This window comes from Salarias fasciatus, chromosome 18, assembly GCF_902148845.1.
Source record: "Salarias fasciatus chromosome 18, fSalaFa1.1, whole genome shotgun sequence".
Classification (NCBI taxonomy): domain Eukaryota; kingdom Metazoa; phylum Chordata; class Actinopteri; order Blenniiformes; family Blenniidae; genus Salarias; species Salarias fasciatus.
The window spans coordinates 20,792,139-20,912,085 of NC_043762.1; the positions used below are offsets into that span (position 1 = coordinate 20,792,139).

Here is a 119,947-nt window from a genome sequence, read left to right on the forward strand (position 1 = left end):
GCAAGCGCTCGAGTCCCCGCGGGCGCGCACCGGCGTGCGCGCACACTTTCTTAATAGGCCAGTGATTTTTTCCTCAACTGCATTCGGTATGATTTTGACTGCAGTGAAGTCGTTTGTGCGTTTTATTCAGCTCATAAAATAAATGTCACCTGTAAAAAAATCAATGACAATGATGGAAGGTCTTTAGAAAATCAATATCACAGCAGTCTAATCTGAACTGTAACATCCGCTCATCTGAATTAACCACTGGATTTATAGAATATAAACTCCTTCCCATATCACACTCAGAATCCACAATAGCTCGTCGGGCTGTTATTGTCATTCATCAGCCTGCCTGCGCTCCGGGCACTGCGCCCTCCTGGCTGCTGCTCAATGCTTCGATTATCAAACCATCATTATGTAAATTGGCATGTACAGTGTAACTCTTTGATCCCCGCCAAATGAGGAGAAATGTTATTTGCTAATAGCCCTCTGGGGCAGGAGTCGAGCCGACAATCTGCTCTTTGCTGTGTCACTACAGGCTGAACCGTCAGAGGGCGAGGAGCATCTGTGATTTGGTTTGATTTGATCTGTCGGCGTGAGGACTTCTGTCAGGGGCTTCTCTTAAATTTAGAGACATTCATTTTATTAGCTGCACTTCAGTAAACGTATTTGAGGGGCCAGATGTTGCTGCAGACATTGTTCTTCTTCCATAAAGTGTCACAGTAAAAATAAAAACAGTAAATAATATAACCTATAACTTTCACGTGGTAAAACGAAAAGAGTCAAGTTTACTTTTAGAGAATATAAGAAAACCGAGGGATGTTTTCTTTATGCAAAATAAATATGCGAAATTGGGTCATGAATTAGTATTTTATTCTCGTTATAGCCCTTTCATTTTACCGAAATTTAGATACTGCCCCATCAGACATTTTACTTTGAAAAGTTTAATTTACAAGCAAAACATAAATGCAGAATATAAATATTCATTAAGCTCACAACAAAAAATTATTTGTTGCAGCCTGCAAAATAAAATACGTCAGTAATGAGTTTCAATTGAGAATTATTAAATGTACAATAAGCTTCATATTTCTGTTCTTTGACAAAATTGACACACTTTTTGTTAACATTTTAGTCATTGCAGAAAATATTCATCTAGTTCAAATATCGCTTGAAATAAAAGCAACATGAAGAGGAGACAGGTGCGTAAAGTTGTGAAGTTTGGTACCTCTCGTTCAGACGCGTTCTCGTGTCCGCTCCTTCACCGGGGAGAGTCAACTTCTTGATCCGGGCCGCGCGGCTCCTCCGGCGGCTGTGCGTGTCGGTGTCAGCCCCCTCCGCTCCGTGCGTCGCTCCCACGCGGGGGGTCACAGGTTCTTCTCGCTGTAAAAAAGTCCTTCTCCGCGCCGCTCCGGCTCGTGCCGTCCCGGTTTATCCGCGTCTCGAGCCGAGGTGGGAAGCCGCCATCTGCTGGAGCGCGAGCGCCCGTCGGTGGGATTTAAGGGTCGCTCCGCGGGGGTCGAGCTGCGTTCCCATTGGCTGCCCGGGCTGTCGGTCAGGCGCGCGAGGCGGCTGGCCATCCAGCGGCGCTGACGTCTCCACTTATTTCCACATATGATCAGTTTAAGCAGTTTAAGTGCGCTGGAATCTCTCCAAGTCTGTTTACACGTTTTTTTTATATATTATTATTATTATCTTCCGAGAGTGATAAACAATCCCGAGATGTCCCGATTAAAGCGTTTCAATGACGCACTTTAGGTGGATATTGAGTTCATTTTAAATCTGATGTAACTGAGAATAAATTCTTATAGTCAATATTAATAAAGATAGCCGTAATGTCAGTTTTTAAATTTACTAATGGAAGATTTAAAAATATATCAGCCTTTATTACATTGAAACTTTGTGCGCAATGATTCATTAGTTTCTCACATGCGCCTCTCAGCTTGCACTTGGTGAAAGAATGTTTTTTTGTTCTTTCTTTCTTTTCTCGGTTTTAGTGAGCGAAAGCCACCAACCTATAGTTTGTTTTCTTTTGGGATTTTTCTCCATGCCACTGAAGTACACAGAGACAGAGAGAGACTTTGGAGAGATGGCTAATAGATGCCAGGGCGCTGCCTTTAGACTCTCTCCCGGCCTGGAAGGATTTGGGATGGGATAGGGAAGACAAGACGCCATCTCAGCCTCCAAAAACCCCTGTCTTAAAATGACTGCGGGTAAGAGGATTAGGGCAATAATGCCCTTCTCTTCTTGAAGGGTTTTTAGAGAAGATTTCTTCTCCCGGAGCAAAACCGTTTAGGTAGGGAATTAAGGGCAGCGTAAAGTAGCCTTTTAATGTAAAGCTTGCATATTTTGTTGGGAGAGTCTTTGGGAAAGTGCTTGGCCTATAACGCAGTTTTTATCTCTGACCACGTTTCTCACTTTTAACACATCTGTGCAAAAGACAAAAGATTTCGCGGAATAAATGAATATTAATAACGTGCCCGGGCGCGCGCACGGTGAGGTGCGCAGTTTACGGACCGTCAGCGATTTGTGGATCTTTGTAGTAAAATTTACACAGGTCATTTGTAAAATACGAGTACAAACCCTGCGGCAGGATGCAGAAGGTGAGGGAATTATGATTTTTACTTATTTTTTTTATTTTTGCTTTGTAAAATCGAAAAAAAACTTGAGGTTATTTCAGGATATCCAAAAAGTTTGAAGTTACGCACATATTGTGTGGAGTTAAAATACAGCCTGTAAAATCAAGAGAAATAAAAATCTGAATAACTGAACGTCAGAACAGAAACCAACCGTGTGTATCTTATGAGTGTTTTAATTCAACGGATTATTATTATTATTATTATTATTATTATTATTATTATTATTATTATTATTATTATTCTCCCCTGGTCCGTCTTTGCCTTTATTTTTTTTTTATCTTTTGAGACACATAAAACTTTCCAGTGTGCTTCAAAGTCTTTTTTCCCTGGAAAAAAAAACTCGTGCCTCTCCGTTTGTGTCGCCTTGGTAGGCTGCTATCACTCGGGTTTTCTGCGAGGTCTGAGAAAGAAAGAGGATTAACTTGTGAACCAATGGAAATAAGAACTTAAACGGGAGGTAAATCTGGCCACTGTCTCTTTGTGAGGACCGTCTCTAAAGCAATTAAAGCGAGAAAGAGTTTCTTCTCAGCGCCTCTCCACCTAAAGCTCCTTAGTGCGACTAGAGCTGTCCAGCGCATCTGAAGGGCTTAAACGCCAAAAAACAGCTCCTCTTACCCCTGTAGCCAGCCATGCACTGCTGAGAACAAGGTGGACAAACAGTCACCTCCACACCATCAGCAACATTCCCTAATTTATAAATGTTAATTTAGAGGAGAGTTAATGATGCGCCCTTTAACATCCCTGAAACTATTGTTAAACTCTTAAAACTAGCTGCAGTTTTTTTTTTTTTTTTACTCTGTATTCAAACACCTGGGTCGACTTATTTCTCTGTATTTATTGATCTCTCTTTCAGGTTGAACTCATTTGAGCCTCCCAAGCAGAAAGTATAATTCACACACATGTATCTAAAGAAGTAAACGGCTCTTCTTGCTTCACCCTTTTATTTAATGGAGAAAATAATCTCTAATGCTGTTGAATTCTGCCTTCTAATAGCTAATTAATGCTCTTAATGATGTTTCTGCAACTTCATGAATACATTAGGTCTGCAATCCAGCAAGCCTCAGCTTTCCCTGCACCATTCAAGGGTATTTCAGCATCTGTTCATCCCACAGCAATTAATCATTTTGATGTGTGGTTTAAAATCGACTTCTTGCAGGAGACCTTTTTGACAAGAATAACAAAGCAATTTGCCGGAAGCCACCTCTTAGACACGTTATTAGCCGCACTTCCACAGTAAGACCTGCTTTCTCAGTTATTTTTTAAAGTGTATTAGATAAATGAATTTAAAGAGACAGCAACAGTTTTGTGGTTTATTGTCAGCACCACGCCTCTGAATCCTCCTGAAATCCTTTTTATTGGTGACAAGATCTCAGGATCTCCTCGGCAAATCCCTCCTCTAAAAGTTTTCAACCTGTCAGTTTCCTCTGAAAGCTGGATAATTCCCCCTCTTCTTTTCTCTCCGTCCATCCCCTTCTCTCTTTCTTTCGTCCTCTTTTCTCCCTTGTCTCAATCCCTCTGTCTCATTTCTTTTCCTTGCCTCCTCTCCCCTCTCTCCTCTCCCTCTCTCTCCTCTCTCTCTCTCTGGCCCGGATCCCTCTGCACAAGGGGCCCCATTGTATAGTCCTAATCCAGAAGCAACACAGCTTTAGGGACATGCAGGGATAAAAGGCCCATCAAGCCCACAACTTTATGGGGGCAAATCTCTCCCTAATCCTTCGCTTTATCTAAACAAAAGCCCCTCTGCCTTAATCCACCTATGTGTTGAAAAAAAGAGGAAAAACTGGAGAGAGTGGCAGAGAATGGGAGAGAAAAGAGGGTGAAAACAAGAGAGAAAAAAAATCTCACACACTCTGGGATTGAACTGAGAGAGATCATACAGGGAGGGTTGAAGTTTCCTGGAAGAGGTAAGTAATACTGACAAGCTGCCACCTGCAGAAAGCTCCATGCGCTCGCTGCAGACTGCACAATGTGGAGGACCTCTCATTTAGAGATGGTTCACATCCGTGCACATGGATTACAAAATGCATGCATATTAGGAGTAGGAAGACAGTGAGTTAAAAAGAAAAAGTGTTGGTAAAATTATCGAGGTGTTATTGAACAAAGCTGGGAAACAGGAAGGAAGTGTGACAGCGCGCAAGGAAGTAAACCATATTTCAGAGGCAAAAATGTTTTTAGATAAACTGATAGATAAGTTATCTTTGCAGATCGACTGATTATGGTTTGACTGATTCAAGCAAATCATGACAGGAGGAACTTTACTTGTTTACCAGACTCATTTAGACTTCCTGCTAATTCACTTAACACAACACTTCAGTTTAGTGTTTAAATTTTTAGTGAAACAGCAATTATATGGCATTCAATTTCAAAACCTTGCTTTATTTGGCTGCTCTCTTACAGAAGGATTACCACATAGTCATTTTGACTTGCCTTGTAAATTTTTGCTGTTTTCTTTTGGTTCCCCGATGAAGACTTCACTCAATGCACCGTTGCTATTTACTTAATTTACGAGTCATTTGAAATTCCTCATGATAATTCTCTGGACTTAATCTGAAAACAAGTCTTAAAACTAACCCAGAACCCAGAGTGGCAGCAGGATTTGAACCGTGGAAAGGAAATAGTCTCTCTGATTAATTATTTTTGTGATTGTGACATATGATTACCAAAGAAAACAATCAATAATAAATCTGTGATGGACTGGGACAGGCGGGGGTTTGTCTGGACTCAGGTGTGACCCCTCCCGGCTCAGTCTGTGGCCCGTTTGATCCAGGTTCATGCTCCAATTAAAGAAATGAGTGCAGAGGCCAAATCTTAACAGCAGTGACTTAGCTAAAGCTCCTCTGTCTAGCCTGAATCCCCTCACTTCCTCTCAAACATCTGTCTTTACTACAGAAAATCCTACTGTATCGGCTCCACCGCAGGCTATCAGACCTTAAGCTGGAGCTGGATTTTGCAGACTGAGAGCTCGCCGAGTTTCAGTCAGAGCTCAGAGGGAAAGGTGGCGGAGGACACCTGCAGCATTAGCACTACAGGCCGTCGCTGAAATTACAGTTAATTGCTATGAATATTACATGAATTTATGAGGATTTCTGGCGCGTTGCTTTTGAATAATGTGATAGTCCTTCTCAACAAAACACTCCTCACGTCTGTCAAAGTCAGCAAAAGTGGAGCATCTCTCTCTCACTTTCAGCCTCATTCGGTGTTGCTCTGATCATGTTGCCTTCATTAACTCCCTCAATTATACCGCCCCTCAACTGCTCTGCATCCTAATAGAGCTAACACAGAGCTAATGAAGCAAATAGTTGGGACAATTTGCTCATTAAGGACAATTAGGACAATCCAATGCAATCCAACTCATGCCGGGAGACGAGGAGAGAAGTCATGAGAGATCCAGCGAGCAGCCACCCAAACCAAACGTGGCTCTGCGCAGAGTCAGCCTGTGTGGAGAAAACGCTTTAGACTGGATTGAGGGAATTTTCCCTCTGGTGGTATCACTCACAGCACTTGAACCATTATAGGGCTGATCAGCAGTTGGCTGAAGGCCGCTCAGTTTTCTTCACGCAGGGATTACACCTGGCCTCAGGAGGAGGAAAATGTTTCCCAAAGAGGCAAGGCAGACGGAGAAGGAGGCACAAGGCAGCCGCGATGCATTCCACCACAATAAAGTATAAATCCTCTTCTTCACAGCGTATTACAGGAATGAACATAAGGGATTGTGTCATTGTTGGCCTATAATCTGGCTTTAAACTCCTTGTTTTACAAATGGTCCTCTTTAAAAAGCTTTCTTTTTTGCGTGGATCTGTTTTCTCTTTCTCTTCATCCTGTATTAACCTGCTGTTTCCTCATCAGCAGTTTTTAATTTTTTTTGTTCCCTTGCAGAGGGTCTCGTATCAAAACAACCTATTTTTGCAGATTTTCCTTCCTTCTTTCTGGAAGGTCTCTGTAATTACACACAAAATTCCGCCGTACAAGACCCACTTTATGGAGAGCGCTTGTTCCTGTTAGCTGGTAGCAGGAGCATCGGTGTGAGGGACGCCAGAGATGTTAGGCTATTCCAATTTTCCAAATGCCTTTCCGTGTGTCCTTGCCCCCAAAAGCTAAGGGTAATATCCTGCTTTGGAAGTGGAGATGGTGGCATTTTTTTCTGTTCGTTGAACAGGCAGCCAGCATGAAATAAGTCCTGATAGAAATGTTGAAGCTGTCATCCTCTCCCGCGTCTCCTTCGCCGGCTTTACTGAGCCCGAACAGATTGTACTGAGAAGTTTGGGGAAGTATCCAAATTAACGACGAAAGATTATGAGGATGAAACTTTTTGAGACATTTCCAACATATTGAACAGTGTTAAGGTGATATCAATAATTTACTGGAAATTCTTTTTGGAAAAAAATAAAGAAGATTTCTGAGTTGCTGCATATTAGGTTTACTGAACCGGCAAAGCTGAAGGACTCAAGGAGCCATGAGACTCCAAGTGATTCAAGAAAACAAACCTGCAGGCGACTCTCTTCATCTAGTGTGGTTTACGTCTGTGTTTTTAATTTGGAATTGGTTTATGCCGAATTAAGCAGTTTCGAATTATCTTCATGAGCTTCGTATTTACTAATGCTGGGGCTACGAAGCGTTCTGATTGGACAGGGGGCGGCCGTGATGTAGTGACGTGACGAGTCGAACCGCCATCTTGGCCGCCATCTTGGAATATTGCATCATTGCGCCGAACAAGCAGAACCACCAGCATAAAGATATTAAACCGGTCAGTTTATTTATTTAAACGTCATTCCCAACAAGTTTTCAGGCATTTACATGGTCATTTTAGAGCAGAATTCAGCTTTATTTGGATATAAACAAGAAAAAGTCCCGTGTGAACGCATCAAATCAAAAGGGCCAGAAAAAAACTGAACTGACCTGAGGAACCCAAAAAGATCAAACTGAGTTAAAGCAACTGAACTGAGAAGCAAAATGATGAGAAAGACACAGACTGAACAGATAAGAAGCCAAAAAAGAATATAAAAATGTTTCACACACAGTCACAAGTCGCCCGCAGACAACGACAAGATGGACCCCAGGCTAACCAGCTATCACAGTTATCTGAAGTATTCTCAAAGTTTTCAATAAGCACTGTCAGCAAAATGGATTACTGTGTTTGCTTTGGCTAAGTAGCAGCAATCAAGTTGTCCAAGCAGCCGTTCGAGCCAGCGGAGCTCTTCATTGGGTTCCTATTAGGATGAATTAGTTTGGGTGATTGAGTTTTCAGAGACTTCTGATAGATTAGCAGCTGAGGCTGATAGGAGACGCGTCTCAGTGAGTTTGGACCAAAGTGATTTATGGATCATCAATGTTTTGATCCACTCTAAATTCCACTGTCTGAGAGCAAAATGAAAGTCTGATGACTTTGTAGTCAAATTGATGGTTTCTAAGAGCAACAATTAAGAGTTTCGTCGCTTTAAAATGCTCGGACGAGCTTCTGGTCTTGTTCAGTCAGACACACTTGGACCGGTTGGACTGAGACACGGCAGCTCGTCCTCTGACGGGCTCTGTTCTGGCTTCTCCATGCTGCCGTCTGAGAAGCGCTGTCGCTCCCTCCTCCTCCTCCTCCTCCTCCTCCTCCTCCTCCTCATCTGCTCTCTCCATTGCCTCTGAAAGGAACCTTGCTGGGCCCAACAGTGTGTGTAACGAGCTGGGCAGGCCCGTCCCAGTGGGGGACGCCGTTGTGGGCGTCAGTTTGTTTACATTTGCATGTATGCATTTACAGTGAGCACCTTGTGATTTTTCCCGGGGGTCTCCCCATGCGGGCGCACTTCCTCTCATCCCGGGCTCAAACACACACTCGCGCAGCGCCGCCGCATCTCCTGGGCGATCTTCCAGTGCTCCTCCACAGCAGGGAGCAGAGGGAGGAGGCGGAGCAGGAGGCTAATGGATATGTTTGTTTACCTATTTGTCCTTGACATGATCAATTGATCAGCGGGCTAATTCACTGCCGCTATGGACTCATTACATTTCCATTTAAATTGCAAATGGATTTCTGTGAGGCTTCATCTTTGTTTCCAATTACCTCTGCATGTGTGTATGTGTCCGTGTGTGTGTGCGGTGAATGTACAGTACAGGTTTGTATCTGTGAACACCTTAATACTCTTACCTGCATAAATGTATTTGAGTGTCTGGAGTTGAACTTTTATTTCAAAGGGAAAAAAAAAAGTTTCACTTTGTGTTACAAGTGTCTGAACTATCAATTTTAACATTTTACAAAAGCCACGACACAAATGACAGGCTGGACCACACACACACACACACACACACACACACACACACACACACACACACACACACACACCGTCTCCTGGGAGGACTGTGAGCTAATTCCTGGGCATTAAAAGGCTATGATTATGTGTTGCAGGGAAGATTACAGTTAACGATTACTGATGGGGAATTTAAACAGAGGGGGAATGATGAGCAGCCAAACCGAGCAGCAGCAGCAGGAGATCACTAAGCTAAGCATTAATTGACACTATCATAGATGACTTTCTTGTAATGCGATCCTGCCTGCAGAGCCGCAGTTTGAATACACTTTAACTGCTGGACTGAATATTTTGTGGCATGTTTTAGGCATCCATAGTTAATTTTACTCAGATATGATTAGAAAGGAACAGTTTTGAAATCTCTCGTGAGAATCGGCGCAGTTGAAAAATATTCATTCCAACTCCTCCAAACAGAAATATTATGATGGTGATTGCACCTTTGTGCAGAGACTTGAACTGTTATACTGTAATATCACACTGGCGTCACTAAACCCAACATTCTGACATGAGAATATTAATTCAGCACCACAGCTGGCCGCGAGCAGGTAGGCTCAGCTTTTTCCTCTATATTTCTGTTTTGATAAGAATAAATTCACAAGAAATATTTCAAGATTTGACCACAGGTCAAGGCTTAGCTTTATTTTATATTCCTTATGTATCACTAAACTAATTAGCCTTTGTATTAAGCTGTTGGTAATGCTAAAGTAAAGAAACTTTATCATCCTCATCTTCAAACTGAATGAACAGGTGTGAGAGGTTGGTCAGTTTTCTAAGGTTTTACTATATGCTCATGATGCACCGCTGCTCCTTGACCACAGGGGAGGTCGGCCAAGATGTGGCTGCAGAACAGAGGAGTTAGTGTTACCCCACAGATCACTGCGGCTTCTGGCTTGCATTTAGAGCTGGTGTTTAAGATCTGCTGTGTGAATACAGGTTTGTGTTAATTTTATTAAACTTGTGAAGAAAATGGTGACTCGTTTATGCCATTTACTTTATTGAATGTGTATTTGTTATCCTCAACATTATTGACTTGGCAGACAGAACCCCTTTCTCATGATGTTTCCTCAAAGTGCAAAAATCATTCACAACCCACCTTTTAAAAAAAAAGTTGATATATTTACAACAGTTTGGCATTTATTCACATCAGAGGCAGAAGATCACAAATGTACGCTTGAATTTTTAACTTTGCATTATTATTATGTATCTGTATCTGGAGACTGTCACTAATTCACATTCACATCTTTTCGGGCATTCTTGAGTCTCCGTCCAGTTGTGAACTGTCACAGTCCAGATAAGAGTAGACAGAATGGAAACATAAAGTGCAGGGCCTTCGCTGTGGCATCTCAGGGGGTTTATTTGGCTTGTTTGGCCGTAATGGGCTTTATATGATGACTCCTCACCCCTGTCAGATTCTACCATGATCCAAACAAAAACCCACATTCATCACCCGCTAACCCGCCCACAGTTCCACGCGGCTTCGATCAATGGTCATAAATTTGATCCCTGACAAGTCTGACACTGGTGCCCACGAGGCCTTTGGTCACTCTGTTTCTCTTGACCACTCCTGACGTAACACACACTCATATATACACACACACACACACACAGACAAGCACTTTTTCACTCTCCCACTCATTCCTTCCCTTGACACACTTGTCAAAGACCTCGTTGACCCCTGACCCTGCCCCACTTGGCACAGTTATTGATTTTACCTCCGACCCACTCAATCTGAGATGAAGAGGGGTGAGAATGGGGGAATTAGCCTCCATAGTCAGGTATAACGGAGCGGATGCTGAGGATGAAGGCGAGCGATCAATGCGCGCTGATGGCTGAGCTTGCAGCAGCAGGAACAACAGTCAGCCATGGAGAAAATCAGAAGGGCCGCAGGCAAAATGGCTGAGCAACTGAAGAAGGTGAGAGGGAGAAGGAAGGGGTGAGGAGAGGACGAGGACGGTTCTTGTCTGATCGTGTGTCGGACGCTCGGCCATTATTGATGCTTTAGCGCACAACACAGGGAGTACGGATAGAGCTGTGACAAACTGATGGGTGTAGAATCATGATGACATGATAACGTACCTACATATATGCTACAACTCTACTGCCCACCTCCTCTCCCACTCCTGTGAACACATCGGTCCTTCAAAACCTCCACCTGTCCCACAATGCATCCTGTTCAAAGTCCTCCTTCTGATCCACACCCCGGACAGGTGGCCAGTCCATTAGAGGGTAAACACAGAGCGAGAGAGAGAGAGAGAGACGGAGAGTCACACACCCTCATATTCACATTTACGCTGCGATTTTGGAACATTGTTGGAATGGACATCAGTTGTCCAGGGTGTGTCCTGACTCCTATATAGGACAGGGACGCTGGATGGATAGCTAGATCTCCAAATTTTTGGAACGACTCCAGAACTTAGACGTGTTCAATGATTTCACCGTGTAAATATTGATCAGCTGATGCGTCTGATCTGCTGCCGTACCGTGCGCTGCTCTCACAGTTCTCTTGTTTCAGAGCTGAGCTGAATGCTGCATATCGTTGCATTCATCAGAAAAAAAAGTCTGATTTCCCGCAAGATGACACACCGTCTTCCTTTGTTACCGCTCTTTTTTTGTGGTAAGCAAAAAAAAAAAAAAAATCTTTTTTAAGCAATGATGGGTCCTTTTTTTAAACACGGCTTGCAATAATCCGTTCTCGCTGCTCCACTCCTCATGGATCAGGTTAGAGATTTCACAGCAGTGTTCGGAGGTGACACACTTATACATAATCTTTTTTTTTTTTCTTATTTAATTTCCCACCATCCTCTCAGCTGATTCTCCCCCTGTCACTTGAGACGCAGCTGAGAGACTGATTTGGCTTCCGTAATCTCTTCTCGCATTGCCCCCCTCCTCTGTACTTGAGGAAACCTCGAAATATCATAAGGAGATTATTTCATTCGTAATTGATTGAGTGGCTCCTCACCACCGACCAAGATACTTCAAAGTGTGTGAATTAAGACTTGGGATGGGGTAACTGAGGCATGGAGGACGGGGGGAGAGGAGGCTCCATTAGGCTACAGCCGGGGTCGAGCAGCTGAGCCTCTTTGGCTGGCAAATAAGAGCTGAGTCTGATCCTGTGATGGAAGCTAATTGGCTAAAGGAGAGACGTATTGGTCAGGGGAACATTCAGACGAGGCTCCTCCTCAGCTCTGACACACTGTTTTGGTAGCCACAATGTAAGTTTTCAAAGCAGAAACTTATGAAGAAGTTTGTGAACCTCCGACACCTTTAGCCTTTTCTCTGCAGATGGTTTGTCAACATTTCATGTGCTTATTTATTTAATTAAAAGGATGAAAAAAATGTTTGCATGGTGACCGTTTCTGATTTGTATTGTGTTTACTAAAGCTTCCGCTGACAGATTTTGCCCTCATCCCGCTTCATCTCCTTTAAAACGTCGCCCTGCAAACTTCTGTTGGGCTCCTCATTCCGGCTTTGGGCCCTCTCATCCCTCCGAGTTCTGTTCAGCGGAGACGCTCCAGTCCTTCGTCTGTCTCCAGAACCAATCCAAGTATCAGGCTGAGATCACAAAGACCCTCATCATTGAAGAAGAAAAGTCTTTGGGCTCTAGAACAGAAAATATGAGAGGGGCAGATCCTCCAGTCTCAAATTCAGATCTTTTCACCTCAAATCTTCCATCTTTGTCCAATTCCTACATCTCTCTGGTCTTCCTTTTCTCTATTTCTGCTCATTTTCCCTTTTTCTGCCCATCCTTTTGTCCTCCCACCACGCCATACTTCCTTATCAGTCCTGACCCAATGCAGATCTTAATCCTCTTACCTCTCTGCTCCATTACCCACTTCAGCCATTTCTGCATTTACACCAAAGAAAAAGGGGCTCCTCATCTCATCCACAAGCCCACAAAGCTCCGTCCTTCAACACCCCCCCCCACCCCCAAATTAAGATCCCACCAAAACCTCCAGTGCCACCTCTCATTGCATGTGATTTCATTTTCAATCAGTTGCATATGTTTCTAAATCTGAATGGGACTATATTAAGAGGAGGAATGAGCCTTTTGAGGGTAGTGAATTATACAGACCCCCACTAACCCCCCCCCCCACCTTTTTTTTTCTTGAGAGTCCTCAACCCAAATGAAAATGGCATGAATGACTTCCCAGGCGGGTGTGGCTGAGCCATGGGATTATCTTCTGTTTTGTGTTGTTTTTTTAATCCCAAAATGCCACTTCTGGTCCCTTTGGTGCCGGCAACAAAATGTAAATGCAGCGTTCCGCCGCCCATTTCTGTGGAATAATTACTCCACATCGGTGTTGATCGCACAGGAAAACAAGAAGTCAGCAGCAGGCAGTTTCTTTATTTATTTGAAACCTGCTCTCTAATTCATCATGTCAGCCATTGCCCTTTCAACATGTACATTTTTGATCTCTTCTTTTTCCCCCTTTTCTTCCCTTCTAATTTACTGTTTTCCCCTCCCTCCTCAAGGGAGAGATTAACCCCTAATCCCCTGATGTCCCATGGTTAATTGATATGATTTAACTATTACAAGGCCCTGGGTGGTTCCACACTGTTACCTCGGAGAGAGAGTCCCCTGCGCTGAGAACCGCGACCTTCCCTCGTTCCTCCGCATCCGACCCCCCCCCCCCACCCCCCACCCCCCACCCCCCCCCCCCCTACCCCCCCCCCCCCCCCCGCTGCCTCCTCTCCTCTGTTTCCCTCTCTGTTGTCTGTCTCTTTCATCTTCCGTCGCGGCGTGCCTCCCCTTTTCCCTCCTCTGTTGTCCCTCGACACCCCTCTCATTTGCTCCCAGGGGTCACCATTCAGAGGCAGTTAGCGGAGCGCCGAGGCAGTTCGGCTGCACCGCACGGCCAAAACCTTCAGCCTGAGCACTGGAAGAGTCTGGAGAGTCTTGGAAGGGCCCGGAGAGAGCGTTGGGCCTGCTCTTAATTAGGCGGAAATGTTTCATAAAAGACCTCCTAAAAGGTTTATCCCTCGTCCTCTTTCTGATCATGTGCTCCTCCTTCGGATGTGTTTAGAAAAGCAGTGGGAACATTCAAAATGGCAACAAACATTAAATAACAGGGACAGAAAAACAACATCAAATTGACTTTATAATGGCAGTGATTGTGCTGATTATGTGTATGTTAAATGTAGTAATACATTTGTGTGAAACCTTCAACCTTTACCACAAGGACTCATTCTGTTCTGTAAAAAAAATGTAGTGTAATATTTCATAATCCTTCATTATATTGCTACTTCCTTACAAGAACTTGTGTTGGCTTGAGGTCGTACAGGAAAAAAGTGCCTCGACTGTGTATCTGCGGGTGGATTTAAATCTAAAGCACAGTAGAAAATCCCTGGATTTTCAGGCATTTACTTCAACAAATCCAGCGATTAGTCTGCATCTCTGTTGCTCATAATCTTCAAATCTTGTTTGTGCAGGAGTGGAGCATGCTGATGCCTCGGAAATCCCATTTAGAAATAACATTACAGCTTTTTTATACTCTAATTTTACTAATATGCTATTTTTGGATCTTTGTAGATACGGCATCACTTCTGGATAAATATAACTGGACTTTTCCAATTTAAGCCTGAAAATCACTTTATTGATCCCACCTGCTGTGTCGTGGTTAGACGTCTCACCTCACAGCATTTCCTACAGTTTGAGTCTGGATTTGTGGAGTTTAAATTTGGATATTCTCCCTGTGCGTACATGGGCAGGATTTCTCTAAGTCCTCTAGTATCGCCCTCCAGTCTAAAAACGCGCTTGAAGCCGAGATCATTTCCAGCCCAACGTGACAACAGTAACGAAGATGGAAGGAAGATGTGAGGTTTATCCGACATCAGATTCATTCAAAGTTTACTTATTTGACTCTATGTGTATAATATATATTGTAATTATTTCTTTTTGTCATTGACCTAATATTGCCCCCTGTGTGATCATGATCATGTGCTGTGGCATAATCTTCCACGTGACAACTGCACTTATATAAAGAGGAACGAACATTGAAAATATTTTTTGTTCATATCATCAATTTAAACAAATAGAAATTAAAAATCTTCCATGAGGTGATCTTTATTTCCACTGATTGGTGATGTGAATACCAGTCATCGCCTGATCATCTCCGCTAAAATTTACTGATGTAGTTGAGATTTTTCCTCCCTTAATGAACTGTTTCATGGAAGTGAGTTATCCTACATATTCAGCTCTGGTCAAAAATGCAAAAACCTGGTTGATGTGAAAGTTGGCTCATTGTGTTATGTGTGTAAGCTGGTATGATTTCCCTGGAGAAATGTATGGCTCACCACCTGAAATTAAAGATCAGTCCTCATGTTATTATGGCATTTTTGAAAAGACTGCAGCTCATGCTATTAAACCAGTGAGTGTTGGGAAACGTGGAAAGCTTTCAATCTGTAGTTAATTTAGCTGCAGGAAAAACTTTCATGTGTTGAGCCGCTGCCCTTTGGTTGGTGTTCGTTCAAGCACAGTACAGCAGTTATTGATCAGAAAACCAGGTCACACTCTGGACTGAGTTTTAATTACCAAGACAGCTCAGGGTGACATTAACACATTCAGACGTTCATAAATGAACAACAGAGAGCGGTTTGATAGATTATTTATTTCCTGTAACAATACATCTTGCCATTCCACCTTACTCCTCTTGAAAGCTTTTATTCCACATTTAAACAGCTTTTATTTGTCGCTCCTACATTCCTCATATACATCCTTCTGCCCCTGAACCTGTGCAGAGTATGTTGACTCCATTATCAGTCCCGTGCTGAAATGTTGCACCCCGACTGAAACTCTCGCCGCGCCACTCGTCTCCGTCTCTCCTTCCTCTTTCGCCATGCAGACGTGACACTTGACTCGAGCGCCCGACTCACGCATGTCCGCCCGCTCCTGCCGGCCTGCTCTGAAACCCGAGTGCGCGTCGGCGAAGTCTCCGTCATTTTTCTCAGTCTGATGGAACATTCTGCCCGTACCTGAAAGCATAATAAATAGAGGGCCGCACTGTCTGCTCTCAGCTTTAGCATGTATTCGTAATGTGATCATTCTTTAAACCAGAAGCCGACTCATGTGCTCTAATGGTCGGCTCGGATCGTAAACGCCTTCTCTTGGACGTGAAAGAAGACGGACACAGTGAAAAACTGCGCTTCAAAGGCCATCTGCGTTCGCAACTCAAAACATTATTACATGTAGACTCAACAGCAGCTCAGCGTGTGATGGGCTGAAAGCACTTCTGTCTTCAGCGCCGCGCTGCTGCGGCACTTTGCTCGCTAAGCTCTGCGGAGGTGTTGAAGGAACGCGTCGTCAGACGGATGGAGGTGGCGGTGGCTTGGAGCGTTAATGTGGGGACAGCTACGAGTGTGTGCGTGTGCGTGTGTGTGTGCGCGCGCCCTGGAGTTTACCTTCTGACTCACCTAAACGTCGGCATCCTCTGGTCTTTCCTCCCCTCCCTCTAAATCCCGCTGCGCTGCGCTCGGAGCGGCTGTAGGTCACCGAGGTATTTCCACAGAGTCGTGTCAGGCTGAATGTTTGCTCTGATCTCATGGCTGGACGGTCCGTCTTACCCTCACACGCCTCATCTGCCATGTGTACAGCGAAACAACAAAAGCCAAAAATGTGCAGCGTGTGTGTGTGTGTGTGAGGTTGTTTGTCCTGTGACATTAGCAGGTGGGGGCTTTGGGGGTTTTGTTTGTTGTTCTTGTCTTTTTTTCTATGTAGAAGTAGGTAAAAAATCTCAGCCTTGATCTCGTTTTTCACGTCGCCGTCGTCACTTCAACACGTCTTCTCCAGCCTCCAGCACTGCCTCGGTCAGAATGAGTTCAACCATAAATGTTTCCTTTCGGCCATAGAAGATGAAGTTTGATCCGATCTCCTGTTGTGGAAACACTTCAAATAGGGAGTGCTGAAAAACTGGGAGTAATTTGGAGTCTGAAAGAGTATTTTTTTATCAAGTATGTAGTTTTACTCCTATTCAGTAGTAGCTACAATTTCAAGAATGTAATCTACTTCGCAAAATATAGAATTATACATTTTATATTACAGACATTTCTTTATTAGAATTTAAACTCCTTTATCTGAATTTCCAGCCAATGAAAGTCCTCTTTGAAAAGAAGAGGGATGCTTCAAATTCACAGCTGTTCTACCACAGTATACATTCAGTTTGTCATTGTTTGTCAATTGTGCATTTATTTCACGCATTTCAAACACAAATTTAATTTTCCTGCTGTCAACAATGTAATGAAATTAATATTAAAAAAGAGGAATTCTTTGAGTAGTTTTCGGAAAGAGTACCACATAATTTCCCTTACAATTGCAGAAAAGTGAAATTGTACTGTAAATTTGCAGAAATAGATCAGCAGTTGTGTTTGCGTAAACGTTTCCAGGTAAAGTTCCACCATGTGCTCCACAGAACCTGCAGCCCCAGATGTTAAACCGCTGGATGTTAAACCAGCGGCTGCAGTGGACCGATCAACTCATCAAGCTGAAGACACAACTCAGACTTTTCCTTTCCAACAGCCAAACTCACAGCCAAACATACTTTACTGACTTGATCAGAAATTCAAATATTTTTTTCAGATTTTCCCAGAAACTCTTATGTTTGGGCCTGAAGACGTTCCCACCTGAGTGTGTGTGTCTGTGTGCGTGAATATGGGGAAACACACGCGATGTGGGAGTGTTTATACGTTCAAAGCGCCGTCTCCATGGAGCTGAGTTGTCTCAGGCAAACCTCTGGGTCACGGGGTCGTGAACCCGGGGTAAACTTCAAGCTGCCGCCTCCCGGCGGGGGAGCGAGGCCCGGCCGTGTGGCGAGGAGATCAGGCGCAGATCAGACCAGACGTTTCGCCCAGCATAAGGAAGCATAATAGACCGAGCTGACTGAGGAAGTCATCAGAAAGTGATTTATTAAGTGGAAAAAATTGGTTTGAAATAAAAGATTTTATATTGTCCCAACTTTACGGCAGAGTTGAGTTAGTAGGAAACTTTTTCTACATTCATTGTTTACTTTGGACGTCAGACGACCGGGCTTTAATGGGCCGTTGGCTACAATTCGACGGTCAATAGAGCAGCGACCCTCATTAAACACCTATTTCACTTCTATTCAGAATCAAAACAATCAGCAGAGAACAGTGATGATTTAGTTAAACTGAAAATCCAATGTCTCCCTCCGTCAGCCCCGCGATCAGCACGGAAAAACACCTTATCCAGTCATTCCTGCAGGACGAAAAAAAAAAAAAAAGAAAAAAGAGAAAAGAGAAAAGCTGGCTCTTTTTCTTTATCCCCAAAGCAGGATAACAGCCTGCGTTAGGGGAATATCCACGCCTGCCAATTGAGGTAATGGCTCCTAATTCCAAATTAATTCAGTCTAAATGAACTGTCAGAGGGAGATTGATTTGTTGAAGCTGCTGTCTTGATGAGTGCTGTCGTGGGAGGAGGTGATTAGGAGCCGAGGCCTGCGTCACCCTCCTACAGCCCCAAGCTATCAGCCTTCATTTTTTTTTCTTTCTTTCTTTTTTTTTTTTTTTTCTTTTTTGGTGGACCTGAGCGGAGAAAGCCCAGCTGTTTCTGGCGTGACAGGTACGGGGACGTGTGGCCACCCGGGGCCCACTTCCACTGCGGCCGGGGAGCCCGGCGATCCGGGGCACATTCTCTGTCTGAATTGATTAGACGCCGTGACGCTTTAGGGGTAGGTTGATAAGGTTTCTAGATACAGTGAGAACTTCCCACAATGCACCTTCAGAAGCTCGTAAATTCCCAGAAACACCATCTCATTTTCCGTCATTTTTCACAGCTCGGCTTTATTTCTTTGTGTTTCGGCAATAAATTGAATTCCAGCCATTTCCACCCCCAAAAAAAAAAAAAAGTTCTGCATATATTTTCAGGCTCTTTTTTTCTGAAGACAACCTTATTAATAGGCTCTCTTCAAAGTTAATTAGCTGTGGAAACGAGGCCAGGGGCATTGGCGTTTCTACCCCAGAGGACTTTGCTATCCCCGCTGATTCCGGGGCTAGGCTAATTATTTCCCAATAACCTTACTTACTGGCCATGCTCCCTCCGCTGGGCCTGAGCCTAACAAGCGTCACCCTGCAAGTCGAGGGGCTGTTCTGCTTGGAAGTTCTGAGCCGCCTGCCGCCCTGCATGCCTGCCACCCCAGAGATGATTTCCTCCTCTTCCTCCTTCTGAGAGGAAGCGAGTTCAGAAGCTCCCGGAGCCCCAAACATGCGGGAGGCGAAAGGCTGCTGGCTTTCGAAAGGCGCCGCTGTTTGATGTCGGAAATTAAATTCCTTCAAATTCGCCATTAACGCTATTACTTAAAGTATTGGACACACTCCTAAGTATCCCAATGGCATTATGGTGGCTGTCATTAATTTTGCCCTCTCCTGTAGCTCTCCTTGCAAATATCAATTTGGAAAAAGTTAACCTTATTACTCTGACTGTTTAATTTGACTGTTTATTTACTTTCTTATTTACTTTTTTATTTTTTTATTTTCCCTCCCACACCCACAAACAGAGCTGTGTACTCTCATATACAGCCACATATGAATAAATATGGGCCACATACATATTCTGAGGGCTGAAAAGCTGTTTATCATGCAAAGAGGGAACATCAGAGGCTAAGAGGGGAGGTGGCTAAAAGAGGCTGAGCCATCAGAATAGATATTAGAATATATTAGAATATTGGAAATTAAATGTGAACTTATGATCCTTTGACATACTTGAAGATGAAAGGAAAGAGAAGCCAACACTTTGCAGACCAACATTCAAGATAACAGCCTATAACCGCATAAAATAGCATTTTCCAGGTGAAAATTACAATAATTATTCAAATTTCCCATCTAACCACGCATATTTAAATGCACTCTTTAGCTCATAATATTCATCTCCATATCTGAGTCTTTATATTGTATTTGTCCAATTGATTATAACATGTGTTTGTTTCTACAGGAGTGTTTTTCTCACTCGACAATGCTGCATTAATCCCCCTTTAAAGCTGTCCCATTACAATCCGCACTAAGCACACAGCCTGAGGCCACCTCTCACAAGCCGCACTGTGCGCCCGCGCTCACTAATGGTCAGGGAAACATGTTTTTCTCCTTCACTGGTACTGATCATAACAGATTAATGCTGAGGTTTCTTTATAATAACTGAAGGATGCATGTCATATGTCTTTGATAAGTTGGTTGTTTTTTGCAGACTTGTCATTCATACGGCTTTTAAGTGCCGTTAATTCCCGAGAGGCTCCAGAACAACACCATCCAAGAGATGTTTGCTGGATAAGAACAATATCTGACGAGCTTTGTTGCTCCTGTAATCTTTTTGCCGCAATAAATATTTATCGTTTCAAGCACAAAGTGAGTTCTCAGATAAAGAACTTGGAGTAGTTTTAATGGAATACTTACTAGATATTCTGTGAAAAACACATTGAAGTCATGTTTGTTTTGCATATCAGCACACTTAATCTAATGAAGATCTGAGAGGATACTGACTCCAGTGTACATTTCACTTGTTTATACTCATAACCCGTATTATTGCAGAGAACTGAAAAGCTCTTCAGAGCACAAAGAAAACACACGGAAAATTTCTGATGCGTTGTTTTACAGAAAGAATCTTTCTCGGGCATTCGGCTTTCAAACATGTTCTCAAGTTGGATTTTGCCGCTGAATTTCCAAAGGCCATTCTTGTTGGAACATAAATGCTGATGTTTCTCAGTCTTTTTCCTGAAATGTTCTTTAAATTTCCAAAGCTGCAACCCGTCAGATTTAAAACTGTTTTTGTGGAGAATCATTCATTTAAACCCTTCCTACAGAATCGCACCATTATGGGCCAACAGCGCTCAATTATTATACCCATTATCCTTTATATTTTTTGTGTGTTTAAGCCTTTATACAAGTGGACATATTTCATTATTTCATCTTTTCCATCTTTCTATTCAATAAAAATTGTATATTGATGACAATAATATTGTATATTATGACTTTACAGCATTGCTGCTGCAGGGTATGTTTTCCTTCCAATCATTTCACTTGATGTTTCATTTATTTAAAAATGTTACGAGTGAAACATGCTCATCATACCATGAAAAAATAGACAAGCTTGAGAAAAGCATAGCGCATATTAAACTAAGTTTTACAACACATGTACAATCCTGTTAGTGAGTCACATTCGAAGTAGTTTTTGGTGTGTGTGACACACATGGAGCTGATCTTTCACAGAAATTCAGTGGAAACGTGTACATAAATCAGAGACTTTAACTTTTCAAAAGGAGAATTATGTTTTCCACACAAACAATAAAGATGAAAAAATAGCTGTGTTAATTATTGAGATTAGTGTTATTTCTTTCTAGCATTTCTTATTATATAGAAATAACACAGCAGTGTTTGGTGTTTAGCAAGATTTAGCAAAGCGTCTCTCATTTCCTGTTAATGCACGCAATGGATGCATTTGTCCTGAAAATTTGAATTTCATATCTAGTGTTTATTTTTTTCACTAAAGACTGTTTTGTGAAGCAATAACTTTCAGCATTGCTTTTGCAACCTTTATAGGGTAAAGCACATTTGGAGGAGATGGTAGAATTTGTTCTTTGCAGAAGATTTGATTGTATATTTAGAATGTAATGATTTATCATTATACTGATTTTAAATTGTAGAACAGAAACACCAGAGAAATAATTCTATTTTCATTCATTATCATCAAAAGGCTTCAAACTGCTCAGCTGACTTCCACGGGGAAAATCTGACATATTAATCCACACTTTTGTGTTCATGAAAATTGAAAACAGTCACTTCTACAAAAAGATTTGTACAGAAACAAATTAAAGTTTATGTTTTTTTTTTTTTTGTTCAAATTGAAATCAAAAACCAGCATTTCAGAGTAAAATAAATTCAACACATGATTTCTTTCTTCTGCTCATTTCGTTGTCCGTAATCTATTTCCGCCAAAGTTTCCTTTTGTCCTCCCACAATGCACCTGGGGCCATAACACAGCCCGGGCGTCTCATTTCCCTGATGGACCTCCGCTCTGCCCGCCACCGCTGTCCACACACTCGTTAACAACTTTACTCCTGCCGCGGCCCCCGGCCATGCGCCGGATGGATCGACGGTCCCGACGTCTCCTTGTCTAACTCTCACTCCACCTCTTCGCTCTGCCACCTTCTCTCCAGCCTCACTCCTGACTTATCGCCTCGACCCGCTCTTCTTCTGCCTTTTCCCGCCCTCGCCGTTTCTCCTCAAGCTCCTTCCCAGACGCTCTGCTTTCAGATCGTTCTGCGTCCGCTCACTTCTGACTGCATACATCCTGCAGCGTGGCAGCTTAGCTTATCAATACTATTTAAATTCTCCTTATGGCCCCAAACAAGCTGCTGCATTATTTACAACGACTCCGGTCAATCGCACATTATCTACACAACATTAACAGGAAAATGGCGTTCAAGCGGCATCTGTCTGACAGCAGCTGCTGAGCGATGCGTCCACCAGCGTCTCTGTTACGCCGGACGGTCAATACGGAGGGTCTTAGTCTCTGAATCCATTAAGTAGATCTCCTTATCTGTCTCTAACGTATGTGACATTTTCTTAATTCAGTGAAATACAGTGGAATGTTGCTGCCTTTTATTAGTATAACTGAGGGGAAACAAAGAGAGTAAAGCTATTAAAGAGGGGGAAAAAAATCACAACACACTCCTGGAAACAGCAGGTACAACATTATTTGTTTTGTTTTGTTTTTTGTTTTTTTTAACCCACGGTCTCGCTTTCTTTTTGTTGCTCCCAACTAAATGGAACAAGGAACAAGCATGTTCAATCCGAAACAGCCACACAGCCATAAGTGTAATGTACTTCTAGATGTGGAAAAGAATGGGCTCCAATAAAAGCCAGGTCTCATTTAGTGTGGAAATGTTTCCCCATCTCCTGAGTTGAAAGGGGAAATATTCATTAAGGAATAAATCAAATGAGCCATGACTGCGACAAGGTTGCAGAGGAAATTCAATTTGTATTCATAAACAGCCACGAGCAAGGAGGTGATAATTCAGAGGAGTTGGGTTACTGAAGCTGTTTGCTACTTGTTATTTAAAAGCGTCGTGTTGTGTGAGAGTGCGTGGAAACGCGCCACAGCCACGCGTGCGGCTGCGTTTGCCTGCAAGCGCCAGATTCCCGTGTAAAATAATGAAGCCTTTCAGGATCTATTAGTAATAATCATTTTTCCGAGTGTTGTTTAAAATCCAAACGCTAAACAAGCGGCGGAGATAATGTCCGTCCATTAGCAGAACGAAACACATTCAGACATGATTCTTCATCAGTGGCACAAAGTCCACAAGACATCCAGACTTTTATATCACAACTGTTGTAAAACTGTTTTAAGCAAAAACCTGCCGGACATGAAATCAACAGATTTAATTTCAGGTTTTTGCAAATAAACTACAAAACTGGGGTAACTATTGTTAAGGCACCAACTGGTTTAAGTCTAAGGACAATAATCATTGTGCATTATGTAGTGAAAACACACCTGCATACATATATATTGCCCAGATGTTATGGCAGGAAGGCACTTTGAATAAAAGGTCAAAGTTTAGACGCCGCTTTTGATCTGAATCTATCTTCACAGCTGAAGCGCGGAAGCCTTCTTTTTATTCTCAAAAAGTGTCCGCAGAAGTAAAAACAAAGAAAAACAGGCATATTTAGAGCAAAGTGAAAGGAGGAGAGATGAGAGATGGAAAGAGGATGAGTCCTCGGCTACGCTGGAGAGGCCGCCAAAATCCATTACCTAAGTGTTCTTTATCTTTTCCATATGCTTTTGTTTGTCTAATCTATCTTTGCAAATCCTGGATTCAGAAAACAAACAAATGGATAAGTCCTGCTGCCTGCTGCAACCAGGCGCCGCTTCACAGAGCTCAGAGGTGCACTGCTGCTGCAGCGCTGCCCAGTGGCCGGGGGCAAAAGTGCAGGTAGACGCAGGGGGATGGATGGATGGATGGATGGATGGATGGATGGATAACATATCAGAGTCTGGTGGATTTCATGGGCAGGAGAAGGGTTGTTCACTCTTCTGGCTGCTCTGTCAGAGCCTCTACTTTGGCCCTCGCATCCTTGATCCTCTTGGCTTTTACTCCCCCCCGCCCGCCACTCCCCCCGCTCACTTCTTTTAAGGAGGATTGGAGTTTATTCCAGACAATCCACCCCAGTTCAGGAAGTGGAACGAGAGGGACTCAGGGAAATGCGGGATCATGGACGGACTTCCGAAGGGAAAAATCGTATCACAATAGCGCTGCGACTCTTATCAGATTTAAGTGAAGGGGTTTGTGGTTTAAAAAGCCAAGAGCTCAGGCTCAGTGGTAAACTTTTAAACGTTAGACGGGGTGGGGGTGGGGGTGCTGATTATTGAAATGAGTTTGAGCCTTCAGGAAACGGGTCCCTCAAAGACCTCTGAGTTTCTCAAACTGACAGGAAACACTGGGACGCATCGTGCATGATCGTGAGTCTGATTAGCTCCGATTAGCTGACGCTGAAACAAGGTGCACTGTGCAGCCTGCATCCTGGAAACTGATATCACCAAACACACATGCTTCAGGTTTAAGGTTTAAGAAATGAATCCATGGTCACAGGGATAAAGAAATCTTCTGACCAGACTTCAGCTAAGCCTCATGAGGAAACAACCAGCATCGCTCCTTCCCAAATTAGCAAAATCTGCACACCAGTATTCACAAAGCTGCCCAGAAAGTCCGTTAAGGGATCATTCACATAATATCAGTATTAACTGGAGGATGTCTCTGGTGTGAGACGTCAAAAAAGGCCACAAATGATCTTCTTCCTGTTTAATATCAGCTACCTGCAGACAACTGACCGACTGAAGCTCTGTGAAACCACTGTTGGTTTCATTCATGCTGCACACCTCCTTCACCCCCCCCCCCACCCCCCCACCCCCACCCCCCCCACCCCCACCACCACCACCACCAAAGCCACCACGCTTTAGGCTAAACCAGCTAGCGATCAGTCCCAGTCATTAAGCCCAGCAGCAGCAGCAGCAGCATGCTGTGTGAACAAACATCCCTAATCACAGCCTCTTAAAGACTCCTAATGAGTCTCTGCTAATTAGGCCTCTCTCACCGAGTCAATCTTTTCTCTCTCTGCCTCACTCTGTCAGCCCAGCCTCATTTGTCTGCTATAGATTAGTGGGCAAGGTGTGTGTGTGTGTGTGTGTGTGTGTGTGTGTGTGTGTGTGTGTGTGTGTATGGCTGTGTGCGTGTGTGCGTCAGGCTATTGAAAATCATCAGTAGTTAAAGTGAAGGGTTTGGATAGAAAATCATGTATATTTAAAGTTGAGGGTTTTTCCTTCTTCTTCTTCTCCTTCTTTGTCTTTGTTTTCTAATAAAGATCTGTCGTTTTCAGCTCACTCAAATATTTTCAAATCTTGAATATTCTTTGTGTAGTTTAATACTTGTGTTAGATTTAAAGTTTTGCTCCCAGCATCAGTTTGTTTTTTAAGTTTCTGAAGCATCTTAAGGAGATGAGATTGGTGTGTGGAGTGTGTTTTAATGCAGGGATGCAGTAAAATGACGTTGGTCATGTGTGTATTGCAGCCATGTTGTGTGTCCACTGTAGATGTGCAGTAAGGTGTCCTGGACTCTCCCCTACATTCTGCATGTTTTCCAGCTTTTAAAAAATCAGTTCAGCCATCTCACATCACTTTGGAATTGGGGATAGTTCACTTATTCTGCATTGTCCATATCTCCAATTTTTCTAGACCACTCATTCAGTTCAGTCCCAGCTGTCAATGGCCTACTCTCCACATGCCGCAGGACAACCACAAAGAGACAGACATTCACACACTCAAATATACACTTGAAGGAAATTTAGGCTGCATCACAGGTTTGTTTGTTACTGTGGGAGGAAACACACACACACACAGAAAGCTGCAGTCATATGTCTGACGCGCTGTGTGTCGCAGGAATCTTTACATCACTCTGTGAAAGCTGAACTGGGTCAGGAGAACCTCTTCCTCCACCAAACGAGGGCTCTCCGCAGACTGCAAGACCCCTGGATTCACTTTCACACCAAACAATACAGATCCGGTCCGGGAGACACTGGAGCTGAGGGCTCATCGTGTGTGTTAGTCTGTGTGAAGTGTGTGTCCGTGTGAGAGAACAGATCTCAGAGGACAGGCTCGGAGAACCGACAGTTTGCCCAAGGCTGGTACTGACCACACATACACACACACACACACACACACACACACACACACACACGCACACGACAGCACACCATTAGTCTGAGGTTCCCATCTTTCTCTTTCTCTCTTTGACTTTTTTGATTCTCCTTGCCTGAAGATTTGATGAGGTTATTACAGAAGACAGTATAATTGCTTTTACTTGAGAATATTCCTGCACGTCACCGAGGTTAAAAAAAAAAAGAAAAAAAAAGAAATGCATGCCAAAGCAATGTTCAGTTCCCCTCAGCAGCTCAGGGATGTTTTCATCCTCTACTTCTTTGCGTCATCCTTCGTATCTTTGACATGAAGCTTAATCACATTAGCTGTCACGTACTCCTTTTTAAGACCTGTTGATTAAGTTCATTATGTGCAAACATTTGCATTATATGGTAAAATCTCTAAATTTCACATGATGCATCTGCTCTATGATAAATCAGATATATATTTCTAAGGACTGAAAAATATTGCTGTCTGTTTTATTTTGTGTTTTTCACACAATCCCAATCTATTTATAGCTGAGCGTTAACAAAAGACACGACACTGGTCGCCAGTTTACATATATATATTTATTTTTGCACTACGTAAATAGCTGTTTACAGGCTGAATAATGTTGATGTGTTGGTTCTTGAGTTTCATGATCAGATTGTCTTCTATCTGCTGGCTGATAACTGTTAACTCTTAATTGTCGTGATGAGATAATGTGTGAGAATTATCTCCAGCTCTATTAACACGGTATTAAACTGTTCGATGAGTGAAGCCATCTGTGTGTGTGTGTGTGTGTGCCCTATGTGTCTCAGTCACAAACCATTTTTCCCATCTGGTGAGGTTAGACTTCATGATCAGATCCCACACACACCCTGTGGTGACGCTGGGCCAGTGTGCCAAGAGAGATCACAGATCAGCTGGAACAGCAACAGCGGAATTTGTCACCTTTTGCAGCAGCAGATCAATGATAATTACCTGGCTGACATGAGTACAGCTATAACTTTACAGGATCAGGAACAGGGGGAGAGGGAGATGAAGAAGAAAGGGAGAAGGGATGAAGAGCTCTGGGCCAATTTTAGCTGTGAGTTGATCGATACTGTGTGAGATATGGCTGAGACCGGCCCGAAGGCCCGGCTTCATGGGAGCTCAACAAGCCATTACTGCCTTCTTTCACAGAGCGGTACACAGCTCGTGTGTGTGTGTGTGTGTGTGTGTGTGTGTGTGTACTACACACACTACAGGGACCTCAGGTGATTATAAGGACTCTGCCAATGTCCCCATAATTCGGTGAGTGTATTCTTAGTGTCTCACTAAGATAAATCCGCATTTTGAGCGACAGTCCTAATATCCCACTTCACCTGACTTTCTGTGTATCCCCTGTACATCACAGCGCCCCCTATCTGCTCTGTGGTCGTGGTACTGCAGACTCATAAGCCCGGTCCGTGCTTCACATGTCCGCGTAGCGTGTTCCGCATTGGTCGCTGTGACGTAAAAAACATCATCGATTCCTGTCTGCTAGGGTCCGCACGGATCACTCCACGGATGTCAGTGCGCAGCCCAAATTTTGTGACCGCGTTGTGTGTACGCGCCAGTATATGCATGCACCAGAGCGCCACAGCAAACAAGCCACGATGGGTGCTAACTTTGAAAAGCGACTCTGTAAAGCTATCAGGCTGTAGCTCTGTTTGAAAGACACCCAGTAGTGAAAAAGTCATGGACGGAGAGAGCAGACTCTGTCAGGAGGGATGAGAAGGTCAAGTATGCATGGTCAGAAGGGCAAGTCTCTTGCGATCGCTCAGGTGCCATCCCCATGATTCAGAAACAGAAAAAGGCTAAATAAACTCTTAATACTAAACGATAATATACAGACAATATATTTACTTCATTTTCTATTAATAATCAATCATAAAAGAGCAGACAAACAGCCTGGAGAGCCGGAAAAGCTCCCGGATGATTCATCATCCACTGATCATAGCCACCTGGAAAAATATTGAGAGGTAGCTTAGCTATTTAATGTATTTTCACAGTAATTTTTCAACAATTCATGAAGACTACCTTTACAATGCATGTGGATGAAAGAATCTCTCTGAGGTTTCTGAGGCTTTGGACCATGTAGGAGGAGGGTGAGGGAGTCTTTCTGTAGTCCTTGATGTGCTCATGGCTCTGCTTCACTATGAAGTCTATTTTATTTAGAATATAAATACTGACATGTTGAGGCTGAAGCTTCTGGCTCATCCTGAGGGGACAAAGACACAAGACAGCGTCTCTCCAGCTTCTCTGGAGGTAGATCTAGTCCTGCCCTTTACCAGCTAAAATGAAAAGGCAGAATACTCTTTCTTCACTAAAACTCCTACTTTGGTGCATGTCTGTTGATAATAAACCACAGCTACTGAAATAGCGAGTCGCTAGTTGACACTTTCCTCCAGTCCGATGTTCAGTTGTCTGTATCTTTAAGTCAGTGGAGGACGAGACATGAGAAGTATCTGACTTCTCTTAGAGTGAATGAACTACATGTGTGACCTCTGTCTACTATTTACCAGCGTGATTTCTACAATATCGTTCTGGTATCTGTTGTAATTTCAGTCTCTGTTATGAAATATATGATTTCTAAAGCATCATTTGGACTGATAGCCAGATGATCACCAGCTGTCTGGTTAATGCAAGCTGGCTACAGTTTCACTGGTGGAGATAACTATAGTACAATAAGTTTACTTTCATAAATTTCAAACTCTGTCAATGTTTAATCTTACCTGTGAAAAGTGATCACAGAGCCCTGCTTTCAACAATCTGCCGATTAGTACACGAATATGCTGCACAGTGCTCTGGCATCTTAACTCCTGCTTCAGTGAATGTATACATGTATGATGACCGCTCCACAATGGCGGTGTCTGACGCGGACCTGCAGACCTTTTTACAGATTTATTGTTGAGTGACGTGCTCAGGTGACAGATTTTGAAGAGGTTGCCTGGTAGCAGCCTGATAACAAAGACATAATACAAGAGCTGGTGGCTCCAGTGCACGAAATTTGACCACAGCGAAGTGTCGTTTCTTCCTCTCCTCCCACCATCCTGTCGTCGCCATATCTCTTCTGAGAGCTCCTGTTCCAGCTTCTCTCTCGCTCACCTGGTGATGCCCAGCTCCGTCAGTGTTGGTGCTGCCTCCACCAGCGAACCCACGTGAACCCTCAGCTGCACCGGGAAGCGACACCTGGCCTGGATTTCCTTCTCCTTCAATTGTTTTATCACTCCACGGACCCGCGCCCTCTTCCTCTGCACTTCTGGAGAATAATCATGGTAGAAATAAATCACTTCTCCATGAAACTTAACTTGTTTTTGGGCCCAGGCTTGCCGCAGCACTGTATAATCCAGAAACCTCACCATAATGGAGCGTAGGGCTTCAGTCCCAACGATCTGTACGCTTTCTCAATCTGTATATTCACTTCAGGCCAGAGTTGCAGCACGGTCTCAATTAGTTCCTTCACAAAACCAATTGTGTCATTTTTCTCACTGTTTTCGGGGACTTGATAAATTCTCAAGTTGTTTCGGCGCATTCGATTCTGCAGATCATCACACGTTAGTCAGAGCCACTTCGCGTTTCAACAGGTGCCGCATCCTCCTTTCACGGCGCTGACTCTCGCCTCCTCCTCATCGGTTCTCTGCTCTAATTTTTCCATCCTCTGGTTCAAATCCGTGACCGACACCTCCAGTCTAGATAACGAGGCCTTTGTGTCTGCAAACGACTCCTTATTTTCTTTCCTTAACTCTCTCAGCTCCCAGAGAATCTCCTCCATGTTCACTGCATCCATCTTTGCACTCTGTATCAGAAGTAACCTTTCAAGGAATTAAAAAAAGTTTCTTTAAAAAAAACCTCACTGAGTTGTGAGTTTGTGTCAGACAGGAGGTTTTTTTAAATCATCTCAGAGAGACTAGGTATCCACCAGCTGTACTCAAACACTTCTTTGTTCACTCTGGAAGTTTTTTGTTTGTTTTTTAAACACGGGTCGACCCGCTAACAATCGGCCATTGACTCCTCTCCCACTGCCTGCAGACCCGAGTCCAGTCGCCTGCAGGTGAGCTGTGTGGCTGCGTTTTCCCGCGCTGATGGTGTCCCACGTTGATGACATCATCAGCACGACGGAAAACAGCGAGGTAAACGATGGAGAACAGTCAACGAATCTCCTCTCCCCCGCGGATCAAGAGAAGCTCCCTGACCTCGCCGTCTTGCCAATGCTGGGTCATCTTGACGAAAGGAAATCTCACACTGTGTCCAAAAACAGCCAGCGTGCTAACGCTAACGTAGCCACGTAAAATTAATGCGTCGATCCGTGTGTGTGTGTGTGTGTGTGTGTGTGTGCACGGTCAAAACTGCCAAATGCAGCTCAGTTTGGATAGGCAGTCAACACATTCAAAACCTTCAACTAAAATGGCCTAAATCCAATTAATCTTCTAAACTTTGTGGAGTTTTTAAAATATATTATTTGAAAATTGCTCCCATAATTACTTTACTAAAAGAATAGTGAGAGACAGCTGTCTCTGGCTTTGACTTTAGAGTGAAGAACATGTTCTTTGTGTTTCTTTCAGCACCATGGAGAGCGCCGGCTGCTCCCAGCTGTTTCCTGATGACCGGTCCTAAATGATGATGTGCAGGTTAGGAGGTTGTAGCAGGTTGTTGTGAAGCAGGCTTTATCTGTGATGCTTACAAGAAGAGAGGATTTCTGTTGAGGCAGGAATTGAGGTAACAGAATTTATGAACAGTAAAATCATGAGGTCCAAATGATTGACCTCACAGCCATGTTCATGAGTAACTACCAATGTTCAATCTGTAGTGCTGTTGAGCAGTTTAGTTAATCTGCTTTGCAGCAAGTGTGAATATTTCAAAGACATCTAAAAATCAAGTTTAACTCTTTGCTAATACAAGCTTCAAGGTTCTACTACACTGGGGGATGCAGAAGTAATCATCCAACTCTTTAGAGTTTAAAAGAAATTTGACCACTAATGGAAAACCTTTCACAGCTATGAACAAACTGCATGCAGATATTCCCATTTCCATGAATACTAATCTGACCTGTCGCCGTGTTCTGCCGCGCCATAAACTTGAAGTGCTTCACTGGCACCGTAGAGCATCCTGACGTTTTCATCCCACTTACCTGCTGGTCCACACCAGCAGCAAGTTCATCATCATAGAAAAGAGTCTAGATGGTGTCACATCATAACAAATTAGGCGGACAGGGCAACAGGGCAGCAGATTGGTACATTCATCACGGGAGAAATAGATCATGTCACCGCTGTCTGTTCTGTGGAGGCCTATCTGCTGCTCCTGTGGGCCTACAGACGTGCACTACATCAAATACAACTGTAGGAAATGAGGCCTTCATGACAAGTAATAGGTTTTACAGAGTTGATGATGAGAATGTTTGAAGTGTATCAGGACACTTTCAGAGAGGCATGTGCCGTACTTTTCTTGCAGAACACATAAAGTTCTTCCTGTTTGTGACTTTGAGGATGACAAAAAGACGTATCAATGTTTATTAATGTTTATTTTGTCACCCATGGCTTCAAACAAGGACAAAAAGTTTATAGGTTGATTTATTTGAACCTTTTTCATACAGTAATTTTACTCCTCTTCTTCTTTCCTATCAATATTCTCAAATCAAAATCCATCATGACGGGAATGTGATTGCGTTTGTCTCAGAGTTGCCCTATCCTTTTATAAAACACGACAGACGAATTCCCTTTTTGTAACCTCTGCAGGGTTCAGTGGCCACGTTCAATGACTGTGAGAGAGGAAGAGACAGGGAGAGGAAGAGCGACAGGCAATCATTTCTGTGTGCGAGCGGCAGAGCGGGTAGGCGAGCAGATGAAAGCCCATTTTCCTCTGATTAAGTCCTCTGAAAATATTCCATTTGTCAGTGCCACCGCAGCTGAGACAGGCCCCGGCCTGCACAGCCAGCCGACTGTATCTGTTGACTATGTAGCTGCTGCGATTTACATCGCTCACTGACAACATCATCATTTCCTCCTTTAATGTCCTCCCTCACTTCTGTCTATACCTCCTCCGCATCCCTCTATCCCTCCCCTTGTCCCGCCACCTTGGCCACTGCCTTCCCTCCTCCATTCCCCCCGCTCTCATCCCATCCGCGGTGCTCAGCGCCTGCCGCCCCCTCTGCCCCCTTAACAGCCTATTTTTGTTTGATCTGCCCTCATTGCAAGGTTGACTGCTACCAAAGAGGGGAGCGCAGAGAGGGACCTGGCTCTGTCTCCGTCATAGTCATTTTCAATGTCATAAATTTCAATTTCCAATCTTTCCGCTCTTTTTTTCCTCCAGTTCTTCCTTCCCCTCCCCGTCCCAGCCCCCCCCCCTCCTCTCCTGGCGTACCCATCATGGGAATTTGTCAATTCTGTTTCTCTCTGTCTTTTTCTCTCATTCATTCTGACTCCCTCTCTCCAAACACCTATTGGCTATTATCCTGTCTCATGTCTTCCCCAGACTTCTGCCACACAGAATGCAATTTTCTCCCGGCCGCATCTGTGATGAGATCCAAATGAAAGATCATTAATATTTTGTTCAAAAAGAAATGGAGTTGTGTCTGCTATTTTAAATATTGCCATTTCCCATCCACTGAGGTGCTCTTCCTCACCTCCAACACATCAGGGGGATGCAGATGATCACATTTTTCCTGTTACTGCTCCCTCTCCCCCTCCTTTAGCTGATGATTGCATATGTGTATGTGTTCTTCTGTAAAAGCTCTGGAAAACCCGACAGGCATAGGACGGGGGGGAAAAAAAATAAAAGGTTTTTGTGCTTTGTCTCTCTGAAGGTCTTTAACTTGGGAACACTGACAGGACTAAATGAAGTGGCGGTGTTTGTTGTTGTGTGAGAAAAGATGGAGCACCACTATTAGCAGAGACCGGCGCGAGTGTTTCACAAAGAGTGAAGTAAAAACAGGAAGAGAGGACAGAGCAGCAGCTCAAATACAGTTACTGGAGCTTCTGATGAATAGCAGTTAGTCAAATGTGAAATAGAAAATTATTGACCTTTTCCTTTGCTGTCAGTGGTTTTCTGATAAGACAGAGCTGATTCTTATTACAAACCATCCCTAATCAACAATTAAAAATTTATTTCTAAATCATAAAATAACTATAATATCATGGATGTACTTTTGACAACTACAAATAAATCACTGAAAGCACTGAAGCATTGGGAGACCAGCACAGATTTCTGGATTCATCAAGAAAAAACGTAAATGTTTGGGAATAATTTCAAGACAACTGATATTTCATTCTGAATGAAAAACTGAGGCTGGATCAGATGGTAGAGTTGGTGAAATTACTCGCAGGGAAAGATTTCTGGTGAAAGTGCAACAACAAATTTAACTTCCTTTTAAAAGTAATAATGATTCAGCCTGTATCATGAGCATTGATTGTGCAATGGCAACAGGCAGAAGTAACTTCACTCCATCAGCGTCTGCATTTTCAGTACAGAGAAGAGTCACGGTCAGCTGTTAGCAAAGGAAAAGGTAAGTCACCAGAGTAAAGCACAGATATTGTTTTTGGTGCTTATTTGTGTGCTTCAGACTTCAGTCTGACGTCTTTCATTGATGTTAAACTGCACTGAGATCAAGTGTCTGTAAAAACCATAGAGCATCCTCCACAGCACGTCTTTATCTCTGGTGTCTTGTGGATGGAAGCATTTCTGTCCTGAAAAAAAAAAAGCCCACCCATTGAGACGGAAATGTCTCATCAAAGGCGATAAAGGTGATCAATAACTTCACCTCTGAATTGAAGTCAAAGTCCAACATGCACCAAACAACAGATTCGAGCCACCAGTATTCAAGACATTTCCTGTAAATGTGACCCAGCTAAAGGTTTTGGTGACAGTATGATTAGTGGTATAATATAAAAAAGAAAGATACATCATTAAAAAAAACATCCTGGTGTTGTAATTTCCAGTTTCAGCAGTTGTTCATGTTGTTCAGCTGATCATGGATGATGCTGAAGGTTTTGTGTGTGTGACACATCTGCTTCAGCTGGCATTAAAGTACATTAAATGGTGCTTTAACAGGCAGGATGTATAAATTAATAAGTTAACAACACGTCTGAGTGAAAAGGCAGAGAGCTACAGTAAATGTCTCACTGTTGGAATGAAAAAAAAGAAGAAGAAGCAATAAAGTTGTGAAATGTAATTTGGAAATTAATCAGCATTCATTAGCCCACAGGGCCTTTCCTGGAAGTCTCTTTTTCTCCCCATCGCCCCGTCTTTCAGTCGCTTAATGGTCCTTTCCTCAGTCGAGGCATCATGGGTAGCCCGCTCACTGCTCACCCAGGCGTTGCCCATTTGCCTGCTGTCTCGCCAGCCCGCTCTCTAACCAAACTTTACCTCCTACCTGACGCCCCCCCCCCCCCCCCCCCCCCCCCCCTGCTCATTAGCATCACATTAGCATCACATTTGTATGACTTCAATCAGGATTCTCTTCATTCTGCTCTGTTTCTGACACCCTTTTGTTTTTTGGTTTGTTTTTTTTCCCCCCATTTTCCTCGGCCACCTCCTTCCTGGTGACTTTTATTTTGGGGAATTTTGAGTTTGAGGACATGGATAAGAAGTGTACCATTATTCCACTTGTATTTTCATAGATTTTTAAAATCATGACATTGAGGTCAGCCTGTCTGTTTTAACAGTCATGTGTTCTTCTCTTTCCCATCATCAGCATTTATTTTCCAGACAGCAGTGAAACTTTCAGAATGCCAAATATCACCAGAAGGACAAAGCCCTTCCGTGCCGTTCTGTATTATGACAATGTCAGTAACCTCACTTTTCATACCGCTGAAGCTTGAATGGAGTCAAATTCATTTCAGTCTCTTGGCTGGAAAGACGCAGTAATTAGCCAGTTGAGCGGAGCGGGCCGGGGTCACGCTCCAGCAATTAAGAAAGTGACAGCCCATCCAGCGCACTGACAAGCCCAGGCCTCCTTCACAGACGTGCACGTGCAGCCCTGCTAGTCCTGATACGTGCACGCCGCAGTGCTCATGTCCGTCTGATGGCTGGCTTTGATAGAAGTCTTCCTCAAGCAGCCTGATTAACATAAAAGCACTGGATCTGTGTCATCTGCCCTCATCTTCCGCCGAATATCATCAACCCAGAAACAACAGGGAAAAGCAGCTCGGTACCGACGCTTCAACACAGCCAGGATGAAAAACAGCTCATAAAGTCTGAATATCCTTTAGAGTCAGTCAAGTTTGTTATAAATACCTTGAAGAAAGGCTCAACTCTCTGTCTGTATTAGAAAGTTTAATTTCTAATTGTGCTTCTTATGTTAACAAGGTCACAATGTCTGAAAAACAAAGAATGATAAGTTATATTCGATAGAATGAATCGATTGTGGTTAATTGTGGTTACTTAAATTGTTTTTCTTGAAATATTCAAGAAATACTGTACAACTCAGCTACTGAGAAATCACTTAGGTGCTAAATTAAGGAATCTAAATAGTCCTCAAATAAACAATAAGAGTGACAGTTATAGTTAATTTAGATCCATTTTTTTAACTGTGCAGTTGACAAAATGTCATGTCTGTGGTGTCCAAAAAAGGATTTAAACAAGATTAAAGGGGACAAACATGAAAAAAATTACTGAAAAATAACTTCAGCTCCAGAAAAGCACCAAACACACAAACATAAATGTGCAACCATGAGAGGAATTTCTATTTTTGGAGTCACACGTATTTCACTATAATACTGTAAAATCAATTCTGAAAGCAGTCAGCTATTGGAGAATTACAGACGTTAAACAAACAGAGTTCTCACTTTATTGTCATTACTATGACTATTTTCAGGTTAGTCTTGTTGACTTCTAAATACACTGGAAAAAAAAACTTTCCTGAAGCAAAATCTTTGAAGTTATTTCTGCAAAACCAGCTGATCAATAACAAAAAAGAGCATGATGGCTTTTAATGAACGACGCTATTCGGACAGACTGCAAACCAACAAGAGGCTCCAGCAGACCACCACACACACACACACACACACACACACACACACACACACACACACACACACACACACACAGGAGCACCATATTCTTATAGTGCATCTTAATCTTATGTGCAACAGATGGTGTTTTGACTCATTTGAATGTCATTAATCCACTGATGAGTTCCCAGCTGGTAAAAATAGCATCGCAATAATCCGACATGCTTTCTGTCGCGTTAGTCCGCCTTACAACGTTCATTTCCAAGTATAAGTAATGGAATGACAGAGACAGTAGCAGTTTGCAGTGTTTGACCCTTCTCCCAGAAGGATTTATAAGTTTGTGCTAAACTGAGGAGGGGGGGTTTCTAGTGTTGGTTCAATTCCTGAAAACTCGAAACACAACCTGCTTCTTTCCATGATCTGTCAGATCCGATCAGAGGCTTCTGGCCCATTTTAATCATAACGAGAATAACTGACTGTGAAGCACAGCTGTTTTATTTCATGTAATAATCAAATTTCCCCTCTTATTTTGCACACACACACACACGTGCGCGCACACACACACACACACACACACACACATGCAGAGAGACAGTTTTGCACAGTACTCATCTGTGCAGTTGAGTGTTTGTGACATTATCCAGTTCTCCTTTTTTCTCTTATCTCTCTATTGCCACCCAATCACCAAACCATGTGAGTGTGTGTGTGTGTGTGTGTGTGTGTGTGTGTCTGTGTCTGTGTGTGTGTGTGAAGGTGCGAGGTGGTGAAATACGGTGCGAGGCAGTTATAAATGGCCATCATTTCCCAAACCACTCTGTTCTCCATTGTGGAGCGCACGTCGCCGCGGGGCGGGAGTGAGATGATGTGTGTGTGTGAGAGGGTGTGTGTAGGAGGATGTAAGGGTGTGTGAGGGGCTAATAGAGGAAGTGACGGGGCTGATAGTCCCAGAGGAGAACTCGGACTGTACGGAGATAGTCTGGAAAGTCGCGCTGAAAGCAGTGAGTGGAAACAGAGGAGTTTGTCTGAATTTGCATTATGATGAGAAACAAATGGTCATAATTCAGGATGTCCGCCATGACACTGAGGTCATGAGATTAAAATGAATAAAAGACTAGAATCCTACTGACTTATTATGACCCTGCTGATGAGTTTAAGTATATATTCTTTGTTCCGTCCACTGCGTTTGATTTTTATTGTATTTCTGGGGTTTTGCTGTGACTGTTACATTACAGTGTTGAAGTTCAGTCAACTGAAAACACATCATACCAGACTTAAATAGATGCTTTTGTTTGTTTTTATCAAGTAGTTCGATCAGGGGCTTGTTTGTGTGAGCGTGATATAAATCTGTCTTTAATCATCTGAAAAACCAAATATGTGCAGAAACATCAGGCTACGTCAGTACTTATATTTCTTCTATTTTGTTAAAGAAGATCCGTATCTGAAATTGATGAGCTCAGTAATTTGAATGTTTCTAAATCTAATCTGCTGCGGTGAGAAGACGAGTGTTTTCTGGACTGGAGTCAGAGGTTCAGCTCTGCTGCCAGCTAAACCTCAGGACGGAGCCGCCTTTTGTTTTATTCTTATAACCATCGTCTCCATCTCCCTCCAAGCCTCAGCGCACACTTTACAGCCGAACTCGCTCCTGTAACTTAAGCATCTTTCGTTAATGGCATTTTGTTTTCCTTTGGCAGTCAGAAAGTTTCGGATTTAAAACTGTTAATTTGGCTGCGCATGCCCATTTTGAGCTTATATTATCCTCTTTTCTCTTAGGATCTTAAAGCAGTTTAGACACTATTGTGCTTGAATTGGAGGAAGACGCTGCTCGTGGTCAGATTCATCGGGTGGTTTGGATTTGTGTCAGTGGATATCATTAAGTTCAATGAATATGTCTTATTTAGTTTTTTTATCCATGCACAACTTTGTTTCGTGAAATACAACTTCAGGAACAAATTATGCAAAGACCCGTGCTGTGTGTCTTCTCTTGCTGGTGCTGCATGCTGAATTGTAATGATGGAGAGAAAACCTCGTGATGTGACCACTGCACACTTCTCCCTTTGAGCGTTGCACACCAGCAGCACTCCATCCCTCATTCTTCACCTAAAGAGGTGACAAACTAAATGGCACAAACAGCAGGGGATGCTGCGTTCGCGCGTGTCCACTCATTTCACTGTTTTACAAATGTCTTCCGCTCCGGCCTGTTTCGGCCCGATGCGGCGTTGATATAAGAGACAAGCGAGCGAGAAGAGGGCCACTTATAGAGGGGAAAGGGTCGGTGTTTGACAGGAGGCCTTTCTAAATCCCACACTCATCCATCATAAGTGGCATTTGTGTACTCTGAAGGCCTGATAATAGCCTTTTGCATTTTCACACTGCACTTTGCCTTCTGGATTTGATCGGGGAGAGAGGGAACAGCGGAGGGGGGGAAAGGTGAGGCAGGGGGGATGCGGAACACACACACACACACACACAGATTCATGCATACATGTATTGTAGTTTCATTCATTCTCACTTTTTTTCCCACCCCTCATCATCCCACTCTCGCTCCTTCAAGGCTGCTTCTCCTCTCTTCCTCTGTACATTTTAGGAAAATCACTCTCTGAATTGGAAAAGGGACCCTGGGGCCACAGGAGCAGGCTCTATGTTTCTTCTTTTTTTTTTTTTCCCCCCCTCTCTTTTGGATAATTGACTCCCATTGCCTGGTAATTCATCGCTTGCATATGCCAGCTAATTCATCAGGAGGAGAGAAGCTGCCGACCCCACCACCTCGCACGCCCCAGCAGCCAGAACCCCCTCAGACAGGCACACACGCTTCACATCTCAACACTTCTCATATCTCAGGCCCGGCGCGTTTCCAAATCACATGTTTGCACGCACACAAACACGCACACACACCAGCCAGGGCCGAGTTTAGCCCGGGTCCCCCTCCACCCTCCACCCTCCACCCTCCGCCCTCCGCCCGCCCCAGAAGAGCCAGGAGCCTGGAATGAGAGGAGGGAGCAAGCGGCAAGTTAGCGGATGAAAAACCTGAGATGATCGATGGGGCACATTGTGGCATTATGAATGAATTATACCTCCCAAATACCTTGAGCAGTGCAGACTGTCAGCCTGTATCTATACTAATCTGGTAGAAAATATAGCTGTTTCCACATTAAAGGGGGCCGGCAAAGAACGGGCCACAGAATTAATTGAGCAATCAGGCCATTAGAGAGAAACATCACAGCGAGCCTCGTAACATTCATCACTGCTGACCAGGAATCTGCCTCCGCTGCGGTGGCTTTACCCCCTCCTTTCTCTGTTTCTCTCTAATGTGGCCCCCATCTTCCAACAGATTAGGATTATTGTGACAAGACAAAGGTATCTTTTGTCTTTTGCCATAGTCGTGTCAGCTCCTGCTGCATTTATCACGGTTGTCACACACTCTTAAGGCTTTCAGTTTGCGCTCCTCGTCTCATTTTTCTCCCGCTGCTGGGTCCATGTTAAATTTGCAAAAGAAAGTACATTACTGGGAAATGTCCCCTGATGAATGCTGGGCTCCACTGTCAGCTATATCCATGTTAGTTTGTTTTTTCTCTCTCTCTTCCTGTTGAGTTTAGTTTTGGGGTATTTCTAAAAAAATATATATATATATATGAATCAGGTTTTTCTCACCTCCACTTAGAGAGGATGCTTGTGTTCAGCAATATGAAAAGAGACTTCATCAAGAAACACTTCTCTACGTCACCAATGAAACGTTATTTGGAAAAAAATACTCATAGTGCATTCCCACAGGTCTTCATGCATTATGTGCACATGTCAATATTAAACTGCTTCTTTTCTATCTCTGATATGATGAAAGAACAAATATTGTTCTTTTTAGAATTCAAACATTAGAATTAAATTCATACCGGAATTTTGTTAAATTTGTAGATATATATACAATAACATTTTGCATGTTGGTGCATGTTATACTGTGGAATCTGTGCATCTTCGTCACCAAGAACTACGTGTTATTGGGAGTTAATTTAAATCCACTTATCTACTAAACAAACTGAATGAACGTCAGTAGACATTCAGTAGAATTGCTATTTTTTTATGGGGAAAATTTACATGATTTACCAAGGTTATCATCCCAAATAAAAAAGAAATGTTTGCTGTGGTGGAAATGTAAAGGTTTTAACCACATTCAATGTTTAATATTTAATCATATCAGTGGAGCTGTTCCACATCCAGTACAGCTTGAATAGGAATTTAAGAAGGCAAAATTATTTGTAAAGCACCTTTCACAGATAGAGATCACAAAGTTCTTAACAATAAAGTAGAAAGATTAAAAAAGAAAAAACAGAAATAAAGTCAGAGAAAATATAAGTAGATTTAGAACATCCTGACAAGTTTATCTGATCTAAAAAATAAAATAAAAAAACTCACCTTATCACTGCCCACATCAGGGAGTCAGGTGTGGAGGTGTTCGTCCTCACTACAGCCTGCACGAGACGAGGCTCTAAAATCTGGTGTCTATCGCCCTCTGGTGGACAAATCCAGGAGCTGCATCAGGAGCGAACTGAAATGAATGAGAGATAAATAGCTGCATTTTCACCTGAGCTAATCAGTTGTGAAATTACTGTGGGAAAAAAAAGAAAACAAACGACTTTCTAGTCCTTTATGAATATAATTACCTGAATAAAGCAGATAAATGCAATTTTCTCATTGTACGTTTTCAATTTGTATTATCAGTTAAGATGAATATGATGAACTTATTCAAAATATCTTGTTTGATGCAGTGGTTTGCACTCTTGCCTCACAGTTATTCCCACAGTTCCAGGTGTGTTAGTTGGAAATTTATGGGAAAAAAGTACAGACAGTAGATTTTCATCAATTCAGGGGAAAAAAAACTCACAGTTAAAAATGAAACGATTCATGTTTGTTTTCAGAGACAGGTTGATGGGGTTTAGGTGGTATAAGAGAAAGTTTTCTAAGGGTAAACGTGAATTTATATCTAGCAAATGAAGGGTTAGGACTGTCCTGCATTTCTGACTCCATCTGTTGTCCAGGGTTATTGCACATATTCTACACAGTAGAATTGTGTTGTTGAAGCTATGCTGATGAATCTGTCTTTTTTCAAAACTAATTTGCATTTTTTGCCGTGGTGACGGCATATCACACACTTACCTAGACGAAGGTAGGTGCACAGAGGACACTGGTGACCTCCAGGTTGGACAAGCAGACTTTTGAAGGCAGGTTTGAATCTCACAGCCAAGAGTTTATCCCTGTCAGTCCCTGAGTAACTCCCCAGGCAGCGCACGCTTCTGCAGAGGGATTATTTCCTCTAAAGGAATCAATTAAGTATTCAAAATACAAACAAAATGCCTCGAGGTCATATTCTGGTGGCCTGTATCGTCACTGTGGTCATGCCAGTGAGGAAGAGGAAGACAAGGCAGGGAGAAGTAAAAGTGTCATTCAGAACAACCACATTCACAAAACTGTTGAATTTCACTCTCATCTGGGAACCCAAAAACAAACCTTTGGTGCCGAACCCATAGTTCAGCATAACACTGAGCCAACTCAAGTCAAACCTATAAAAAACATGCACAAAAGCATAAAAACACACAGAAATCTGGTTATAATGAAGCAGCGTTGTGCTGCACATGCATCAGCAGATGCCACAAGGAAGGAATCCTTCTTCACTCCCTCTGTGGCGTTTATGATTTAGGATTTTATGTTTCAAACAAGCCTCAAAACGGAAGTTTGTTTTCAACTGTTTGTGCTTTTTCCAAACAAAAGTGTGTGTTCGGTGGGAGGCTGGTCTTCTTTATGTGTTTAGTCAACAAATCCCAACTTCCCACCAACAGTTGGATTGAGAACACATCAAAACACATTTCTTAAGCAGCCTGAAACCTGGACAGCTCAACACTTTATCATCAGTTCCTGTCAGATGGAAATCTTTTTCATTGATCTCCACGAAATAAATGATTCTGTTTGAAATCAGTTCATCAGGACCGCGGTACAGGAAGGCTCAGCTCAGAGTGGTGATGTGAAATACCACCCTGTCAGACATAATGAGGAGATTACCATATCCTGAGACTATCAGCACTACTGGCACAAATTATGCATCTGCAAATGTAAAAAGTTGAATATTCAGCAGAATGAACAGCTCCTGCTAAAAAAGGACAAACTGATCCACACTAGGATCAAAACGGACTCCACCAAGAAGTATCAGGTAGGCAGGCAAATTCAGCAAAAAGAGTTATGAATGCAAAAAAAAAATCTTTTAAAAACTTTTCAGAGTTCATCTATGCTCAAATACAGAAATCTCCAGACACACTGAAGGCTTCTCTGATTACTGGTAACGTAAATTCTGCCTTGTTGTTCAATCCCACCACCCTGGATGAACAATCATTTAAACCTTGTTTATCTTTCAGTGAGTTCAGGAAGCAAGTGTTTGGTTTGACATTATAACATCATGTCTGTAAAGCATTATGAGCCTGAAGAACAGTGGACACAGTGTGATTCACAGAAGTTTAGAACTGTAACTGCTGCTTTTATAAAGTCCCACATGAAGAATTTGATCAATCACGTTGATTTGAAATGTCATTTTTCTAATATATACTCTTAAATTCTATTTTTGACACATCAAGCCCTTGTTAATTTCTGTTTTATTAATTTCAACAGACCGAAAGTTACAAGTATTTCCAAACGTGATTTCCGTAAAGTTTGAGAGATGCATTCTCTAAACATTGTGACGATGGACACCAAAATGAACACTGATTTTTAAGAAGTGAGTTTAAATAATGCTTGTTTACAGCATTGGATTGAGCTCAGCTGCAGGTGGAGACGTGTAACATCAGAACCTGCTGTATCAGAGAGTAGATTTACATGACAAATTAATCATCTACAAAACAGGGGAACAGATAAAACATTTATTAGGCTTATTAGGTGATAAGAAAAAGATGCAGTGTCACAGTAGACATGTAAAATGTGTGAAGCTCATTCTGGATGTGATAACCAATGCAAGGAAACTACATAGGATTTTTTGCACACTTACTTAGTATATGTTATAATGAAGTACTAAATGTGTTTGTGAAGTTAATTTTATTGATTTTCTGGAATTAATTTGAAGAACAATCAGTCATTTTCCCTGCCGTTTGTCTCCAAGTATGCCACCAACTATTTATATGCCTTTTTCCAGATATCATTTGACCTGAGTATTCATCTATCTGTCGAATTGTTTCTTGTATTCACAATGATTGAGCACAAATATCTCTAATATTCACGCTTTACAATCTTCAAACTTGCTTGTTCTTTGTGTTAACTTCGACGGTGTTAAATCCGAGCATCTGTGAACAGTTGAAGGAAGCTGACAGTAACAGTTATCCAGTCTGGAAGTGCACAATTTGAATATTTTGATGATTTTAACATTTTTGACTTTAAATTAAAAATGGTTGATTGTAAATTCATCAAGTTCAGAACCTTCAGTCTGAGTTGTTTGTTTGAAAATACGTAGCTTTTTCCCAAATGAATCTTCTGAATAGAATTCAGTGTTTTGTATAAGGTCCACCAAGATTATTACTATTAATTTTATTGACAGATTCAAGAAAATAATAAGTTTCAATCAAAGAACAATAGATCAACCCTGATCTGTATCATTGCTCCTGATTAAATTGCTGTAACTGCACTGAAAATGATCACATAACAACGTTACAAGACATTGTGGATAATGACGTTAATTACTCTTTAATTTTTTAACTTCAATGCATTTTTTAACTTCAATGCATTTCAGAGCTTATAATGAATAAAAAATATGAATTGGCTCCTTTTGATATTTTTCTACTTTACAGTATAAAGAAATGCTCTATCTTTATTTCTATTTCAGTGAATCATGGGAGTTCTTACCTCTTCTCTGTGTTGTGTGTGCAGCCAGTGTGATTTGGATTTTGGCCACTAAGGGGCAGTATAACATTCAATAATGTGTGAAATGGATCCTAACCCCCATGGTAATATTCACACATAACTACGTCTTGATAATCTGTGCATCGTTGTACAGGTTGAATTACATCTGTCCATGTACCACTAAAAATTGTTTGCTGATTTCGTGTCACAGCAGTTTCTGAAATGCTTTTATCCAGGTCTGCAGACTCTTTATGTTGGCAACTACTCAGACTCAGACTCAGTGCACCAGGTTATTGGTGCATGCTGACACATTCAGGTTCCTGATCATCTTTTGGTCATTCTGAAGATCAATTGGAGTCTTGCAATTGTTAAGAGCAAGCACGCACAAATAATCACCATTATGAAAAACCAATTTAGTATAGAACAATGTAATGTATATGACTCAGTATGACAGAATGTCATACTGAGTTCAGCTGACTGAACTCATTCAACAACACATTTTAAAAGCACTAACATGCCATTATGTTGACATTATAGAAAACTGGTAAAGATGTCTGAGGTTATTTGGTTGGGTTAGCTTGCTCGATGTAAAACATAAGAAAACATAACAGCTAACTCAGTTAAATGGGAGACCAGCTTTCAAACCAGTGGCCTGTGACCTTTTTAACGAGAAGTTTGAAATATTAATGATGACTGTGCCAACATTACCAGCAGGCTGAAACAAAGTCAGTATATTCAAAATACAAAAATATTCCCAGTGTTTGAGCATACGTGAAATCGTATTTTTAAGACATTTGCCTTGTTTTGAACTTATTGGAGTTAAGTGTGTGCGTGTGCGCGTGCGCGTGCCTGTCTCGTCGTCTGCTTCCCGCGCCGGTCGTTTGGATCTCGCGCGCGGTTTCGCTGGGTTTTGGCACGCTCCGCCGTGGACCAATCAGAGCGCGGGTCTGCCCGGCGGCGTCCCGTTGCCAGGCGGTCGTCCGGAGCAGCGTCCCGTTCGGAGCGGCGTCCCGTCCGGCAGCGAGGGTGAGTCCCGAACCGAGTTATTCCCGCAGGAATGCAACGAATACTCTGAATTAACCGATATTAATTAAACATGCGTGCGTGACATGCTTTTAAACGCAGTGTCCATGTGAGCTCGGACTAGCTTGAGTGTTTCGTGCAGAGTTTGTGGATTCAGTTTAGGGTGTTTATGGACGCCGCGGTCCTGCACAAGCTGCTTTCGCCTGTTTGTGGGACACGGAGCTCACTTTTAGTTTCTGAGAAGCGGCAGCAGACAGGACTGTTTCGGGTCGTCACCCCAGCTGGAGACAGGCACGCCTGTTGCCGGGTGTGCGTCCAATGGCGCTCCGGGAGACATTAGCATACAGCCAATGACGGCCGTGGCATGCAAATGAAACGCTTTGTCGCTGGGACTGCTTTAATGTGAAATTGCCAGATTTATCTCTCAGTTGCAGCAGCCGGACCCATGATAAAGACCGTGTCGAGTCGAGAAGATACGAGGATCGCTCACCAGTATTGTTCCGTTTGCGTTACGGTGGATTTGGATTGTATGTACAACATGACATTTGAGGAACTAAATGCGGATTATTCTCAAGAAAGGTAAACTATATTTTCACGGTATGACATCGTATTATAATGTGCAGAAACGTCCTGGTGTGCATGCCGGAGTGTCTTCGTGGCTGTTTGTTGAGTTTCTGCTGCTTTCTGAGCCTGAAAACTCGGAACAGCCTTTCTTTACTAGCTTAGCTGCGCTGCAGAGCTGCCGTTAGGAAACGAGCCCGTCGGCAAAGTAAAACCGAGACCGTCTCAGTCTCAGCCTTCATACGCTTCTACGTTTGAGTAAAAGTGTGCGATGTGAGTCAAAGTGGTGTTTTCCGTGGGCTGGAGGTCGACGCCGGCCGGTTAGCTAAGAGCTGACTCACCGGAGAGACCGTGCCGAAGCCGGGTGTGTGTCTGAGTGTGTGTATGTGTGTGTTTGCGGTATCTGCACAGATGTTAACGCCACTTTTTACGCGTCTGTCTCGTGTAGAATGGACACAATGGCGAAGGCTTTGGAAGAAGTGCTCACCTCGGCCCTGTCGCAGGGCTGCATCACGGTCGGAGTCTACGAGGCGGCCAAATCTCTTAACGTGTAAGTACAAGGTTACATCTGCAATCGCCAAACAAACAACAACCCTGACACACTCTCCAAGCCTCTCCTTCGCACACTGATGCCCAGCTGTGGGAATAACGAGTCTAATTTTGTTTTTTCTTCCCCCCTCAGAGACCCTGATAACGTGGTTCTGTGCATCCTGGCCACGGACGATGAGGATGTTAAAGACGTGGCCCTGCAGATCCACTTCACCCTCATCCAGGCTTTCTGCTGCGAGAACGACATCAACATCCTGAGAGTGAACAACACCAGGCGCCTGGCAGAGATCCTGGACGGAGGCGCGAAGCAGACCGGGGGCGAACCGATGGACCTGCACTGCGTGCTCGTCACGGTGAGTTATACTGTTCTGTTGTGGTTTTACACAAAACTCTGAGGCACACGAGTGAAACTGACTGTGAGAACTTGCCGGTACTAGTTTCTGTGCTCTTGGTAAACATGAATATGACTCCTCCCTCTAATGACTTCTCAGGAATTTCAGCGGTAGGGAGGACTCTGTATCTTCACATGCAGGGACTTTTCTCAGTAAAGTGCAAACCATGTCAGCTGATACTTGCGAATCTAAATGCAGTTTTCTTTTTCTGTTTATTTTCAGAGTCCCCCCTCCTCCTCATGGAAAGACCCTGCTCTGAGCAAACTGAACCGACTCTGCAGAGAGAGCCGCTGCATGGATCAGTGGGTACCCATCATCAATCTGCCCGAACGATGAACTCATCCCCGTTTGGAAAAAAGAAACTGTCCAGACAAGGAATTGCATCTGCACAGGAAGAGTGGTGTGAACCCTGATGGACACATATTACCACCCAGAGATCAAATTCCAAAGCGCCGCTGACGGGGAAGGAAAAATTTTGAAGGAAAAATAAAACAACCCCCGCTGTTGGCGTGGGGCGTCTTCACAAGAAAAAAAAAATTGCAAAGAGTTGGACTTCCACTTTGGACAGGACTGTTTGGAGTTTCGTCTGTCGGCCTTTGCAGCGGAGATAAGATGGCAAGGCTCTTGTATCGTTGTGAAGTGGAAGTGATGGGGAAAAAAAGCATCTGTGCTTTTTTTTTATGTGAATCCGGAAACTGTACAGAAGGATTATATCACATGTTTGTTTGGTAAAGCCTCTGTGACCGGTCAGAGAAGAGTGGAGAAACCAGAGCACGGAGCTGTCGAGTGGACCAAGGCTTCGGCCTCTCTCTGCAGAAACTAAGCACTTGTTGAAACACTGGACCTATTGCAATTTTACTTATTTGATCAGAATTGTTGATGTTGCTATTGTCATAATTTTAAAAAGGGAAGGGCTACTCATCCAGTGAAAACATCTGTTCATTTGGTGTTTCTTATACCAGCTTTTTTTTTTCTTTTGCCACAAGTGAAATAGTTCCTTTGTTACAATTTAAGTTATTTCTAATTATATTTAAGTGTATTTATGTTTATTTTTTACATTAACTATTTGCAACATTCAAATAAAAACATATGTATTGCTGCCAATAAAAAAAGTATTTTTTGGAACAAGACCTATGGCATGTGTGTGTGTTTTGTTTTTTGTTTTTTTTTTCATTTTCGGATTCTGAGAGCTGAATTGTGAACTTCAACAGCTGTAAAAAAAAAAAAAAAAAAAAGAGGAGTCACGTGCAGATCACAGGGGTCACGCTGGCCTCCATGGCCTCGCCGGCGAACAATAATCCTCAGCGCTCTCTCTCCACGGGCTTCTGCCTCGGTCAGCAGGATCATGTTCATTCATCCACACAGGTTCCCCTTTTCACCAATTCCCTGCGATTTGCGGCGCGGCTCGGGTCACATCCTCGCCAGCTGACTTACACATGTGACAGCCTGTGGACCTCTTTGTCGTTCGGCAGCTGTTTCTCAGCGGGACGGCGAGGTTGCGTCAGGTGATGGAGGGTTGTGCTGCCGGCTGCCTCTCCGCCCTCGGGAGGACCGGCACCTGACGGAAACTCTGCGAACGTTTAGCAGAGGGGGGTTTGACTTGCTGGCTCCCGCCGCTCACCCACTTCTTTCCTTGAATAGCCAGGTCTCATGTCTGACACACACACACACTCGCACGCAAACGCGCAGGTGACTGAAACGGAGTGATGTCACCTGGTTGATGTAAGGCGGGCATTCCCCTCTGGAAGTGTTGAGTCATGGTCATGCAGAGGGAGAGAGAGAGAGAGAGAGCGAGCGAGCGAGGGAGGGAGGGAGCAGGAGTTGTCCTTGAGTTGCACAACCCAGCTGAGCTTTTCATGTAATGGGGGGTCATGTGATCATATCTCACACGGTCTCTGGATTTTCTATGAAATCTAGCAAATAAAATGAGAAGTATGATTAAATAATCTTGCAAAATTTCATTATTCTGCACTTGCGCTTGTGGCGAGCCATTATCACCACTGACCTCATTAACGTTTTATCTTATAATGTAATTATTTATCTATGCTCCCACAGACACAGCTACTCAAGTACTGCATGAATGGGTGAATTGATGGCTGCAGGACGAAACTGACCACAAAGGCTCTGCTTCGCAGTCGTTAACATTTGAATTAACTTATTTAAAAGTTTCAATCAAAGCGCTCACAGGACAAAAGAGACAAGCAATCACACAGAAACTCACTCTCATCAGCCTCCAGTGGGTGTTTCGGGAGTGTGTGAGTCAGCTGATCTATCCTAGGAAAACCTATGCAAACACAGGAAAAAACATGCAAACCCCCTCAAGAGGCCGAACCCGGGGCCTTCTCAGTGTGAGGTGGGGTCTCTAACCACTATCACACGGGGAGAAACATAACCGAGACTATTTCACACACTGTAAACCCTTCAACGTGGACACGAGACAAAGTAAAAGGTCAAACTGTGCAGCAGATAAGGAGTTCTTGTATGAAGTCAGAAATGATTTGAATATGGCTCAGCAGTGTTTGCTATGTCTGAATGTCTCCATGCCCTAGAAAAGCTCCATGTGGCTCCATGGTTTTACTTGGCACTGTGTGAAAAGTCGCCCGGTGTGTGTGACTACAGGGTGTGACGACGATTGATGTAATGTGGCATTGTTAGCTCAAAGGGAAAAGGTTATTTTAAGCCCCGAGCAGCACAGGACAGAAGCAAGTATTGTAAAGCCAGATTCTGGAAAGTTAGTTCAAGCTGCTATTCACACCGGGACGCTGCGCCACAGTGTAGGTCAGAGTTCATCTGCAGCATTCTGTGTGTGTGTGTGTGTGTGTGTGTGTGTGTGTGTGTGTGTGTGTGTGTGTGTGTGTGTGTGTGTGTGTGTGTGTGTGTGTGTTTTAAAAATAGAGCAGAATTTCATGATCTGATAAGTCACGCTGCACTTTGAATGGCTGTTTGTGGTGCAACCCGGGGAACATACTGTGTTCAGCATAACGTATTCAGGGCTGCATTGTTCTCCGTCACTGTGGCAAACATTCAGATTAGGAAACAGAAGGCGACGTGACGATAATTCTATTGCAAAACTGCTAAACTTATCATGAAATAGTAATCTTTCTTGTGCAGCAAGCCCAACCCAGCAGGATTCAAACCTGTTTTAACGACGGCTTCATGCAGCTTTACAGGCATTTCTAGTTTCCAGGAATGAATTCAAATATTTATTCCTGAAAAAAATTCTCAAATTTTCTCTCATCAGTTTTGCAGCTGCATCAGCTCCTGAAACGACCCATGAGAAATGACTGTACAGTGTTAAAGCAAAGATTTTACCTCAAAGTAGGATGTTTCCTTGGAAATCTAAAAAGCAAATGGAAAACAATAAAATCAACATAATAATGCTGACACTGCAAAATTTTCAGGAAGTCATTGATGGATTCCACGTGGCTGTTCAATGAAACAGTAACTTCACATGATTGTAGGAAATAGAGGCCACAGTTTGGAGAAGCAGGAAGCGTCGTCAGTGGAGGAATCATCCCATTTTTAGTCCTGCTCATTAAACAATAACAGTGTGTGTGTGTGTGTGTGTGTGTGTGTGTGTTATATTTAGAATGCATTCTCAGCCTTAAGCTGCTTGTTCTTTCCTGTATTGCCCTGAGGAGAGAGAGTCTGAGAGGACTGTCCTGCACCGAGGTAACACGACGACCATCTCCCAAATATAACACACACTCATGGGTAGCTGTGTGTGTTTTCCACAGCCGTACACTGTCAGGTATTCACGCTGCTACAACGCTTCCAAATTGAGGACATGCCACTCCTGGACGAAAACACTCACAAGTACCTCACTTAACCCCGACTCCAAGGACCCAAACCGCCCCTTTAAGCAGTGACGCTCAGAGCGTCGTCTGAAAATCCTCTAGGGTAATGACTGGTGTCATTAACTAAATGTAAACAAAGTATGTTATATTTAATTGTTATGCAGAACTTAAAGTGTCCCCAGATACCCAAAGTAACTATTAATCAAGCTGTTAATCAGGTAGCTTATAATTACTGAGGTGACATGGAGTCTCAGGTGAGCGTCACACGACTGTGACCTGAATGTGGGTAACTGGTTGAACTGAAAACACCAAGCCTGCAAGGCTGAGCTAACTAGGTGAACTTTAATTGCCTTCAAATGGCAACTGCTAGTCTAAACAGTTCTCTACCTGCATCTGAGATCCTTCAATTTGGAAAAAAGTGAAACAGAAAATCACGGCGTGCTGAATTTAAAAGCTTTGTGCTCCGATAACAGTCATTATGGCGGCCCCGAAGAGGAGTGCAGCCCGGCTGTAAAAGAACAGACAAGCTTGTTACACATCAGTAACGAGCAGAGTCAAAATACACAGTAATACTGAATAAATGCTATATAATGTCAAAGATGCATTGGGGAAAGATGCAGACAGAGTCATTAAACATTTTAACAACTCTACAACCATGAAATAAAACTCATCAGAGGGTGAAGAATAATATGGATACTAAAAGTGCATTTGTGTTAAACTTGATTGCACGTTATGCTTTTACAAAAACTGACAGAAAAATGAGGTGTTTTCATTCAAATCTGAATTTTCAGTGTTTTCAGCTCTGCAGGTGTGAATTATAAGCTTCAGAATTTGTAATAAGAAGAGACTCTGCTTGAGAAAAGCATTCTGTACAAAAGGACCAAAAGTGAGGTTTTTCCAAAGTAAACGTGACGAGAACCTTAAAAACACACTTGGACTGTGGAAAACTGTGGTGCGTCTGACATCAGTGAGCTAAATCTGTAGCTGGGCGGCCTACCGGAGGAGCCTGGGTGCCACTGCAGCCCTCCCCTCCCCTGGCCGGTCCTCCGCCTGCCTCCCCCACATCAGCACATTCCTGCACACTGACACTGTAACTGCCAGTGCAGATTTTCACAGCGGGGCACATGAGCGCCGGGCAGGCCTGCCAGCCGCCCCGCCTCCCTCTGGCTCCCACATCGCTTCACAATGACCGGCCGGGATTACGGCAGAGGCCGGGCCGCGCCGGGCCTCGGGGGCATTCATGCTTACAGAAAACATCCAGGCACTGTACTCCGTCTGCGATGGAACATCTCTCACATGCACTACGGTTGATGCGGTTGAGGTGTTGGAAAACAATGCGGCAGGTTTCCCTGCAGTGACATTCGATCTTTCAGGGTTGAGTTGCAACCTGTGAGAAACCAGCAGGAGGAAAGATTTCACATTTTAAAACAATAAATAATAGCCTGCACTGTTGTTTACTGTCACATCCTCCTCAGTGTTTCTGCAGGTTTTACAATAGGCGACAACACGCTGTCCCTGAAGTGATCCTCCCCATTGTGTGCAGCAGAAAACTGACCAAGCTGTGTGTTTACCCTCTGGCCCCAGACGAGGTCAGGGAGCCCCGAGTGGCCACCAACAGAGAAGCAAAACAGACACTGGGGCGAAGCAGACACTTCCCCAAAATACTCACTCCACTCTCCAAGAGCGGAAATCAGGCTTTGGTGCTTTCTATAATTAGCTTCTGTTTTTTTTTTTCTTCTTTGCTTTGTGAGAGGCGAGACGCCTGAGGATTCTTTCCTCCCAAGTCAGATATAAATAAATGTCTAATGAGAGGAAATGACCCCCAGATACACGACTAACAACCCAAACCACTGTCATAAGAGACCGGGTTTCTCGGGCCTCGCTCAGGGAGCGCCTGCCATGCATATTTTACATTGCTTGGCAGATTAGCACACTTTCATTTTCAGTTAATCCAACTCACAAAAACAGAGCAAAAACAATCAGCACCTGCAGCCCAGTTTAAGGCTCGACTCCGTGCTGTCCCGGCTCGGCCTGAAACTCCTCGGATGTCACGCAAGGTGACTTTTCCACAATTTACAGCAAACAGTCGTCATTATGGTGTTTAACTCCACTTATAGGGGAAACCTTAAGAGCTTTAGACACATAAATCCTGTATCATTATGAATATCGGAGGGGATTTCAGTGTCTTTGTAAGTCACCTTGTCGTCTTCAGAATAGCTTTTAACGCTGTTTTTGACACAGGGATAACTCGTTTTCAGCACAGCGAAGCAGAAACTTGACACCGCCTCCTCCTTTTAGGCTTTTAATGTCTTGGATATTTGAGCTCATGTGAAAACCAAAAGTTTATGTCCGTTTCATAACTCAACCAGTGCAGCAGGTAAACACCAGCTTCTGCACAGGGAGGTTTTCTCCTTCACTCTCTGTGCCAGGAGACGGTTTTGTCGTACATTATGCTATAAAGACAAGAGTTGAAGGTTAAGTTTATTTATCCTCCACGAATGGTGCGATTACACACCACTGATATTGCTCCAGCAGTGAAGAATCGAACCCTGCAGCTTCCAGTTTGCAGCAAGGGAAATATTAAGAAATAAGAATTAAAAAAAGAACTCCCAACAGCACAGTAACTTCACCATTTGCAATATTAATGAAACAGAGACGGTCCAGATGTTCCAGCTGTGTAGCACATTTTATTGAGATATTAGTACATTATTGTACTGTAGGAATGCTTCACTTTATTAATCTTAGTCTTCATACAAAGGTTGGTATATTAATAAAGACATTTATCAAAATGCAGATTCTGAGAGTTAAATTAATCTACTGATGGTACAATAAGGCTGTTACAGATTTGCAGTGAATGGACAGAAATTACAACATGGCAGTGGTAATCTGATTTTTTTTTTTTTTTTTCTCCTTAGGTGGCATACAGGGTTGCTTTATTGCAAGTAAGAACAAATGACTGCTGGAGACAATCATAAAAAATACAGATTGGATTTAACACGAGATCTTACTGATTCGAAGACCTGAAAGTACCCTTTGGAGAAGGCAACAATAACAAAACTGCTGCAAAGCTGAGCACCAGGTGAATGAAAGACAAATGAACATGATCTGCTAGTAACATGTAGACCAAACCGATGGCACAACATCGTCACAAATCACTTCCATCCCACAGACAAACACTGGATAGGCTTTTCTAGAAGAAACTAGTGCTCCCATTTAGAGATTTCTTCACGACACAAGGCAAACATAGGTAAGGCTTTAGAGTGAGAAAACGCTGAAATCATTCTCTATTTAGATTCTTTTAAAATCTTTTTTTTGGTTAAAATGACAAAAGGAGGTCTTTTTTTTCCCCCAGCAAATAGCAACATGCAGGACATGTTAGACTGAAGCTCTTCAACACATTTTAAGGTATAAACTTGAAAAATTAAGAAAAAAAAAAGTGGTTTTCATCAACAAACACTTCCGGGCCTGTACCTCTAACACTTGTGCCGAACACATTTAAAGACAGTGCTGTGCACTTTCACATGGCTGAGACGCTCTGCGGAGGGCGAGCAGGCCGGGCTCACGGTGCTGATTAATACTTGGTGGCACAGTTTGCGTCATCGGCCTCATTAAACAAACAAAGGGAAACATGTTCGTACCGTAGCGTGTCGAGCGGGAATGACAGCAGCTCAGAGAGGAGCTTTCAGATACATGATTTCAACACAGCACTGACTCGTATTTAACGTCGTCTTCATCGACTGCGACTTGACGGCTGACGCATTTCTCAAAGCTCGGCAATCTGCACTCCGGAGATCGGCTTCGATTGTGTTTATATGCAAAGTGTCTCATCAACCTGAAACAACAGCTGTGATCAAACTGCAAACAGTGAAGGAGGAAAGGCGGAATTAAATCAGGATGCAGATTGTCGAGGGCCAGTCAGAGCCGCTGCAGCTGCGATGAGTCGGGAAAACACTTTCTTTTATGTTTCAACAGTTTCATTTTGACACTATGCACTACTGTCACAATCAGTTATACATGGTGGTACATTATTAACTCAGTGTAAACCCTGGCCCAGTGATCTAAACTACACACACACGTAATACTAGCTGGAATGGTTTCTGATACATTTCCTGTAAAGAACAGAGAGGAAACTTTGGCTGTATGAATCCATTTAAGGCAAATCACAGAGAAATAACAGTCACTGCCCGCTGGAGATGAGACTGTACAGATGAAGAATCAAATCCGTCACAGAGGGGAGCCAGCGCCGCCCGAATATTCAGACAGCGTCTGTCTGCCTTTGAGATTTGAGATGTAACTCTGCAGCCAAAAGTTGGTTGTTAGTGGTCAGAGCTCAAGCTGAACAGCTCCAGGGAGAAATACAGGCTAACAGGACAGCGGCACGACATTTATTTGCTTTTCAAAGAAAAGAAAAAAAAAAAAAACAAGAAGGTTGAATTGTTAACAGAACAGGTGAACACATGGTAAAGACGCAATCACAGTCCACCCCTCAATCCTCCCGACGAAAAGATTACAGCGACATTAATAAGCAAAAAAAAAAAAAAAAAAAAAAAAAAAAAAAAAATTACATTAAGGCTAGGTGGGATCCACTACAATATAGTGCAGGGCTTTTTGTCCTTGAAGGGATTGTCTGACGCGGGGATGCCCACGAGGAACGGGTCGTTTCTGGCGTGTTCACTGCAGTAGTTCATGAGGTCTGCAGACGCCTTGGACACCTGCAGGAAGCGAAGGCACAGAGTTAAAGAGCAATTTGAAGCCTGACTTTTTCTCATGCCTGCACACATAATGAGCCAATGCAGCGATAAACATGGCCTGTTTATGTGTATGCAAGAAATAAATTCTGTAAAGCTGGCGTTTTCAAAGACTGTGAGGCCACCGAAATAAACTACCAATTATGACGCAGGCTGAAGCAATCACCCACTACAAGTTCTGAAGCACCTTAATACTGTCTGTTATCGGAGCCAGTACTGAGGATTCATCACACCGCAGACTGAAAACGATCGGATGATCAGACCAACACTGACAGCTTTGTGGTCGCTGTAGAGAAGAGGAAGTTGTTCCACTAATAAAATCTCTCTTCATATGAGTCTGTGTCCATCATAAACTACATCATTTGGTCTGAAGCTTGGATGACGTCCAAATGAATGAAAGAGTGAATGTGGAGGCTGGGATGGATTCCAGAGGACACACTCAGCAGGAACCGGAGGGGCTAAAGACCACGCATAGGATCCTCTTGACCTACAAAACCTGATGACACTCCGCTCTAAAAATATTACAGCAGGAGACTTTTAAAGGCACGAGCTACACTTAAATAAAGAAGAGCCATAATTTGAGAGAAAGCGAAGACCCATTAATCACACATTAACCTCGGTGAAAGTTTCCGCAAACATTGGAAACATTCCTCCTACATACAGAGACGTTTATTCTTTTTGAAGTACGAACTGAAAAGTGTGTGTCCGGTGCGTGCAGTCAGTAAGTTAGTAAATGTCGGCAGAATTTAGTTCAAACCACACTTGTTACATTTTCCAAACATGTTGCTTGTAATAACCGCTTTATGAGAACAGAACCTGCTGGCAGCGGACGAGCCCTCTTCTCAGGAAATCGTTCTCAGCACATGCTGTTCTAAGAAATTACTGATCTTTTGAATCTAAATTCCATTTGGATCAGCTCCAGTGTTTGACATACTTACAAAACACAAATGGGGGTGCATAATTACAAAAGTAAAAGCAAATGACAATCAAAATAAAGTTGGTGAAGGATGCAGACGGCATGCAGACGGAGAGGGTGTGCACCGAAAATGGCTTTACAAAAAGCATCGTGTTGCATTGTACCTTTATCCTCTCGATGCTCGCTTCTATTCTGAGCTGCTGCACCGTCCTCCGGGCGAGGGCGATGTTGTTGGAGCTGTGAGTCTTTGAAGACATCCTGGTTCAAAACTACACTGGAAACAAGAGAAGAAACAAACACATGTGACGCTGGTGAAGATGCCCTGGTGGCCATGATACAAAACTGGTTTCGCACGCCGACGCCACACAATACCATCAGCTTCATATCTAATTGTGTAATTGCTTTTAGTTAATTCAGTGATGAGCACGATGTTCTTTTTTTATCGTCTACAGGTTTTGATGTTTATCAAGCAAAACGCAGTCAGTTAAATCATTTTCAGCAACTCTGTGCCAAAAACTACATTCCGGGATGAACAGACTGTATGTCCTGGTTTAATTGAGGGACACTGTTTGTTGCACTGCAGGTAAAGGTCGCTCGCAACTTCTGCTGTGTGCTTCCTCTTCTTCTGCAGGACTGAGGCCCGACAGTCGGCGCATACACACACACACACTCGCCCGAGGCACATTCATGCACATGCAAATTCATTATTTGCAAAAGTTTCAGTTGTGTGATTGCATGAAGGGAAAAGATCCAGGGTTTTAAAGGGTGTGTCTGCACGTAATCCGACATGAGACGGATTAAAACCACAACAAACAGAAATAAATAAAAGCACTGAGGTTTTGCAGCGTCATGGTTTCGGGGCTGAAAGGAGTGGAAAGCTGGTGTGTGCGAGTCAAAGCGCCGCAGAGGGTCCGAGTCGTGATTCCGCTTCCTGCTAATCATTGACAGACTGGATGGGAACAAGCCCGGACACATCCTGCAGTCCATGTGAGAGCTCGGGCTGCACTGTGCTCGTGCTTCCTTTTACTGCCAACTTGTCTGCTTTTCTCATAAACTCAGGCACATTTCCTGTAACTTTTTTGGGTTTTTTTTTTTTTTTTTTTGCAATGAACACACAACTGCATTCTTGTGACACTCCCTGCTTTCACCCCGGCTCTTCTCAGCAGGGAACAGGAAGCTTCAAGTCCAGCTTCTCAGAAGTTCATTTTGAAATTCATCAGAGCAGAATCTACTTTATTTCACAAGTAAAAAGCAGTACGAGTTTCTATTCTTGCGTTTTGCATATTGTTACTGTTTCCCAGGGTGTAAATGATTTCCTCCCCCCCCCAGGCCAGACCTCCTGACTGCAGAAAACAAGACAAAATAAAGACAAAAGGCGGTCGTGCTTCTGGTGTCAGGGCTCTGGAATAACCTGCTTGAAGAGATCAGAGTCACTCGCTGCGTTTACACGGACACAAAAAAACAAATCCCAGCCTGAGCCCGACCGAAACTGAAATTTAAAATGACGTGAAACCATGCAAGCTGGACTGAAGTCAAGGTCTTCAGAGTCAGATCAACACACGCAAATAAAGCAATTCAAAGTCGCTTTACGCCTGCATGGACTCAGAGCAGTCAGACTGGAACGGGAGAATATGTTGTGGCTTTCTGTTAGAGGTGAGACTGAACGGGAAGCTGCACAGCAGGTTAAAAAAGCTAAAACAGCTGACTGTTAACAGGAAACGAGGCAAAAGGTCATGGAGTTTGTTCCTGGACAGAGAAACACTCCATGCTCCTGACCAATAGAATAAAACACTTTATTAATCCCAGAGGGAAATTCTTGAATGCAAAGTGATGGAAAAAATGAATAAAAGCAAAAAGTGAGGAATAAAACGGGAGCTGACACAGCAGGGTGCAACAGGGTACGCATGTCGCACACACACACTGCCAATAAGGCATGACTGTGACGCTGCAAGTCCACAAGAAAAGTGAAAGTGTTAAAATCAACTCCCATCTCAGAGAGACGACATGATTTAAAAAATAATTCAATTCCACTCCTGGTCTCATCAGATCAGACAACTGCAGTTTAGAAGCTCAACGAAGCTGCACATTTTGAATTTTCAAAGTGTATTTAATCCGTGTGCAGGAAAGTGGGACCACGCTTCAGTCACATTCACAGTAAATGAGTAAACATTAACACAGTAAAATGCAGTGCAACAGTTCAGAGTGACACCTGAGAGCACGAAACCGCTCTGAACAGCAGCTCTCTTTACAGTAAAGAACATGACGAGCTGCATGTTCACCGTGTTTATTACTGTCTGCAGGTTGCAGTATTCCCCCCCCCCCAGCCAATCAATGCTCTTCATTTCAACTACAAAGTAAAGTAAAGTAAGACAACGAAAACAGGCATAAGAAAGGAGGGAGGATTTTCCTTTTTCCTTTTTTAGTCTTCTCATACAGACGGCCTGATTAGAGAGTTTCATTCGCCTGTGCTGATAAGTGTTCATCCTGAAGGAAACGGAGCCAGAGATGACTCAAAGAGCTGAAACGCTGCTGGCGACATGAAAGCGAGACGAGAAAGGGTGTTCCGGCAGAACGCAGGTCGAACAATCACCCTAAGAAAACTTTCTCAGCTTACTCATGAAGGAGAGGCGCCACGGGTCAAAAGGACGAAAACACCTTTTATCTCTTCGCGTTGAGTGGAGGCGTTTATTTGCGTAAAGAGGAGGATGCCGCTGTCAGGCGTGCTCCATCTCAACGCACTGTGCACGTTTGTAAGGCGGACCTCAAAAAGAAGTATTAAACAACTTTCAACCCAGACAACAAGAGCTTCACCCTCACATTATGGTATAATTATTGCCATATTTTACAGTTACTGTGGTGGCTGACTGGGAATCTGCAGAAACAATCGAGCAAACAGAGAAGAGTTTAGTAATTAGTTTTCCCTTTGTTCTTCAGCTCCTTCAAACCCTTTCCTGAACCGGCAATTTCCTGCAACCAGGCAATCACACCGGCGTCCCGGCACCACAGAACAAACCAGACTGCATTCTTTAGAAATTGTGTAATACCCAAACGCCGTGCCAGCAGACACTGCTGGTCAGACGCAGCAATGAATGAAGATATGAAAGCAGAAATGCAAACACGTTTTAGTGGAGAGAGAGAAAAAAAAAAAAAGAACTACTTTGAGAACCACCTTTCTCCCTGTGGAGATTCAAGGACTTGAATTAAAGACTGCACCTCTGCATACGTTTTACCGACCAATTAACTTTTGGACGAAACAATAAAGGGGCTCCTAAGAAGAGACCGTACCCACAAATAAAAGTGAATTACACTGTTATTAACCGAAAATAACTGTGAGCAGCTGGTTTGACGGGGAGGACGGTTTCAGAGTTACTGCAGTGAAACAATGGATGCTCCACAGTTTGCAACCAGAAAACCTGCAAGTAACTGATACGACCTCTGAGGCAGGCGTCAAGTGACACCGTGTTAGCAAACAAGCTAGTCTGTCAACCGCTTACTGTACATTTTGCACTGCAATGCATTACTAATCCTTACATAATACTAACATTGCTTCGACTTTCCTTAGAAGTTTTCCATTGAGAAGATATTTAAGTAAACGTACAGGAGACTTAATCATAATGCAGTTTTATCACCTCTCAGTAAAAGACAGTCATTTGAAGTTGTCCTCATTTATAGGTAATTACGCTGCCATTAAAGTCATTGTGCTGGGCTGAGATCAGACTGGACTGTCTATTGTCACTGTATTGAAATAGGTTTGACACCATTACGGTATGTTATCAGATCTGGTCTGCAGATTTTTCCTGCTGCTGCGAGCCGCTGAAACTGTTTTTTTCCAGGAGAGACCCCCCCGCACGCACGCACACACACTTTTGGAAAACAATGAATCAGGTCAACGTAGATGCAAGACACAGTTCAAAATTCCCATGGCAGCCGTTTCCTGACTCACAACTTCCACCTGTTCCTTGTTTTGTGGTTTTGTGTTTCTTGACCTACACAGTAAAATTTCCATCTTGTAATAGTTTCTTCAAGAACTGCCATTACAGGGTTATCACAAAAATACCTGAGCATCCATGTGTGAGTCAGCAGTCATTGTTGTACTGTTGGTCAGCCTACTGGCATGTGACTCATTTATGAAGTCATCCCTGGCGGATAGAACACACCCTTTACCATATCTGGTCAGTACCATTTACCGTATTCAGGAAATCACAATTGCTCAAAAAAAATTTTTGAAAGAAAAACACAATAAAAAACTACTGTCCTTCCTGGGGAGCGCTGCTGGCACACTGACTCAAGGAACATGTGAGCTAAGAAGCTGAGCCTGGTGTATGAAAAGACATCAGTCTGACAGAAGAAATCCAGGCCAAAAAGTTGCAGAGGACTCATTCTGAACACTTTCCAAAATGCAGGGGGAAAAAAAAATCAACCATAAACTACTTTTCCTCAAACTGCTTGGTTTTCTCAGTGCATTAATACATAGAAAAGTCCTTGGAGTAGAATCAATTAAAATACTTCTTCTGCACAGCGTCCTGCGAATCATGATTAGTGATGGAAGCTAAATAAGATGGAAATATCAGCGTGTTAAACCGATCATGTCATTTCTGTCAGCAGTCAGCTCCATCTGCACAGAACTACTGCGGCTTGCCGGCAGTGCTATTTAACCGTAACTACCTAGAGATGCTGGATCCAGCTGGCTCGGAGAAAATAGAAAAGTTCCTCGCGAGCTGTTGAAGGTCAAGGCTTCCCTTTGCAGACTGGTTAACAAGTTTTCCCTAAAATGTTGTTCAGCCAGGCTCAGACGTTTGGCCTCAATGCCCAATAACAAACCTGCTTGAGGATTGTTTGCTCACTTTTGGAGGTCAAGTCACACTTTTTGGCTTTTGTGCAACTTACTCATTGCCATCATATTCTGTCTTGAGGTGTGTTTTGCTCTGCAGCGGCTCCAAGCTACTTTCTACTTGATGCTGACCACTGAGTGCAAGACGCAGTTCACACCCAACTTCTGACCATTCTGACCACGCCATCCGAGCACAGTGCACGTTGGCTAACCTGGCAATTTGAAGGCACTTGTGCACTTATTGTGGTAGGTATAGGAATGCATGCGTACGTGACTTGAAATCCAACAAGACACTTTTTTTTAACCCTATTCTTGTTTAATCAAAGGGGGGAATTATCGCCACGTTTTAATTTAAGATGGGGCGAGGACGGAGTTAAGAGTCTACATCTCCCTGGCGCCAAAGCGTCAGTTCACCCAGCATGTGGAGATGAGGGAGGAGGCAGAACTTAAATGCCACCAGCTCTAAGAAGTGATTTTTACAGGCAAAGCATCCACAGCGAGCAACCTCAGAGAAACTGTGCAGCGTGTGTGATGTGATGCCAGCAGCAAGCAGTCTGACTGTAACGCTATGGGAGGGCACTGATGTGTGAGTGTGTGGCATTAAGCACCACCACGTATATATGGGAGACTTGTGGAAAAAAAAAAAAAAAAAGGAAAAAAACAGTCACCTCCAGAGATCAGAAAAAGAGACCACCGACTTTAAAGCACAATACACACAGGAGCAGGCGGGACCACCTACTGCTCAGAGCGGCGTCGGCCCCGCCGCCCTGCTCTACCTTAGACACACAAACCCACCCGCACACATGTGATTCATTAGCACGGCGTTCAAAGCGCCACGAACAGGGAGCCTTTATGAGTCAATGCCATTAACACCAAGACTCCCAGATGAAAAACCGTGTCTCGTACTGTTGCTCCACTGTAGCTCGGAGCCCCTCCACCAACCCCGCCCGGCGAGAAAACGACAGCCATTAAAGACCAGAAGAAGAGTTTGCCCTGTCGACCGGACGGTACGTGTGGTCTCTCCAGGGAGCGCATTTAGATTTGAGGAGTTTTGTAATAAAATAACTCTAATGGTAATAAAGTACTTCAGGGCTTTTGCCGTGCTGGATGCATGAAGAGTTAGGGAGAAAAATATTTTTTTTCAATCCAAAGCCTCCCATTTAGCCCTGAATAACAGACTGGTTATTTTCTACCCGCCCTGATGTGGTTTGTAGGACTATAAAAACTCAAAGCATGAGTGCCTCTATTTAGGGTTTCAGCGAGAGAAAAAAAAAGTGCACTCCAGAATGTTATTTTTGTTAATAACCTAAATAACTGAGAGAAGTCTTGGAAGAAAAAAAAAAAATCTTCTTCAAATAGATGCATGTAATTGACCCTGCTTCCAGTGACTGGAGGCTGAGAAACGTCCCGCAGGAACCAACAGGCTTCATCCCAAACTGAAACTGTGACACCAAACGTCACTGACAGCTAAACGAACTCGGGCCGATGACAGCCGTGCACAGACGCTCACACACAGCCCGGAGACGCGTCCCGGTTTGAACTCGCCGTGTAATTAATGCTTTGACAAACCACTGCAGGAGTTTACGAGCACGGCAGTGAGAAGATGGTAAAGGACTTGTAGTGAAGTGGTTATTCCAAGATGTGAGGATAGACTGATGGACGTCTCCGACTGACATGATTTCTCTTGTGCATCGACTAAATCAGTAGTTGAGTCTTTATCTGCTTCATGCAGATATTCTGTTTTATGCCCATGACAGTACAAAAGACCCTGACCTAAAGACAGATCAACAAGTTTTTTTTTTAATCCTTTGTCTGTAATGGAGAAATTAGGTCGGACTTCATATGTGGGCAGTTTCCAAAAGCTAATACATTTTTGCATTTGCACAAGTAAAGGTGGAATACTGGTCAATTAAAGCATACTTCAGCCAGGTATCAACTGAAATCAGTTGAAACAAAAATGTTATTGTATTACAGCATTTTTGTAAAGTTGTTTAAGTTGGAAGTAATCCCAAGCTTAAGAAATGTTTTTGCCTCTTGCAGAGACTCTCTTCACTCTCGGCCACAGAGCCAACTTTTTTAACTGACCGACGTGCGTCACTGTTTATAGTCCGAGTACACGATCCCCCAGGAAGAACGCAAGTGATTACTGAAATGATGACTCGAGGGAAGAAAACTGAAAGTTGCCTCGAGTAGTTTTTGTAATCGAATTACTGGATTTGCTGGAGTTAGGGTTGTAGCCCTCCATAAATCTTTGCAGAGGATCATATCTTGACCTGGTAGTAAAGATAATGTTTTTCCTTTCGTGTCCAGCTTGTTTGTAGAGAATGACTCATGAAAGCAGATCAAACCAACAGCACCTAATAAGCTTCTTTCTGAACTGCAAGCAAAAACAAACCTGGATTCTTTTTCTGTTTTCTTCCTGAAAACCGAGAAGGTTTGATTTACTGTTGAATCATTGCTGCCATTATGCACAAAACACACTGACGCCCAAGAAGCTGAAATTCTTATCTGCTTTGATGCAAGTCAAAGCGATCACACGGATGCATGAAACAAATGTGCTGATAATACCACAGCGAAATATCCTGCGCCTCTCGTTTGACTTCACAAACCAACTGACACCAAACCGTGGAAAGGAAATATGCAGACAGATGTCTGCAGCTTTGAACAAAAGGGTTCAAAGACCTACGCTGCAGCCACAAACCAGTATACTGGTTCTGGTCCCCTGAGTATCCACACACACACACACACACACACACACACACACACACACACACACACACTAGGCTTGTGTTATCTCTCTCCTGTGCACCCCTCCCCCTGTGAGCAGGAGTTTCCCACTTGGCAAGCAGAGCCTAAAGCAGCTCTCAGGCTCTCTGCTCCCAGTCAGCACTTTTCCAGCTGAATGAGAAACCGTCTCCTGCTGCTCGAACAACACGACCCCGCAACTTCGGGTCGGTGCCGACGGCATCGGAGACGGCGTGCTATAAACACCGCCGTGTTGTCACCTGGTTAGCCCTGCTTATCAAACTCCGTACTCCTCAGTCATCAGTCCTGATGCTGAGCAAAGAGGGATTGTGTTTACCAGACTCGGGCTGCCGACCGCCTCGGTCTGTGAAAGGGCGAGGCGGCGTGGAGGCTCTGTGGGATCGCGCCGGTTCAGACTGTGAGAAACAGTCGTGTGACGTCACGACTTTCCCACCAGAAAAAAGAAAGAAGAAAGGAGTAACTGTTGAGCCCCGGTTTGCCTGGCAGCCCATGTAATGTAGTTAATACTGCAAATATCGTGATGGCCGTGTTTCCCAGGATCAACAGAAGGGCTGGAATCAAAAGTCAGATCACGTCACCACAAACTGTGGGAATCATATTAGGGTCTTCTACAAAACTACTCAATATTGATACAACTGGTATTTTCTTTGTGGGCTCCATTCATGCATACATGTCAGATCTTACCTGCACAGTTTACAGTAAAGCTCATACGTACTGTTTTGTTGACAAGTCATCAGATCACTCTTTAGTCCATCTGCAGCAACTCCATGAAGCTTTCACAACATGAAATGCGAATAATCATTTAACTTATTTTTTATTATAACTACACCCCACAGTACTTTCCAAAATGGTCAGTCACTCTTGGGTCAAAACAGGCTCGAAAAAAGGTACAAGTAAAATTGCAAAGAATTATCAAAACCACAAGAATTGGAGGGGGAAAATGACAGAACAGCTTAAAAAACCTGAAATGTCTTGAAATTCTAAAAAAAACAAAATTAAATATGGCTGGAAAAGCCATGCCAAACTGCTTACAAAGAGGTAAAATTGTTAAATTTCAAAATACTCTGAAAAAAACTTGAAAGAGGAGCAAAACTGTTAAAATTAAGTACAAACATAGGTTAAATATTCTAAAATGTTCACTATTCTGAACTTCATGAAAGCATCATAACAAGACATCGTTTTTGTTTGTGCATATAAACTATATATGAACCTTCATGAGCTGTATTCGCCTCATTTTAAATGTTATATTTGTTTTGCGGCTCCAGACCAGCTTGACTTGGTGCAAAGTGAAACTTCAAGATTCACCAAATGGCATTCACACTTTTTAACAACTCATTCTGGAGTTTGGAGCCATTGTGCAAATCAAAAGTGAAAACATCCTGCACAAGAACTCTACATGCATCAACTGCAGGAATGAAGCTGAAGGTGCACCGCAGACAGAGGAAGAATGGAGATCATGCAGGCAGCGAGGAGGACTGTGACCAGCGCACCACCCCCAACAGCTGCAGGTATGGCTGCTGAGATAAGAGCGGTGACAGGACCCCACCCAGGCCACTGGCTTGGCACACAGCACAAAGGGGATACTAGGAAATCCACTGCTTGCTTCAAGTCAGCTGGATTGTGATTGGCTGACAGCTATGCATTATTCCTGTGTAAGCAAACATTTCCAGGAAAAGCTGCAGGACTGTGCAAAGGTTAATGGAAAGTTGTTCAGGTTAAACATGCGGCGCTACAAGTAACACAACTCTGTTATTTCTGAAGCACGGTGCGGAGAAAGGCCTGAGTAAAAGTTAAAACCACATGCTGTGGCTTCTCAGAATATGAGCCACACAATCCCGTTGGTTTCCAACCTCGACAGGATATAAAGACAATGCAGCATACTGTAGCGCACGGCAGCACAGTCGCACAGTGTCTAGACAGAAGACTAGACCAGACTCATTTCTCCAGGATTTCTAAAATCCTAAATTCATGCGCAATTACTTGAGGCTCATTCCTGTCCAAATAAACTATGAATGATTCCTTGTTTCAAGCTCAGACTACACGGCTGACAAGCTCTCGCTGCAGGAATTGCGAGTCGGCCGAGTTTATTATGAGCTTGATTCACAAGTGCAGGGAGGCTCCAGGCGGCAGCGAACGACGGCTGCATGTCCCACGAGATAAACTGGTTACATCCAGAAGATAGCAAGTCAAGTGAGTGAACCCATTGTCTCAGACAGGGTGGTTTTTTTTTGTTTTTTTTTTTAGGACAAGATGGTGTGGCTGCATTCTGAGACGTGATATAGCGGAGAGGAGCAGTGTGTTACTGCTCGACATGACGACAGACAGCAGATAACAAAGAGCACAAATAACACAGGCTGCATCCTTGCAGGCGAGAAGAAAGCCGAGGCCAAAATAAGCACGGACTAGTTTTTCCATTCTCGACCGTTTAATCGCTTTGCCAGTGACGATCAGTGGAATTATTTTTGGATTGATGCACGTGAATTAGCAGATGAATCATGACTGTCGACGTCAACTCGTTTGACCTCTCTTCTGCATCAGGGAGTCAGGAGGTGAAATCTGGACTCTGTACTACTGAGGCATGCCAGTCCATGCCACAAGGGTCAGCCACACTCTCAGTCTACTGTTAAGATAGCAAATGATACGTTGTGCAATCCTAAATATGGGTAAAGTGGTGGTTAAATGTTGGGGGGGACGTCTCAGTAGGTGCAACATGAATAAACAAACGATTACTAGATAGCTGCTGCAGACGGGGGAGAGTAATGCCAAACATATAACACTCTATTGTATATTTAAAATGTTTTTCTATATCAAAACTCTGCAAGAGACATTGAGAGCGTAAGCAGCCAGAACACTCAGGGACAAAAGTGAGCTACACCTTTGAGCAACCTTTCATATCAGGTAATAGTGTGGTATAAAAAGTAATGGCACAGATAAACTGATTCAGCTTGGATAACAAGTGCTTATTTTATGAACAAGACCGAGTGGAGACGAGGAGGAAAAACAGACTGCAGCCGACTGCACCGGGTGTTATTTCTTCAATGCATTCCTTCTCCAGGAGGGGCTGCAGCTAATGAGCTAATTATGTAAAAGACTGTTGATGTACAAGACGTTAGACACAACTCCCAGCCTTACAAGCAGGATGTCAAACGTCAACATAAACCGCCGGACACGAAGTGACGCAGCATCATTAGCAGTTAGTGTATGTGCTAAAAATAGCCGACGAGCCCGTTGATGCTGGCCGCCGCTGCGCTGTCGGTTTCTGCTGGAAACGGCTCTCCGGGTCTGAGCGGCGAATGCCAGCTGGGTACCGTCTGCACATTTCATTATGTACTTGACATCAACACAAAAACCAGAGTTTAAACTCCACTGATGGAGGCTCGTTCCAACGTGATTAGCATTTTAAGGACATGTCTATGTTCTCACAGGAAACTCTGAAGGTATTTATTGTTCTGCTATTGCAAAGTCCAGGTGACTGAGGTTATGATCATTTTATGGCAGAGTTGAAAACTTCGACCGCAGCTCAGCTAGAAAAGGTACAAGATCAGGTCAAAGCGTCCGTTGAATCATTGATACATAAATGCAATCTGGTGTCACACTGCTCTGACAAACATTACTAAAGAAGAACAAAACAAGTGCCTTCTTATCTGAAGTGGTAGGTGCAAATGTTCATCGAATTAGAAAAACAGGTGATTAGCTTTTGCACTATTATCAAAATTAATAAACAAGTAGAAAAACTCCACGTATAGAAATAGAATGACTGCTCTATATGCAAGTAAACAAACACTGAGGGTCTGCACAAACACAAAACCCAAGGGCAACACACAAAATGAAGGAAAGATGCTACAAAAGAATTCAAATGACCACACATCCTTGTTGAATGGTTAACTGGAAAAAAAAAAAAAAACGTGCAAAAAAGGAGACAACGGATCTACAAAAGACACAAATTAAATGTCAAACAAAATCTAAACTACTACAATGACAAACAATATCAACACACCAATGGCACACAAAACAACCAGTTGGCTGAGTGAGCCAGAGGACGCCTGTTCACCCCCCACCCCTGTCTCCCCCCGTCTCCCTCGGTCCATATGGCAACTCCAAGTTCTGCAGGCCTCTTGCTTGTCACAACTGTTGTGTGAATGATGTGTTTCAATGTGGTCGATCATCTGATAAATGCACACACAATGCTTAAAATATTAAAGTCAATTTACCATTTAACCTCCATTCACAGAGATGCAAAACAACCACAGGAAAACTAAAATTAACACATAATGTGAATTAAAAAAAAGTCCCAGAATGGCACAGATTAGCCACAAATTATCAGAAAAATAACAGCAAGATTAAAAGCACGTGCACAAATAAATAAGTGTTTTAAGTGACTGAAAAATTATTTCTATTAAGAAAAAATAGGGGAGGTACAAAGATGCACAAAGTCTTACATTTCCCTTCAAAAGTCAAAATCGATGACCAGGACGTTCCTCATGATGAACACACTGAAATATCATTCATAATTCACTCATTCAGCTCATGAAAACCTGCAGGAGGAATTCCATTAGTGCAGCTCAAAAAAGTCCCAAAGGTGATAAAACAATAAAGAAAACGATGCAGCTGCCCTGGGGGGGGAATTCAAAATGACGACACGGAGGAGAAACGCGGATCATGCTCCTGAGGAGAGAAAACTACTTTTGGTTTTGTGTTTTGAAACATCAAGCACAGTTACACAGAAATGAAAGCATGGATTTCCCGAGTGAGCGTTTGAGTCGGAAACAGTCAGTTGATTCATTAGAAGCTGAGATGATGGAACTGAAATGCATGATGAGGAGAGGCAGACTGACCCATTAACTCTCACACACACACACACACACACACACACACACACACACACACACACACACACACACACACACACACACACACACACAAAGGGGTCTGAGTTACTATTAATCAGGAGCCACATGAATGGCTGCACCTCCCTCCAACCACCACGTCTCCGTTCGTCTCACATTTTCAAAGACGTGCCGGCTGGAGGAAGAGGCTCACAGACTGGGTCATACTGAGGTTACTTCCTCTGCAGCCCACCCTCACTCCCTTCAAAAAAAAAAATTGATGTTTGCCTCCTCCTCATCCTCCTTTGACTTCCTCTCTCTCTCTCTGTGCTGTGCTCTCTCCATTCCTCAGCCCGGGCAGGTCATCAGGTCCACCTGGCACGTTCATGCAAGCTGCTCTGTTTATTTTAAAATGTCTTGTAGACACTTTTGGTGAAGTTTAAATCATACGTTGAGTCCACAGTCAGAACAATACACAGAGAAGTGTGTTTTCCTAAACTGTGCCCTGAGGTCATCTGAAGGTAGACAGTGGAATAGAATAAAACACCGGGTTTGAACATATAGACGAGGGTACACAGAGATGTTATTGTTTTTTGTTCCTCTAATAGAGCCCATATGAAATGTCTGAATTGCAGATTCTGAGACCGATTGCTCCCAGTGAGTGAGAAAAAAAATTCTTGCACACAATCAGATAGTGGTCTTGTTCTCCAACAGGAAGTGTGTGGAGGGGGAACAGTTCAGAGAGGTAATTGCACAAGAAGCCAGTGTACAGGAATCATCTCTGAACAAAATGTGAGACCTTGTTCCAGCGTGCGCCGTGCAGCGAGAGAGAAAATGACTCTATCAATCATGGACAAACAAAAGCCTTGGAGAGCTTTGAAAAGGGGCGAATCTGACAGGGTGTGAATGAGACACCTGATCTGAGCAGACGAGGAAACGCAGACTGTGGACGCAGAGACAGGCGGTGATTGTCTCTGGGACACCTGTTTTCTGATCGAAAAACACAGAAACACAGCGAAGAGTTGGACAAAAACTGTGGGGCCCGAATAGTATCAATCAAAAGTTTCTTCTCTCACATACAGCTGGGGGACTTGTGGATGCAGGGCCCTTTGCTACAGGTGCCTTTTTTTTCTGCACAAATGTCCCTATTTGGCCTTAGTAAGGAAGCCCCCCCCCCCCCCCACACACACACACACACACACACACGTCTTTGTTTGGGATGCCAGTAAACTTCCCCATCGACTCATAAAGGACTCCAAAGAAATGAAAGAATCCATCAAAGTGACACTGTTTCATCAGCCCACTTTGTACACACACACACACACGTCTGAATTGACAAGCTGATACCACTATAAGCATTTCTGAATGATTCATTTGTCGTCAGAGCTTTAATGGCAGCCTGCATCCTTCTGCTATATCTTAAACCTCCCTTCATTTAGCTGAAAGTCACACACTGATGACGAATCCCTCGCCCTGTGCCAGCGCGCATGCTTAGGACTCGTTAATGCGTAATGCCTCAAAAGGCAGTCATACCCTTTGACGGTGTCCCTCACCTGCCAGGCAGGAAGTGGGTTTTTCTTGGCTGGACTCTCTCCTCTGACAGGATATGCCCATATAGGGCTCACGCTCTTATGAAATCCAAAGCATGCCAGAGGAAACACTGAAGGAGATCTTACAAAAGGTAGGTCTTCCTGTGAGTGGGAGTGAAAGAAAGCACATCCAGCCTTGCCACACAGATGTAATGTCTCTTTACAAACACGAGCATGAGGAAAATTCTATCTGCAACAAACTGCAGCGCTCAAATTACGTCAGAGTATGAAAATTCCACATGCACCTCCAGAATACTGCGACCAGCACGGTCATCTTTATTATCACTACACTCCTTTGCAGCATATGGCACAAAAACTGAATTAATACAGTTTTGCATGAATAAAACAAGTAAGAATATGCAAGATCAATATGTAAGATAAGTTGGAAAGTTTTTGAAAGTTTTGCTTTTACAGAAAAGGGTGATCCCACTGCCAGCTGAACTTCACAGTCAGTCTTCACATTCAGTGGAGAAATTTGTTTGGAGTAATTGTTGAATTGTATAATTTCTTATTACTTCAAAATAAGGCAGAATTGCACACTCATTGTTATTGTAGTCACTACCAGTGTTGCATCCACAGTTGTGTTACCACCAAGCATCAAACCATCAACAGAGCGAGGCTCGCCTGTCCGGCCGTTGTGCTCTGCATGTGTTGGTTTGGTTGCTATAGAGTCCTGACAGTAAATAATCCAGACAGTAATATGATCTGCAGGGTGCCCCACACTGTACCTGAGCCCAGCGACGGGACAGATAACCGAAAACCGGGATCACATGGCAAGAGCAAAACACGCAACGTGCTGTCGCCCTGCGGCAAAGAATATCTTTCACACTCCGATTCTGTCTCGTGAGACGAAATGGTGAAGAATAATGGACGACTTTACAGTATGCCTGGGCCACCTGGCAATGCCAGCATGACAGATGGTGGATGTGTGTGAGGGAGAGTGTGTGGAGCACAGATAAGGGGGTTACTACTCATTAAGGGGAGGAGAAAAAAGGGCCTCACAGGAGAGTTGAAATGACACAGAGACAATGCAAACACTCTCAAGTCCATTTAAAACCAGACCTGCGGCCAAAAAACTAAACTACAGCAGCTTGTCAAACGTTTGCTTTTGTCTCAGCAGCAGCATGGGAGGCTGTCATGGTCCCCCAGCAACAGGAGGAAGGCCAAACAGCAGGAGGAGAGCACCACCATGTGGCAGAAAGAAGGAACTGTACTTAATGACATGGAAAAAATTCACCACAGTACTTGATGTTTCTGCAGTGTTTTTTTTCCAATTGTCCCAAATGCTACAGTTTTTACTGCAGTGTTGAGAAGTAATTCACACCGGTAAAAGCATTCCACTGTGGATTTAGGTGAATTTAACAGATTAATACCACTAAAACACATTGTTCCAAGAGCGGCAGTCGTCCCTCACACAAAGACGGAGCTCTAAAAGGAAAAGCCACAAAATGTGCAGTAAGAGCCGATGTTATGGGGAGAAACACTGTTTATTTGTTCTTGCTGAGAGCTGCTGGCTGTTGGGAGGCTGCTAAACATCACCCGCTCCTGTGACATTAACCCCGGGGAGGAAGCACAGCGTCACACAACAAAGCCAGAAACACGTCCGCCTGCTGATCGGCTCGGGAAGTTTTTCATTCCCGTGTTTTTGTTTTTGAGAAGCTGGCAAAAAAAAAAAGAAGAAAGAAAATCCAGCTGTGATGAAAAAGCGATGCACGTAAAGGCGCCGCTTTCCTCCCAAACACGCCGCTGTGCTGCCAGCCAGTCACAGGGTCAAGTGGGACAACAGGTGGGTCTCTGCATGTGGCAGTTTGAAGGGGCCTAAAAATAGTCTATTGTCAGCACTGATTTATCAACAAACTCTTTTCTGCCTTTTCTTCTCACACATTCACACGCTGCATGTTGCTTTGTGCATCCCACAGAATCCCTCAGTGCTTTGAAGAGAAGATGTGTTTGTCTTTTATTAAAGTTATATATTAGGCCATGTTTTGACACCACCTTCCAAGTCTTTAAGATTTTTATCCAGCCTGTTGTTTTTTATATATATATTTTTTTTTTTTTTTTGCTCTTCCTCCTTATGTAATTATTGTTGTAGTATGTTGGGGCAGATGAAAACCTTCCACTAATAGCATCAAAAAATCACAAACCATATAAAAACCACTTGTCACATTTCAGACTTAACAACTCTGCCACTTTATATGACAACAAATCATCTTCTATGGAGCAGTTTAAAAAAAATTTCCCTCAATGAAAAGTGTATTTTAAATAAAATGTAAAGTTATTCAAAGAGATAACGTTGCTTCTGCATTTTGAAACTAAGGGGTTTTTTTAAAGAGCAATTTTTTTAAAAGAGCATTTTATTGGGGCAATGCAAAACAGCTCAAAATGATTTGAAAGTACTATTGATTTGGGACACATTTAGACATGTACATCCTTCACAGAGGGGCTGAGAAGAGCTCGGCTTACAGTGAGAGAGACCCTGGACACGTAATCAGTCCGTCACAGAGAAACAGACAGCCACACAAACAGATTTAGAGTCACTGATAAGTAGGAGGAAGCTCGAGTAACATGTAAACTCTGCACCGAGAGACTCAAACTGGGGATTGAACGGCCGTGAGCCGTGAGTGCTCACCACTACACCACCATGTGTCTTCAGACATGCTGCTGAGGAAATTGGAGGAGAATAAACAAAGAATTTCCAGTGAGCTGGATTCCCTTCAGCTGCCCCAGTTTCTGGGTCTTTCGTCTGTGGTCCACTTGAAGCCCATCAGCTGTAAAAACACAGATCGCACTGTGGAATTTAATAAAGCCATCAGCGGAGAGTCTCTCTGCTGGGTTCTGCTGTCATTTAGCAAAGAGTGAGCAGCTTGTTTTGCAGTGAGAGCTCCATCTGTACCGCGACACAGGCTGCAGTCAGCTCCTGTGTTAGTGCTTTCATGTCACACTAAAATATGATTTGACTTGTTGTTTCAGTCATGCAAATAACTGAGCAATTCAGCAAAAACTAAAGAAAAAGCTACATTCGAAAGACATCTTAGGAACCAGGAAAATGAACATGCTAAATGATATTTTCACTTAATGTTTTCATATTAATTTATTTTTTGTTGTTTTTACTATTACACAGTGTTTTTGTTGAGAAAAGGCATAATTAATTTACATTTGTGGTTTGATTTCTATTCTTCCTATTCACTGGACTTTCATGTTATATAATCATGACTATCTTGTCAGTAAAAATTAGTCATAAATCTATGCATCTAATAAGTTTATCATAATAGGAGATCAGAAAATATCAACATGTTCGAATGTGTTCAATCTTAGTGACAAACTGGGCGCTGCACTGACACACAGGAATGAACCCCGACTGCAAGGCTCCTTCAGCTTAAATCTGACCTCAGATCAGCGTCTGGGAGAACATTCAACCTTGGACACAGTTTATACTCCAAACACAGCTCTTTTATCTGAGTCTCTCTTCTCGTCCAATCAGATCCTCCCGCGACAGCAATAAAAGAAAAGCACTCGCTGTGTTGCTCCATGGGTTTTGAACTCATGGGGCCGGTTGAACGGAGGCATTTTCTAAAGTGAAGTTACAGCGACTTCAACTAAAACCAAAATCATGTTAAAAACACATCAGCCCAGGGTGGAGACAGAGTTAACTTGTTAACTGTCTCCCACTATAATTTGCTGTTTTGCACACATCAGCAAAAAGCGTGCCACAAAATCCACACACTGGCCTCACTCAGTAGACTCCCATACTACGTCTAAAAATATTCCAATAAATGTCTGTTTCTCTTTACAGGGGGATTTTGGATTTCCCTGTTCAGATCTCAGCATGTTTTCACAGGCCCTGAATGCTGTGTCGGCACAAACAGGTTGCAACAGACCCCGTATCATGTATTGTATGGGAAAATCATCCAGTGTAAAACAAGAAAATAATCAACCAGTGACACTGTTTTGTTTGCAGCAGTCTTTCAGTCTGAATAAAGTATTTGATTGGTCGGTTTGGATCAAGGTTGTATCAGCTGACTGCGGCTCGATATGGATGTTTTGATATGATCATCAGCGCCAGACACAGAAACTTGGAGGCCATGAGGCTGTGTCAAATTACAGGAACTTGATTAAGTGGGTCAGCAGTGCTGTCGAATGGTTTTCGTAGAAACCGGCCAATCAGAAGAAAGCGGGCTTTCGGGGTCAAACAAACAAGCAACAACAGCTTGTTCCAGAGAGAGGATGAACCGAGAGGCCACAGATACAGAGGACGGTGTTCCACTTCACTGCTAAAATCACACACACTGGTCCTTTAAGGTGAGCTCAAAAGAAGAAGCAGACAGAATTAAGCACTCCATGCTTTCTCCTCCCACAGGGATTTGAAGAGCTCCCTCTTTGGGACACACCAGCTCTACCTTTCAGTCCATCAGCTGCCTCCTCCACACAGACTGACAAACACGACGACAGACGCCCAGCCCCCCAGCCCCCCCGAACGCGCCTTTAAAGACCAGTCAGTCTGACAAATGAAAGGCAGGCCGACAGAAACAGGAGCATGACGCTGAATCTTGATCAAACAATCTCGCCACATTTACAGAAACGAGGGGAAATTAGTACCTTTCCTACCTATCTGGGACCGGTTGCCATGACAGCACTTCCTGCTTAGTAAATGTGTACATCTGTGGTTTGAAGGCGACCTGATCAGCACATGAACATTAACAACTCCCGACTTCCTGAGGCCAGCGGTGAAACATGCACCTTTTCACCCCACACGCCTTGTTCGCTTCAGCTTTTCGGCTTCGGGTAAAAGCATCGCGGAGGCGAACCCGACCGAACCGAGAAAACGATCTGGTAACGCTCCGTCTTTCATAAAGTAAGTCATTCTGCTGCCAGGCCGACAGATGGGTGTGACTGTATATCCGCGGCGTCATCGCCACTCCTCGCAGTGCATCTGCTCCTGGGTAGGGCGGAATTCAAGCAAACCAGACACTGTAGGCCGACACACAACACACACACCGAGCTGGGAAAGCCCTCAAGGGCCTCAGTTCATCTTTACATACCTCTGAAATGCAGCAAAGGCACACACAGGTCAAGACAGGGAGAGCTGAGCTGGTTTGTGTGCAGCTTGGACAATCTTTAAAAATCAATGAACTCAGCCATTGTTTTGCTATTTAAAGGAAATTTATTGAAGTAATTTTAATACAAATGAAAATATACACAAAGCTTTGTAATTTGTCCACTGATGGATGCAGAGGTGGAAAACCAACCACTGCCATGAAGGTGAATGATAATAAATGTACATAATACAATCAGAGCAGCTGTTTTTAAATCAGTACTTGATGGAGTTGAATTCAAACGTCTCATCTCATAATGTTTAATTAAATAATTCCTGACATCTGTGGATGTTAGCGATACAGAGTGCTGTGCTGAATTAATAACAATCTGAAGTATCACATATCTGGATCAGTGAGATGTTACTGGTTGTAAATAAACAGTATATCAGTCTTTATTAACTTCTTATTACTGTTAACAATTACGAATAGCTGTGTATCAGCAATGAATGACCTGTATCACAGCTCTAATACTGGAGATGAGTTCAAATAAATTTATCTTTTCAAATTTAAGAAATCATAAGGTAAAAAAACTGGACCACACACACACGTGTGTTTGAATGCAAAGAGAGACACTGGACATTAAACAGAATCATGTTTTGGCAGCTGTTGTTATCAAACCAAATCGAACTCTTCCCACTCCAGCTTCAAATTGCAGTGTTGTAATCTGTCCTTAGCCATTTCTCCAAATGCTTACCTACTTCTGACTATGCTCAATGAAAATTTACTATGTTTTCGAAATATAAATGTAGCTTAAAAACATTCACAAAATAATAGATGGTTAAATTTCTCTATGGCTTATAAGAAACACATACAAACAAAAATGCTTCACTATAACAGTCAAAAAGCAGATTAATGTATATATTATAATGTAATATTCACATTTACATCAATTGTATCTGCATTTTTAAAATGCTTATTTTGATAAATCAAAAGTTGACTTTCTTTTGAGTGTTGATGGAGGAGCGAATGAATGCACTCAGAAATGAGGCAGAACACACACTTTAGAGCTCACACTTTAAGAAACATGCACTTTACTTTACAGCCAGCTGGCTGTGTGCGGCACATGTTGAGAAAACATGTGAATCACTCAAGGCCAGTAAAGGAAGTAGTGAGATTTCTGAGAAGACACTGAAGCAAGAACACACCAGCGCGTAAACACACACCAACTCCTACTTCAACAAACTCTCCACTGCAGGAAATCCACAGATGATGAAACTGATGGTGGAGGCTAAGAAGGTTTCTCTCGCTCTCCACGGCGGTCCAGAAACTGGTCTGCGGAGCTGCTGATCGAGTCGAGCAGCATTCTGCTTCTGGGGAAAATTATCGCCGCTTCCAGGACTGAAGGGTTACTGCAGCACCACTGTACGGCTGCCACATCCCACATGATCCAAACAGCTCATCCCTTGTTCCACGAGTTAAACTCATGTTAAGCCAGAAGAAGATAAGAATTGATCCTCCTCTGAGGATCAGGGAGTTCCCCTCCTTGCCCTTTTCCTCATCACATCCTTGCATTGAACAGGACACTGTTCCCATCTTGACCACCAGCGACACGCTCCCCCTCCTTCTGGTACTAATCGATTTACATGCATCACACATCACGTTAAAGCCTGCCAGCAATCCGGGCTAACCTCCTCACACAAGTACAAATTCAGCATATGCCTCCAAAAAGCTGGCAGAGAGAGGTGGGGAGTTTTAGAAATGGGGTCTGTCGAAGGTCACAAAGGTCTCGATGCTGTCCTGGTGTAGAAGAGAATCATTAGTTGTGGTGACTGTACAGATTCTGATATGATTTTTATTCATGAAATTGCAGCTGCACATCAACAACTTTATTTCCAAGACACATTCCTGCTGTCGCCATGTGAGCGCAGACGTGTGAACCGTTACATGCTGAGAGTAAAGCCCTGCCACAGATTGTTTTCACTGTCTCCAATTCTTCTGAAGGTCTGGGTCATTTGGATTCACTTTCACCGAACGTTCACTCCTACAACAGAAAACTCATCAGGCCAAAACCCAAAATGCCCCTGCCATCCTCAGCTTCCTGTGCGGCCCACTCGTGGTGATGGGCGCTGGAGAGGAGGCTTTGATGGTGGTGAATGGGGTACTAATGAGTTGGCCTTATCAATGGCCGGTCTGTATTCTGTCCTCCTAAAAGGGGACATCAACAGAAGCGACATGTAAACATCTGAGCTCCCTCCCTGAGTGGGGCCTCCTCTACTCCAACCATCACACCAGCCTCCTCGTCTAATTGGTTCATTTTAGGTCACACTGGCAATTGTTGCAAAGCACCAATGTGAAGGAAGTGACCGGTTTGCATCTTAAATATTGTGTCTGTTTCAGCAAAAAAAAAAAAAAATCCCCTGTGTGTCAGTCCTAGTAGGTGGGGCCTTTGGGGAGCAGTGAGGGCAGAAGGCCCGGGCAGCAGGGAGCAGAGGAGGAGACCTCCAGCCTCCACCTGTTGAATACACAGCTCTCATGAAGAAGACTCATCCCCGGGAGGCTGCTGCCAGCCCCGGGCTGTGGAGGCTGGCAGCTGACAGAGAATATGTCTGAGCAGACTGAGACCAACTGTTGCTTCAGCGCACGGAGCGCGGCTCGCCGTCCGTTACCGTGACGCCGTATCGACACATGGCAGTCTTACCTGGCCGGGGTGGAGTGTTACAGGCGGCTCGGGCTGTCTCCGTATCCGTCAACACGACTGGGAGGAGACCTTTCCTCTGCTCTGTCGCTCACGGCGCAATGTCACAACTACACCGTGTGTTTACAACACAGACGGGGGGAAAGGCAGCCGCTCTCACGCCTCCCGGCCACTTCAGAAAACCTCCGATTCCCGCCGCGGACACTTTCCAATGGCGCTGGCCGGCGAGATTTAACTGTCGTTTACTTTTTCTTCTTTCCCGGAGCGACCAGCTTCCCCCCTTTTCCTTTCCTTTTCCTCCTCCACTTGGACGCTTCTAGACGAGAACTGCCGAGTTGAGTCGAGAGGAGAGAGGCGGACCCGAGCGAGCCCGAGGCGTCAAGGCGGAAGAGTGTTCCCACCGCACTTCCGGTTTAGCCAAATCACTTTTCCTTCACAGCCTGAGGCGACCGACCCTCAGTTCATGTTTTTCATTTGTTTTGTCATCATGGAAACATTTACACAATGTTTCTGTTCTGTTTTTTTAAACCATATTCTTAAAATAAATTAAATAAATAAAATTAACAATAGGAATGCATTTGAATGTATTTTTATATCTATCTTCTGACTCAGGGTTGTTGAGAGTTGGAGCAGATCCTAGGAGACTATTTGCTTATGCAGAGGACATAACGGCCAGTCTGCTGCAGTCAGACATACAGGAAATTTATGATCATCCATTAAGATAATATAAGGTTGTGGTGAAATTCCAGCGACGCAATGGTGATAATAGGGAGTAATAAATAATGTGAAATGCCACCCTCTGGCTTTTTACCATCTTGGAGTTTATTTCCTTATTTTTTAATCGTGTTGTATCTCCTTCCAACATTTTTTTTTGTGGTTCTTTTCTATCAATTTGTGATCTTTTTCCTTTTATATTAGTGTTCCTGACTTGTTTTTAATGTTCAATTTGTCTCATTTTTTAATTGAACTTTATTTTGCATATTTACTGGCTGTACTGTGTATTATTGTTGTGCTTCTCGTGGAGTAGAATCATGTTCACACATGGTGATAAATAATCAATCTCAATAAAAGTTAATGATTAGTAAGATAAGCAATCGCAAAATATCAGCACAGGAGAGCTATTGTAGTTAAATGTTCAAAGTTCAAGTTCAAAGTTCAAAGTCAGTTTATTTGTCAAATGTTCGTTATGTATATGAATTCCACTTCATGTAAAGACTCGATGTGTAAATTAGCTGAGTAACAAGGAAAATAATGTCCTTTAAAAAACCCAACATCCGGGGTCTCACCCTTAACTTAGTCAGCTTGACAGAAGGGAGAAAAGTGAAAGCTTTCATGTAGTTCTTCTTTGAGCCTTGGAGAGGCGCAATTTCCTTACTTCAATAGTCATGCTCAGATTTACAGATTGTAAAACTGTTAAATTCGTTATGAAATAATAGTTTATAACTGGTTAATGACTGGATGATCAAAATATAGAGGGTCAACAACAGTTGGCAACTCATCAGGAGACAAATCTAAATGTTCAGACTGTTTCGGGTTTTTTTTTTCAAAACTAGTTAGGAACACAAAATTGAATATAAAGGATATAAGACCCAGTCTATAAAACAATAACCAATTCAAGGTCTCCAAAAAACATGACAAATCACAAGCAATAAGTAAAAGTTTCTTTTATTTAAATTAGCATAAAAAGGAAGAAAAAAAACTAAAAACCATGTGTAATAGGCTACAGTCAACTTCAACAACACTGATACAGCTTGGTGTGTATGTTTTGTGGAGTTGAAAATAAGCACTTTATAAAAAATAGATATCTACATTGTAACATGAACGTACAGTATGCTTTTCCCAAAGTGGCTATGTGTTTTGTACATTTTTCCCCAGTGATATATAAAAAATAAACAATTAAAGGACTGTAAGTGACAGCAGTACTTCACATGACACACTGTGATAGATTCAAAAGCCTTGAATGGGAAAAAAAAAAAAAAAAATGAATCCACTGAGCAACACGGCCAAAGCATCCAGCTCAGGTCTTTCACACACAACAGTTTAACCACTGCACTTAAAAAAACAAAAAACTGAGACCGACAACTGCCGAGTGCACCTTTTGACCACCAACAAATGGTTTTCTTTACACTTGAATCTCCTTTTAAAGCAGCTTTTCAATACCTGGCTTGGTGTAAAAGGCCATTGTGCGACATTTAGAGACCAGAAGTTCAAACAGAGCATGAAATGTAAGAAGTTCCAACATGAAATGAAGAGGACTGACAGCGGTGTTGATTTTCAGCCTTTACAAATACAACCTGGGCCTTGGGAATGGAGTGTAAACGAGCTTAAGAGGGGCAGCAACACTATAAAACTGGCGGTTGCCTGGAGGGTGGATTGTTTATGCAGTTTCAGGGCCAGGGGGGATAAAGAAAAAGAGCACGGTTGATTACATATATGGCATTGTAGCAGTGGGGCGGGTGCGTCGGTATCGGCGTGAAATCTATTCCTGGGCTTCTTTGCCTGTCATCTTGTAGATCTCGGTGGGACCATCGACATGAGTGATGGTCGTGGTCAGCTGGATGTCCTCCCCGCTGTTCGCTCCAGCGTCCCCTGCACACATACAACAGCACATCATCAAACTCAGTCACGAGAGCGGCGTCCCCGCTTCACATGCAGGGGTTCAGATGGATTTCATCAACAGTTCCAGTTTGCTCAAAACAGAAGTTGAAATCCAGAGTTTAAGAATCAAACCGAGACAGAGCTGAAGGAGAGCGGCCCATCCCGTGAGGCTCCCCGATGCACTGCAGGGAAAACCTCCAGGGCCTCAACCCTTCTTGTTCTCTCTGGGTGTCACTGACGTCAGGAGACGGATGGTTTTCATTACTTCCTCACACTTCTCCCCCCCTCCTTTCTCATCACTGTTCTCTTGCTTCTCTGCCTGGAAAGAAGCCTGGTGTCCATTAGAATCCAGCTCCAGGGCCAAAGAGACCTTTTTTCCCCTGGGAAATCTGGGTCCTTCTCAATCGCGGTCCCACCCCCGGCCCCCACCTCTGAAAACAAACTCGGGATTGAATCGTCTCCAGGAGCTCTAATTGTCTGATGTCTCTCTCAGGATGTGACGCTGCCCATTCAGCCAACTATTTTTAAAATGTGTGGACAATTAGGGACGCATCACAGTATAAATCATTCAGTGAATAGCTTGGGTCAAGTACCATTACTAAATCCACACGTTTCTTTAAGAGCTAGAGAAAAGAAAATACAGAAGTGCGGCGGTTAGCACTAGGGAAGAAAAGCTGTAGTTACCGGTGATGCACTGACCACTCGACTGCTCGTCTCCGTAGCGTTTGTGAGACGGCGCGTAGAGGAACATGATGGCGAAGACGTACAGGTTCCACATGCCGTAGATGCCGGTGAAAAAGGCGCTGTTCACCTGCACCGTGTGTTCCCCCCAGTGCCAGTGGCCCTCGTTGACCTGCAGCACAAACCAGTCAGGAACTCTCTTTGTGTGGAGACACGCACCGCAATCTGATTTCATGTTTCAACAACGGAAACATTCAGGACTTTGAATGTGATTCGTTATAAAGTTGAAGATTTAAGTAAATATGTTCATAAAGTCTATATTGACTTTTCATACTAAGTCATTTTGAAATTTCAAACAGAAAATGATGCAAGTAACATTTTACCTCTATTGTATAACATTTCAAATAGATGAGAAGTCTCTATTAAAAGAGGCGACGCTGATGGACACATTCTGATCTGAAACTCACCTGACTGATGATGAAGAAGATAACCGTCATGGCAGCGCAGATCAAAGTGACCAGCATCAGAAATTTGAATCTGAAAATAAGACCCTGAAGGGTAATAAAGAGGAATAATTAGCAAAACATCGAATTAAAAAACAAACATTAAAACCTAAATATAACATCCTGGGCACTTGGGTTTAGTCATTGGTGTGAAGCTGTAGTGAAAGTGACAGCTGGTGTGAGGACTGAGAGACGCCATGTGATATCTCTATTATCAAACAGCATTATTACAATAAAAAAATAAAATAAATGGTGATATAAGACCCTAATGGCATAGAAAACAACAGAGAGAAGACTTGAAAAGCCAACAGCGTCAAACCTCACTGACCTCATAGTGCAGGCGTCTGGCCTTGGACATGGCAGGCAGGGACGTCCTCTTGCCGCTGATGTTGCGGAAGACCTGAAAAACCATGAAGCAAAGGAAAAGGAAGTAGAGACACGCACAGATCCCCGCTACGATGATGAACGCCATCTGAGGAAACGCGAGTCAAGGTGGTACTGAGCAACAAGTGAGAAAAGAAAAAATGGTTTCAGGAATTTTAATACTTCAGGGGCTTCAAAATAAAGGTCCTGCGCACTCCTCTTGATGGGGAACGAAAATTTATTGATTACCTGTTAAGTAAAGAAGTAAAGAATGGGATATATAGAAGACTGATACTTAAAAATATATATATAATTGAAATGTTAATTTCAAAACTTTAAGCACACTTTTTTTTTTAAAGACTCTTGATGAAATATCTACATTTCTGAACTGGTTAATATATTCATTGTGATCATGAATTTAAAAGAACTGCTAAATACTGTGCACAGTTCTAAAGTGGAGTTCTTGCAGTAAAAAGTGGTGGGAGCATCATATAAATATCACTCTGTTCTAATTGAATCTGTTTGTAAACTCAACAGAGACGGAAGGAGAGGTTGGAAGTTGTGTGATGACGAATTTTTTATAAAGTACACGTAAACACGTCGTCCCAAAACCCCGGGCAGAGCCTTCACATATGGCACCACTGAATAATTTGCCATCGCACTCGCCCAGAGATTCCAGCTTCCGACTAATGATGAAGCCAAGAGAAAGAACAGCTGAAAGTAAAGGGACGTACAGCCGCAAACATGTTTTTGTTGCTGCGCACAACCTGGAAATCTACACTTTCCACATTAGAGCAGAGACTCGTTTTCAAAACCAGCATGCTTCTTAAATTGTTTTTTTTTTTTTTTTTAGAAAAGATACAGCCAGCTCAGTCCCCACGTCAGACGCCCAGATGCTGTAGAAAGGGTTCGTCAGCTGGACTCCCCTTTGGGAAAGAAAACACAGAAACAGATGAATGCAGCAGACAACTATGTTATGCACCAAATATAAAGAGCAGCTGGAGATATTGCAAAGCATGAGAAGTGAAAGAAAGGGTCTCACCTCTCGCACATGTCAAAGATAAAGAGGCAGAAAGAGCCGAAGACGATGGGTCCAACCTGCTTCCAGTACACCGAGAAACGATTCCTTTCCGTCTGGTCCTGAGGAAAAGAAAAGCGCAACAGAGAATTTAAGAGATTTACTCTGGTGCTGCTGTAGGTGGCACTCAAAACCCTTTTCAAAATCAACTTTTGCAGATTCTCCAGGTTAGAAAAGCACAAATCAAAATGGGTGTTTTACACTAAGATGCAGGAGTGGAACACAAGCAGAAGTCCTTGAGGGACAATTTTCCACCAAAAGACCCAGAAAAAGGTCTCACTGTCCAAGCTCGAACAGCAACAAATCACTGTTATGGAAAAAGGTTGGTTCAGATCAGTATATGCTGAGAAGTTTATTCATCTTTGAATTCATGTTTTTAAGTAAAGACTAAAAGTTAATACTAAAAGTTAATGTAAGTTTAAAAGGCAATAAATCCAATCCATAGAAGTCAAATAAATATCAATTGGAGCAGGACGACAACTAAAACCTGTCCAGTAACTCCCCATGATCCGAATCTGATGCAACACAACGGTCAGCACATGAAATCTGCACAAACACAAACACAAACACACACATACCGGATGCATCCTGGAACATCAGTAATAAGTATAGTCTCATTAAAATGATGCACCTATTTCAATGTTTGCTGACCCCTCTAATTATCTAAATACGTCAAAGAAGGTATTGAGAGACTTTTCGAAGTCATATGTTCACAAAGCAAAGAGGATTAAGAGAAGAAATTAATAAGAAAATACGTTCAAAGGCGACAACGAAGCGCTGTGAGCTTCATGCAAATTCAAACCGAAACGTCACATATTCAGCACGCGCAGACACACACTGAAAAATACAGAGTGGGTGACGAACAGCCGGTGTTGCAAACAAATGTGTACAAACAGCAGACACAGCCGTTCAGAGACGAGAGCGTTTTGACTGGAACCACGAGAAGAGTCGACCAGCGATCAGGCTCAGTGAAAGCGTTACAAAACAATGAAAAACTACGGAAAGTACGACACTGCAGCATCAAGTCGGGGTGCAGATTTACCTGAAGCACAGAAGCAAGTCAAACTCATTTCACATAAGCAAGGAGTGCAGCCTCAGCCAGACAGTGAGAGAGAAGCCCACTGTGCAGGGCGCTTCAGTCCAGAGAGCTGAGGAGGAAGACACAACGATCCCGTCTGAGGCAGACATGGAGCTCATCAAACATCTCAAACGACCCAATAAGCGTTTCGCTGGTCTGAACTGCGAGGGGGAGAGAAAACAAAATGCCTGGCGATCTCCATGACTGCCTCAATCCAGGCCAACGGAGAGATGTCGGATAAAAACGACCTGCGATTTGTTTGTGGGACGTTCGGGGAAGATTTGGATGGCTGGTACACAGCTCACACACATCTTCAGTTCTCCTCTGCCCAGAACCAGTGCCTCAAAGAACTGGGTTTCCTGGACAAAAACGACAGCGGTGATAAGATGGAAGCAAAAACCTTCATCCAAAAAGCACCCAGTTGCACTTTGACATCTGTTAACATGAACTTCTAGATAAACCATTTGGTTAAGTCACGGTTCTGCAAATCAAATGTGTTAAAAAGAGTGTTTGCCAAATAACAAAACAAAAACAGCCGATAGGTGAATGGACCGACAGAGGCCAACACAAATTCAGCCGCCACTATCAGTTCAGTGTTTTCTGCTGAAACGGGGAGATCGGTCATCCCAGGGCTCCAGTCTTCAACCGCGATCCACACAGTTATCTAGAACAGTGCAAAACAGCCCCAAGAAGCTGCAAAGCACCGAGGGATCCACACTGAACTGACCCCATCCAACCATCCGCCTCCTGATCTGCTTCATCCACCGTAACCCTGAGAAGCTGCAGCTGATTCCAGTGGACTGTGGGAGAGCTGGTTTCTCCACTTGACAGGTCAACAGTCCATAACAGGACAGTCACACACACTAATATTCACACTTACGGCTAATTTAGTTTGACAAACATACACATCTTTGGATACCTGGGAAAACCCACACACACACACACACACACACACACAGAGGTAGAGAACATGCAAACGCCACACAAAAAGGGCCTGAAACCCAGAGTCAAACCAGAACATCCTCATCAAGGCAAGAGTGCAGTGGGGCAAAGTAGGACGCATCAATTAACACACAAATAACACAACGCTCCCATCATGGTTACTGTTCATCAACCTGAATAGCAGACGCTCAAGTTTATAAGATGAAACCAAACTATTCAGTCATTTAACCAATCAGCAAACGTAGCCACTCTCTCTTGTAGTTTCTAAATTAGATTTAGAAAGAGAAACTGATGAACAGTCCTTGGAGTTTTACTCTCGGCAAGCGCTCACTTTCATTTAGTTTGAGATACAATCAATCTTTTCACTTAAACAACCACCATAAAAAAAACAGTCAGAGGCCAGCTGTGAGTGGAGACCAGTTCAGACCCAAATGGCTTGGAGTGAGATCACAGTTGGCAAAGCAAGCCTGCGGGTCAGCCAGAACACCGTAAAGCATGCCGGGGCCGGGGCCGGAGGGACAGGGCGCCGTGGACAGTACCATGAGGTGCTCCCCGCAGAAGATGATCCAGAAGGACAGCAGCATGGAGTAGAAGATGCCCTGCCTGATGTCTCCGAACAGCAGCATCCAGGTCCAGTTGAAGCTGATGGAGAACCACTCCACCGGGATGTTGATGAAGGTCATGGAGATGCCCAGAGCGAGGATCACCCTGCGCAGGACAACAGCAGGACTACATTAGAAAAAAGAATCTGCATATATTCATTTACTTTTGGTGTTTTCACACCTTATTATGTGGACAAGTGGAACACTTGATACAGATAACAAAAAAAAAAACTAGTAGTTTAGGTTTCAGGCTGATTGACTTTTGGATGGTTTTTTAATGGGTTGGGTGTGAAATCATTAGCTTTAGGTTGGTTTTGTATTCAGTGTGTTTCTGTACTGTGTTTTGACTGTTTCTTAGCCGAGTATGATGGGTGTCAGCATGGTTTCATGGTGTTTTATCCTGGTTATAGAGAGCCCCAAGTTAGGAAAAATATTCTTCCGGATGTCTTCCCCACTGCAGCAAGCATGACTGTATTGAGGGGCTCCTTATTGGCCGTTCTGAGGAAGAAGTGTGGCAAAGAAGGGAGAAACCATGGAAATCAAGACAGTTACTTATAATTCACACCATATAAACCCAAATCCCAAACCTTTGCACAGTACTTATTGTCACTGCTGGTGAATATCTTGAACACGTAGCACAACTCTCACCAATTAATGCTGCAGAGAACAGCAGCATCTGTATTTTCTGAGAGAGGCTCATTAGATTCTCGGGACATTATTGATTAAATTATCTATTCAGCAACAAAGGACATTAAGCAGCCACAGAGGACTGACTTCTCCACTTCTGAATTATTCACCCTCCTTATTACTGAAGCCACGCTTCCTTCGCCTGCGACATCAAGACATTTGGAACGAAAGTGACTCAGAACAATCGGCTCCGAGTAATGTTTGATACAGTTTGTCTTTGTGGTAACTCTGGCAGGTCCCTGCACGTCACCCGCAGATGAAAGGGTGATCTGCTCGTAAATACAGAGAAAAGAGAAAGAGAAGCAGGAGATGAAAGCAACAAACAAGTAGGCCCAGGCATGTTGGGTAATGTAATACAGGTTCTGAGCTAATCCGCTGCAGACGACTCGTCAGAGGCGCTCTGCAGAGTGAAACCACATTTGAATGGTATGCAGAGAATGTGTCCTGAGCGCCGTCGACACAGACGGGAGAACTGGGACCGGCGCATTTCTCTGTGCGAGCACAACACTCCAAAAAGAGCCTGGTCTGAAAATCCGTGAATCTACCGCAGCAAGGATGCAGCTGCTGCTCTTTTTATGGAACGTTTTGGTGAAAAACGGCAGGAAAAAGGTGCAACTAATAACATGGATTATGTCTGCATTCCATGAGCCGGTTCCCAGACACGCCGATTCTCTGACATGAGTTTAAAGTGAAGCGAGGCATCGTGAATGTTTTTAATCCCTCCAAAACTTCAAGTTTCAGCACACTGCGTCTGTTTACAGCAGTTCTCAATGCAAACACAAAACCAGTCCGGTGATTTCCTTCACTTTATGAATTCTATCGCGCCGAGCTGAATTCCCTCTTCCCCTGTCCTCTAAGTTTAGAGGAAACCTGAGGTTTACCGTCCTGACACCTCTGTGGGCGAGCACGACAAGAGACTCCACTGAAGCTTTTACAGCATGAAAAAATCATCTGCCGTCCGCAAATAGGGAGCGAGTCGCACTTCCTGAGAGCTCGCCGGTCATCTGGGAATAAGAGCTGTGAGCCGGAAAAGACAGAATGAAAGAGAGAGACGCTGAGTGCGCGCGAGTGTGTGTGTGTGTGTGTGTGTGTGTGTGTGTGTGTGGGTGTCTAAATGCTGGTGTGTTTCTGTCCTAAATGCGTGTGTGCAGCATGTGTCAGTTGAGTGCCAGCTTGCAGATTTTGTAACGTGTTTCACGCTTCGCCAGGCGCTTCCTGTGGCGCAGAGCGCCGCCTCTTGCAGCTCTGCCGTCCCGGCACGGCAGGGGGTTACACAAACACCGGGCTCGGAGCAGAACGCCCGAGTTTCCACAGCACGGATCTCTCCGTTTCAGCCACATATACCTGCGCCTGAGCTTAGATCACCAAGAGTTTGCTCAATAAATTGCTTTTATTTATTTTTTTTACTTGAATTAAAAACACAAATAAGTCTTGTCTGAGAATCTTTGCTACAAAAAGCAGAAGTCTTTTGATTGAAACCATCAGATGTGTGTTTCTTTACAGTATGGTTGATGAGATGCCCTGGAGGAACAAAGCCGACTGATCTGATATTGATCCTGGACAGCGTTCCTAAACAGACGTCTGTCTCTTCACCGACACCCTCTGATCCTGGTGACCTGCGCCGTACAGTTAGCATGACCTACTTGTACATTTCATCTATAGTTAATATGTGCTTTCACGCAGCAGACTTCCAGTCAAATTGTTCCCGTCGGTCCTCACTCGCTGAAGCATCAGTTATCCTCCATCAATCAGACTGAAGGAATCGTTAGCGCTAATCTGACGATTCAAACCGTTAGTCCCAATACTATAATGATGGCGGGGGAATGGCCTTACTTCTCCAGGAGGACGGGGGGTCTGCTCATCAAGGTGATGCGCCTCCAATACCAGATCATGATGATGAGGATGCTGGGAGTGAGGAACGTCTTCATGGCGAACCACACTTGGGTGAAGCCTCCGTTCTGATGGATGCTCTTGAGGAAATGAAGCGAAGCAGCGTATCAGTACGAAGCATTTCAGCTCTGGATGTTAGATGAAACTGTTCCACAGGATCCACATTCACGTGGTCAAACATGGCGAGAACTCACGACAAGGCGAATGTCTTTGATTTCTCCGATGCCCACGTTGACCTTCTTGCGCTCGTTCACCGGCAGGCGCATGTTGAGGAGGTAATACTTATGAGACACACTGCCCACCTCCATGAACGGCATCAGGTCACATTCATAGTAACGGCCCTCGTTCTCATAGGTCTGGAAAACAAAGAAAACATAAATACAGAGTTAAATGTACTTTGTTTTTTCCATTTTTTTTATGAAACAATCAAGTATACTCGGAATTGAAGAAACATTTTGATCCTTTCCTTTTTCCTCACTTTGCTTTCTGCCTGATCTGAGATAATTCCCACTTCATATCTAGAGCTACTTAAATGAATCACTGTAGTTCAAGTCTTTTATTCCTTATAAGATATTTACATTCCAGAGCACAGGCTGGAAATACAGCTAAAGAGTAACTTGCATTTTGAGTAGTTTTGTAAGAAAACTTTAGTTTTTTTTTTTTTAGCATTTTTCACAATTTCACTTTCATTTAAAGGAAGTAGCAGTAGATGTATCAAACTACACATTATTAGAATCATTTTCCACAACTTTAAGTCAAGCTGCTTATTGAAAAAAAAAAAAAAGGTTTCCTCGTGATATGTACGCACATGGAGCAGCTTTTAGAGAAATGCTCAAAGTCATAATGAAGGACTCCAATCCCATTCAGGCAGGAAGCAGAAATACAGTTACCTGCAGTGAAGAGGCAATGTTCACCAGAAAACTGACCAGTTACAGGTCACCTGGCTGCAGCTTTACATTTGATGTCCAAATTAGTGTCGACATAAATGATACTGTTTTGCTGAAGGAATAAGAAATCCTCTTTCAAAACCGCTGAAATGTGAAAATGCAACAGAGCAACAGTAAAGTCTTGAGCTAGATACAACGCTCCGATAAAAGAATTTAACATTCCTCAGATGTAGGCAGCCTTTAACAAACATCACGCCTTATTAGCTTGAGACAATCGGAGGCCAAACGGCTTTTATTGGTTGAGGGAGCAGGTCCACGAAGCAGCAGAGGGGCTTCAACAAGCCCGGACATGACGGTGAAAGCAGAAGGCGAGGCTGAACAGAGCTCCAGTTTCAGACGAGAACAGACTTTTTATTACAGGAGGGAAAGCAGATATCTTCAGAAAAGACGAGTCAGGAGGAGCTTTTTAGAAATACTTAGTGAGTAACAGCAAATTCCACCACTGTGAATGCAACGAGTTGAAGTCATTCATGAGTAAATCAAGCTAAAATGGAGCACAAACACTATAGAGGCGATTACAGAGACACACAGTCCTAACTTCACGAACCGAAACAAAATATATAAAAAACTTCTTCTAACAAAGGAAAGTTCAAAAACACATAAAGGTTTTCGGGCTCTTTCTACAGTTCCTTTTGATTTTACTCATTAAGTGTTTTTGTAGTTTTCATATTGCTTCTATATTTATTTTCTTTCATTTTTGCTGTCTTTTGACCCGGTTTTATTATTTCAACTCCATAGTTTCGTGCAGCAAAAAGTTAAACTTTCATTGCAAGGGAAGACGTGGTTTTTCTGCTGTGTTCATTTCTCAAGTTTTTTTTCGGCTGCTTTCATTAAGGCAGAGTTAGTATTTCTCCTTTGCACCACTAGATGATGGTATTGTAATTTACGGTCAGCACTTCCTTCCAGAGAGGAAGTCTTTGAGAAATGGGACTCTTGCTAAGTCGGGCTCCCGGTATGAGCACATCTGGCTAAAGACCGACCGACCGACGAACCTGAAAACATTCAGCTATGAAGAAAAATCATATTATTGAATAAAAAAATCTAAACACCATCTTTAGAAATAGAGACAGAATCAAGAAGCATAATTTCCCGAAGTTATCGAGATGACTTCCAGCGACGTACGGAGTTTCATCCTCTCACCTTGGCAGTGGTGAAGTTACAGCTGAGCTTCCTCTGCTCAAAGGAGTGAGCCATCTCCGTCCACTCGCTGATCGTGTCGTCTCTGTAAGCCAGGCCAACGTCGATGGTGACCATCGCTCCGTCCTCTGCAAAAAACACAATCCAGTCAGCCCCGCAGAGTGACTGAAGAGCACCGACAAATGCTACCTCAGGCAGCGGGAAAAGTTGCACTGAATAATGCATTCATCTGTATTTAAATGCGCTTTATTCCTTTTGTGCTTCACAAACCCGCCGCTTGTTGCCGTCCTGCGAGCCGAGGCCAAATTAAGTTCTGCTGACAGACGGTCGCAGCTCTTTCAATACCGGCGCAGGGAACTCGGCGCTGCGAGAACGCCAATATTCATCAGCACAGTCTGCTAATGCACCTTGGTCTTTATGCGCCTGTATTTCAGATGCTAATGCACTCCGATGTGTTGATATGAGGTGCTGCTCTCCGGGACGCGTCTGAACCTGACACACTAAAAGGATTACTTCTCAAAATGTAAATCTCCCTGAATCTAGGTTACTTTCTGCTCAACGCCAACTTCAACAAGGCCTTGAGCCGGCATCTAGCAGCACAGCCCAGCAAATCCAACAAAAAGATCCACAGCCAAGCTATTAAAATTGCATCTTTAGATCACATTACAAAGCCAAGTGTTCTCTCGTCCAGCTCTCCAGAGTGCCTCTTGTGCCGTTATGAAACAAGCCGGAGTGGAGAGAAAGAAACCCAGTGGCCTGTGCTGGAAGAAAAGGGGTGGAGGGGGGAGAAGAGGCAGGGAGAGCGAGGGAGAGGACGGGGGGGAGGGAACCAGATGAAAACTGGCAGCAGACCGTCTCAGTAATGCCCTCCTCGCCGCCATTGGTCCAGCCCGATGCCCTCAAATGTCAGCTCACTTCATGCAAACATTCCACTTCAGTCCAGCGGCCATCGCCACAGAAACTAAGCCGCTGCAGCAGCTGTGTTATTGCTGGACTCCGGCCAAGGGGTGCTCGGAGCGGGGGTGGAGGGTGGAGGGTGGGGTGCTTAATAGGGGCGACGCTCATCTCCTCAACCACTGCTGTTTCACAGATAAGGTGGTCGAGGAAGAAGAGCTGCTTTATCTATTTGCGACACAGCTGCTCTGGTCAGATTTCCAGAGGAAAACTGATGTGGTTTTATTTGGCTACAACGGATTAATCTGCATTATCTGTGCTTTATTAAATATCCAATTAGCACACAGCGGCTCATCTGTCCATAGAATCTGAATCACTTGAAGTGAAGAAATCATTTTAAAGATTTAATAGAATACGGCTATCAAGATATCACATAGAATAAAGTTTTTTAAGTTGTTCTCTCTAACAAAGCAATGTTTAAAATGGTGATCAGCTTTTTTTTTTTCTTTCCAATTTGCAAAAATATGTCAAATCTACCACATTCAAACTGGGAACTGAAACATAAACAGATAATTTTTGAATTAAAAGTCCAAGCACAATTTTTATGATATAAAAACAAACAACATTTCAAGGTAGATAAAAGGATCAGCTTGTCTAACGTGTTTTTTTAATCATTGCTCCACAAGAAATGTGGTAGTTTTTGTCATTTGTATCTATTGATTGCCTTGCCTAAAAAAAAGACACTATTAAAGCGACGTCATCGTTTAGAGCGCTCGACTCTCGCTGCATCCACTTATCAAAAAAAGACAAAAAAAAAAAAAAAAAAAAACAGCTCATGGAGTTTCGAAAGATGAAAATGAGTCGGCAGCATCTGGAACAAAGACGTGTCTGTCAGACTGATGAGTGTGTGATTCACTGTGGACCACAGACAGCCAGGCGCTAAACAACACACAGCACCTCTGACACATTTCCACAAAAGCCCGAAACGAGAAGAAATAAAGGATGCTGAAGACGAGTCGGCTGCCGTTGTACCGCAGCCGTTTAGACAAATACGACTAAAATGTTGGAACACTCCGCTAAACCTCAGTCTATAACCTACGTCACATGTTTAGACCGAACGTTGAGCAATGATGCAATGAACTGACAATATAACAACGTATAGATCAATATCAGCATTAAGACCACATTCCAGTTTTGCAGCTTCATAAGCAGCATGATCGATGGTGTAATCTGGATGCTTTAGGTCAGAGCCAGCAGCATCTTCTGCAGTAGTTTAAGAGCCAGCGCCTCGTGTTAGATCAGGCCACACGCGCACACACCTGGCTGCACGTCTCCAAGTGGCTGATTTGCCATATTTGTCTCATTGTGCCACTTTTGATAGACAAACCACGGCAAACTGGGAGTATCCGCAACAAGAGCGGTGGTCAGTAGACACTCCAGTCATTGATCCTGTACAGCTTCAGTTCTCCTTCTCCAATTTGCTTTTTTTTCCTGCTTCAAGCATATTGCTCCCTACCGATCATCTCCTCTAATCCTTTCTTTCAGGAACACAATGCCGACCGACCGAACCCCCTGTTGTCTTTAAAGACACCAGTCATCTCACCGCCTCTCCTCTGGTCTAGGTCTCATTCAGCCTCCTCAAAACAACTGTACATTTGTCTAATTATCCCAATTATTTAGCATCATTACCAGATTGTAATATATATGTTTATTCTGACTGCATTGGGTAAAGAATATACTGAACAAATGGATGTTGAACTGAAAACCCATCTGACGTATGTCAAAGTTTTGTGAGTCTCATTTGCTTTTAACAGGTTCATTTTTCCAGCACGAACACAAAATGAGTCCCAATTACATTTCTCCTCTCCGTTGATACCTGTCTTGACAGAACCATTTGTGAAACCCCTGAGGTCTATCTGCCTACAGAGAGTAAACAGCAGGACATCCATCATTATTTGTTGCCTTTCAGGGTAACAGAAATCCAATCTACTGAAGACGACGCGGTCCTGTGAACTCCCGAAGCCTTCACCGGGACGAAAAGGATTAAAATCAGGACCCACAAGCAATGACCTGCCTGAACATTTGCAGGGAAAAGGAATATAAGAAAAATACCACAGAGCACTTCTGGCCAACTGAAACAATTGTTCTTGAATGGGAGTGATTAAAAGTGACAATGAATGCGAAGAAGTCAGCGGCTGGCTTGGTCACACCGAGTTCCTGCAAATATTTTCCTTAACATTGCGAAACTAAGAAATACCACAGAAACAAAATATTGACACAGTCAAAAACACGGAGAAAAGCTGTGCGAGGACTTTAGGAGCAGAGGCCCCTGAAACGCCTCATGAAATAATGTTAGTGACATTTGATTGACACACGCATCCACAAGGAAACTGCCGGAGTCCTCTCCATTTCTCAACCCCAAGAGGAAAGTTGTGGTTCCCACCTATCTGGTTGTACATCTTGAAAGCGATGTCAAACTGCAGGATGACCAGCATGAATTGGAACCAGGAGCTCATCTCCTTGTTGGGGAGAGGGATGTGGACGGCGAAGACGATGTTGTTCGCCTCGATCATCTTGGCCGTGGCCTCGTCGAAGGACCGGATCTTGTGGCACTGGTTCGGACCCCAGGGCATGAACCACTTGGACTCCTGCCGGTGCTTGATTGTGTCCACGCACTTGGTGGCCAAGTAGGGGACCGCCGTGGTGGGGCTGGGAGCTGGCGAGACAGAACACAAAGCGGGAGAGACGTTAGAGCGCGGGCGACGCCGAAGTACCGCAGCGAAGCGTCTAAAGGTCCTGCCAAACCAAACTTCCCCTCCAAACTAATAAATCACCCAACAGGTTGGAAGAAGAATCAATAAACAAATCCCTGGGCGGTGGACTGAGCCATGCACCGGCCGTATCAATATCCTAGCCGCCATTAACAACAGTCACCGGTTTGGGTTCGCGCCAAATCCATCCAAACACTTTGGCAATTAGTTCTAACACTGTTTAGAAAATGCCTGGAAGCAAGGCTCCTTCGCTCGCCCTCTCTCCCACTCTGAAGTGATGGGGAGGGAAAATTCCAGAAAGCGCTCAGGCACCAATTACACTGTTTACGCATTGAGATTCATGAGCCTGACAAGGCTGCTGTTTGTAGTCTCTGCTCACAGGAGCTTTTTCTTCAGAATGCTTGGGATCGGATCTGTAATTATCATGACAAGACAAAAACTTTGGTCTCCCGTTGTGAAAGCTAGAGGTGTGGTGTGAACGACATCCGACAGCTTTGAGGCTATCACCAGAGATTCATTCACTACTTTAAAATGCAACTTTTGCTGCGTTTCCCCCGCTGGAGCATTTCCAAAGCTGCAGCATGAGAATCCCTCTGAAAGCCTTAAGCCCAAGAATCTGGAGCCACCTCCAGAAGAGACACCCATGTTGACTTCCTGACTGAGTCTTATCAGTCTTCACATGTTCCTCCAATTCGTCACAAGAGTCACTTCCATACTTAAACAAATGACAACAGAGCGCCTCTTAGCATGTGGCAAAACAGTCCCTGAATTTGTTGAACTTTTAATCTATTAGTATCCAAGGGAACATTTACATGCTTCACTTCAAGGCTATTTGCAATTTCAGGTGTTTACATGTTAATTTTGAAGCTGAATTGACTTTTATTCGAAATTAAAGAGGAAGTAAAAGTCCCATGTAAACACACCTAATGTGTCACACTTTCTTTGTAAAAGACTGTTTTGAAATGCTGAACAATATACGGCATGTCCTCAATCATAGATGCTTAAATTAAAGGTATCAACAATACTCATGTTGCTACAGGCCATAAAAGAAGAAAATAAAACCATGTTAGAGTGGAGTCAAGGTTTTGCCTCCAAACTTAAGCCCTCATTTAGCAGAGATAATGTTCATTTAATTAGAATTAGCCTTCTTGTCACAGATGTCAGGGATAAAGGATGTGGCATCAAGTCTAATCAGGTATTGCCAAGAATATGGACCAAAATTAATCCGAGTAAGATTTGTAATTTATCTTCGACGCCCAATTCTGAAGTTCTTCTGGCCAAGATGAGGGAAAGAGTCAAAGCAATCAATTAAGTTATCAAAAAGCAGAGGCATCATCCATCCACCTTCTTTACAGCTCAGTCCACATGCAGTATAGAGAAAAAAGCAGTCATAAAAATTTTCAAAAAGCATCACATGTGTTGCTTTAAAAATGCTGCCCTCGGTTAATATTTGTAATAACCGGTCACATAACCACACTTAGACAGTCTCAACGAGTCAACAGATCACACAAGGACCTGGAGGATACAGAAACTGTGAGAAGAAGCCAGGAGGAGTGAAAACACAGATCACAGGGCTCATGATTTAGAGCACATGTGGATAAGACGTCCAGTAAAGGAGGCTTCAGATTCACTCTGCATCAGGGGACAATGACAACAAACAGTGTCATTAGGAACAATCTTCAGGGTAAAAATAAACAGCGAGCCTTTAAAGAGATGGTGAAGCCCCGACGGACTGCTGGACGAAGCAAATGAGTCTATCTGAGAGGACATGAGGAGACAGAAGGACTAGAGACAAAACAGAAAAACGTCCTGTGTCCTGTGATTTGAATAAGGGTTTATGTCAACAGTAAATCGACTCTGCTCATACTGGCAAAACAACTCAGAAATGCCTTCAAAACATGCCTGTGGAAGTCTCTGTAAAGCCACATCTTAAAGCTGAGCCTTAGAATATTCATCTGCATGCTGCAGTTGCATAAAACAATCTGGGAGGAATACGGAGGGAAAAAAAAAAACTCCAGTTCTGAATGAGTTCAGCATGAAGTCGACGGTGACGCATCGAGGAAGACTCCATAAGCTGTAATCATTGTCGAGGGCACTTGTGGGGAGTGTACAGGCTCACAGGGACGGGAAAGGGGGATGGGGTGGCGTACATGAAAGCCCTGAGTTTTCAGATCCAGCTCAGGAAGAGGATTAGTAACATATGTAGGAAGATTTAAAGCTGCTATCACTGTCACTGCTCCTACATTAGCAAGCAGCAAGAAGAAACACTGAAGACTCCTACATTTCTAAAGAAACAGACTGAAAGAAAAACAAATCTTGTAGGCAGATCTGAATCTGAACAACCGTGTTTCTTATCTCAACATCCAATATCTGTTCCTCTTAACAGAGAGCTAAAGGGCAGATGTCACAGATTACACACCTGTGGGGAAGATAGGAGGGCGGCATAAACCTAAACCGGTGCAGCCATTTCAGTGTGTTTGAAGCAAAAAAAATAAAAAAGGCACAAAGCAAGAAAGACACATCAAACTGAATTAAACCTAGTTATCTGGAACCCCCTGGAGTTCAATTATCAAGTGACCCCGTGCGTCCAGCGGCACACCGGCTCCTCCAGGCTCCACTGCAGTGTGTCCAGAAGAATAGCCAGCCCCTCAGCCCACTGACCCCATGCCGTGTTCCCGGGTTTGTCGGGAAACAAGGGGAGAAAAACCCCTTTCTACTCAATTACCCCTGCCGCCCCTGGCCACCGAGCAAACACAAAGGAATCCGGCTTCATTAAAACCATCTCAGCCAGGAACGAACCAAACAAGCTAATTTATCAGCCATGCAGGGAGTGAGGGGGACTGCGGGGACACAGAGAGGGACCGGCTGGTGGACACTTTCCAGATTCAGCCCTGGAAGAAAAGCACAGACATCTTTTCACATGAACTCAACTTCTGCCGGCTGAGCGTGGGTGGATGGAGGATCTGAAGAAACTTGACAGCAACTCCAACACAAACCTCAAGGCAAAAATGCTACTTTGACAGCTGTGTGTGTCCTGGTGCACCACTGTCTGTCTCAATGCAAATGAAAATGTAAGAGTGTGTGTGTGTGTGTGTGGGGGGGGGGGGGGGGGGGTGTGGGGGGGGGGGGGTGAATGCCTCTGCCTGCCAGGCAATAGGGATTTGGGAAAAGGGAGACACATAAGGAGGGGGGGAGGAAGGAGTGAAAGGAAGGTAGAGATGCTGCCTGGGGCCCCTCGCAGCAGCAGACCGGCTTTTTAGACATGGGAGGAGGAAAAGAGGAAAAAGGGAGCAAAGCAGCCGAGTCTGGATCAAAGAAGTAAAGAAAAGACGACAGGTTGAGGAGTGGATTCCAGATCGGAGCCCTGAAAATGCGCCGTCCTGCGTTATTTAAAGATGCCAGCGGTTTGCGGCACGCAGAGAGCAAACACCTTGATACAAAGCCGTGATTTATCGGAGGCGCTGCGGCCGCGTTGTGCGCGCGCGGCTCGGCGAGGCCGGCAAAGGCAAAAAGAAAGAGAAGAAAAAGGGAAAAACAGCCCGAAGTTCGCGTCCTCCGTCCTTTGTGTCTGCTCAAAACAATCACCGCCGCCTGCATCCCAACAATTCAACTTTTCTTGCAGTTTTTACTCCATTAACACGCGCACATTTCGCGCACACAAGCCAGCGTTTAACGCACGCGCAAAGACGCGCGCCTTGCGAAACAAGGTAGTGAGAGAGGGATGAAGAGGAGTGAAAACTTACCAATCAAACCGCCGACCATGAAGGTGAACGCCTGACACAAAAGCAGAGCAACTCCCACTATCACCAACTTTTTGGTGCTCATGTTCTCGATGATCGCCCCCGCCATGGCGAAGGAGACGCCGGAGTCCAAAATACCGCGGCGAGCGAGAGGAAAACACAATAATGTGGTGGGGAAAAATAAAAAAAATACAGGACGACAAGGCTGCAGCAACTGCAAGAAGGAAAGCAACGCTGGGCCCCCTCTACCGCTCTGCTCCTGCTTTTCAACTTCGAAGGAGGAAAAAGAGGAGGAAAAAAAAAAGGAATCACATGACCGAACAGCGCTCAGCCTTATCCCCGAACAGAGAGAGAGAGGGAGAGAGACACAGGGAGAGAGAGAGAGAGCTCTGCATTGCCATAGAGGCAGTAATGCAGGTTACCATGTCATTGAACGCCTCATAATAGCGCCCCTGTTGTGCCTGCAGAGCTATTTAAAGACTGGTTTTCAGAGGTCCCGTCTCATGTTTTGGTGCCTAAAGACCGTCAACACATTGTCCTTCAACATCTATACTTAATCCAACTTAAAATAGAACAGATGTGGACGCGAAGCGCAGCATGACCCTGGTTTACAGCTTTTGATGGCACAAGAGTGTCATTGTGAAGAAGTTATGTTCATCTGTACTACTGTTTGTGACTGGACTGTGATCGAGTTTGTCTTTAATTTGGAGGTTTTCAAAGTTTCTCCATTTCTTCATCACAGAGGTTAAATCACATTCCACCCATCCACAAAAAACTCACATAACTCACATCCAAAAAAAATTGTGTGGCATTATGAGATGTTACTATTAATAACTGTCATCAATGGGTTTTATTTGTATTATTTGGGGTCATTATATATAGTCCATAACTGTTGTTACACTGATGGTTTTTAAGTATGTTTTATGATTTTTGTTATTCTTCCTTAGACCTACAACAAATTACCTTATGGAATGTGTTTTTTCTTGCAATATTGTGCATTCTATCTGAAATTCCATCCATCTTCTCTATGGCTTTATTAAGTTCAGGGTCACAAAGCGCTGGAACCAACTCCAGATAACTATGGACGAGGGCAGGATACACAGGGCAAACGCAAAAAGACATATGGATAATGTAACATCACCAATTAGCCCCATCCATTAATTACACACGTTTTTTGGACTGTGGGAAGAAACTGGGCTATGTGGAGGAAATTCACTCACACACACGGGAGAACATGCAAACTCCACACAGAAAGGTCCATCCAGTTCCACCGTTTAAACCCCCAACATTCTCATTGTGAGGCAAGAGTGCTAACTGCTGTGCCACCATGCTGCCCTCTCAGAGATGGACGATCTCTCAGGGAGACAAATAGGGAATAAAAAAACATCCAGCTTGGAAGTAGCGTCCCTGAGAGCTCCAGATTATTCAGCCCCTACCATCACTCGAGGCTTTTCTCCTTTCTGTTTGAGTTTTGCGTTTGAGATGGTCCAGTGAGAATCTATCCTCATTCCAACTGGAGAAGAAGCAATGGGAGGAACTCTGTACACAGTCACTATAACCTTTAGTTTGTAGGTTTTGTGAATATAGCAGCTACCGTAGCGGGAACATTAAAGTTGAGTGTTTTGCCCAAGAACACTTTAACAACTCAACAGGGCCAGTTCATAAAGAAATGGTCATAAAGAAAGGTATTACACCTTTAGCGCCGGAATCACCTACTTCTTCCCCAAAATATTGTAGCTACACTCCAGCATTAATGTTCATGTTTTTAGAGGCTTCAGCTGATAGAATGGCCTTGTACTCTACTTTTTATTTTTGCGATGAGTCAGTCTTTAGTCTGCGCTCCAGCATTTAGTCTGTCCTCAGTAAGCAGGAGATGCAGAACAAGCAGGTGCCAATACTGCAATAACTGATATACAAGACATCACTGTACGCTTTGGTTTACAAAACAAAGGCTATTTAAAGGAGTCTCTATTGTTTCGTCACTTTTCCCTCCAACATTTCAGCAGCAGGTGCAGAAACTGGTGCATCCAACAGTAAATACAACTGAGAAACGTACAAACTTACAACAAAATGTCCAAACTGGAAAGGTTGACTGAGTTCAGCCTGGACGCCACAGTGAGTTGCCAAAGTGTTGAACGCTGCCTTTAATTCTTCCCAGGAAACAAAACCTTCTGTACAGTCATTTAGGTCAGGGATAACAAATATATGGCCCGCGGGTCAGAATCTACTCACCAGAGAGTCCAGTCAGGCCTGTGAGATGAAATAAAGAATCAGTTCTATTTCGTAAGTGCTAAGCCCGCCTACGGGTTTCGCTATTGGTACTCCTCTTGGCGCATAGCCAATCACTGAGACACCACAAAACTCGACGCAACAATCCTATCCACGCGATGCCGCAGCACCACACCCCTCGCCGAGGGAATATCCCGAGCCGACAGCCATCGCTCTTCCTTCTTCTTCCTCAGCACGCTTGAGACACAAGCTCTTCACTCTTCGGATCAAGATTTCTGCGGATCAAGATTCTTCATGGATTCGCCGGCCCGAGAAGACTTAACAATGGGTGCCCGGCCCTTCTCCTGCCGCTCCTGCCGCTCTACTCATCGAGCAGGATCATCATGAGCGCTGCTTCATCTGCCTTGGCTGGCAGCATCACTGCCAGTGGTCCTCCTGCCCGGCCTGCCTCGCTCTGCCGCCTGAAGAGGTCCAGCGGCGAGCGGCCTTTATGGGCTCCGCCTCACCGGTTCCAGCCCACAAGGACGCCGCCGAAGACGCCTCCGCCCCCGCCAAGTACGACTGGGCTGAGGTCAGTGGCAGCATCAGCCTGCAGTAGCAGCAGCAGCGCCTCTGTGTTGCGGAGGTCAACCCAGCTGGACGACTCCGTCTCCACCTTCTCCCGAGCCAGCCGCCAAGATGCCCCCCGCAAGCCTCTGGAACACTTCACGGGGCTCTTCACATCTACTGCCAAGAGCACTGGCCTCGTGCTACCGCCGCAGCCTCCGGAGCCGGTTAAGCATGACTTTGCACTTGGGCTGGCAACCCAGTTACGGCCTTGGTCCCGGACTGCGGTGCTATGTCCCACTGTGCCATCTTTCCAGGAACATGTGCAGTGAGACTGGGGTATGCCGCTTACCGCCAAGGGGGCGAAGGGCTACCACGAGTACTCCTGCGTGGACGGCTGGCCGTCGGTCTCCGGAGTACTTACTATCGAGGACTCCGTCAGACTGTGCCTTCTTCCCAAGTCCTCTGCCTGGTCTGGCGGAAAGCCCACGCTGCCGTCTGAAAGAGACAGGAGCATGGCGGGCCTTTTGGATCGTTGTTATGCTAGCGCCAACCAGATGTTTGCCCTAGCTAACAATATGACCTTCCTGCTGGGCTCTGTCGACAAGATCTGCCACGAGAGATCCTAGCTCTCCCCTGAGGACATCGAGGAGGTGTAGAATGCAGCCGAGGTCCTGATGAGGATGTGCCGTGCCATCGCCATCAATGGAGGCTGCATCATGGCTAATGCACAGCTTGCCATGAGGCACCTGTGGCTTGGCCTCTCCTCCCTCTGTGAGCGGGACGAGCAGGGAGTCCTGGGGCTCCCCCAGTCCACCGCCTCTCTCTTCGGACCTGACACACAGGTCACCATCGAGCGCCTGGAGGCACGAGGCTCCCAGCAGCTCACCCCGCACCTGCAGCCCTGCCGTGAGCCCCCACCGGAGCAACAACGTCCGGTGGAGCAGTGCTGTCCAGCCCCGTGGAGTTCCCCGGCAACTGGCCAGAACCGACCGTCTTCCCGCCGACCCTCCGCCCGGGGCGCTGAACGAGCCGAGACGGTCCCATGCTCTCGAGCCACAGAGCGCCCCGTCCGCTCGTCCTGCACCTGCTATTAAAAATGTAAATAAAGGCCGTAAGGCCCGTTACATCTCTCAAAGAGCAGCAATCCTCCCCTCTTCCCATGCTTGCATGTATGACGCATGTCAAGCTCAGTGGGGCTCTTTCCCTCCCTTCTCTGGCTGTATGATAAAGCAGAGAGAACGGTGAGCGGAGTGCACTTGGAGCCGCCCGGACTCACAGCGCCTTCACCGGCCTTGCCTCCTTGCTTTTGTCGCACTGCGGCCACGGAAGCGGGACACAGCAGCGAGCTTGGGCCGCTGACTCTCCCGCCGAGCGCTACGCACAAACGGAGCACCGCCGGGGTCCTGCCAGCTCCCCAAAAGTGCTCTAAACTGCATTCGCCACCAGCTTCCGCTTGTGTTAACACAGCGAAGCGTCAGAGCGGCGAGGCTGTGCCGCCTCGAGTCCCCGCCGTTGAGCCCTTCGGGCCCGGCTTCAGCACCACGGCCAGCGGCCTCGGCTTCAGAACCACGGTCAGCGGCTCGCCTGCCTCTGGGAGCGCACCGCCGCCACCTGATTTGTCCCCAGCAAAGCACTGGCCTGTGGCCCCGAAGCGGCCGCCCGCACCTTTTCAAGGGACACCCCCTCCACAGCCCTTTCGCCGAGGGCCCCACGTCTCCCGAGGCCAGGAGGATGGGTGGGCCGCCCCCTCAGGCTGTGGTCCAGCCGCTCATGCCCCGCTTTCAGATGTGGCGTGCTATGTTGGGACCGCTTTCTTGCCGCTTTCCAGGATGCTGAGAAGCGGCTATGCCCTGCAGTTCGCCTGTTGTCCGCCTCCCTTCAATGGGATCCTTCATACGGGGCTGGCATACCCTGTGGGGGCATCTGCTCTCGAAGCAGAAGTGGCCTCGCTCCTCCGCCAGGGTGCGGTAATGGAGCTGAGTGCGAAGGAGGCGCACTCGAGTTTTTATTCCCCCTACTTCTTGGTTCCCAAGAAGCGCGGAGGCATGAGACCCATTCTGCACCTGCGGGTCCTGAACACTCACATAGCCACCAGGAGGTTCCGCATGCTGACGGTCAAACACCTCCTGGAGAGCGTCCACCCTGGGGACTGGATGACGTCGGTCGACCTTACGGACGCCTACTTCCACATCCCCATTCTGAGAAGGCACAGAGCCTTCCTCCATTTCACCGTGGGGACCAGGTATTTTCAATACAACCGGCTCCCCTTCAGTTATTCTCTCGCCCCCCGCACTTTCACCAAGTGTGTCGAGGCCGCGCTGGAGCCCCTCTATAGTCGTGGTGTGAGGATCCTCACCTACATCGACAACTGGCTCATACTGGCATCCTCTTATCAGGAGGCTGTGCTGCACATGACCCAGGTCCTGCACCACATCGAGCTCCTGGGGTTCTTGGTGAACCGGGACAAGAGCGCGCTCACCCCAGCTCAGTGTATGGCTTATCTGGGTTTGGAGCTGGACACACTCTCCATGACAGCCCGCCTCTCTGCGGACAGGCGAGCCTCCCTCCTTTCGGCCCTGAGGTCTGCGATGGCCGCACCTCTGGTCAGGGTCCGTCTGGTCAGGACCGTGATGGGTTTGATGACTGCGGCCCACCCAGTGGTACGGTTGGGCCTTCTACACATGCGCAGACTGCAACGGTGGTTCAGTCGCCTCCGCTGTCTGGGGAAGTGGGACAGACACAGACTGGTCTCGATCCCGCCTCAGGCACGCCAGGATTTCCTTTTCTGGATGGATCCTGCTCTCTTCATGCAAGGAGTCCCCCTGGGCTGCGTACCGCATCATGTCGAGGTGTTCACGGATGCGTCTGTCGCAGGACGGGGAGACACCCTAGATCACCATGCGGTGGGCGGTGCCTGGGATCACAATCCCATTCACATCAATGTCATCTCCTTCAAGGTCGCTATCTTGTTAGCGCTAGCATCCGCCAAGAGAGTTGGGGATCTCTGCGCTTTGTCGGTTCACCCATCCTGCATGGCGTTCAGTCACAATGGGGTCTCTTGCTCCTCTGGCCTAATCCGGCCTTTCATCCCAAGGTGATCACTTCAGATTTCCAGTAGCAAGTGATCCGGATCAGAACGCTCGGCTCCCTGCCTGGCTCGTCTGGGGACGACCCACGGCTGCGGTTGCTGTGCCCAGTCAGGGCTTTGCGTTGCTACATGCAGCGCACAGCTGGCTTTCACACTACGGACCAGCTGTTTGTGAGGTTTGGAGCCAGGGGGCGTGGAGCCCCGGTGAGTGATATCTGCCAGGCTGCCTCCTGGGCCTCCGCGTCCACTTTTGTGCGTTCATATTTGACGGATGTGTGCACAGACACTGTGGCCATGTCGGTTCTCGGTGAGAACAGGGGTTCCGTCGCTTAAAACGTATTGCTCTTTTTGTCACGTCTGCCGCTCCCCGTGTGTGGGTCGCAGACCGGGGGTTTTTTCCCCACCTGCCTCTGTGGCTTTGCCCCGGTAGGCGTTTGTGTGTCACTGTGGCGATACTTGTGCACGTCGCGCGTGGCGCTTTATCACGTGGATGTCCACCTTGTTCTTCAGGAGTTCTGCGGCCGTTCTGGACATACAGTTTGTTTACTTCCGCCTTCCGCACCAATCCTGTCAGCATGCCAGCTGGGAGTACATTCATCCGGCCTCTGCCTTGGTGAGTACCAATAGCGAAGCCCGTAGGCGGGCTTAGCACTTACGAAATAGAATTAATAGTTACTGAACGTAACTTCAGTTCTATGAGTAAGTGCGTACCTGCCTACCTGCTGGCCCAGCTGTCTGCTTCATTTACTTCACTGATTCAGAAGAAGGAAGAGCGTTGGCCGTCGGCTCAGAAAATACCCTCGGCGAGGGGCGTGGTGCTGCGCCATCACGTGGATAGGATTGGTGCGTTGAGTTTTCTGTTGTCTCAGTGATTGGCTGCGCACCAAGAGGAGTACCAGTAGCGAAGCCCGTAGGCGGGCTTAGCACTTACTCATAGAACTGAAGTTACGTTCAGTAACTATTAATTCATCTGATCAGGATCACTACACAGATGTAGAACTGTGTCCACACTAAAAATGATTTCTAGATTTTCTTGGTCATAATATGAAGTAGCCTATACAGTTTTTAGTTCAAGCTACATGTGGTGAAATGTTTCATGCTTTTAAAGCTGTAAATAGTATAATAAAATTCACTGTATTCTGTAAGTTGTAAAATACATTTAAATGGTGAACTGAGGCATACTATTGTAGAAACTGCAGTTTTTTTAAATTGAATTTTCTGGTTTGTCAATACTTTGTTGTACTACAGCACATAGATTCAGAATTTTAATTGTTACCTCCGCCAAGAAGGTTATGTAATCACGTTGGTTTGTTGGTTTGTTGGTTTGTTGGTTTGTTGGTTGGTTTTTAGCAACATTACGGAAAAAGTTATGGACAGATTGCAATGAAACTTTGTGGAAAGGTGGGTCTTGGCCTAACTTAGAATCCATTAAATTTTGGTGATGATCCGGATCACTGTCTGGATCCAGGAATTTTTTTAAAGGATTCTTTATCATTGAGAGATAGGGCAGTCTTTGACACAGTTGGGCATAACTCAACAATAAATGACAAGGGGGCTTAGCAAAAGATTACAGTGTAAGTTCTTCAATGACTCTAACAGATATCAGCTGCTGATCCAGATCATGGAAGTATTCCAGATACCAGGATCCAGAACAGACAGAAATAGGGGGATTTCAGAGTGTCCGTCACTGTGACTGTGTGAGGCAACACATTGAGATATGAACATGCGACAAACAGCTTTCTCCCATACATTGTTTGGGTTGGGGAGAAATAAAATGTTTTTTATCATATATGGTGTTCTTATTGTTGTTGGTGACTGATTTGAGCTGTGGCGGAGGTCTGCGCTCTCTGAGTGCCAAATTCTAGTTTGTAACTTATAATACTATTTCAGTTCACATAAGATTCAATTGCGTTGTATGTGGCCCCTGAAGTAAAATGAGTTTGACACCCCTGGCTTACATCTTATACTGTAGTTTTCATACATTCCAATTAAAATTTCCAGTTTTTATTTTCATTTAGAAAACATAATGTTCACAGGATTGTGATAATAAACACTTACAGCTCTCCCACATCAGCAACTGTTACCTGAACCTTAAAAAAGTGACTTTGTTTTACTATCTTCGATGATTCATTATTGTTGATATGTTGCAGTTTCTTCCATTCATGGTTTAGACTCATGAAATCCCAACTCTTTATATATGGATTCTGACTCACTCAAGTTTATTTCACTGAATTTCATCAATTACCTCTGCCAAACCAGTGTAACTGATGTTATTCACAATAATATCTCTTCAGAATGCACAAAGGAAGGGTGGTGAGCAACTGGTCTCACAGAAATGTCTTGAAACTGAGCCTGGGAAACTTTCTGTGTGGAGTTATGAGCATGTTCTCCCTGGGCAGGCTCTTGGCTCTTTGTGTTCATGTTTGATGTTTTTTTGTGGTTCAGCGTGCAGGTTTGACTGTGATGGACTGATGATTCTCTGAGGTGTTCTCTGTCTTTGGTGGGATCAGCTCCGGGACCCCAGTACCCAGAAGGATGAGGTTTAATTTTTGCTTATCATCTCTACTCATTTTGTCTAAAAATGATATTTTCTGTCATATTTAAAGTACCAAGTGTGCATAACAGGTTCCATACAAAGACTGATTTATATCATAGCATGTTTAGATGAACAATTGCAACTTAAATATGTATATTTATCTGGCTTTACATGATTTTCTAATGATAATTCTTAAGTAATAAAGTAGCCTGTCTAGAATGGCTGTTTGAAGTTAGAAGTATCGTTAGTTGATAATAGCGCTGCCAGAAATAGAAAGTGTGCAGTAAACAGCAATGCAACCTATAAGCTAAAGTCTGAGAAAACCTGCACTGGCACGTCCTGGAGGACGCCACAGCTGTGAGCACAGCTTTCATGTCGTCCTCAAGATCCGACAGACGCGTTGAGCCACAACAGGATCCCGCTCTCTCTTCCTGAGAGAGGAGAGAGGCTCAGATCCTGCAGATAAATCCTCTGACGGTGTGTGAAAGTTTGAGTCAGACTGTAGACATGCTGGCGGTGCAGTGCACAATTATGTTGATTGATTTAAGCTTCTGAAAACTTCAGGTTTTAAATACCAGAGAGTTTATTGAGAAGCGATTCAGAGGAACATTTCTGGATCAGAGTGGACACACGGGCAGACCACAGTATGTCTTTCTCACAAACACAGAGTATGATTTTTTTTTTTTTAAATGCAGCATGCAGCTTCTGGTGAGTGCACGGTCTGGCAGAAGCACTGAGGCACGGGCACAATGCATCTGGGTGTGTGTGGGGAGGATGTAAGCTATTGGACACGTTGTAGGAGTTCATCTTGAAAAGCAAGCAGTGAATCAGAGAAAGGAAAGCACTGCGGTTTCTTCTGCACTCAGTGAAGGTCTGGAGTTTCTCGGACAGTCTGAAACGGCTTTCCTGTTTTCTTCTTTCCTGCTCGTTCCAGGACTTCAGTGGGCATTTTGCTTGGGATGGGAAGGCAACAGATCAATAAAGCATTTCTCCCAATTAGAGAAAATGCGACTGGAGGACGTCGCTTGACTACTGATGGGATGTTTTTATGAAGTCCAGCGCGCTGCACGGGCATCAAGGCATCGAGGCCGATAACAGTGGCGTCATTTGTCTTGGCACTTAGGGATTAGAATTAAGATGTACAACAACAAAAAAAGGCAAAGTACGGAGTATTTGGAGGGCTGGGAGGGGGCTGGAGCGTTGTGTTCAGAAACGAGCGCGGATTCTTTCCAGTGGATCTGTGTCCCACATCTTGGGATCCCAAGCCTGGAACCAGCCAGTGAAGGTCGGAGGCTCGGCTCCCTGCTTGATGGTGGTGATGGGTAAACCACTGCGGCCAGCAGGGTCCGAGTCCACATACTCTTTAGCTGAGTGAAGAAGAGGCAGGAGACGAGACAGAGGAAACATGTTAAAATCAAATGTTTAACTCCGTTTTGACTCAAACAAGCGCTTCTATTGTGGCTGAAAGTCTTAGTAGTAAAAAATAGACAAAAACTTCTCAGCTGAGCTGCAGCTGAAAACGGCCTGATGGGAGGGGTTCAGACTGCTGGTTATGGGTCATAAAGCCACAACAATGAGTTGAAAGAGACTCCAGAGAGCTGAGAGCAACTTCAGACTTCAAACATCATTTTCTGTTGGTTCATTACAGCCTTTCTGAGGAACTCTAATAAACCCAACATGTTCTTTACTGAAGTGCATCTGCAAAATTTTTCCAGAGACAGGACCGTGAATTAATGGCACATACAGTGGCAAATGTGTTCATTCTTTTGTAACAGTTTGTTCAGTATTAAGATGTCAGGATTAGAAACCTACAGTGTTTTAAGAAAAGACACCGTGATCATTTACTGAAAACACAACAGTAAAACTAAATCATGCTTCATCTCGTTCATCGAGCAGCATGAAGTTCATAATGAGCACAACCAGCTTCTAAACCAGTTTGGCAATGTGGGGCATGAACAGGATGCCGATCATATCACCGAGACTTTACGTTTTATTGATAATGTGTAGATTGAAGGGACCCTGAAGTGTTTGTCATCGCAGAATCACAGCCATCAAATGCTGTTTTTCACTCTTCTTGCTTGCATATAGATAGCATTTTATTTTATTATGTTCTGCTCCCTACAATAATATGAACATGTTGTTTTTATTCCCCAGTTGTGTGACTTGCTTTTCAGTCTGAGCAAACGATTGCAGTCTTTTATTGCTTCCAACTCAGTTTGCATACATGTATTTTTGACATCAAATAAAAATGCTTCTGTCCCTGAACGCTGCAGGGACCCACGCCTCCCATCGTCCTCATCGGGTCTTATTAAAGCTTCTTCTCTGTTCAATGAGGAGTTTCAGTCTCTGAAAAACTGAAGCTTAAAAACTTACGATACCTAAAACCAACGGCCTCAAAATCTGACAGTTGAGCTGAATAAAGAACAAATGAAGAATCGCTCGAAAGACAAAGTCATCCACATTTGTTTGCGCAACGAACCTATTTTAGGAGCTCCTTTCCTTTCCACTTCATTAGCATCTTTGCCAACCCAAAGGAAGATCTGCAGGAGGAGAGGAACACCCAGAGGGAGTCAGGCGGTCTGCTCCAGCACGCGGATGTTTCACTATCAGAGCGGCGTTTCACATCTTCTCATCCTACCTGGTCCCAGGTATCCAGCAGCATCACGTCGTCGGTGGCCAGATCTGACTGAGTGAAATCTCCTGGCACTTCTTCCACCTGGGAGCCAGAGAAGAGGCTGAGGTCAAAACCTTTTCAGGTGTTTCACTCGCCTGAATTATCATGAACCCAAGATGGGTCACTTGTTTGATTCAGTATTAAAATAAGAACTCATAAAAGCTGCTCTGGATCTAATCTCTCTCACTCACGATGAGTCTTCCAATTTTGTTGGAGCAGCCGAACAGACGTGGAGGTTTCACCATGTTCCGCAGGCTCTTTGAGGTCTGATATTCCTTCTTGCCGCCCAGAGCAGACCAGAAATTAGCTGGAGAGGAACACAACATGCTTTTAATGCCACAGTCCGATAAGATTTTCACACTATTATCCTCAGTGGACGGTCACAGATATACCATGAAATATAGAAAAGGGATCTTAACCATGACCTAGTTTCTGTTTAACGCAGGTAAAAATTGGGTCAAAAGCTGTTTTCTTTCTGAGTGGCTGACGGGATCAAGAGGTTGATAAACCCACCTGGCTCCTTGCCCTCAGACACAGCAGTGGGGCTCCCACCCAGAAAGCCCACCACATGCTTGGATGCGTCCATCTCCTCATCAGTGGCGCCCAAGCCGCGCCACACGAACAGATGTTCCACGGTTTTCAGCACAAACACATCGTTGGTGTTCAGATTGGAGGCAGTGGCCTCGACCTGCGGATGCAGAAGCGGATCAATCAGTCTTACTTTACTTGCCACATTCCTATGGCGTCCTATGGCCACAATTCCGAGGCGAGCAAAAGATGAATTTTGGCAGAAATACAACGCCATGCATTCCGGGAGATGCCAACAACAGAGCAGATACAAGACGATGAAAAAACAAACTAATGACTGAAACTAAAGCGGTTCACCTCCACCACCCGCGTGGTGCGGGTCATGCTCTGCCGGATGTGGAAGAGGCGCGTGCTGGGGGGCCGCTGCTGTCCGACTTTCCGTGACGTTCCTCCAAGGTGGATGATCATGGGCTTGCCCTGGAAAAGGCTCATCAGGTGGGGGGGCTCCTGACCCTGAGTCACTCTCACCTGCGGATGGGCGGATGAAAAACAGATGAAACAAATTAGAATGAACTGGGATACGAAGTGAGAAAAGATGTCAACTAAAATGCTACTTTGAATATCTCAATTACATTCAATTTCTCGTGAAACAATCTAAATGAATCTAAATTTAAATGAAAATAGCAGACATTTCTAATTACATACATGATGGTGACACAGTAAAAATTAAACTTTAAATATTCTGATGTGGGTTACACGAAATAGTTCCTCATTATTATAATTATCTATAAATAATAGAAATACAATGTAAAAAATAAACATTTATGATTGTATAATTAAAAAAAAAATCCACAGTGATTCTGTTTCATTACCGAGCAGTCAAAAATAAAAATTAAATTTATACTGCCCTCTGCTGGCCGGCATGATGCGGTTCCACGAACCAACAGAAAATAAAGAGACACGTTTTTGTATTCATCATTTATCATTTCATTTGGTCTTAAACTGAGACTTTTAACACTGCATGTATCTTCTTAACTTGTTTAATTGGTGCAGATAAGGATTTATACATTCCTACAGTATTGAACATGTATTACAAACAGGTTTGTGTCATGCAAATACATACTTTGTACCGTTTTGTATTCTTTCTAAATCAAGGACCAAAAAAAAAATAAAATTCCAAAAAACTAGATGTACTTTAAAATCCTCAGTGTCTCTGAGACTCAAACAGTACACAAAACGACTGGCAGTGTGATTTTTACTGTACTTAAATGATTCAACCCTGGGACTACAGACTTGACTGTTATATGCAGCGATCACAGTGTCAAGTCCTGACCTGAACCGGCGCTCCTCCCATTGAGTCATCCAGCTTCACGGTGAGGAACGCTGAGGCCGCCAGCTCGTCCTGGGTGCACTTCAGCCCCTGCCTGAAAAGGTCACGGCGGACACGCGCACGTCAGAGCGCTCCCTCTCCATCCACGTGTGAGTGTCTGCCGTCACACCCACCAGGTGTAGATGAGGTGCTTCTCCCGACCTCCCGTCTTGTAGCTGTACAGGATCAGGTAACAGTCGCCGCCGTAGAAGTGGCCGTAGGTGGAGGGATCCACGGGAACACTTGCACCATCCTCAACTCGCCAGATCTGAACAAAAGCCCACACTTTTTTCCAATGTCTTACCACCCTGTTGATATGTTTCCTTTTTCTCTGTCTTTTTCACCCACTCGTACCTGGACTTTGCCTTTGCCGTCGTCCACCATGCCGTGCTGAGCTGCCATGGCACTGTTTGAGTGCAGAGTGGCGGCGTCAAAGGGCACCTGCTCCACTTGGGCGATCCGGCCGATGGTGTAGGTCTTAGTGGGGCCTGTGGTCTGGTCTTTGTCCTTCCAGTCAGAGAAGAATTGCTTGAACAGTGGAGTCTCGCCTCCTGCAGGAAGGACTTGGATCTGCAAGGCAAAGAAAGATTGAAGCTTGATGAACTCTGCAGCACCGTGGGGGATTTGTACTGAATGTCTCTCATCGTGGATTTCTTTAATCACATCTCATCTTCACCTGAGTCTTGCTGGAATATCCTTTGTCTTTGATGAACTGCTGCCCGGCAGCCATGGCTGCTTTACGCTCAGATACGTTGGCCTTGGGGCCTGTTAGAGACAGAAGAGACACAACATGGTGAGAGCGGCAAAAAGAAAAACAAAAAACAGTATTCCCTTTTGGAAACTTATGGCAAGATTTCTCTGGTAAATACCAGAGAAAATATACTGACAATACATGTAGTTGAAGATTAAACAGAAGTTTTTTAAAGGCTAATCAATTACATACAAAACAACGCCTTAAACACGCAATAAATGGATGAACAGAATTACTACAGATTTATACAAGAGTGATGTGATCATCTAGTTTATTCTCAAAAAGTACTGCTGTTATCAAAAACAAGACATGAAAATGTAAAAAGAAGAATAGATGTAAACACACTAGTTAACTGCTTTAGCTTCTTATTTTCGGCTAATAAACAAATATATGTACTCATTGAAAGCTTGAAGGTCAAATGAAAAGTATTTTATTGAGGGTGAGACGCTGTAGGCACCTTTCCACACAAAGATGGTGCGGTCCACCCCGTTGTCCAGGATGTAGCACTCCTCTGGAGACAGCATGCCCTGTTTGAAGGGGCTGGACGGAGCCACGGACGTCACCTTCATGGAGCCAGAGGCATCTGAGATCTGCAGAGAACAAACACAGACAGGCAGCACTGCAATGCTTCGCTGCTCAGCTGCTCAGCACAGCCTTAAAGTGGACAGTTTTCTTAGTTAGAAAGGTTTTTTTTTTTTTTTTTTAAGGCATTCTGCATTTTGCCATAGCAGCTGAAACACGGATGTTTGGCAACATCTTCAAACCACCAAACTGCACAAGACTCAAAATGACTGAGTTTTTTACATCAGGCTGTAGCCACTGAGACACGGCTCTGTAGTCTACGTTCTAAACTCATATCATTCGTCTGGAGCCAGGGGGCAGTTGAATTCCTCAGAAGACCACTCGTGTTTCTCACCATGTAGAGGGCACCCTTCCCCTTGTTGGTTACTTCCACATCGTCATCAGAACTACTGGGAGCAATGCTGGTCTTAGGCCCGAGAACCTACAAAACAAACACACACCAACAAAAATATTTAAACCTTTTTCCTGATAATATTTGCAAAATTAAAAAAAGAGGAAGAAGATAAATGAAACATGCATGCATGTATAAACCCACTGGATGAAGGTTTGCCCCCCTTGTGCTCATTAGGCCTCGGTGCTTCTGTTGTAAAGGAAGTGTTTACAATGCAGCCTGGGCCCGTAGCTGGCACATGAACAGGAGGCTACAAAGGACGGCTCTGTGCTGAGACCTTCCCACGCTGACTGACGTGCATCACTTATACATATAGCTCCTGCTCTCAAACTGAGGTCAGAGTTCACCGGGAAGCACCAGAAGAGGGAGAGGAATGGGGAACGTGCGCGCCGCACCTTCAGAACCGCTTCTGGCTCGTCTCCTTCCTCCACCATGTGAACCTTGGCTCTGCCGTTTCGCTCGTCGTCTCTGATGCCGATGGAGAGCTGGGACGCCTTCAGCCGTTCGAAGCGGTTGCACTCGCTGCCACACCACTGGTAGATGTCCTGCAGGAGGGGGGAACGCAGCACAGGAACAGGTGACAACAACAACCTCCCACTGCGCGCACAGCTGAAAAAAACGTGAATATTATCAACAAATCTTCCAACTTCCCCTAACCTCTGAAATTGTTCTCTTCTTTTCTTTTCTTTTTTTTTTTTTTTTTCAAAAACACTGTTACAGACAGCCTGACATTTTTATTTATTTCAAACTTTGCACATCCCAAGCTGCATCTGTTCTGCAGCCTTCAGCAAGCTTGTTTTGCATGCACAGGGGTAAAATGCAAACTCCACTTAAGATATGCATCCAAGCACGCATTCAAAGCAGGTGCAGTCCCAGCGCCACACAGTGTCCTTCAGTAAAAATGTTTCAAACAATGCTCACCTTTCCAAGGTCGATGATGAAGCAGTCGCCCTTGTTGAAGCTGGACCAAGACAATTCCACCTCCGATGCTCTGATGATCCGACGGCCTTTCACATGGAGCAGGCGCTTGACGCTCGCGTCATTGGTTACCACGTGCTGGAAACCAGAGGCCACGCCCCCTATCTGTGACAGAAAAGATTCACAGAATTTTAGTGGTGTACTATTTCAGTGAAAGACCATGAGATATATTAGTATTTCACTAATGCACAGATGTGAGAGGTCATGAGGGGTCGGGTGGTTTCAGGAAGCACAGAGCGGCTGAATGGATTTTATCACAGCACTATAAAACCTCAAAGAGGAAAAGGCTGTAAACTGAGCACCAAGCGAGGAGGCCAGCATGTGGCGGAGCAAACAAAGACATGGGATCTTTCGGTAAGGGCAGAAAATGATGCCTGGTTTTAGACAGAAGCAGCCTCCAGGTCTGTTCGGTGCAGGTGTGTTGTACCTGAGGACCGGGCGTGTCACGCATAGAGCCGTCCTCGGCGAAGCCATTAAAAGAAACAAATGTTCACAAGGCATGTAAATTAGACCGTGAGAGACAGAAATACTCTCCACCGCCACCGGTTTAATATCTGGAGTGATTTGCCTGTTTATGACAGCAGTTGGCCTAACTCGTCTAATGCTGTTCAGCATCTGGATGACTGGCAAAAAATGAAAACCACGCTCACACTGTCCATCCTGTCACTGAGTCACAATCCAACTTTCCATGGCAACAATGCAGCTCTGTTTATTAAAGATCACCAAAATTATGAAGACGTGGTGGGTTTCGTTGGAGGCGTGCAGACAAACATGTGCGGCGCAGAGTTTCCATCCTCCAACAAAAGCTGTAAACAAGCATTTGGGATAATTGCGTTCAAGCAATACCGAGGATGGGGGACGGGTGTTTTTCAGCGAACGAGAAACAGATGGCTGGAAAAGAGAAAAGAGTGGCTCCGCTTGCGCTGGGAAACGTCGTCCTTCGATGGGGCCGGCTGCTGTGGGTACAGTGGATCAGACACGCCCTGAGATGTAAATAGCACATGAGGTCTGCTGTGTTCCTTCTGAACTTCAGCCTCATCAGCTGAGCTGCACGGCAAAGTTCAAGAGGCGTAAACAATCATTAAACCCACAGGAGCGAGGCAGCGTGCGAGTTCATGTCTGTGTTATTAGCAGAGGTGACTGAAGAACTCACTGAGGTTAAAATAAAAATGAGAGCAGCCGGTGAGGTTGTGGTGGCAAATGATATGTATCTTCATATATCTACACGTGCACACACACGCACACACTTTGGCTGGACTTTATATGAAAAGCTATAAATTCAATTTCAAACTTGAGTTTTATTGAGCTTTCTTTATGGAATGGAAACGGGAAGTGTCTGCATTCAGACATTATTGATTAGTCCTCGATCTTCTGCTGCCTTGACCCTTTCTCAGAGCCGCCACTCTCAAAGTTTAAAAGAAGTGATGCTTCAGCATCAAAGATGGAAGCAAAATGCTGACATTTGTCTTCAAGCTCAAGGAGCAAAAGTTTCAGAAACATTAAATCATTTCACAATAATTAAATAATAATGATTTCAAAATTGCCCCTTCTGAATGACAGATAAGTTCACTTTATATTTCTTCACAGCTCTACAACCGACGACGGCGAGGAGGAGAGCTGCGCAAGGCCAAGGACCCGAAGTGTTTTCACCCAGACAGTGACGCCACACGTCCAGAATGTCTCGACCCCGCTGTGAAGCTCACCTGGTACTTGATCCCCTTCTTGAAATACCCCTGGAAAGTGTTGGACTCATAGTTCTGCGTCTCCCTGAACTGCACCGGCCCGCCGCCCAGGAAGTCGTCCAGCTGTGTGGCGAATACCGCCGCTGCTCCGCTCTCATCCTGCGAGCACTCATCCCCTGCAACACACACACACACACACACATTCAACTCTTGCTACAAGAGGGAGCTTCAAACTGAAACACTTGTGTGTCTGGGACATCTGACTCTTTAAATCACATCTGCAGCTGCTGTTCCTGCTAGTTGGTACGCTGCATTGCTAAAACTGTTTCATAATTCAGCATGACTAACTAACTCACTATCTCAGACAGACAGATTAATTTTGTTCCCGTGTTTTTTTCTTGGGTAACGCCTTCCAGATGCCTCTATTCTGTGCGCTGGCACGAAGATGAGCGTTGGCACGGAGCAACGCGAACCTGGAAGGACAAGCGCTTGTCTCCCGTGGCCTTAAAGGGGTTTTCCACATGTGAGTCAAGCTGCGGTTTTAAGCCTCGGTTTTTGGTTATGCAACTGGAAATGAACCGAGGCTTGGAAAAGACTCCGTGTTCTCTTTATCGCAGAGTCACTGTGTGTTCTGTGCAGAACCCAGCAGAGAAGTGAGCAGCGCAGAGGACTTTCACAAACTGAAGAGACTTTCTGGAGTAGCAGACTTCATCTGCTCAGCAGACAGCCCACAGCTGGAGCTACGGTGAAGTTTTATAATTTTATCAAAAGAGGAAGTTGGGATGTTATAAAAGCTTTCATACAGAGACGTAAAGTGATGAACTGCAGTACGACATCGATGAGACCGGCGAAACAATACACAAAGATAAGCTCGAGGGCAAAAAACGAGTGATAACATTTAGGGAACCAAGAACAGTGAAACCGTTTTCTCAAAAATGTAAAATGCAAGTCTGTTCCTGTTTTGATGAAGCACTGATACCCATTCTATGTAGAAAAACACATCTGACTCCAGCTGGAACCTCCTCACCCACATCAGACATGGTGTTAAAGCATTTTCAATGAGTGTAATGGTTCTAATATCAAGCCACAGTCGCATCTCACCCATCCACATGTGGATGTAGTATGAAGGCGCCGCGGTGGTGAAGAGCAGCAGGTAGGCATCCCCCATGTAGAAGCTGCCATGCAGTTCCTTGGGAACGGGTTTCAGGTCCATGTTCTCGATGCGCCACACCTGCAGTCCTGGCTTCTTCCCAGCAGTTTCAAACTCCTTATGGGAAACCATGACGGCTCTGACACACACACACACACACACACACACACACACACACACACACACACACACACACACACACAGACGACATGGAGACAGAAAGGGAAAATATGGAAAACCAGGAGGCCAAAGGGACACACGGAAAAAGACATGGAGTGATTTTAATATTTTTGCATTGCAGTGAAGCAAAATAGGTTTTGGAAAATCTAAACTGAGTCAGGGTGACCAGGAAAGAAAGAGCACATTCAGAATTTTTTTTTTTTTTTTTGGCTGTGTTTCCTAAACAAAAGATGTGTTTAGCTATGTGAGGGAAGATTCCCCACAGTGAATATACCGTATATAACATGGTGTTAAGTGTTGAGACCAAACCCTCACTTACTGTACTTCTCCTGCAATATTAATTCATTGTTTGGATGCAGAAAGCATGAAGAGATTTTACTTCAGAAGAGTAAGACAATTACCTGCTACTTCTGCTTGAGGGCGTTTCCCTGTTTTATCGACCATATCAGCCTAAAATCAGATCGATTTTCCAAAAATAGTTGGGAAACGCCCAAGTGTCAGATTATTTTAGACAAAGTTTATGCAAAATATAAATATATTATCCATTGTGAAAATACAGGAGTAAACCTAGAAATTGATATAATGAAGAATGCTTTTCAGAACTTGAACCAGACTGATGGGGGAACGTTGCACCGTAATCTGTAGATACACAATCAGTAAATCAATACTCCTGCCAAAACAAACAAGACAATCACCACACACCCAGCACGACGGGCAGGCCCGGCTTTTAAAAAAAAATACCATTTATAAATTAACTTAGAAAATAGAATGCAAAACAGATACAAGCTCTCGACATGTAGTTTTACAGTAAGTGTGTCTTTGCCACACCGAGGCTGGAAGATTATACATATCGCCATTTGCTCTGATTACACAAGAGCAAGATTATGTATGTGTGTGGGTGTGTGTGTGTGTGTGTGTGTGTGTGTGTGTGAGGCAGCAGGATTATTGCTGCAGTCAGGCTGACGTCGCCTGTGATGGCACAGCCCTCGACCACGTCCACTTCCTCAGCGCTGAGAAACACAGGCCTCCCTCTTCATCCACTTTCTCCCCTGCAGCTCCGTCCTACACTGGCCTGACTGTGTGCAGGGCGTATTTAAAGAAACTACATCACATCCTGAGAAAAGACACGCCGGCCACACCGAACACCTAGAATCCAAACAATCAGACACCATCAGCAGCATCAACAGGAGCCTGTCTGTGAGCAGGGTTTGCTCAGCTGCGTGCGTGTGTGTGTGTGTGTGTGTGTGTGTGTGTGTGTGTGTGTGTGTGTGTGTGTGTGTGTGTTAAGTGAGCGGTCTGCAGATCAGGTTTCAGTGATGGAGGAAAACACCCAGTGGATTTCCTGTAATGGGCTGCTTGATCGATAAATGCTGCATCAGTGGCAAGTCTTCAGAGCTCATGAGATTCATGGGCTTTACTGGTCTGGGATCAGAAGCAGCGGTACTGATGAGCAGAACACTGCAGGCCAGTGAAGGATGACTGACTTCATTTCATTTCCACCAGTTGCTTTCCTCCAGCTGATTCAGCACAATGAAGCTTCATAACAGGACTCTCCTGTCCATTTATTCTAAAATGGGAATTTGCAACAACAACAAAAAAATAAAAAAAGAGCAGGACTGACCCCAGGAGTCCCGCATGGCACTTAAATGGTTCTCCTCTCGTTTTTAAAGCATTATGTAACACCTGCTCTACTACTTCCTGCATGCAAAATCTACTCCCGGAGCCCTTCTGATCCATTTCCTTCACACAGAGAAAAATAAAAGGCGACAATAACATCAGCAGCAGCGGTTTTCCATGATAACTGATGCAACATCCCGTCTATCCATCAGAAGATGAGAGGTCTCTTCCTCTATTCTCTCTCTGGCTTCAGTCACTCAGCAAAGAGACGCGATGACACACTTTCCACATCTGGAAATCTGCTCACTTTTATAACATTTACAGGCCAGAACAAAGAGCAAAACCAATCAGGAAAAATGCACTGGTCGTGGAAACAGCACCAACTGTCTAACCTCAATAACTGCGCACGAATTTGAGGAGACTAAAGTCCAGATATGCATGAGAAAAAGTCCCAGCGTGTCCGTGCATTTAGCTGACAGCGAAACTCACAGTTTGCAGGAAGAATCTCGCAGGAAGGCAGAAGAAGGTCGGAGATGAGAAGAGGGAGTGGAGCGAGCGAGACGCGCCTTCGTGCTTAGTGTGTTGTGGAGGAGGAGGAGGAGGAGGAGGAGCGGTGTTCATGGGTCTGTCTGGAGCACACGGCGCAATGATTGGTCCACAGCAGAAACTGTTTAAAAACTGTCCCACACACTGAGCACACACACACACACACACACGAGATGTTTTGAAAAAGTCTCCTATAGTGAATAAAGTTTTCCCTAAATGGCGTGTGTCTGTGTGTGTGTGTGTGTGTGTGTGTGTGTGTGTGTGTGTGTGTGTGTGTGTGTGTGTGTGTGTGTGTGTGTGTGTGCGTGCGCGCGCGCGCAAACCTGGCAGCGAGCCGCCTGTTGCGCACAGTCCTGTGTCACACTCACTGTTGGACAAAGTCCGTCCAGTCATGTTTCCTCTTTCTGACGAGCTGGGATCCAAAATTAGTGAAGCGGGACTGCCAACTTTCAGCCACTCAGAGTGAAACTCATCTTTTAGTCTCCAAATAAGAAGACCTCGAATCCGGGGTCAACTTTCCTAGATACCTTTTCATTTTATTTTAATTCAAACAGGCTTCTGCTGTATGGATAGAAAATTCAGTCATGTCAGAGGTTACTCATGAGTTATTATGCCTGAACTAATCTTTCTTCAAAACTGTATGGAACAAATATATCATTGAAGAAAACTCAAATTATGACTCTTCTACAACAAGTGGAACTTGGCCTTGTGTCAAATAATTACTTTGTAGACTTGCTGTACTTTTTTTTTTTACAATAAAATATATCACTAACTGTTTGTATAAGAGAGAATAAAAAGAAGCCTGATAAACTTTTATTGTGAAAAGTCAGATACTCGAAAGCAGTTGTACCTGTGACTCTGTTTAGAACCTGTACACGTTCATTCTGGTGTGGCCTAGAGGTGAGCTTGTAACCTTCAGGTTGCTGGCTTGAATCTCTCAGTGGATCCCTGAGTCAGGGCTAAGTAATTCCCGAAACATGCACTGAATTGAAGATGTGGTTACATAATCTGCAGCTACCGCGCAAGGAAACAGCCACAAAGCTCCACCTGGAATCCTGATCATCGCTCTGGTCTTGTCATAAGTTGCACCAACTGTTATTGGGTTTAAGTTTTAATGGTGTTTGAATCCATAGAATGTAAAAATATCAAGTTTCATGAGGAATAATAAGGAACTGTTGCAGTGGCTGTACTAAAACAGTTATACATAATTAAGACATGGATTTTGACACATAATGAAGATTTATTAATTTCAAATTCCTTCCAGAAAACTGACAAACACCCTGAAAAGCCTGAAATACCACTAAGAAAGGAAGAACCCTTTAATTTGGACTCGCATTGTGTTATTATGGTTGCACCAAACACACCATTAAAAGCGTTTCTGTGTTGTGTTAGAGCCTGCTCAGAACCTGCTGGGCAGCCCGTCAGGTTTTCTGTACATCAAATCCCTCTCTGAACCTCCAGGCATGATCACACAGGTTACACCCTGCCCCAGTGTGTGTGTTTATGACACCAGCAGATTCCTGACAACAGCGGAGATGAGCAGCTCTCTTGTTT

At 44.2% G+C, this 119,947-nt stretch overlaps 4 protein-coding genes across 7 annotated transcripts; 1 reads left to right on the plus strand and 3 right to left on the minus strand.

Annotated features, from left to right (window-relative positions):
- The first annotated feature begins 45,354 nt into the window (after positions 1 to 45,354).
- gadd45aa (growth arrest and DNA-damage-inducible, alpha, a) lies at positions 45,355 to 47,331 on the plus strand. The gene is made up of 4 exons (XM_030115826.1): positions 45,355 to 45,508; positions 45,939 to 46,040; positions 46,173 to 46,392; positions 46,654 to 47,331. Exons 1-4 carry the CDS (start codon positions 45,375 to 45,377, stop codon positions 46,765 to 46,767), a joined length of 570 nt encoding a protein of 189 aa, XP_029971686.1. The 5' UTR covers positions 45,355 to 45,374; the 3' UTR covers positions 46,768 to 47,331.
- Positions 47,332 to 53,043: 5,712 nt separating this feature from the next.
- On the minus strand, positions 53,044 to 78,001 carry gng12a (guanine nucleotide binding protein (G protein), gamma 12a). Of its 2 annotated transcripts, none has more exons than XM_030115415.1 (3): positions 77,636 to 78,001; positions 56,057 to 56,161; positions 53,044 to 54,940 (listed from the first exon to the last, which is right to left on the minus strand). In XM_030115415.1, exons 2-3 carry the CDS (start codon positions 56,147 to 56,149, stop codon positions 54,815 to 54,817), a joined length of 219 nt encoding a protein of 72 aa, XP_029971275.1. In that variant the 5' UTR covers positions 56,150 to 56,161; positions 77,636 to 78,001; the 3' UTR covers positions 53,044 to 54,814. The 2 variants fall into 2 exon arrangements, with proteins under 2 accessions (XP_029971275.1, XP_029971274.1); XM_030115414.1 differs by having other exon boundaries at positions 56,057 to 56,166.
- A 1,279-nt stretch (positions 78,002 to 79,280) lies between these two features.
- Positions 79,281 to 97,814, minus strand: wls (Wnt ligand secretion mediator). 2 transcript variants are annotated; one of them, XM_030115285.1, is made up of 13 exons: positions 97,547 to 97,814; positions 93,476 to 93,748; positions 90,142 to 90,266; positions 88,249 to 88,410; positions 87,998 to 88,134; positions 85,415 to 85,583; positions 84,182 to 84,292; positions 82,820 to 82,917; positions 82,640 to 82,703; positions 81,743 to 81,886; positions 81,379 to 81,462; positions 80,915 to 81,083; positions 79,281 to 80,221 (listed from the first exon to the last, which is right to left on the minus strand). In XM_030115285.1, exons 1-13 carry the CDS (start codon positions 97,650 to 97,652, stop codon positions 80,112 to 80,114), a joined length of 1,752 nt encoding a protein of 583 aa, XP_029971145.1. In that variant the 5' UTR covers positions 97,653 to 97,814; the 3' UTR covers positions 79,281 to 80,111. The 2 variants fall into 2 exon arrangements, with proteins under 2 accessions (XP_029971145.1, XP_029971146.1); XM_030115286.1 differs by lacking the exon at positions 84,182 to 84,292 and having other exon boundaries at positions 97,547 to 97,811.
- Positions 97,815 to 106,509: 8,695 nt separating this feature from the next.
- scinlb (scinderin like b) lies at positions 106,510 to 118,463 on the minus strand. 2 transcript variants are annotated; one of them, XM_030114847.1, is made up of 17 exons: positions 118,337 to 118,463; positions 116,002 to 116,189; positions 114,922 to 115,076; positions 113,162 to 113,323; positions 112,636 to 112,785; positions 112,184 to 112,270; positions 111,725 to 111,857; positions 111,193 to 111,281; positions 110,871 to 111,086; positions 110,651 to 110,784; positions 110,481 to 110,571; positions 109,505 to 109,675; positions 109,133 to 109,307; positions 108,811 to 108,926; positions 108,584 to 108,661; positions 108,425 to 108,485; positions 107,152 to 107,312 (listed from the first exon to the last, which is right to left on the minus strand). In XM_030114847.1, the coding sequence occupies exons 2-17, from the start codon at positions 116,180 to 116,182 to the stop codon at positions 107,152 to 107,154; spliced, it is 2,160 nt and encodes a 719-aa protein (XP_029970707.1). In that variant the 5' UTR covers positions 116,183 to 116,189; positions 118,337 to 118,463. The 2 variants fall into 2 exon arrangements, with proteins under 2 accessions (XP_029970706.1, XP_029970707.1); XM_030114846.1 differs by lacking the exon at positions 118,337 to 118,463 and having other exon boundaries at positions 106,510 to 107,312; positions 116,002 to 116,182.
- Positions 118,464 to 119,947: the final 1,484 nt, after the last annotated feature.

Bases quoted from the DNA above. Each gene is read 5' to 3' on its own strand.
- scinlb (XM_030114846.1), bottom strand. From the start codon at position 116,182: ATGGTTTCCCATAAGGAGTTTGAAACTGCTGGGAAGAAGCCAGGACTG. The intron at 109,676-110,480 runs GTCAGGACTTGA...GCCCATCCGCAG, and splicing joins TGGGAGGAGCGCCGGTTCAG to GTGAGAGTGACTCAGGGTCA. The intron at 107,313-108,424 runs GTTCGTTGCGCA...TTCTTCACTCAG, and splicing joins GAAAGGAGCTCCTAAAATAG to CTAAAGAGTATGTGGACTCG.
- gng12a (XM_030115415.1), bottom strand. From the start codon at position 56,149: ATGTCTTCAAAGACTCACAGCTCCAACAACATCGCCCTCGCCCGGAGG. The intron at 54,941-56,056 runs GTACAATGCAAC...CGCTTCCTGCAG, and splicing joins CGAGCATCGAGAGGATAAAG to GTGTCCAAGGCGTCTGCAGA.
- gadd45aa (XM_030115826.1), top strand. From the start codon at position 45,375: ATGATAAAGACCGTGTCGAGTCGAGAAGATACGAGGATCGCTCACCAG. The intron at 46,041-46,172 runs GTAAGTACAAGG...TTCCCCCCTCAG, and splicing joins GCGGCCAAATCTCTTAACGT to AGACCCTGATAACGTGGTTC. The intron at 46,393-46,653 runs GTGAGTTATACT...GTTTATTTTCAG, and splicing joins TGCACTGCGTGCTCGTCACG to AGTCCCCCCTCCTCCTCATG.
- wls (XM_030115285.1), bottom strand. From the start codon at position 97,652: ATGGCGGGGGCGATCATCGAGAACATGAGCACCAAAAAGTTGGTGATA. The intron at 90,267-93,475 runs GTGGGAACCACA...TGTTTTTTGCAG, and splicing joins CAAGATGTACAACCAGATAG to AGGACGGAGCGATGGTCACC. The intron at 82,704-82,819 runs GTGAGACCCTTT...TCTTTCCCAAAG, and splicing joins ATCTTTGACATGTGCGAGAG to GGGAGTCCAGCTGACGAACC.